Source organism: Lichenostomus cassidix, chromosome 5 (assembly GCF_008360975.1).
Source record: "Lichenostomus cassidix isolate B80296 chromosome 5, HeHo_3.0, whole genome shotgun sequence".
NCBI lineage: Eukaryota > Metazoa > Chordata > Aves > Passeriformes > Meliphagidae > Lichenostomus > Lichenostomus cassidix.
This window is the reverse complement of record NC_139486.1, coordinates 26,471,024-26,597,280: the sequence shown is the minus strand read 5'-3', so window position 1 is coordinate 26,597,280 and position 126,257 is coordinate 26,471,024. Positions and strand designations below refer to the sequence as shown.

At 38.4% G+C, this 126,257-nt stretch overlaps 1 protein-coding gene across 5 annotated transcripts; it reads left to right on the top strand.

The window, feature by feature from the left end:
- The first annotated feature begins 79,821 nt into the window (after positions 1 to 79,821).
- ARHGAP5 (Rho GTPase activating protein 5) lies at positions 79,822 to 126,011 on the top strand. 5 transcript variants are annotated; one of them, XM_085061928.1, is made up of 8 exons: positions 79,834 to 79,961; positions 87,081 to 87,187; positions 90,081 to 93,980; positions 103,681 to 103,828; positions 115,258 to 115,335; positions 116,288 to 116,419; positions 118,046 to 118,151; positions 122,223 to 126,011. In XM_085061928.1, the coding sequence occupies exons 3-8, from the start codon at positions 90,258 to 90,260 to the stop codon at positions 122,551 to 122,553; spliced, it is 4,518 nt and encodes a 1,505-aa protein (XP_084918054.1). In that variant the 5' UTR covers positions 79,834 to 79,961; positions 87,081 to 87,187; positions 90,081 to 90,257; the 3' UTR covers positions 122,554 to 126,011. The 5 variants fall into 5 exon arrangements, 3 of the variants coding, with proteins under 3 accessions (XP_084918055.1, XP_084918054.1, XP_084918056.1); XM_085061929.1 differs by lacking the exon at positions 87,081 to 87,187 and having other exon boundaries at positions 79,822 to 79,961; XM_085061930.1 differs by lacking the exon at positions 118,046 to 118,151 and having other exon boundaries at positions 122,223 to 122,391.
- The last annotated feature ends 246 nt before the right edge of the window (positions 126,012 to 126,257 follow it).

Genomic DNA, 126,257 nt, shown 5'->3' with positions numbered 1-126,257 from the left:
CTGCTCTCTATCTTAGTAAGATATAAAATAATAGAGCCTGGCATCCACAGAGCAGAAGGGGTCAACATAAATTGCAGAGAGGTAGATTTGTTATGTGCATGGTAGCATAGAGATGGTAAGTTGCCTGTATCTCAGAGCCAAGCTCTGAGTAATGATCTCTCTGCAAATTAGAAATACAATGATTACTAATCCCTAGTTGTAGAAAAGAATTCATTTCACTCCTGTGATGCGCTGGGGAGAACTGCATCACTCTGTCTCCGTAGAGGGCCAGTTAACAGCTTGCAAGACAGCAGCAGTGAAGTTTCCTAGCAGTGAATGCTAAACTCTTGAGGATTATTTATTTTGATTAAGATCAATTTTTTGTCATGACTCTACGCAAACTATGTGATTCAGCCCTTGAAACTGCTGAATTTTAACCTCCAGGGATTTTTTCCCGCAAGAAATCTGAGAGTTTATTTTGGCATATGGTCCAAAAATCATTGACTGACCTCCAGCCTGAGGTGCACAGCTCTGTGGGTGCATGGGGGAGGCATGCATTGCAGAAGTTGTACCGATTTATCATCTCACCCAGGAAACCTCAGGAAACCTCTCTCCCTGGCTCACTTCAAGCCTTGCTTCCCTGAAGGGAATTTTGAGGATTTGTGCTCTTTTAATGAGCTATGTTGGAAGATGGACTTGTGAAGCAGAGGTTCCACAAGAGCAGAAATACTGTCAAAGCTACTTCATCCAGGAGTTTGTATTAACTGCTCATTACCAGTGTTTGTCATTTTGTTTTCTTCAGCCGTTGTTTTGGTGTAAGCAATGTCAAGTGATCTGACAACAGAAGCAGATCACACTGCTTCCAGCAGGTCAGATGCAGCTGAAGTGTGTTTCTAGCAGTCAGTGGTCATCTGCAGCCTGGCTTCTCTTTGGGGTGAACTCCTCCTCTGCAGACCAGTCTGGCTGCTGGCCAGTGCTGTGGTGTACCATTCTCTGGAGGCTGTAAATCAAATCCAGGTGTTACAGATCCCTTTTATGTCCTACCCAGCACATCCTGCCCTTTCCTTGGAACTGGTGCAAGATGTACGTGTCAGGTATGGGCTGGTTGGGTGCTTGGTGGAAGGGACAGGTGGTGACAGTGTTAACAGGGAGTGAAGTTCTGCATGCAGAGCTGAGTACTGGGAGTACACAGAAATACAGAGATACACAGAAGTCTCTGTGTGTGTCTGCAAACTAACTGCAAGTTTTATTAGAGAAAAATATCCCAGTAGCTGTGTGTTTTTCATTAGGAGGCAGGAAAGAGGGAGAGCAAAAGTGTGAAGTCATGGTTGTATAGGCAAGCTCTCACACATGTAACTAATGCACTACTTCTCTGAGTTAGAAATCTGACCTAGTCACTCCCTTTCAAAGAGAAATGTGACCTTTTTTTCTCAAAATGGCTGTAAGAATCACCCTTCTTGACATACCTTCCCAAAACAAGTTGTTTCCTTTCATAATTTTGATTTCACTAGTCCATTAAGGGATGAAATAACAGCCTTTACTAATATAAAAGGAAGTAAGTGGCTTGGGGGCAGGATTTTTACCCGTAAGGTTCATTCTGCAGTGCAAGCACCTTAGAAATCAGAGTAATGCTGTTGTGTCATGTAGAGTCACCTTTTTAACACCAGAGTAAAGTCACGGCGCTAAACCCTTCAGCAAAAGCAGTTTTGCTTGGTCCTTCTGCTCCATCAACAAGAATGTTTCTTTAAGTGACTGTGACAGAATGAAGCAACGCATAGCTCTTTATCTCTTGATGACCTTTGATAAGAATAGGATTTAAAAATCAGATTATATTTCTTACAAACTTGCTGGAGTGCTTTTTTGTAGCTGACCACACAAACATGAAAACTGTATTCACAGAGAGGCACATACATGAGACATGAACACTTTTATTGATAAAAGATTTTCCCCTTGAAAAGTCAGTGATTTTCTTTTCATTGACTTTTCTTTTGCCTTTCATTATTAAAAAAAAAAAAAAATCCCCACCCAAACAAAACAAAAGCAAGCAACCAAACCTCCCTGGTTCTTACTTTTTCTGCTTTCTTTAAATGAATCAGTTATTCAACAGAGAACATTGAACTAGGTTTTAAGTTCTAAATAGCAGGAGGCTTTGGAGCTGGCAGCAACATTTGGGTGAATACTTTCAGAATGCACCAACCCAAGCAGTAGAGTCATTTGAGGTAGACTCCATTAATTTAGTTCTTTACCAGAAAATACCCTTTTTTTCTTGGCTTTATCTTCATGACAGATGCCAAGAAACTTATGTTCCTTGATAATTTCATATTTATATGCCTACCCATACAATATGTTAAAGTAAGTTTTTTTCAAGACATTTATGTGTCCTTTTAGAATATATATATATTTTCTTTACATTTTCAAAACAGAATTGGTAATATGAAGGCTTTGATTTTCAAACAGGAATGAATTACAACTTATTTCTTAAGGATTTTTATTCCAAATTTTGGTATATTGTATATCAGGCCATTGTTAAAATTATGTGCATTAATTTAAAACGCTATGACAAAAATAAATAGATGTGCAAATTGCCTTGTATCTTTTTTAAAGTGTATAATGATAGGATATATACCATGTATAGTTGCTTCTAAATCGAACTAGTTGATTGTGACTATTTTTTTGCAACATTTTCTTCTACAAACTTGCAATTTATATTTCAGCATATGCTACAATGTACCTTTATAACATTATTTTGACGCATCTTATATTAATGGTGTGATTTCAAAAAGGAAAAGAGAATAATCCTCCTCCCCCTTTATAAAGCACACCTGGTGTGGCTCGGTAAGGTACTGAATCAGAGATCTGCCTTGCAACCTCTGTTCTTTTTGTCCAGTTTGGAGATAGCTTGATCAGATGCCCCTGGACTCTTCCTCTGAGATCTACAAAAGAAGTAGGTTTGTCATAAACGTTAGCAGCAGAGGCAAGGAAACTTCTGCTTAAGAAACGCACTCTGTTATATTGCTAAAATGAAATACAAGGAGATGGCACAGATCACGGCTTAATTTAGGTAATTTTCATCCAGAGGAGGAGAACTGGGCTTTAGCCCAATTTTATAACATTAAAAAAAATACACAGAAGGGCTGGAATTATCTCAGTCTCCAGTACAACTGCCTTGAATACAATTTGTACAAAGATGTAATCTTCATTTGCATCCTGCATACTTGATGCCTGCATATCTTGAAGGTATAATTCTACCAAAAATACCCACCTACTCAAATTTGGCATACAAAAGAATCTCTGCTCCAGGGAACGAACAGGTCTGAACTAACTGAATGTAAGCTCTAACAAGCCATTGTTTATTTCAATTCAGCTACCTAGGTATGACTCATGTAATTTTATAGGATAGGGGACTGTCTGGAATTTGGTTTGGAAACTGGGGAGTGGAAATCACTTTTAATGAGGAAAAGTCACCTTAAGTGTGTATGAACAAATACTGCCAAATGTTCTTTAGGAACAATAGGGAACTATCCATCTAATTCAAAGTTGCTTAGTATGGCCTTATTTTAGTGTTTACCCCATGCAAACAAACATCTAAAAATTACTCTGCTTGTTTCATTGACATAACACCTTCAACAAAACATTGAAAGTGACTTCTACATCCAGTTGCCTCATAATTTATTAATAAGCACTTGCTGTTTAATACATAATTTTTTTAAAAAAGAATTAAGAATATGTTTGAGATATCCTTTCTTTTCTTTACAGAGAAGTGACAAAATACCTTTGAGTTTGATTTTTTTTCACTTTGTACCTGCTGTACATATCTGTATTTTCTGTCAAGAGAGCAGATAGTGCACAAAACTTTGCAAAGGTCAGGGAAAATATCTTTTCAATACAATGAGACAGTGAAATGCTGAACAGGAAACCCAACCCTGGAAGGTCCCCACTGACTGTGAATAATTTAAAGAGTTAAAACCAGTACCCAGATTTGCTTTATGATTTTGCATTAGAATGATTGCCTTAGCCTGCAGTCCAGTCATCCAGATTCTTCTGATGTCTGTTACCAAATTTTTTTTTCTTTTCTGAGATGCTGAGATGTGGCTTGTTAGAGCTTACATTTTCACCTCCTGGATTTGTGTTTCAAGGTTACATCCTAGTGACTTGGAGCTTTGATGAGGAAGTTATAGCCTCTCTGTTTCCAGTATGCTTTTATGCATGATATTCCTCCTTATATGCACGGCATATCAACTAAAGAAATCATAATTATTGAGCTGGCTCACTCTGCATATGGACTGTTGGGGCACCTGGACGTTGCTAAGCATTGATTCTTCTGCACAATGTGAATTAAAGGAAAATTTTAAATCCTAAAGTCTCTTTTCTAATCTGCTGGTTTTACACAGCATTGCAGAGAGAGCATTATCAAAATAGCGATCTGAGTGACAAAGGAACTGACCATGGGAGTTCTTGGTGTATTTGCACAATTTAGCATAATTAAAGCTAAGCAAGAATTGAGAAATGACTGTGAAGTGCAAAACACTTTTATACAGCTTGAAAACAGATGACTTCAGACACCATAAGGTTCCTCTCCTGTGACACCTTTCAAACAGCTCTCACAGACTTCAGCTGGCACCAGCTGATGCTATAAAGAGAGAATTCAGTCATCACTGGCCTTTTCTGGCTTTATTTCTAGGGGAGAAGGAGGTCAGAGTGGCTAAAATGCAGCCAATATGTGGCTCAAAAGGTGAATATTTTAAAACACATTTCATATTTCTTAATGTGACTACCTCTCTAGGCAAATGAAAATGAAGGTAATGTTGACTCAGAGTGGTCTTAAGTTCAGTACTGCCAAAACTGAATTTGCAAACCTTCAGGCTGTATAAAACTCATGATCTGCTTAGGGAGAGCTAGAAAACTGGTAAGGCAGACAACCAACCACTCAAAACCCCCTTTTTATTTGCCTGTTGTTTTTGAGACTCTGTTTAAAACTCTGTTTACAGGTTTTAAATGGACTATGGAGACTATGGGCTATGGAAACCAGAACTGTACTAGTTTGTTTTAGTGGAAGTCAACTCCCAGAGCTGCAGCATGAAGGGGAAAAAAAATAGGAGTGTTTTAATGAAATTATGAAAGTTGGCAAAATTGCAGGTTGTGGAGCTACACGGCAAAACCCTATTACTGTTAAATTATTGCTTAGGAACTGAAAGAAAGGATTAGTTTTCTGTAGCCCCATTTTAATGCAGCTGCTGTGGCCATTGGATGAATAAGGTTGCAGATAGGGGTAATCCATGATGGGAGATGCTGTGGCAGACAGTGGCTGCAATGTGACAAATTGTAACCATTAAGTGAATGAGGGTCTCTGACAGAATGCCTCTTTGGAGTAGCTCACTTATCTCCTGGATTAGATGGACCAGAGTAAAAAGTATTGTTGTAACATGGTCCGGGAGGGTGGCACAGGCCGGCTCCCCCCCGGACCGGGTCTCTGGTTCTTGTAAATCCCACCGGATCCGGGGCGGGCGGCCCCCGAGGTTCTGCGGCATGGCGGCAGTCTTCTAACCGCGTCAATTCAAGCAGGAATGCCGTGAGACAAAGGAAGAACTGGACTCCATCTCTGTTCTGGCAGATTGGTTTATTTGGGGTAACGGGGAAAAGGGGGTTGCAGGGGAGGAGAAGGGGGGAGGAAAGGCAGGAATGGGATAAGGGCTGCCAGCCCAGAGATGGAAAGACCATGAGGTGATCTGGACATCGCCTTATAAAGGGAAAGGAAGGGGAGGGACTGTCTCCCCCAGAGCCAGTCCCGGGGAGTCTGAAGGGAAGACAGGCATAGGGAACCCACCAATAGATTTCGGGGTACAGCAGAGCATATTTCAAAATGAACCAATGGTATACAAAGCAGAGGAACAAAGGAGCACATGGAATCCTAAAACCCATGTTGCTACAAAGTATGACTGACTTTGCTGGATGCAAACATCCTCATGCCCTCTTTGACATCAGACAAACACAGAAAATCACTCTCCTGGGATACCACCCCCTATGGCAAGTATTTCCCCTTTCAGGAGGCCCAAACCTACCTTGGTGGGAGTCCCAGGCAGGGGCAGGGTGGGTGATGGTTCTCAGCACTGACTTCCTACTGACACTTGAACGAAAGGCCTGCTGAGGGCTCTGTGCAATAACATAATTGCTCTGATTTCTGCTCTTATGTACCAAGCAGGTTAGTACAAATAACCCTGAGACTGAAATAAGCTGTATCCCTGATGCATGAGACACCAGGTCAGCTGCGTGGGGAACTTCTGGAAAATAGTGCTTCATCAATAAGTGGTGACTGAACAAACTCAAGTGTTCACATATTATTTTCTCTTTCTCTTCTGTCTCCGTCTAGGTCCTGTCCTTCTCTCCTTCATACTTTTTTATCCCTTTTGTTCTGCCAGTGGTCAATGCTGCAATCTTCCTATGCCTATAGCATCTTAGTCCTAGTTGTGCTTCTTGACAGATTGGCATCAGGTGTTCAAGGATCCAGGAAGGAAAACCTGCGTGGAGATGAAGGATTTATTTTACATGGCTCACACAAAACCTCTGCCTACATTTAAAAAAATTCTTTGTCCATGTAATTAGTTTTTTTAGTTGAAAGTATTTACAAACAGGCTTTCTGCCTTTGTCTCCCTGATCCTTCACCCTGCTTCTCCCAGGCTGGTAAAAATCTTAACTTTTAAAAACACGAAGTTTTATTGTATTTATTCATAATTTCTGCTGAGCTTCTTATGTTTTCTTGGAATCCTTCATCATGACAGTGTGCCTAATGTCCTCAGATTCAGACATAGTCTCAAATGTGCATAAACAACCAGAGAGGTGAAGGGGTGAACGATCCATATGAATTTACTTTTTTGACTTTTTGTTCAGATTTTTTCTTCATACGTACTGCTGTCCTATTTGTACGTCCTCTCGCTTTGTTCTTCCTCGGTCTGATGAAAGAGTGCCAGCACAAAGATCTCAGTAACAACAGCCTGTGTGTGTGCTGAAGGGCAAAGAGGTGAGATATTCCCACCCAGGACAGAGGGAGAGAAGAAAAGGACACACAAGGAAGCATATTCCCAGGATGAGCATTAACAACTGGTATCTACTAAACACATAAAGGCTGGTGTTTCTGGCCAACTAAAATGTCTCGATCACAGTGGCCAGCTGAGTCGGTGTGTTTTCTGTATAAATTTAGAGGTATGGTCCCAGATCACTGTGTGTGGCAAGTGACAGTTCTCAAAGCTCATCATCAGGTTCTTTTACCCTTCCTGTGTACAGCCCTTCCATCCTGAGATCCCAGGGTGACTGGCTGTTCCCACAGCCTACGAAAGCACCAGTTTTCCACGTCTCCAGCATGTTTCTGTTTGACTTTCAGGCACCTGCTTCTGACCGACCTTGTTACATTCCACCAGCTGCTGGCTGCTCCTTAGTCACAGTAACCCCAGGGATTGTGGACGTTTTGTAACTGTTTAGTAAATTGTGGCATAATGGGTATTTGAAATGAATCATACTAGTGAGTAAAAGTTGTTTTGGGAGCTCGGGGATTGACTTGCTCTGTGCCTGTGAGCAGCAGTGCTGCTCTTCTCCTCAGTTCCCTTGCAGGTTGCATCTGGAATAATAGCCTGCAGTGCTTTCCAACAGCTGCACAGGGTGAGGAGAAAGAAGGTACCAATGTCACCACTTCGGGGCTCAAGTAGCTCTTGTGAGACTGGGTCATAATGCTCCCAGTGTGGTGGAAAGAGAAGCAGTGGTGGAGAGAATCATCTCTGCACTCCAGTGTCTTTTATTAAACCATAATCTGCTTCAGAAGCTTATTTCTGTATGCCAATAAAATGGAATTGCCTTCATGAAAAGTGTCAATGTCAGCACAGTATGCAGACTTGTATACAGACTTTTTTAGTGGAAAAAAAGAGTTCATAACCTCTTTTACTCTAGTAATTGCTGTTCTTAATTAATAAGTCTTTGTTATCTCCAAATTGAAGTAATACTGTGAGCTACTCGTGCTTCCTGCTTAGCTTTACTTAATTGTGCAGACATTTGAGTCAGCACTGACTAACCTGGATGCCAAGTCCATATGCTAATGTGTTCCCCTGCTCTTAGGGACTGTTAGTTAGCAAGCTGCCCATGTAATGCTGAACACGTGGGAACGGCTGTGTGCTCTGAATGTGCTGGCCCAGCAGACTTGTTTCAGTGCCAAAATGCCTCACAATCAGACATAATTTTTCAGTGTCACATTCCCTTTCAGGGAACTCTCCTGACACAGGCTTTTGTTTTCTTCTTTCTGAACAACCATGAGGTGCTCAGAGATGGGGAAGTAAAACCTGCCATGAGAGTTGGGAGGGCTTTTTGTGGTTTGCCCACTGCCTCCCTTTCCTTCCAAAGCCAAGGTAGCAGTGGCCAATAAAGCAGTTATTTTCCCACTTTCTTCCATTCTCTTTAGCTTCACAATGCCCTCTGAACCTCTGTTTTAGAGGATTATACTAGGAGATGGACTGAAATATGGATAAATTCAGCTGAAAAAGAAATGCAAAACCCTCAAATTCTTTAGTTAGGGCAGATAGTCTAATTTGGCATACTAATAGTGCAATGCCATGAGTGTGCTACCCTCACACAAAATCCAGCCCCTTGTCCTGTGACCTGTAATTCATAGTGGGGTGTAACCAAGGGGTTTCATTGGGCCTGGCTGGGTACCAACCTGCACATGCAAGTTGTTACTGTACTTTGTTGCAGTTGTGGTTGACCAACAATGTAGGTAATGTGAAGTTTGCAGGTGGAAGCAATATCTCAGGGTATCAGCTGGGAGAGCCAGAAAAAACTGATCAAGAAACAGAAGCTCAAGTTGAAGCTCACCATGCTGGTGTTGCTGTAGCAATGAAAATCTTGTCCAGCCTTTCAACTCTACCAGCTGGTCTAACAAGAGATGTTACCTCTACCTTCAAACTTTACAGGCTAGGAGCTACACAGTTAGAAGCTGTGGGCCAAGTTACTGGGAATAATGGTATTTCCAGGCACCACTGCTGCACTGGCACAACAGACTTGGTCCAGTCTGTCATGTTTCTTCAAACCCCCTCAGGTGGGAGGACAGAAGCAGCTGTATCTTCCCATCAGGGAAGCTCAGCAGAAAGACCAAATGGATATATTTTCTATGGTCTTACCTGGTCTCTCTTCCCTCTGAGCACAGCTCACTCATCTGGCTGCAGCAGGCAGTTCTAGGGTAACAGCAGACTCCCCAGGGTCCTCGGGTATTGTTGGGTCTAGACTGAATAAAAAGCAGTGAACAAATGTGAAATGAAACAGTGAAAGGTGAGAACAGAGCATTTGTTGTATTGAATCACACCATTGATCATCCCATTGGCTTTCTCTTGTCTACTCCATTTTTGTGGACAATATTTTAATTCTTATTCTGTCCTCAGTGTTCCTGTGCCATTGTACTCACCCATAGTTTTCTTACCTTTGGGTGGGTTTCTGCCATGGTGATGCTTGCAGAATTCATACCCATTTTATTTTGTTCCTCTCTGTGAGGATGGAGCAGCATCCGCTGCTGGTGCTGTGCTGTGCTCTGGTTAGGCAGAATGGGTTCTGTGAAAACAAGAATGAAATGTTTTGATTTACTGGATTTTTAATCCTCTTTTGTGAGAAATTCCAATTTTTCAGTCCACTCTGGGATGAAATTGTTTTTGCAACTTCAGTAGTTCATGTGAGAGACATTTTGAAATTGGCCAGCACTGTGTGCTGGTCTGCACTGCTTGTCCACCTCTTTCCAGCTGGCTGTGCTGTGCAACTTTTGCTGTGGTCAGTGGTGTGACCTGCCAGGAAGCACTAGAAAGGTTGTCTAAGTATCAGTTTGGAGAAAGGACTGAGGCAGTAGTGAGCAACTTTTGCTGAGGCCAGGCAGAAAGGATGCCTGGATAATGGAGCAAAGCTGGAGGAGCCTTGCTGGCTGCAGTCCTGGCTTTGGAAAGTCTGAGGGGAGAGCTTCAATAACTGTATTTATCATTTTCATGGCAGTGTCTTGTGCAAAAAGGAGAGGAAACAATGAGAGTCCTAGAAAAAGAAAGCTTAAAAGGGGAAAGAAATAATAAGGAAAAAGTTGATGGAGTTTTCACATTAAAAAAATACCAGGAAAATTATGGATAAGTTTGTTAGAGGAAGAAAAGGGAAAAAAAAGTGAAAGTAATGGAGCAAGAGTTGACTCCATGTTGTCTTAAACATGTTGAGAGAAAAGACAGGAAGGCTGTGACTGAGAAGCTACAGAAATTGAAATTAAAGACAAGAGCGGGGAGAAAAAAGAAAGAGGAAAATCAAGTGAGGAAAAAACCCAAAAAACATGGTGAGATTCCCTTTCTAGTGATTTTCTGGAAACAAACAGTGGTTCTGGGTATGAGGTGCTGTTTTCTGTGTTTTGAGAGAATGATAAGCACCCTGACTTTTGGTACATTTTCCCATCCACTTCAGTGTCTTGAGAGGCATGATATTGCCCTGAAGTCTGATAACAGGAACAGGTTATGCTGTGAAGTTCTATCACTTTTAATTTATCTGGCCACCATGGATGTCACAGGAAAGGAGTATCTTGCAATTACTCTTTAATTATATGATTGGTTAATAGGTTTTCCTATTAAACACCATGTAACTACGTGGAGATTACCATGTAATTACCTTTAGTAGAGCCAAAACTAATTAGCATATAACCTGTATTCTTGCCTTGTGGTTGTGAAGGCTATAATCTTGTAATGATATGGTGCTCACTGTGTTGTCAGCCTGCCACTACACGCTAATTTCCATGTAGTTAAACACACAGTGGTTTTCACACAAGTACTATTTTTGTTCTGTTACCAGTTGTCCCATAAACTTGTGCCCCTGTTGGCACTGACAATGACTAAAACCAATTACATTTTCAAATTGCCTATGTGAAAGTTTTTTGTTCTACCCTTTGCTTGCTGCTGCGCTGTGAACTCAGCTGGATATGAACTGTAAAAACAATCTTGAGGCAGGAGACTTGCTTAGCTTCCTTCGTTTGCTTCACCAAATCCAGTGCAAAATGCACACGTCAGTTACTGATCTTTGCTGTTCATTTGTGGGAAGCAGTGGCTTCTGGGTAGTAAATGCTGCAGGCAATGCACTGGTTCAATAATCATAATAAAATTATGTGTAATTTAAAGATAAGCATTCCTGACCAAGTTTTAGTGGAGGTAAATTCTTTCTATGTTGTTTCACTTTTAAAATTCAGCTGAAGTATTGGTGAGCAAAGCTCACTTGCTTAATAAACAGAGGCTAGATTTTATCTTATAGCAGATGAACAAAAATATTTTTAAAAAATGGCTCTATGATTTTGCATGTACCAGAGCAAATAAACTGTATTTATCTGCAGTGTATCCTTTGCTATTCAGTTTATAATGAAGATCTCCATCATAACTCTCAGCTGGGATAGGACAGGAAAAATGACCACTATAAATACAGTTTGGTTGATTTTTCCAGCTTTTCTTCTTCTTTTTTCTTTTTTCTTTTTTCTTTTTTCTTTTTTCTTTTTTCTTTTTTCTTTTTTCTTTTTTCTTTTTTCTTTTTTCTTTTTTCTTTTTTCTTTTTTTTTCTTTTTTCTTTTTTCTTTTTTCTTTTTTCTTCTTTTTTCTTTTTTCTTCTTTCTTTTTTCCCCCAACATCTACCTTGATATGCTTCCAGTATGTTTTTCAGTTTTCCTTGAAGCTAGAATACCCTCAAATGCATGAATTCACTCTATTGTCCCCCCATTCCTCCTCACCTTTTGCTCAGAGGGCCGTGCTAAGCCCAAGGAGGACCTTGAAGACACTGGAGTTTGAAGTGGTGGGTAAGACGTATTAGCAAGGTGGGCTAGTTGTGGTTTGGGTCTGTTTAATTCTGTTGCCCAAATAGTTTGTGCCCTGTTGGAGTTCTGTCACCTGTGGGTGCAATAAATTCACATTCCCTTGCAAACCTGAGATGAGACCAGATGGTTGCAGATTTTGCTGCCCCCTCTCTGTACCCTTCCCTTTGACAGTGACATTCTGCTGGCTTTCAATGTGTAGGTTTTTTCTCAACTAGTTCTGTACCCATCTTCCCATAGTGTCATTTAGACTGTATTTCCCTAGCCTTTTTGTGCTAGGAAATATCAAGAGAGACAGTGTCAAAAGTCTTAATAAGTCAAGACATATGATGTGCATTTATTCTTTTCTGTTGCCAGGTCTGCTTCTTAGACAAAGAGGGAAATTATGATACCTTGGCATGACTTGTTCTTAGCAAATCCATTATTAGCTTTTACTCTTCTCTCTCTCCCCTCGACCCTTCTTCTAAGATCTTTGAAGTAGTTTGTTTATTTGCTACTTTTCCTGACTGTTTTTGAAAGGTTTTTGTTCCTGAAACCATCTCTGAGGTTTTTTAATATATTATGTCATTCATCTTAGTAAAATCCGTTATGTCTCCCTATCTGTAACCCTTTCTGGTGTGTATCTCTACACTAAGCTACAAAACTCTGCTGCTGCTACAGTATTTACACAGATTGGTCTGAAATTCCCTAGCCCCTCCATTCACCTCTTTTAAATTCAAGCACAATATTGCTTTTTTTTTGCTTTTCCTAGACCTCTTCATTCGATATTCATGAGCTCTGAGAGATAATTGCTAATGCTTGTGACACTGTTTCACCTACTCCTGCAAATATCCCATGATGAAATCAGCCTGATCAACTGAGCTGAAAACATCCAGCTACTCTCTAATGTCTTTTTTGCTCTTCCAGGCAGGTATATTAACTCATCTGTTGTTGTTACTACTAGCACTAGTAAAATGACTTCATTAATTCAATTTTTTGTCCTCTTACATATTTACTGAGATCTTTCTTCCCTATGAGCTGCAAACCAACTCTTTTCTTGGTCTTCTTTTTACTAATAACCTATGTATAGAAATACACTCTTCTTGCCCAGAAGGTTTCTTCCTAATTGTATCTCATTCAGTCCTTTCTGATTTTGCTCCACCTTTATTTTAGATCCATTGTTCTGTGCCCTAGCTTTACACTTTTGAGTATGTTTCCTTCATGTCTTGAGAACAATGAAGAGGTTATGATACAGAGAGATGAAGAGATAAGCACCACTCTATACTTAAGTATTCTGGATAGATATATGAGATCACATACATGTGAGATGTGTAAATATAAGACTACACAGGAATTCAGATGCACAAGTGGACACAGGTTTGGCAGAACCAGAGTCAGAGAAAATCTTCCTGAGCTATGTGTGATCTTTACAGTGGAGTGGTTGGTTTGTGCAGCAGTTAAGGTCCAGCTTTGCTGCATGTTGTTTCTTGGGATTGATGATGTGATTTATCATTTCAAAGGAGATTTCTAGGAACTGAGGTCAGCAGCAACACTGCAGAACAGAAGACTCTCACTGTGCAGGAAAGCTGCAGGATAAACTTGGAGGCATCTTTTATCTTCCAGATTGTTTGTATTGGTCTTCATTTTTCTCTGTCATTCTTCTCTTTCTCACATTTCACTTTTTGTGTCTATCTTGAGATGTCAGATAATGGGGAAAATCCACATGGAAACTGGGAAAGCCCAGCATGTTGCTGGCAAAGGTAGAAGGTGTCAGGAAGTCAGCAGATGCTTTCAGCTGCAGTGTCTGTTGGTAGGCTGAGAGTGAGCTGCTGCCTACAAGGTTATTGTGGGGGATTCTTGTGGAATCATTGGTGGAACTGGGATTCCTATTACCAGAGGGCTGGAAGCTGCACTAGTGAAAAGGTCTGCTGTGAGGTCCTCCTTGTCATTTTGTGTGATATCAGGAGCACAGCAGGACTATCATGTAGTGCCTCAGTCTTGGATGCCTATACTAATTTTAGGGACACAAATGAGGAGAGGAGCTTTGGCAGCTCTGTTGCTTCTGTTTACTTGAATTCTCTGAAGGTGACAAACGTGTGGTCTCGTTACCAACACCGCAAAAAGAATCAGAGTTTCTTTACCTGTGGATATACTTATACTACTTTGAAATAAATGATCTGCTATGAAGCTGGTTTCACTTGGGGTGCCTGAAATCTGGTGTTTGATGAGAAGGTGAGTACAGCATTGTCCATCTTTGTCTGCTCTCTGGTCTGTGATGTACTAAATAACTTTGGGCACATGTTGTGCAGCTTGTGCTGGCTGTGAACCAGAAGCAGCTTTGTGTGTTTGCTAATGAGATCAGTGCCATTGGGGGCAGACTCAGTGCTCACTCTCAAGTTTAGTGCATGATGTTTTGTGCTGTCTGCCAATAAAAGATTTCTGCAGTACGCAAGGGCTGTCTGCCTGGAACCTTTCATATTTTTTTTTATTGTTATTTTCTCTCCTGTTACAGAAAAAAACTTGTGATTTAGGATGATACTGTTCTGTGTGATGAGTATATACATAATTGTCTAGACTGTGAAATGCAGGAGAACAACAAATCTGTAGGACACGTTAAGTTCAGATCTGGGAACAGGTGCAGGCTCTCTCTGAGGTAGTAATGAAGATATTAAAAGAATAATGTCCTAAAATGACAGAAGTTTAGTAGCTGACAGCAAGAACAGGTGGAATTCACTTTTTGGAAGAATATGAAATGTATCAGTAGCATTGAAAGTCTGATTTCTTTAAACTTCCTGTCTTCACAAGAACTCTGGTACTTTTACCAGTTCTGAATGGAGATGGAGAGAATATCCTGAAAGAGTCACAGCACTCATATTTTACTGAGATCTTAACTAGGGCTGTGCAATGACCTATTGTCTGACCATGCACTGGTGATGAGCTGCAGGATTGTCCTGGCTCTCAGTTCTCCTTCCTTACCTAAAGGCAGAGTCATTTGGCTGTGTGCCTCACAGACTGGTTCATGTGATAGCAGATAATCTGAAGGTAGACTGTGCTTCCAAATTTTATTACTTCTGCTCCTGGATCTCAGACTTCCATATGGGACTGGATACCTTAGCTTACCTCCTTCTGAGTGGGGTGCTGTGATCTGGATAACACAGCAATGGCCCATTTTGAAAACTGTTTTTGAATTGTCACAAAGAAAAGGTTATTTAACACATGTTCTAATTTAATTTGGATTTGTTTAGTCAGCTATAGTAACCTTTCTATTCTCTTTTATAAAATTTCTAAGAGTACATTTTTTCCACCCATCTTTCTGAATCTCAGTTAGAGCAAAATACAGTTACCTGTCAGCAGCTGTGCATGAAGAGGTTTTCTGAGGAGCCAGCTTGCTGTTTTCCAAACATTGTCTTATTTTCTTTCTGTTGCAGTGACTCAGTAGACACAAAATCTCCCCAAGCACTATGGTGTGTTTAAACTGTATGGTTATCTTTCCGCAGTTGGAATAATCAAACATAATTTGTTTAGAAACTTCTATTACCTTCTACTGTCCTCTGTAGTAACTCACTTCCAATATTCACCCTGCAGATGTTAAAAATATAGGTGTCAAAATAATCTTCTGCTTGTGCTCCAGCACTGTAATGGAAGTGTTACTCGATTGTGTCACACTTACTTGCAAAGCTACATGATTTAAGTGAAAATAAGACTTTCTGCAAATATTTTACCTCTCAGAGTACTACAGAAATAACTTCTGGGGAAGGAAAAAAAAAAAGGTGAGTCCTAACAAAAAGGAAAGACTACATAAATTCCAGATATATAAGATGACACTTGTGCTTTTCAAACCAAAACTGACAGGAGGCTGTTGTGAAATGTACTGTGACCATTGCTTAGCTATTCATGGGCAGCATAAGACTTGGCAGTGGAAAAGGCACGACTTGTGTATGATTCATGTTTTATATTCACATAGCATTACCTCAGTCTGCTGTCGTGCAAAGCTATGCTCAAACAAATAATCACTAGAACCATTATTACATTTTAACATATCTGGCACAATGTTTGAAGGTGTACAGACACTATATAATGTATTTTGCTAATCTGTAATGGGACGAACATGTGTTTTACCAACCTTTGTCACAGACATTTCACAGACTGAATATCCCAAAACCATTACAGTGTCTCAGATACAGAGACAATTGTTTCTCTGTTTTGAGAAAAAGAAATTTAAGTCTTCATTCAGCTTGCTGGTTATGTGAAGCTGCTTAAGTACCATAATTTCTATCTCTATGTTTTTGCTTTTAAATCTTCCAAGGGTCCTGTCCTTAGGCTAAGCTCACAGTCATAAAAAATTAGACAATGAATTTGTTCTTCAATAAATTTGAATTAATTTCTGAGTCTTTGCTGTTTCTATAATGTGCATTTGATAGAAACAAAGATAGTGCACTACTGCCTGTATTAAAGATTCAGTTTCAAGAGGAGACTTGGACTATTTCCATTTCTGAATCTGATACATTATATAGCAAGTCAGGACATATGTGCTCTGTATGGATGATATCCCTTGCATAACAAAATTAGGAAAACTGGCAAAAATTGTATTCATGCTGTCCCAAAGATCACTAAATAGAAATCACATTCACAAAAGAGCACAGATGAAATGGAAAAAAGTGGAAAAATAACAGATGAAAACAAATACTTTTTCACCAAGGTGCAGCATGATTTTGGAAAAATTTCCAAGTGCAGAATTAGGCAAAAAAAAAGGGGGGGGAGTTAAACATATGAATGAATTTCAAGCAGAATACATTGCTTGAATACAATGATGACTGACAGACCATTATGGTAACAGAGCATTATATCAAAACTAGAGCATTATATATAAAAACAAATATTTGTGCTCCTGTATTTGACCAGCATTTTAACAGCTTGCATGAAAATCATGTCCTTTTTCTTTACCTCTCAAAAAGCTGTGTATTTAATCTACACTAATCTTCTAAACATTGTGTGTAGTGTCAGGGGAGAAGGAGAGACAAGGAGCTATTTCCTTAGCATTTTAAATCTTTGGTTTGGCAATGAGCTCTCTATCTGCACCAGACAGATACTTCATCAGGTCCAGACAGCAGGAGCTCTGCTGCTCATGCAGAGCTCAGGTAGCTGACACTGCCTGTGAGAAAGGATGCTGTGTGCAGACTGTGGGCCAGGGCAGGGGCAGAATGGAACCACACAAAGCTCCTTCAGGACTTGGACATGAATATGATCTATAGTGATTACTCTTCTAATATCATCTGTGTCTAGACAGATGAGTATGCTCTTGTTAGCTGATGAGTTGTGTTAATGGCATTGGTAGCAATGTGTCTTCAGACAACCATTTACTTCCTCTGAAAACTGCATTTATGACGTTCCACGAACACTGTACACAATTCAATAGATGTCGAAGAGACTCTAAATGTTTTTTTCACAGTCTTGATGTTTCATTTTAAATAGCATGTCATTTACAAGACTCCCAAAGACAGATAGCTTTCCCTGCTAGCTCGCAGTCACTCTGCAATTATATGGAACAGACGTTGAAATGATGATGGTGGCGTCTCACTGCTACATTTTGCTGCTGCTGTGATCTAATGTATTTCAGCAACAAGCTATTCCCCCTGCATTTTGTATTCATCAGATGTCGACATTAGCACACTGTCACTTCTACCAGCTATACTCACTTTTTTCCAAACTTGTAAAATGTTTTCTAATCTAGAAAAAGTGTCACTATGTAGCTGTAACTGTAAAGGTGGAATTTGTCCAGTGCAGAAGACTTACCTTTTAAAATCTTATTCTGAGTTTTAAGATGCGTGTAGTGGCTTTTATGGAGTTAAGTGTGCTGGGCCAAATTTCTCATGCTGTATGCTTAGCTTACATTGTTTTCTGTATGCATCTGCTTTTGACAAAAACACTGATGTGATGTGCACACTGACATTTGTAGCTATCGTTTTAGTTTGGTTTCCTGATAATGGTCTAAAAACACCTGTTGAGGTTCTGTCCATCCTTGATCAAAAGATAAAAAGCAGAAGGAAAAAAGATTAAATACACCAGATTTTGCTCACGGATAGCATCTCACTCATCCTAATGAAAAATTCTGTGTGAGGTTCCAGCCTTTTCTAAGTATACTGCACCTCCCTGGGGGACTTGTTCTTGTTTACTTCACAGAGGTATCACCTATCCTTAGAGAAGTTCACAGTTCACAGTACATTCTGTATCTCCTTTTTTATCTCTGTGGTATAAAAGTCTGTCAGGTTGATTTTTATAATGGAAAAAACCAAGGAGTTCTAGAAAACAAAGGAAAAGTATTTGTTTGGTTTTCATCCCCATGGCTGTGAATCAAGAGACCAAAGAAATATTGAAAGTGCAGCATACTGAAACAGTGAGTAGAGAAAATTTCCTCAGTGTAAGCTGGTTATTAATACTTGTGGAAGAGTCTGAAAAAAATATGAATATTTTTCGTTACCTCTTATCTATTTATTTCTCTCTACATGTTTGGTTTACAAACACATATTGCAACACAAGTTCATTTCGCACATCCTGCTGAAGATTTAATTGCTCGTACATATCTAAAAATACATAGAAAGATAAAAAAATCTGCATGCAGCAACTTAACCACCGTGTGAGGACTTCCTCTGCATATGCTCAGGGTTTTAAAACTGCATCAGCAACAAAAAAACTGCACACACAGCCTTTACTACTGACCTGTACTAACTCTTCACTCACCAGGCAAAACTCCCCACTGGAATTTTCTCCCTCTGCTAGTTTGTACCAAGTATGCACCTTTGTGCACTGTACACAGCCGAAGAATCTCCAAGATTAAAGCTTCATGCCTGAGCATAATCTTGTTCCTGACATGTCATGCCAGGCCCTTTTCACTGTGAGTGCTTTGATGCAGCAACAGTCAGGAAAAATAACAAATCAAGAACAACCTGAGAGAGGAAGGAGGCAATGCAACGTGTTCTTGTGGCTCTAGGCTGCTGCATTGAAGCTAATGTGCAAACCCCCTGGTTTGGATAGATTTATCTTCATTACTGTTGTTTTCCTCAGTTTCTGTTTCTACTGTCATGTCTGGTGACTTCATTCTCATGTTCTTGTAAGGTGAAAACATACAGGATTCAGGATGAGAGCAAGAGACTATTTCTAGCCATTCCCAGTGGAGAAGGAATGGTGCACACCCCTTGGTTCACCCAAACCTGCACCTGGCCATCAGTAAATGGAAATGTAGTGCATGATATTACACAGTATCACCAACCTGAGAGGTTTGCAAGAGCCTTGAAAACTCTGTTTCCCTTCTATGGAGCCCTTCTTTGCTTGGGAGTGTCTGTTTTCAGTGACTGATGCTCAGGTCTGAGTCTCCTAAGGGACCCTCAACCCTTTGATCTGCCAGAAGGGGCCAGGGCACAGGGCTGAGAGTAGACATCAGAGATGTGGCAACTCAGGAGAACCTCAAGGACTTCTGAAAAGATAAGCAAGATTTTCAAATAGAAAATTATTGCGTGCACAGAGGGGAAAAAATCCTTTGTGAACCCTATTTGAATACTGCAAAATTGCAGTAATGCCAAGAAATAGGGGGAAAGAGAAGACCATCTTGGAAGTCAATGAGAAGCAATACAGAAAAGTACTATGCTGATATAATTACTATTTCAAACATGACTTCTGGAGGGAGCCAGAAAAAAAAGCTTTCTTTTTTCCTCCTGGTAGAATGGGACTGCTACCACCCTGGCTAGCAGTTACACTGATATACCATATTCCCACTGACAATCTTTTCACCTGAAGAAGAAGGCAGTTCTGTGCAGGAAGTCTCCTTGGTTGCCTCTCTGTAGAGAGGGCAGACAAAAAGTGTTGCAAAGAGAAGAAGGTTTTTCACTAGAGTCAGGGCATGGTCCTTCAGGTCACTCCTGGGAATCTATTTGTGCAGCTGCAGCCAAAGCACCTGAGAAGGTGCCACAATACAGCAGAAGGTAATTGCCCAGTGCCACAGTAGTTCTGCAGCTTCTGCCCCTGGGCCCAAACACCTGAACTCCAAGTAACAGTACAGGAGTTTTTTGTCTGTGGCATGTCAAGCACATTTTTTAATCCAGCCTCTGCAGGTGTATGGGCATTCAGTTAAACCCAGAAGATTAATGGCTTGATATTAAGCAGATTTATGCTCTATTTGTGCCTCCAGCCTTTACCTAAGGGAAAGGCCTATTAAATTCAGTAAAAATTTGCATAAGCTGAGATTTTAGGAATGAATAAAAATATGGATTAAAATTGCTTTTCTGTGATTATTTATGGCAGCAATTTTTATATACTAGACAAGTTGCAAACCCATGGAGATGATAGTGAGGAGTTCACTTGAGGAAAACAAACATTGGATTGCATTTAGAGAGACATACAATAACCTAAACAACTACTCCAAAGTTGTCATCTGTACTTGCTTCTCCTGGCCTGTCTGTAAGGATCTGCCAAACTATAACCAGCAAACTGAGAGCCAGTAGGAAATACAGAATTTTTCTTCCTCATTGGAATCGATGCTTTCTTTACCTTACCATGGGTTACTGTCAAGAGCTAATTTTACTGAGTTTGCCAAGGCTCACAGCTGTTGTACATTCTTATAGCTTCCCTTGTATTTCTTTAGGTTGGTTGCTGTGATTACTTAAACTATCTGCTTTTAATTAGCTGTCTATGAGCAGATGTTTTAAGGTGCCTGTGAGTAGATTTCACTTATTCTTGGTTTTTGCATAATCCAGGAGCTAGTATGTGACAGGGGTTGTTTCTCTAGCACAGCTGCACTACTTCCATTTTACTACCATCTCCACTTTATTGATAAAAATACTTTTGATTTTTATTTGCCAGATAAGCAGAAAAATTCCCTTCTGAGCCACAGATGATATTACTGGGTGCAGGCAATACCAAGCTTCCACTTTTGCTTTCATTATATTAATAAGACTTTTTCCTTTGTCATATCAGCAGGAATAAGTGTTGGTAACAGATAAATAGAGCATGGGTTAAGTTCCACAAGTGACATTAATATTTGTACTTGTACTAATGTTGCCTGTAGTAATTGCATTTAAAGTTTCTATCTGCTTTCCACCTTCAATTATTAGGTGATGTCACCTGCATTGTAAGGCTGGAATTCACTAAAATAATATGACATGAATCCAAGTGCCCTGCATCTGTTATTCTCTCATCTGAAATTTTTCTCCCCTTGGACATACCAGTTCTTCAAACGCTGTCCCAATAGCAGCACTTAGTACCTGCATCAGCAATTAGAAAACAAACACAAAACCTGAAGCAAACAATCCCATTATGTACTGCCATTAGAAGATCTAAATGAGAAAGCTGCTATGCATGCTGTATTCTTTATGAGATGTCTGCATCACGTGATTTTAAAAGCATTATGTTTGCAGTATTAACCATTATTTGGTCACTTGAAAAAGTCAGCATCCTTCAAGATGTCATATTATCCTGGATGGGTATATACTTCTGACTGGAAAACATGCTAATGATTGATTCAAGCCAACCAAATCAGTCCATTTTTAACTCTCAGAGGCTTCTGAATAAAGATCTAACACCCACGCAATATGGATCATCCTCAAGAATCTTCATTCTGTGCCATGAAAATTCAGGGAAGTTTTCTCTAGTGTCTTTCATGGAAACAGGCTCAAACACGCTGTCCTGCCCACAGTGACGTCAGCATCAAAACTGGCAGACTTTATGTTCATTGCAAGAACATAATTGTCAAGCGTTTGATATCTGAGAAAGGTGAGCAGAGAATGTTCTCCATTGTTATAAATAATAAAAAGTAATAAACCAAAATTTTTTTTTAGGCTTTGAATAAAAAAGTATTAAAATCTTTTGATTCAGGAGAATGTCCTAGGTTGCAATATTGATGTAGTTAAGTATTCTATTACCACCAGCTGTGGGCCATTAGCTGCTATCACCCACTCCGGATGACAGGCAATGAGCCATCCGTTAGCTATTATCACTTGCTAATGACCCACCCCGCATGACAGGCAATGGGCCATCAGGGACCCACCGTGTGACTCATGGACTTATCTCATCCCATTGTGAGATGCTCTGCTGAGGAGGGAGGAGCCAGGTGTTCCCACCTGGATATAACCTGGCCTTGGAACTGCCTGAGCTAGCCCTGTCTACTGGGTTCCCAGAGGACCAGAGCTACCACTGGATCTTCAGCTGGAGACTAGACCTTCACAGGATCACAGCTTCAACTGGACTACTTCAGTTGGACTGCTACTACCACCCTAACAGGGTGTTAGGTTGTATCTGACTTTGTCAGTGCTTTTCCTTGTATTATTTCACTTATTTTTAATTTCAATCTTGACTTGTGATCTCCCACTGGTTTGTTTTCAAACCAACACAGAGAAACACAAATATACTTTGACTAAAGATTAGAAATACACAGTAAAAATACTTTTATAAAGGTCAATACATTTGCCCAACATATATTCTCATAATTGTTTTTCTAACTTGGGGCAGATGTAGCTTGTATAAATGCAAAATGATTTGTGAAATGAGCACAACACTGTTTTCCTACAGACAATGGTTGTAGATGCCACTGAACAGGAAAGACTCGTGATTTTTCTTTGTAGATATCATCCTGTTTATAAAAATATTTACATTCTGGTTTAAACTTTATGTTTTATAATTATATACAGTGAAAAAACAGTATATAATACTGTAGTAGTCACAAAGCCAGCAGAAACTTTTCTGAATCTTCATCAGAACCATCTCCTAAATAAAGGCCTGTCTTTAAGTTAAGGGTAAAGATAGGGAAGTTAAAGGCAAACCTCTAATCCAGATTGCCTCTGGAACAGTGCTTTACATGCCCCTTTTACCTTTTGCATTATTGCTTATGCAGGCAAGGGAAAGAACAGTGTGAAATATTACAGCCTGTGACTGGTAAATGTGTGCACATGGTCTGTGTCCGGTCATATTTCAATTATAACAGGGATGCAACAGTGTTGGTGCCAAAGCATTGACTGTACACATCACAGCAAGGTTATGTTAACTTGATTGATCTGATTTGATGAGCTGCATTAATAGTACAAACTTCTGGACCTCATTTGCATTAGATTTAACAAGGGGAACAAAAAGTCACAGTAAGAAACATTTTTCACTATAAGGGAATGAGTATGTGAGCATACAAATCAGCAGGGTCACTGGGAACTGCCTTTCTGGGGAATTTTGGCCATCTACTTCAGAAGTCATCAGAGCTAAATAAATAACAAAAGTGATGAGGCGCAAAGGCTGCGTGAAAATAATATCCATTTCCCTAATGAATTGCCCACTGTCAGTTCTGGAATGTGTTAACTGCACAAGCTGCAATAGAAACAAGACAAACTTCTTTTTTCGGTGATGTGCAGAGCTGCCAAACTTATTATCATATCACAGACATTCCCCACGAGTTGTGTATATCCTGCATGCTTGTGCTTTCTTATCACTGAGCATTAGAGTCTATACTGCACTACATATTGCTCAGCTGCTTCCCTTTCATGGAGGCTCATTTATCATATATTTTGGCTTGTGCAAGGATGAGATAAATGGCCTTCTAGTTGTTGCCTGAGTCACTCCTAGTTTTCATAATTTCTCAGTATAGTCAGCTGTATTTGTTCTTAATGGGTGTATTAATTATACTTAATCACCTTGTTTAGCTGGAAGAAACACAGGATTCCCTGACCATACATCTTTGATCACTCTTCTCCAAACACTATCAGAAAGCCAAACGCTATCAGAAAAGGATCCCCATTCCCCATCTTCAATGACACTATCCCATTTCTCCTGTCCCATCCCTTCCCAAGGCTCTGTATCTTTAAATTTTCCACAATGTGTTTTCTGTATGCAGTTGGGTTTTGGTCACTGCTTCCTCAGGCACAGACCTCCCTCTTTCTAAGCTTTACCTTCTATCCTTCCCTTGTTTTCCTGATGCAGCCTAAGTAATTCAGCTAATAGTTATTTGAACCACAGTTGCAAGCTGTGGCAATACGGAAACAGGGATGAGCGTATGCACATTTTAAATCCACTTAAGCAAAATGTAGAACACTGTTTGTTCCTCTAATATCTTGATGAGGAACAGTGAGCTCAGCCAATAGAGGTAAAATTTCTCTGAAAATGTTACTTTGTCCGGAGGTTTCCCTTTTCTCAATGGATTTAAATACTGCACTGCAGTTATGTTGCTTCCGAATAGAGGACATTGCATCAAAGCTGAAAGAGAAATATTCTAAGGTGGAATCCAAGTTTCTCCTTCCTATGCATGCATGTTGTTTGATCTATTGCTATTTCTCTGAGGAAGCAGCCAGGGCATAAAATGAAGAGCATCTTCCTTCAGTGGTGCAAAAATCCTGTATTTCTGCAATAGAGGTCTGTCTCCTGGCAGGCATTGCCTGGAGCTTTACTCTTCTGGTGCACTTTGTTTTGCTTTCTATTCTTATGCTCTAACAGGCTCTTCCCTGGAACCAGTGCCTCAAGACATTTCCCTTCTGGACACTGCTTCTGCCCTCCCCCACACTAGCTGCATGTTGAACTCTGCCAGTTCCTGTTTTAAGAATGCAATGTTCTTGGGAGCTGACAAAACATAATTTGCAGTGGCATTTCATTGAGTTGCCCTGCTTTCCAAGGGTCAGGGTAACAGCCTGCAACAATGTGGCCTGCAAAAAAAAAAGTCAGTAAGTTGCTTTTCAAAATCAGTAATGCACAAATAGCAAGTCACGCTCCTCTGCCTTGCTTCTGCTCTGTCTCTAAAACTTGGAGTTCCCATCTGTCAGTATTTTCTGTGGGACATCTTGTGTCTCAGTGTAATCTTCTGTGCCATTTTCTTTGACAACATTCACCAGAAGTGTCTTCTGCTATCAAGGCAACTTGAGGTGAACAAGATCTCCTCTATTTTATTCACACTCCATGTTCTTTGAAGAAATCTCTGGATGTCTCTTTTCATAACAAAAAACATATGCAGCAAACAGCAGATAGCCATAAGCCTACTTCAGTCATGTCCATATTTTGTCTGGATGTCAGATAATTAGTTTAATAAAGCCCAAGATGTTACTGTCAATACAGTTTGAATGCCCAAACCCAATATGTTTCTATTAAAAGCCTAAGCTTTACTTGTAATATATTTTAACCTTGTAGGCTAATTAATCACCTCGATAAGAGCCTTTAAAAGACATTAATCTGGAACACCTAAAGACATTATTATGTCCATAGGTCTGGGATTAGGGCTGTGGCATAGTGAGCTTTTGAACGCCCTGCATCCATTCCCATCATTCTTTGAAACACACTGTCTGAGCAACATATTGTTAAAAGAGCAACCCAAGCCAGGGCCATGCTTCTGTTTCAAAATCTTCAGGGCATATTGTATGGACTACAGTTACCTCATAGCTGTGTCCCTGAACTCTCATCTACTGGTTCCTGGCCTTCAGCTGAGGAGCATTTTGGGTTGACTGGGTTAGTCCTCCTTGCCCCTTCCAATGCCAAGTCAGATGGATTAGGTTAAGTCATTTTGGTAATGGTTAAACTTGTAGTGAAATACATTAAAGTGTTTTCCTGCATTCATCTTCTGCTTCTCATCACTTTGAAACACCAGGAATGTACTGTCTGGAGCAGCTGTGACATATTTTCTTTTTGAACTGCTACAGCTGTTTGGTTCCCAAGCAAACTGAGGAGCTTGGCACTGACACCCCCGTACTTTTCCATTCATACTGCCTTTGAAGAGAAGGTCAGACTCTCTTAATAAGGGCCTCTAGCCCTCTGAGAGCTGAGAGACTTCCTTGCCCATTGGAGAAAAGGCATCCTGGCATCCTTAGCTGCATGGCTGAACAGCAGGTGTAGTGTCGTGAGGATCTGGTCTCAGTCCCAGGCCCTAAATACCAATGTGCAGACGAGAGTTACTACTGGCTTAAGTCACTTGACATTAACTCTTCTTGCCCTACCACCATGATAAAATTCAAGTAGCTTCTTTGGTAAAACCAGCTCTGGGAAATAGTCCCGGTCTGTGCAAGCACCAGGAAAATTATGGAACTGGCCCCAGAACAGCTGTGATCGTCACTGTACCCAATGGATTGCTGCTGTAACCTTTCAGAGGTCTGATCATAAACCAGTGGGGTGGTTGGAAGTGGGTATACATCACTAGGAAGTGAGTTTTATACCAGGGATCTCTACTCAGCATAGTTTGCACAGATTTTTGCCAGTAGCACCCTGAAAACTCTACAGGAAAGTGCTCAGGAAATGGGGCAGTACAATGACAGCCAGGAGGACATGGGTAACATTGGCACAACAGCCCTGGATGCAATACAGAGGAATATCTGAGTCTGCTACAGCCTTTTTATGTGAATGATTGATTCTGTCTGTCACTCCTTCTAACCCAGGAAAAGCAAAAGAATCTGGAGGGGACTGCCATTACTGAGCATTTGTCAAAAATGAAAGGTGGTGGCTAATAATTACCTCAGTCTCATCTTAGGAATAAAATAACAGTAATCAAATGAGCTGGGGACAGAATTGAGCCCAGTGCCTAAAAAGAAACAATCTGAAAGGAGTAACGGGGGCTTTATACCACCATCATAATCAAGCTGAATGAGTGCACATTAGCCATCACATTGATGTTAATAAGAAGTGAATTCTTTTTTTCTGGATGTAGATTAACAAGTGAACCCTATGCATTAGTAGTAGTGGAAATACTTTGTCTAAACCAAAGAAAATCAGAAGCTGTTGTTTTCTAGCACTCTTCCTCATGAAGAAACTCAGCTGCAAAAATTTTTCAGCCAGCATGAGGCAAGGCTGCATGTAGGGCAGATCCCAGCATTATCCAGCCCTCTAGCAGTATTTGCAGACTGACACAGCAGCCAGCTGCCCATCCAGCTCTCCCAAGGCTTGGCAAGACTGACAAAAAAGCCCAGCCGCTTGGAAAGTACGTGTTACAGTAGCAGGGGATGGTCGAGCTCTGCAAGAGAAGTTACAAGCATTTAATCCCACAGGGGTGTAAATCTCCCTCCTCAGTGGCTGCTCTAACTGCTTTGGGACAGCAGCCAGCTGGATATTGCAGAGCTGCACTCCTGTCAGGGCCTGGGTGCTAGGCCTCTTTCCAAAGCCTGGCAATTAAACCAGGAAAACTTTCAGTTGAGGGTTAATTTAAAGCCTTAAGTGTAGTATAACCAGAGCAGGAAATTCCACCATTTAGCAAGACTGGTAATGGTTCTTTGCCCTACAATGAAGGGAGAAGCATGGAACAAAATCTAACACCATGAATAGATCTTTGCCCCTCTGGTAAATCAAGATTCGCCTTTGCAGTTATTTTACTGGATAATTTCAACCCAGTCATAAAGAAAGAGAAACAAAGAAGCCTTTCCTCTCCCCCCCAAGAAATGGCTGCTCATCTGGTGAGCTCTGTGGGCTCTCAGTGAGCTCTCCTGCAGGATGCTGCTCGCCAGCACTCAGGGAATGACTGTCCCTGCTAGCTATTCAAGCAAGGCACTGTGCTGCTTAGAGCAAGGACTGTGCAAGAACAAGGATGTACTGGGAAAAAACCTCTGTCACGACATGACAGCCTGCGGGTGCAGTTGGGATGAGCTGTTCTCAATACAGTGAAAAACTCCAAAGGGATTGCTAGAAGATATTGTACACCTCTGACAGGGTTTCAGTGCAATCTTTCAGCATGTGGAGAACTTGAAGATGTTGCTTAATCTGTTCATTAATTTTTGTGGTTTCTTTTGGCTTGTGAAGAGGCATGGAGTGAATATAAATTGTCCGTGTGTCTGTAGTCCAAGAGAGATCTGTTGAACTTTCCTTTGAACATTGCTTTTCTACATATAAATATCCCTATTGGAGGAGAAACTGAAGTGTATTTTTTCCCAGGATGTGTCCTTACTAAGGCTATTAGTCTGGTTTTTTAAGCTCTTTGTCCCACTGAATATTTAAGTGCTTTATCCAGACTATTTCATTCAATCTCCTCTAGCAGCAGGAAACAGTTTTGCTAAACAGCCAGGGAAGGCTTTGAGAAGGAAGAAGGTAGTTAGTGTAGGTAGTAGCAAAAAGTAGGTGGAAGCTACTTCTACTTTCTCTTTTTCCCCCTCCCCCCCCATCTGCTCTTTGTTCCCTTCTCAGTCTACTGTTTGGGCAGAGCTTGAGACGAAGAGTGTGTGGTGGAGGGAAGAGGGAAAAGCAAGGCAGAGCCCTTGCCCTTGCCCTGGTTCTCCTTCTGGCATGGTGACTGCTCCCCTGAGCTCAGCCAGGCTGTGAAATACCAGAAGCTTTTTTTATCAGACCAGTTTTATACTGTGTTTTGCAAGACAGAGTAATGTGACATGGACACTGATGTCGAGAAGAGGATCTAAATGTGAGTCTTTATGGCAGCTTAGAAACTCCATGAGCACTCAAGCTCTCAAGCTCCAGCCTTTGCAGTGTTTCTTGCAGGAAAGCTGAGGCTGTTGCTTGGACTGTCAGCTGATGTTTGTGAAGCTTATTCTTTAGTACCTTTTTCTCTCTATGAAACATGAAACACTGGGCTAAGGACCAATACACACCAGGCAGCAGGATGGTTAAGATGCTGAACCCAATTCACCTTTAGAAATTAAATGCCCATTTATTTCCTCTGTACAGTACTGTTTGCAATCTGGCAAGTGCAAGTAGCTCTTGTCTCAGTCTCTATAGATACATAATGCTTTTTGTTTACTTAAATCCTTCTACAAGGGCTTGTGTGTTTGAGAACTTATCAATAAATCTGGCAGGGTGACTGCTGTATGTTTCTAATCCTTTAACCATTTATTTACAAACAACAGTTGGGTGTCTATGCTGTGCAAATTAGTCAATAAGAGGAGAATTTAGCAAAAGGCAAAGGAAAGAGGAGTCAGTTTTAACCATTTGTTTTTCAATTTCTAAGAAAATACACGTATATTCACATTTTTGAGGAACTGGCATCCCTTAGAAGTTATTACTGCGTTCTTAATTTTCCTTTTTGAGATACTTGCTCTGTGTAGCTATCAGAGTCCAAGTCTTAAGGTGGGGTGAGACAAAAATACCTGTCCAATACTTGGGGATATCTTGAAAGAAAAAAACTTCACTAATTCAATTTAACAGCACTAATACAATTCTAGTTCTAAAGCACTTTATTTTTATGGATGGTTTTCATCTGTGCACTGTCATTCATGCACCTTAATGAGTGTGCCTAGTTAAATCTCATCCTATTTTGCACAGGAAAGGGGAGCACAGCTCTGAGTCCCTCCTGTTGTACAGTAGGCAACACCTGCAAATTGATACAAAGGCAGGGCCCCCACCATCTAACAGATATTGAACCACACTGTTCAGTGTTACTAGTGTATATATTGTATTTAAATTCACTTCAAACATCATCCATATTCAAGCTCTTCTGCCAAATCTTAGAGGTAACTATCAAATTATAATTAAAATTAATTTAAAACACACGTACATTTAAAATAATCTTATCCTGAAAAAAAATACTAGAAGCAATTGATTTTCACAAATAGCTTGATTTTGATTGATACCAGTTTGGTATCAACCAGTCTTTAATGGATATTAGCATGAACTCTATGGAAAGATGCTTCAGTATATTTCAAAAGGTGCAACTTTTAGCAAATTCACACAGTAGTAACTTGAAAATTATAGCCTATAATATTCTGTAGTAGAATTCTGTAATTGCTACATGCTTTTGGGCTATTTTTTCTAGAATGCTGTATTGTTTTTATAAGATTGTTTAGACAGATGTTCTTCTTTTTTTGTTTAAAAATTATTTGCTCTTCTGAGGCTCAGAGATATTCCTTCTGATGTTGAACTGACATCTGGTCTCTCTGTGGCAGGATGTCTGCAGGTAGAATTGCTGTAGAAATACATATATTGGATAATTTAAGTACACTAAGTTTTAGAGTAGTGGCAGACAACAGACTTATAAGCTCACAAATCCTGACTTGTATTAAATGCACATCCTACTGAATGTGAGAATTTAGGGAATTTTCAGGTCAGATTTTTCTCTTAGATGTTTCTGCTGCATCTTGAAAGTACAAGGACAGATTAATCATTAATATAGCATTTAGTTCTTGGGAACCTGATCAGTTTTCTAGGAGACTCAAGTCAAAGACAAATTGGAGATCTTCTGAGCCAGAGGGAGCAGTATTAGAGACACTTAGGCTTACAATTGTCTGGTTGTGAGACTACAGGATTACTGGTGAGTTTGTAGGGATGGATGAGCATGGGAAAGGTCACAACAGTGCTTATCCTCACTGCCCTGTCCTGGTAGGATGACACAGTGAGATAATGGGGTGAACTTTCATTAGTTCAGAGAATACTTTTGTATTTGTATCAGAGAATATCAGCAAATACTGAACTGGTTATCTTTGGCATCCGCTGACCATTGAGGTATTTTCACTTCTCCAGATATTACAGGTTTCACTCTACAGAATATACCTCTTTCCAAAATGTGGGGTTTTCATATATCTGCTCAGAATTTCAACAAGGAAAACATTTGTGTGCATGCACTCTGTCATTCATGTGCCATAAATCCAACTTCTGAATATGTCAGACTTACTGTGCATACACTGAGAGTCACCTCATCATATTTAGCTATTAACAGCTCCAACCAGGATACCAGGCATCCAGAAAAATAGCATAAGTCCTTCTCTTACACCCAGATATGTCCAGACTAACTCAGACATACAGCAGCCAGACGAAGAGTTAGACTGTAGCTCACTCTGAAAGAAACAATGTGGTTTCCTCATGCTTTTTGAACCTCTTTACATGGACTTCCTGCAGTCAGAGAGGAGAAATAATGCCATGTTTTTTTCTATACACTGATGCTGCTACCCTTCCAAAGCAAAGAGGGTCCCTGTATCCCACATTCCAGCAAAAGAAGGAATCCTCTTAACTGAAGTGGAAGCGCTTGCTCCTCTGAAGTCTCAGTCCTCTGGATCATGCACTCCCAATCCAGCCAGGCCAGGTGTGAAGCTGCCTCAGTCCCCTTCAGATGGTTATTTGCTCAAAACACAAAGCCTGTTGCAATCATTCATCCTTCCCTTTTGCAACTATGAGTTTCTGTTCAAACTGTGTCATTTTAGGTGAAAGTAAAAAAGATGGGAATGAAATTTAGCTACCAGTAGAACAGGAGAAAGGAAATACAGCATTGAATTATCCAATGTGTAATGGGAAATGCTGTTGGAAAAATAAGTTTCATGTCTATCACAACCTAAGAATCTGCCTAATCTAGAGCAGGATGTTTGATAAGCTCTGATTAGTTTTGCTGTCACAGCCAAATTACCTCTTCATGCTGCTGGAACTACCTTCAATGGGACAGGTCCCTACAGAATTCCTGTGCTTACTAGGTTTGCCAGTGTTTGTAAATCTAAATTTGAATGTACAGTGGGTAGAAAGCTGTCTTCCTACCTCAAAATTCTGAATGCTAATTAAATATGAAACTACTTGCCAATGAGTTTTGTGTTCACTACCTGTTTTTCACTGTGGTACCTCATTATTTCAAGCTATGTAATTGTCCTCTAATAGGAATTCTCATTCTGGATCTTATTTCCTTCATATGAATTTCCATAGGTGCACCATTTTAAGGCGCTACTTCAGCTGCAAGACATTGCAAATGACATAGTGCTATTTAAAGTCAGTGCTTCTCATGGACAGAAAATCCTTTATTTTGAATCATCCCTATTCAATCAGCTAAAAGCATCAGATTTGTCCTAATCTAATAGTGGTTCCAAAGAGTTAAATACATTCCTCTGGAGCAATGCCACTGAGACAAATTAGATATTCCAAGCAGAACCAGGTTCATTGTGTAGTTTGCACATGAGAGACAGTGCTATTTATGGAGTTTTTATCAAGAGAAGATACTGAACTTGTCAGAAAATAGTATGTATTGGCCTAAATTGTGCAATTCTCATTCATGCTTGTGAACATTTGTACAAATAGACCCATTGACTTCATGATGAAAGTGTTTCATTATGATCATTCCTATTTCAGTGATCTTTATGTGATTTGAAATAATAAAGCACCACAGCCCCATTGACTTCAGTGATACTACTTGGTCCACCAACATGAGTAAGGGCTGTGAAATGTAGTTAAAAGGATCTTAATAACAAAACCTCTGTTATCAAGCTAAATATAACCCCCACCACAGCTCTGCCACAGAATAGTCACAAAACTGCATGGGCACAAGCTCTCCCATCCCCACACATACACACACATCCCCCTCCAGTTTTTCTTTCGGAACAAAACCAGCTGTAACTGGAGTCTGAGTTTTACAAATTGAAAGGAGCTTGTAGCAAAAAGAACAAAAGTGCTAGTGTGCAGAAGCCACCCTGCAAAGAATGTTGGCAGGAGAGGAAGCCAGGCCCTTCCACTGCTGTAACCTTAAACTATCATTTGTTGATGTTGATGTATTTCTAATCAGAGAGAAAATGAGAACACAAGCAAAAGCGAGATGGAGAACTTGAGACATTTTCGAGACTAGGCTTTTCACATTTTTATGTAGCCTGGTAAGGCAGAAGGAGCTCTTTATTGAGTGATAATAGCATACACTGCACAATTTACCCGTACGCTTATGTGAATGGGATAGTGCCATAATCATCAGGCTTTTCATTTTACAGGAGTGAAACCAGTAAAGAAAAAATGCTTTGTTGCTCAAGTCTGAAGTCCAGACAGATATGGGATTGTGGCTCCAGTTTCAGAGAGATCGGATGTTTCTCCACTGAGCAAGCTATTTAGCTATCAAATCAAGTAGTGTGATCTGGAGCACGGCAGTGCATTGCTCCAGTGTGAAAACACTGTGAGGTTTAGTCTCCATGCACACTGGGAAGGAGTCTCAGTTAAAAAAAACCACCATTTTAGTAGCAATGCTGCTGCTTAGGGAGCTGCAAAGCCTGATGTATGGATTAATCTATAATTTTGGGGTGAAGAGCTCTTTTTACTTACAAAATAATAATAATAAAATATCTTTAAGCATCTTCTATTACATGAAGCAACCAAACTAGTGTACATAAGCAGTCACTTCCTACCTGAGGATCTCTAAGCACCTCAGAAATAGGCAGTGTTCTTACACCCATTTGACAAACAAATTGTGACAAACAGAAGTTGGGGCAAAGCCATGCCCACCACCCACATTTGGTGGCTCACTCTCTCTGATTCCAGAACATACCAGTAAATGGGGTTTTCTATGTCAGTTTTACAGCTGCCTTCAACTTTGAGTGGTTGAGATTGAAATCACAATTGCAGAGAAGTCAATAGCAATTTTGTCCCTCAATGCATTGTCCCAGTTAAGTAGTATATATTGCAATAAAAATATTTCACAGTCATCAACCCTGTATGAATTATCAGCAGCTGTCAATTTTTTATACTGAAAAATATTGGCCAATAAAAGGCATGATATATTTTTAAGTTATAATGCACTAAGGATGAAAAATTCAGTCTATTCCAAGGGTTAAACCCAAGCTTTTTCTCTAAAGTTTCTATGGCAACTAGATGCAATCTATAGTGATATTGTAGCTAATGAAATGTTTCTTCCAGACCAACAGGGCAACATGTAGCATTCAGTAATGAGGAATGTCTTTGGGGAAAGAACAGTGGCATGAAGGATGTCCTCCAGCAAACTATATTGCATGCTAAAAGCCTGCAGTAAAGTGTGTCCTGAAGTCCAAATTCCCTTCTGTTTATTCACAGTGCTTCCTTCATATCTACTCTGATAATGAGAAACACCAGTAATAAGAACAGTACTTGAGAAGGAAGAGGGTAAGGAATGAAAATATATTTGATCACTTCTTTAATTGAATCATAAAAAGGAAAAGCTTGTGAATAAGATTTTTGTGTGTTTGAAAGAAGTTTACTTTTCTTTATAAGTGGGATAGCTGAATGTTGACATTTGGTGTCAGCATGCTATATCATATCTGTATGTGCTTGTGTATGAATTGTGTGAGCACAGATTAAATCTCTCTCCTCATCTTGACTTCTCAGAAGCTGAAATATGTATTAGCCTCAATGCAAACCCCGAACCACACATTTTTCAGCTTGATTCAACACATTTCATAAAAGACAAATCAGATGAAAGACATGAAAGCCACACACGTGTATCTGAGAGCTGGAGGCAGCAACTTGGACACAGTGCTGCATCTGAGCAGTGACACAAACTGCCCTTGTGCCCTCTGGTCCCTTATGGCAGGGGTGGCCATGGTGCTGAGACCCTCTGCTTCTGGGAAGCTGCTCCTTCCCTGTGCACAGGGCAGAGCTCCTCCCCTAGCGAAGGGAAGGAAGGCAGGTCAGGGCAGGGTGTAGGAGCTGTCTTGTGGCTTTCTGGTCTGCTTGGGAAGGCCTCTTCCCTCCTCTGCTCTGCAGTGAGGCTTTGCAGGCTGCTTAGCCTCTTGTGCAAGGCTGCAGATTTGTCCTTGCAGGCCCTCCAAGTTTGCAAGAAGTCTAACAAACCTGTAAGTAAACACCACCACACACACCTGATTTTGGATATTCAGGTTTCTTAGTTTCTATAAATACTTTCCTACACACTGGCCTTGAAGAACTGTATGAATATTATTATTGAATAGAATTGAATCTATTGAATATAATTAATGATATTGTGAGGTATCTAGACCTACTGGATCCCTCTCAATCTGCCTCCTTTCAGTGCAGGGAGCTGTTCTGTGTGTGTGCTGTGTTTACATTGTACATGATATATCTGCTATGCTGTAGTAATGCTGCTGTTGTAGCTGTGACAGTCTAAGAACATAAAGACAGCAAACAGGGCCTCCAAAACAGAAATCCTTCTCCAGGGTTTGGAAAATAGCTTACATACTACACTGCTTTTCTGCTTCTTCCAGTGCTGTGAATGGATTCAGTAAGAAACATACCTTTTTTTCCCACTTGCCTGGCCTTGCTTCAGGCACATACACAGAAGAAGACAATAAAATGGGTTACATGCAACTCAAATTCTTACCCTGGACAGAGAAATGGGTGGCTTATTTTAGCAGGGGAGTTTCAGAAGTGCACTGAATAAGGAAGTGAGAAGCAGTTGTGCTCAACACCAGCACACTGGCTGACATGCTGTGGGATGACGTGCTGTGGGCTCTTAGCATCTAAAGGTAGGTGCTTTGTTAGACCCTGGGGTTTTGGGGTTTTTTTGTAGAGCACTGCTGAATAGTGAGAAAGGTATGTCCTTTTAGCTGGACATGTCAAAGATCTCCATGCCCATGTGACATGAGATGTTTCCATTCAGATATCTGCATTTGAAGATTTTTAGCAAATGTAGTTTTAAATGTATAAACTGGTTAAAAAAAAACCCTCACAGCTGTATCCCTGCTTTAATGTACTTATATGTAATGTATTTAATATACTATTAAAATACAGTAGAAAATACTAAACTCATCTCTAGTAGTGTGCTGGATAAAAACCAGTGTTTCCTTGGGCAAAATTACCAAGATTTTTTTTTGTACTTTCTGGTTCTTGAAGTGGCATTTACAGACACAGGAAATAAAGAATGAGGTACCTTAAAACATCCTTGTAAACTTTATACAGTCATTTAAAGTGAAGCATGGTAGTAATTTATTTCCAAAAGGTTGAACTTTGTAAGACTTTTTGTCACTCAGAGAAGCTTTCCCTTTCCTTAGCCAGGTTACATTAAAATGTATAATGCCTCTTCTCTGAAAGAGCTTGTGCTCTCTGTCTCTCCTCTTTTCTCCACTCATACCAAATACTTTCATGGTTAAAGTATCAGTAGTTGGAGCAGTGTTAGGTCTAGAAATTTTATCTCCATGTACAGGGATGATATCTGCCATTGTTCCAGCAGCTGCCTAAAAAACATCCTACAGTATTAAACAGAAGCACTCTGTTTTCAGCTTTCTCCTATTTTGGAGACTGTTTGGATCAGTAAAATGAAAACAAAACTGCAGGCAGGAATTTATATGCCTGGGAGAAGGGTTCTAAAGCCTCATTTTTACAGGCTTCAACTTTGTGAAATACATCTTACTACAGATCTTTTGCTGTTTTCTGTCTGAGGTTCAGAATAGAATTTCTGTTTTAGATTCCACCTCTGTGAAAAACAAAACAATCAACACAGTCCATCAGGATCACAATAAAATCTTGTGTCATCAAAATTCAATGAAGCGTTCCCAGCCAATGGGAGAGCGTTAGTAGGACAGACAGTCATTTTGGTGGTCAGGGTATTGCACGTGTCAGCATGGCAGCTGCTGTGCTATGAAAAGATCACTGTGCATAGAGCTCAGGCACAAATAAAGCTGGCCGGGAAACCTGTTGGGTTTGCTATGGCCAAAGAAATTAGATTCTTCTGCAAAAGTAAGTCAACTTTGGGATGAGTATATGTTTTGCATTTTTATTAATTTCATGTGAGCTTCATTGGAAAACCAGCTCATAAATACACTCATTTTTTGGAAACAGGCTCAGAATAATTAATGCGTATGAGCATTGATCTGTTATCTGATGAACTGTGTATTGCAACAACTGAGAAAAATTTCTTTGAGAAAGATTATGACTTTGCCTTACAAAGTGTTATGAAACTGAAGATACTGAATAAGCCCATCCAGAACATCTAAGGTGATAGACTGAACCTGCTGAGACCCTGTCCTCACTTCTGACCCTATGTTTGCCCTGCTGCTCATGTGGTTGCAGACAAATTGTTTCAGAGAAGTGATGAAAACTCATCCTACAGGAAACATTATTTCATGGTTAGATCAGCTTTCTGATCAAGCAAGACTAAGAAAACAAACAGGAACAAGGGGGAAAGACTCAGGTGGATTAAAGTTGTCCTTGAGGCACTCTCTGGGGCTGCTTTTGCATTCCAGTGGAAAAATTCCTGAGAAGGGTGTTGGAGGATCAAACCTGTTGGTGTATATTCAGTGAAATTTGTTGCTTTCAAGAGGAAGGGACCTGGAAAGCCCTGATATGAGGAGGCTTCTTCACCTTTGCCCACTATGTAGATCTAGGTAAGCAGGTCTGCATGCACAGCTTTCACTTGCCTTTTTCACAGTAATTTGGCTGGTATAAAGCTACAAACAATTCCCGTGGTGAGTGGTTTCAATTCCTTCTTCCTTTTAATTCCTGGACTTCTACAGCATGAAAAGCAGAAAACAGAAAACTCTTTGCTGAATGTCTGCCCTTCTCAGTTTTTCATGAGTTGTTTTTGCTCCATACCTAAAGAAAATGTGGTCTCTCACTACTGAACCAGTACAAAACAGTACACACAGGATTCCTGCCCCTTCTATACCATGGCAAAAGCACTGCATCTTGACTACAGTTTGTGAAGTCCCACACTGCTGTTACAGGTGACCTGTCCTTGCTCTCTCATTATTGATGTGGTTCCTTGCTGCACTGAAAGATTCTTGACTCGTGGAATATTTCAGCACAAGACTCTCATCCCAGAGAATCAAACACCGTAATATAAAGCTCTTCATTTATCAAACAGGCACAGGACTGAATTCAGATCCGGTGTAATGGCTATATAAAGATTGCTGTACATGTGGTTTTTCTGGGTCACTCTGATTGTTTTGTGGCAGCATAATGCTTCATACAAGCTGGGCCGATTGTGGCTGGTGTGAGAGCTCTAGCAATGTGAGATATTAGCCTATGCTGTTTTACCACCATACCTACAAACTCAGTGCGCAGCAGCTTTGATGAACATGATGGTATAAATCCTGAGATGTCTATAAAAGCACTGCAGGCATTACAATTGGGAAGGGTTTTCCCCAAAGCACCCGCAGGGGAGTATGTACAGGAAACTAGGTTTGGATCCTGAACTTGTTCCCCAACTCAGAAGAGCTTGTGTGAGTTTTACACAGGGAACGTGTTGGGCTTTTGGCAAGAGCACTGCACTTTTGGAGTCAGAGGTGCAGGACAATGAAACCCAAATATAATGATGCTTCTCAAACACTGGGACAGTTGTCATGATAAAAGACCAGTTGAGTAAGGAGGCAAAGATTATTGAAAAGAATATAGTGCACTCAGGGAACAGGCCTCCTCTTCTTTACACATTGCTCAGTCATCGTAGATACTAAGGTCAAAGCTCATCAGTGTTCCCTCACCTGGAGTCAGTGTCATAGCTAACAGTTTGTTGGCCTCTGATCAGATCCAAATCCCTGCATGGGCAGTGGGGTGAGGGCTCACGTCCCCTGCCTTGCTGTCAGTGGTGCTGTGTCTCACAGCAGGGTGGCTGTGAGTGAGGAGCCCTCCCTGAGTGCCACCCCAGCCCCATGGCAGCTAACACTGCCCGGCTGCACTCTCGGGGTTGTGCCCTGCCTGCTGCAGGGACCTCCAGTAACCACGACATCCCTGGCCCTGCTCCACGCTGCAGCCAATTACTGTGGCCACCCTGTCACTTTACGGCACGAAGCTGTACTAGGTGTGCACCAAGATAAACTTTTTTTCTTGAATATTCTTCTAACACCGGTAATGTCACTAGGTGACCTAAATCCTTCATTCACTCACATTTATTTTTAGTGAATGTCAGATAAAATAAGAGCATCCCTGTGCAGGGAAGAAAAAACCGACTGTATGAACTTTTTTTTTTCCTAGAGGTGAACAGTCTGTGGGGAAATTAATGTCAATTTTTAATCACAACATCACAATAATGTTTGACTGACACTAAAGTCTTTGCATTTTAAATGCAGGGGAAGAACTATAGTCTACTCTTAAATGCATTAAGTAAATAAATACAAAGGAATACAAAACTACGTTTGAAATGTATAATTTAAGTGGAGGATAGCTGAAAACAAAGCTGCTATTCACTTATAGATGAGAAAAGAGAGACATTAATTCATATAATTGGGCAGTTAATTGTCATAAATGTTATTTAAAGATTCTAATCATAATCATGCATATCTATGTTAAAACTTGGAGACTATTTAGTATTCATAAACTCATTTATACTAATATATTTATATATTCTAATACAATACATATACATTATATGTGCTTATAAATATATATAGCTTTATACACACAGCACATCCATTAACATAGTCATCTATTGTAGCTTTGCATGCACTGCAGATTGTTCTATAAGTCTCCTCTTCTTTCCCTTTCATGTATACCAGGTGTGGTAGAAGGCCTCACTGCAAATGAAAGCTAAAAGTGTTGTTTAAAAATAAAATTCCATTCAGTCATTTTACATGTAAAACAAAAGTTATGTGTGTGTCTGTAGACATACATATTTATGATGACGGTATTCATAATGGTAGTATGGAGAGGTTGAATGTCTGCCTGAACGAAGGAGAAAAAGCTCTGCTGAAGTGATAAGTGAGAGCTGGCCTCAAGTACTCCCTGTATGCAAACTTTTTGCTGGCAGAATTTAATCAGCATAAACATTTTGTCATTTTGAATGGAGCAGAAGGAAAAAGGGTCACTAATAATAGGTAATGAAGTAGAAAGATAAAGTACTTGGAATGAAATAATGGATTATAAAATGGATTAAAATAGATTTTTTTTCTGTCAGGAATCTCACTATTAATTCCAGGCAACAATATTCACTGTGTCAGTTCCAGGTTTCCTGTAAGTTCATGTCTGCAGCAACCACTGTCTAATCAGTGACGCAACAGAAAGACTTCCTGGATGTTAAAGGCTGTGCTTTGCTCTACACAGGGAGCAGCCTCTGCACTCCAGTTTCACAGTGTGTCTGGGACTCTGCCTCTGTGAACCGGCTTCCCCAGAGCCTTGCAGAGCTCACATCCAGGCCAGAACTGCATGGCATTGGTCTGTCTGTCTGCCTGGGCAGAGCTTTTACTGTCCAAGTAACACCCTCTGATTCCCCTCACTGTGTTTGCTACCCATGTTCCAGTGATACTAGACACAGGGGTTGTCAGGGACAGCAGATGAGCTTCACAAAGTTTGAAGCAGGAGCAATGTATGTGGTGAAATCAATTTACAGACACCTTTTATTTCTGTGGGGAATGATATTTTGTGAATTGGATTCATAGTAGAAAAATGTTTTAACTTACCTAGTAGATTTTTGGGGGCATTATGTAGAATTGCCTGTGCTACACTTAGCATTGCTCATGGGGAAAACAAACTCACACCTGGAAGAGAGCCATGCATAAAAATTGTCTTAAGAGTACTTGTTTGTTAAAACCTGCTTGGACTCCATTAACTGTATCAACTCCTGCTTGGTGTCGCTTGCCATCTGCCAGTCCTCCATTAGACATCCCCTGGGAACTGAGCTGCACGGCTCTGCCCTGGTTGGCACGAGCTTATTCCCATGGCAGCTCCTCAGGACTCCTGTGAAAGTGCTCAGTGCTGCACAAGCTGCCCAGTCCAGCTCTTAGTGGCTCTCCAGAGGGACCAAGAGGATGGGCTGTGTTCAAAGTGTTTGGCAGGAGCCATTCCCTGAGCAGAGGCAGCACCTGCACCAGGGACCCTGGGGTATGGCAGAGCAGAGAGGCTGGGTGTCCATGCACCACTGCACCCAACAGGAGCTGGGCCAGAACGGCATACTCTGTTACTTGTCACTAATTTGCCACTCCTAATGGCTTTTATGCTGTGCTATATGTCAGAGAAACTCCTTTGCAACTTCACTGCCACTGTCTTAGCCTAAATCAAGGACACTGACTTAATAACTTCATCTGCTGTGCAGCTGAGTGGAATTTGGACAAAGACAAGAATTCAAACTTCTCCTTTATGACAAAGCATTATCCTAAAGCACTGCTAGAAATATTGTCTAGAAATATTCCTTTGGAAAAATCTCTCAGCACCTGTCCAATTCAAGAAGTGCCTTTGCAGGTAGAGAGACAGAAATGTTGCCATTAGAGGAGCGCTGTTCTGCTGTGATTTGGTTGGCTTTGTCCTTCAAATATTGCCTTTCAAAACCAGACTGTCACTGCAGCAGCCTACTAGAGATTCCTCATGCTGGAATTTCTTAAGCAATAATTTGCAGCTAAAATAACCATGCAAAGTTTAAAGACGTGATCCTGAATTGATCAGAGGAAGATGAAGATCAGAGGAAGATGAAGGAAGTTTTCCTGCTTTTTGGAATAGCAGTATAGTTTATTATTGCCTGTAGTCCTTATGATGAGGATAACATGGCCACGCTCATAGGAAGTAACTGAGGAAGTGACCATTTATGCTGCTGCTCCCCGAAAGTCTACAGCCTGTGGTTATTTATTTATCCACTGCAACAATTGCTCTATAAACACACAGCACATTCTTGGAGAGAAACAAGTCAGGATCTCCCAGCAGGGAAGAGGGAGCCCACTTGTGTGTCCCACCCAGCAGAGGCAGCCAGCCATTGTTCAGGGCTGTGCTCAGTTATCGCACGGGGGATCTCAGCCTGGGCTAAACACAGCCCAGAAACCCATTCCTGTGCCAAAAGTCAGCCTCCTCTGAGTCCAGATGAGAAACTTGAACTGAAGCAGGTGAGGTTGTCCACAAGGAAGAGTCCCATTTTTGTGCTGCTGGCCATGTTTAATAAAAAGTGTGAGAAATTAGGCACAGAAAATGATTCTAAAGTAAAATGGTTAGTAAAAGGATACAAATTCCACCAAGCACCAGCAGCACCGAGTTCAGTAAATAGAAAGGTCATCTTTCTGTCTCTGCCTCACTCCCAACTGCAGCATGACTCAGAACAAACAATTGAATAGGTTTTGTTAGATGCTTGCATGCATTCTGAGGTTTTTATTACTTGAAATTTCATTCAGTTCCCTGATTGTACCACAGCCAACAAAAGAAATACTTTAAAAAAATAAATTGTAAATCAAATAATTTTTTGCATACGCTTAACCATCTAGTGTCCTGATTTCAGAAAGATTTCAGCCACAGGTCATTTTACTACATGTCCCTGCTTTGATGGAGTTGTAGGAATTGAAGACAAAAAGGGAAGGGAGACGTGAGAAGAAAAACCATCTTAGAGTTGTGCATGGATTGAGAGGTTGAAAGTGTGTGCATGTGCTTTACAGATAGGCAGGTGTGCATGTGCTTTACAGATAATCATATCAGTGGGAATGGTTGTCATCATCTGAAGTGAAGAGGAATAAAATCAGAGCTGGTCACCACCAAAACTTCACTTAAACCATCAGATTTGGGCTGCCTCTCTCTGCAGGGTAGGCTTCTTTTTAAATATTTTGTGCCCTCTAACACAGGCAGAAAAATCTAATCCTTGTGACCTTTTTTTAAAAAAAAAAAGTGTAAGTAAAGTTTGCAGTATGATATTTGTATGCAGGGATTAGCTCTTGATTTCTTTTCTTGGTACCTTAGGGTATATTTTTAAAGTACCACACAGAATTTCAGTCTCACTCGTCAGCTCCTATTGACTTTAAACCTCATGAGTCACTTTGACAATATACCCCAGAGGCTTTCTATCTTACATTGGCTTTAATTTAAATTCCCCTGCTTTTGGGGGGTTATTTCTGAATTTAGGGCTAGCTCGCATGGGAAGTTGGCTTTCAGGAGAATTTTCTTAGCTTAGAAATGTTCTGCTTCCAGTTTTTCACAGTATTATTTTATGTTCTGGTTTTCTTTGGGGGAAAAAAGAGACATTTTTGTTAGTATCTGCAATTTCTTTTACTTATTTGGTTTATTCATGCCAGCGATGGCTGCATTACCTCAATGTCAGTATGCACGGCCCCCTTGTGAATGCTGTAGTAAATTATGTGTAACTGTAAAAGTATGCACTTGGTAAAACTCATAGTACAATAAAAGTTAAACTCTGTATTTAAGACCTAGCAAAGCATTTATACGTTATTTTCTTTGCAGAATGGCTGTTTTCATCTCTCTTAAGAAAAAAATCCCAGATGATTTCCCATATCAAAAATTCCAGTGGATCATGTGATGTCAAATCTCTGTGGAAGTGATATGCTGCTCCATGGCAGCTGGATGCAAATCAAATGCTATGCCTGGTCATCTGTTAAGGTGCCCAGACTGGTGGATTGGGCATTACTTTTGGCTCTCACAGTGAAGTTATGTCAAACAGAGACATATACAGGGGTGAGAGAGACATTTTGCCAGTCCATAGAAGGGTTTTCTCACAGTTCACTCCATTGCTCCTCCAAAATGGTAAATAAATAAAAGGCATTTAGAAAGGGAGCTCAGTGAGAGACAGGTCTGTGTTCTGCTAAGTATGGATGGCAGCTCGAGTTACCCTTAGCTTCTCTCATTGACTGGTAGCACCAGGTGAGCTAAAAGGCATGGCAAAGAGCCAGCTTCCTCAGCTGGAGAAGTCCTGGGCAGCCTTAACCACCTTTGCCAGGCTGTGCCATCATGTACAGCTGGGTAGAGCATCAAACAAGTGTGTTAACAAAAGGGTAAGTATTTCCCCTGACATGTTTGACAGAAAATAGCTGGAGCAACTGGCAGTAAATTCTAGTTTCCTCAATAGCATTCTGGTAACAATGGGAAGAGGAAGGAGAAGCCAAATAAACAGTACCTCTGTTATAATTAGCACAATAGTCTATCTCCTCTTGTGTCTTATGTGGTCATACACAAGTATGCAAACAGCAACAAATACTGCCTTTACTAGAGGCAAATGCTCTCCATCTGGGAATTCAGGTAGCAAGATGGTTAAAATTCACGCTAAGCATTGCTTTCAAAATTATTTTCCACTTTGCCATGGAATATCAGCTGATCTTCTATTTTTTCAGTGCCTTTCTCATGTAATGGACAAAACATTGGTCCATGATATGTAAGCATATTGAAAACATTAAACAATATCAATAAAATTCTTATTTTTGGGCAAAGAAAATAAACTCCTAGTCTTTCCTTACTTCTTGCCATCATAATAACAATAGCATGCATGACATTGCTATGCATCATTATCAACAGTACTAGTTTCATTTAAAGAAATATTTTCTCTAGTGCCACTAGCCATTTCTCATTTGATTTTTTGAATTAAATGTTTTACTGACCTCTAATCACCACAGGTGCACTGCATTACTTTTGGCTAGAGAGTTGGTTATTTTGGACAAGGAAGATAAGATTTTGTTAGTATTTAGCTGTTAAATAAGCCCATGTTATATTCCGTTCTATTTTCATTGCACCTCCAGATTTTATTCTTTTCCTCTTCAAAACTCTTCCTAAAGCTTTGCATTTTGTTTGGATCAGACTAATGGGCTGTATTAGTTTGAAAACAAACCAGTGGGAGATTGCAAGTCAGGATTATAATTTAATAGGAAAATAAGTGTAATAATACAAGAAAAAACACTGACAGAGTCAGATACAACCTGACACCCTGTTAGGATGGTGGTAGCAGCCCAAGTGAAGTAGTTCAGTTGAAGCAGTGATGCTGTGGAAGGTCTGGTCTCCTCCTGAAGGTCCAGTGGTAGCTCTTGTCCTCTGGGAACCCAGAAGACAGGGGCTGAGTTGGGCAGTTCCAAGCCCAGGTTATATGCAGGTGGGAATGCTTGGCTCCTCCCTCCTGGGTGGAGCATCTCACAATAGGATGAGATAATCCCATGAGTCATGCAGTGGGTCCTTGATGGCCCAATGTCTGTTATCAGGGGTGGGGCATAGCAGGAGATAACAACCAGTGCCCCACAACTTGTGGTAATAGAATACTAACTACATTTATATTGCAACCTAGGACATGGGCCCATCATGGTCCTGACTAGTCTTTTTCTTCTTCCCTACTACTTCACATGCACCTATCACATAAGTAATTTTCTGGTTACTTAGTAGCATTCAATTGAATAAGTTTGTTCCTAATATTTGATATCAGATTCTGGAATTTTCTGTGTCCCTCTTTTTGAAATTCAGTTAAAGAGATGACTGAGCCTTTCACATGTGGACATTTGCTTCCAAGACAAGTTCCATACCCTTTTTCCAACCTGTCCCTGCTTAATTTTAGGAATGCACCTATGTGTCCTTGAATAACTCTCCCTTCATGTATAATGAGCTTAATTTGGTCTTTCCCTTCTTTTCAGTTTTATGACTAAAGGGCATTCTTTTAATTTCCCTTGAGTATTGAATGTATTGACTTTATCTTTACACCTCCTCACCAGCAAAATGTTTGTTTCTTGGCTGACCATTTTTTTTTTGTCATTTCCTTATCTTCTGTAATGTCTTGAGACTTTTCCTACAAACCTCTGCCTTAGTGTGTAAATTCCCTTTGACCTAATGACATTCCCACCTTCTTGAAGATAGAGGTGACCTGTTTTGCCTGGCTAACTTCACTAGTCCCTTCACTTCCTTAAAGTTTGTCCTTCTAAGTCAGGAGCTTTCACTATTACAAGTACTGCAAGTCTTGCAGTAACAGTGTAGTGTAAATATCTGTGGCACCCTTGATTTAGGTTACTCTTGCACTGCTCTGACTGCAGCAGTTAGTTTTGCTTAGACTAACTTACTCAATTTCTTAGGTAGGTTTTTCAGCCTGCCCTGAGCTCCAGGCTGCCTTATTTCAACCTTTGCTAATGCCCCAGTTTATTACAGTTTACTGAGTTACAGCCCATGCTTCTTTCTTGTTCTTCCATTCCATTTAAATGGCATCAGCTTCAGACCATTCAATTCATGGCTTTCTGTGACAAAATTCTTTTATGAATGTCCTCACTACTAACAAAACCAAGCTTAAAATAGAATTCTGTCCAGTTGTTTTAACAGTTATTTGATAAAAATATCTGTTGGTTATTGTACTGGGAAATAGCAGACCTCTGAATTTTTAGTGGCATGTCTCTCAATCTTTTTGCTTGGAAAGCTAATGTCACTTACAATTTGTCTCCTTCCAAAGCCACAAATCTCTCTTTATATATACAGAATTTCCTCTAAATAATTCTTGGTCAGAGGGAAAGTGGTTTTGACTAGACCTCATTTTGTCACTTGTTCCTTCGCAATAGTCTCTGTTTTGGCTGCTGTTTTTTCTACCATGTGAATAATTAGTTATATTTGCTCTGAAATATCTTCATTTCTCCTGTGGTGGTGAAGTTACATCACTTGTTTGAGATCCAAAGGAAAACTAGAGATGGCTGTATCTTTGATGGACTTTCTGCTGCAGTTTGGTACCCTACCACTCTCTCTTTGCATAGCAGCAACCCTGACCCTAATGAGCAAATTTCCCTTGCACCCTCCTAAATGGCAACAAGTGTTTGCAACACTTCTCTGTATAGCTGGCAGAGATCCTGGCTGGAGCAGAGTCTGCAGGGAAATGAGGAGCAACTGTTGAGTTGTAGTAGAGAGGCACTTCAGGGATGTGCTCTTAAGTATTGCTGAGTTGAAGTGTAATGATGTCAGGGAGAATTCTCCCAAGGTCACAGAATAAACCCCATTCTTGTTCCTATGCACTGTTTCTCTACTGACATCACTTTGTCGCTGTTGAGCAGCTAGCAGAGTAATGAAAGCACCAGTTCTCAGTGGCAAGAAGGAATGACCTTTATTGTTTTGATTTCATCACATATATAGAGTTCTCAAAAGTCACCCAGATTGGTCAGTCAGAAGCCTTCCCCCAGGCCTGATTGGCCAGGCCTGCACTGCCCAAGTTCTGGGACACTGTTCCAACAACATCCAAACTTTATCTTTATTTACAAAACACAAGAAGATTTCTTATGGGAAAAACCTGTGCTAGCCACATCACTTCAATGAAAATCTGATAAAAAATGAGTATCTTGAGCCAACCATGCTTTATTTATGGAATTTGGTTTGCTATCTATTTATTTATTTATTTTCTATTCTCAAAATTTCTGCTGAAAGGGTGGAAAATTAGTGCCTGGAAGCAAAACTGGAGAAAATTCAAAGCACAAACATAGAAATTCTCCTTGCATATTCATATAGAATAAATATGCCACACTTTGTCACTCCATTCAGGATATTTTTGCCTAAATTCAGACAGTCTGCAGGTAGGTTTTAGAAAAGATAGTGGATCTCCAGTCACTCTGTTTAAATAAACACAATAATATTAAAAGGTAACTGAGTATATTAACTGTACAGTACATGGATTTACATTCAAACTAACTTTATTTCAATATCTGTGAGAATTTCACTCTTTCTGAAAGAAGTTAAACATTAGATTTCAACATTCACCTAACACATTTTCATTTTAAATCAAGGTTTGATTACAAATACAAATGGAAAAATATCCATTCAGGAAACCTGAATCTCCATAAAACTCTTTATTTTTTAACAGTGTTCTTCAAAGTTAATGCAAGCTATTTACATGCATGCTTAGGCATTTACCTACATCTCTGTGTTTTTTATTGCTTTTTCCTCTTCATGTGTATACAGAGAAAGGCAAAAGAAAAGAGAAGGAGAAATGTGAGACAGAAATCTGTGCTTTGATTGCTGATAAAATATTTTCTACAGAAGTCACTAGTGTTCAATGAGCCTGTAGAGAGGTTTAACCACCACCATCAATAAGATATTTCAATGGTTTATAATCTCAGAGTGAGAGCCTTTCAAATTTGTTGCCTCTTTCTGTTATAAAATCCGCAGCTGGTTCTTCAGAGTGCTTTGCCTGATATATTATGTTAATCAGCTCCCTTATTTTTGCTAGGCAGCAACCACTCCTTCAAAAACCCCACCTAATTGAGTGCGCTATTTTGGGGTGTTTTGTCTTGCAGCTGGGAAGCCACATTTTTTGCCAGTAACTTGAAGTCTCTGCTTATGAATGAAACAACTTTGTAGCTTCCTCAAGCTGAGTTTTTGGAAGCTATTTGTCAAAGCATTTTTCATAGTTCAAGGCAGAAGCCTCCACTGCGGAAGTAATGAAAAACATTTGGCAACTAGTGGAATTTGTTGATATTGTTTTTTCTGGTTTTAATCATAGAGGTGGTCTCCTGCTGGGAGTTTCCCCTGTTATATAAATCTGCAGAGAAGACATTTCATGTCTCTTTCTTGTAAGACAATTTGGATTCTCCAGATTCTTCCTGAAAAGTCTCTTTCCTCTGTGGCTTGCTTTTAAAAATCTGGTTTTTTTCTTTTCCTATGAAAATTATACATATTCAACAGTCCTTTAAAAGTTTTAAATATTCTCTTTTTGTTTTCAGCCTGTCTCATCGAAGGCTTTAATTTTCTTAGAATTTAACAATCTCTGTGTTATTAAGGTTTAGTTCTTAGATTTCCCTGAACTTTCACCTTTATAAGAGCAGTCTTCTGTGTCCTAGTGTTTCACAGTGGTGTAGAGATTGCAAAAATATTGACATCCTCTTTTCTGTCTCTGAAAAACCGCTTGAGACAGATTTTTCTCAAGCCTGTTCCATTTCCAATTTAGTCAAGCCACTAGGCTGCATCAGTAACTCTTCCTCAGTTAAGATTGTTTAAAGCAAATACTATATTTTCCTATTAAATATCTCCCTATTTCCCTCTAGAGAAGCACTGCTACTAGAGATTGCAGGGCTGGCTGCATTATGAGGTATCAATTTTCCCCTCAGCACCCGTGAATAACCCTATTCACAGCCTTCAATTTGATTATGAGTTTTCAGATGAAGGTTGGCTGAAGGTGGTGTAACTGTATAAAACATGGCTATTTCTATTCACAGACACTGGTGACAGTGGGTAGTGTAGTCTTTCTCTCTAAGGAAGAACCATTTCAAGTCTTTTTTTGGCACTCTCTGCTGCTTTGGCAGATGGGCACAGGGTAGGCAGGCATCCTCCTGCTTGAGGGATGGGGCCAGAGTCACTGGGGGATCATGTCCATTGCAGAAGTCCCATGTAAGAGCTCTGCCAAAAAGTGCCAAAGGCTGGAAGCAGGATGCAATAGTCAAAGTGCCAACACAATAGCCAAATGTAGCATGGTTGGGGTTTGGTGCAAATGGGATGGTTAGGAATTCAGTGGGCTGATGTCTGGAGGTGGTAGAGCTCTAACTAGGGGCAGCAAAGTCTAATTATTTTCTCTTCCTCTCCTCCTAATGTCTTCCATGTATCTATTCAAAATGTGAAATTTTCAAGGGAAATATTGACGTCTTCCCACTTTGAGAGCATGGTGCTTGCCAGAGTGCTGGGGCCACAGAAGGCAGGCAGTTACCTGCTGGGTTGCCTTCTATTTAGACCTTTGCTCACCTCCAACCAATAAAGGTCCAAGAAGTTACACTTGTGGTATTTACATCCCCTTCTATAGAGCTGAAAGGCATATTTTCTATTAAAAAGTGAATGTAGAGCATTTCCAAAGGCTCTTGCCTTTGGTAAAAAGACCCTTTACCCAGGAGACAGCCTAATTTTTTAAACTTCCTTCCCATGAGCCTGTTTTTTCAGATAATCCGTCTTTGCCTACTAGCATGCTACTCTTGATAATGAGCCTGTCGTGACATCAGGTTAAAATGTATCACTACAATTAATTTCTGAAAAATACATTGTTCAGAATATAATGAAAACTAAGTTCTATTTTAAAGCTGATCAGGCGGTGCAAGACAAGAATCTAGTTCTTTTAATGAAAACCGACAGACTTTTACTTCAAAACCAACTCTACTTCATTAAAACTGTGACAAAAGCAAAGCAGAGCTAAAATATTGCGGCTGGGATTTCTTCAAAGTTAAAGAAGAGTTCTTATATTGTTTCAGTATGACATAATGTACATGTAATGGATTAACTCTATTTCCAGGCACATTTGCACCTGAAGTTTTGATTTTCTTCCTTCATGTTCATATAATTGAAGGTATATGGAGCCAGACCCAAGGAAGGACTTCTAGGCACTTTAGGTGGAATTTAGATGCCTGTATCCAATATTTTAGTGCTTCAAACCTTTGCTTCATTTGCCAGCTGATCTTGAAGATACCAGAATTCTTATCTTTTGATCTAAAGCTTTCCAGACATTTTTTTGCACAACCTCCAAACCGTCTCAGTTCTGTGATCAGATGTAATCAAAATCACAAACTGGAGAGTAGACACTTTCCTTCTCAAGGGCTTGAGGCTGTAGGTATTTCTGGAATGCATTTAGTACTACTGACCCCTCTAAAAATTAATTTGTGGTAGTCACTGTCTTCTTGTAAAGCATAAAGAGAAGGACATACCATTTCTTCTAGCCTGGGGCACTGAGGTGCCTTAAGACATCCCAGAGTGGTCCCCTACTTTTGACCACCTGAGGAAATCAAAGTATTTTCAATGTGTGGCATATTCTGAATGGGGAGAACCAAAGAGGAGCAGAAAAGGGATTAAGTATTTTGCTGAGCTAAAGAAGAACACTGAAGGTGGTAGAAGTTTGTGACTAGGCAGTTAAGGTAAATCTCACAGATGGCAGGGAGGTAAATTCTACTTCCACATATATTTTTGCAATGTTCCGTGTAAAGCACTATATTATATTATCCAGTATTTTTCCCAAATAAACTGATTTAAGGCAAAATGATTTTTAATTTGGTATTATTGCATAATGATGCTGTCTTCTGATAGAATGCTGGTTTTTTTGTTGTTGTTTGTTTGTTTTTTAAATAATTTAATGGCAAAGGGTGCAATAAAAATACAAACCAATATAGGAAGGGTAAAACAAGTACAGAATGATGTGGTATATTTCTTATTTCTCACATGCTTGTAGCTCACTTTGCAGCAGTAGTTTGCCAGTCAAACTCTTTAGGAAAAGTAATGATACTAAAAATATGATGATCTCATCTGTATGTTATGGAAATAATTTGTGATTCAGGTGACAGCTGGAACCCACTATCCTTACTACAAATAAGCAGTTCAAACACATTGAACTTTTAGGGATATAATTTTTAGGAATAAACTTAGAGTATGATTTCTAATTGTTTAAAATATCAAAATTAAAATTTCTCAGTGAGGAATAATTTCCTGTGTGTAAGAGTAATCATTCCAGGAGATGTCTGGGGCAGCCTGGCAGTGTATGCCATTAGAAGCTCTGTGTGGACACTCAGACACAGCCATTGCATGAAAGTATGGGAAATGATGGGTCACTAACAGTTCCATATGAAATTAAGGTCATATTCCTATCAACTTGTACAGTGAAATCAACTCATTGGGCATGGAGCAGCTCACTGCAGGGGAAGGCTTTACAATTGGGAAGCAAGATGATGCTATGTGGTTTTTCTTCACCAGAAATGCAGGTGCTGTGGTAATGATGAGGACTTGGATGGCAAAACAGACTGCTAAGAGACATCTAAGGGAGAGAATCACAGTGCCACAGGAGAATACTTTGAAACATTTGTCAGGTTCTCCGTGAAAACAACACAACAATGCAAAGGGAATTTAATTACATTTAGAAAAGGGGTTAAGAGCAAACCAAAAATATTATTATAGCACTTTGTGGACCTGAAATATTCTCAGTAGTATTGGACCTTGATTATTGCTTTAAGTTTGGTGATTTAATCTCTAAATGAATACAGAAGAATTAGAAAAGAAGAACTGAACAGGACTATAAAACCATATATTTTGCATAACTTCTGAGTGAGGCTAGAGTAGGACAACTTCTGGGAGAAGATAGATGGCCACAATTTCACAAATGATATGGGAAAAGAAAATGGGAAGTACTTAGTGAATATGTGTGTCAGTATCAAGGGGGATTCTGATTAAATAAGGTTTAAAGACAAACCAGAGGAGGTTGTGGAATTGTGCAAGTTCAACTGTAGAACTGAAGGTGTTGTCTAATACAGAAAAAGGCTGAAATAATCTATGAAAAATAAGGAATCTTCTTAATGTGATTATGTAAATCCAACATCCAGTTTAGGAACTCCTTCTATTCCTGACCTATGTAAAGTTCATTCAGCTTTACTTTACTCTGACCTGATACGGATTTCTCAGGTGGAGAGATGGCTGAAAACATGAAAATTGTAGCTGCTGGAAGAACCATTCTAAAAATGTTCACAAACATAAAATATTGCTCAAAATGGCTTAAAGGAAACTGTGAAAATTTAAATAGAGACCATCTACAATCATTCTCACCAGCCCAATTGAAATGTGTGGAAACTTTTAAAGTCCTGAATCTGAAAAAAAAGTAGAACTCTCCATTTCCAGAGATGCTATCTGTAGCTTGTTTAAAGTTACTTATTATTGCAAAGCCTGCTGCAATACTTTAGGAGTGCTGTGACACAGCCTGTAAACTAAGTAGTTGTGACCATTTTGTAGAAAAAGAGTAAGGAAGTTGAGGGGAGAGGAGCTTACTTACTGGTCTGCAGTGAGAATTTTGATAACATCTTTTCTACCTAATTGTAAAGGCAGGAAGTTTTTTTGAACAGTATTGAGAATAAATGTTGCTTTGCAGAAATAAATTAGCTCCTTACAGTATTTTTAAAAAAATACTGCAAAACATAGAAACCATTGGAAATACTACTCCCAGTGCTACAATGTGTCTGTTTTCCCTGAATACAAGCATTTTTGTGCAGGTCTAATCAGGATTAGACTGTCCTCTGAGGCTATGACTTTAATGATTGGTTTGTGAAAGGATATTAAAAATCATTGAAAATATTACTGAGTTCATTGCCTGATCTGCCAGTAGGCAGGATCTGAACAAAAGCATTATTTCCCCTTGTGAATCATGAGTACTATTGATTGTCTTTCCAGTAAATGTGTAGAGCTATAGAAAGAATATTATAACTTGTCCCTGTAAGTCATATTCTGAGTGAATGAGCTTTTAGAAGTGGAAGTTCTGGTGATTTATATTTACAGCAGCTGAATTTCAGGAGGATGCTTGGTAAAGTTGAATGAAGACAGAGTCTGGATGGCTTAGCTTGTGCTTAAGGAGTCACAAGATAAAAACAATTATTATTATGGTTGCTGCTAGTAACGAATAGAGCTTCTCTACCTCTCTTTCTGTAGATCCTCGAGGCTGAAAACATGCAACTTGCCTCACATGCTCTGTGAGAAGAAATAATTTATATGTACTGAACAATATAAGAAACGTGTATTTACTGGTCAGAAATTTTCTCTTATTTCATGAAAGCCTGGTGCTGTAACCTGCTAAGAATTCGTGACATACATTGAAGGTAGATGCTCATAATTTTTTATTAGTCAATTGACATATTTGAGTTCTGTAAAATCTTTTGAGCTTTTGGTGATCCCAAGGTGCTGCTGATGCACAAGACTTATCTTGTCTTTCATGAAATTTTAGCAATACAGGAATTCTTGGAAAATACGCTGAATCACTGACCTGCTAAATAATATCTACCCAGGTTCCACTGCATCCAACAGGAACTTAGCTGTTGACTTTAGGGAAACAGGAGGTCATTTCAGATGAAAAACTAGTCATATCACTATAAAATTCACCTTAATCACTCTGCCTTAACTTTGGAATTGCTTATTTGGAATGACCACCACACAAATCCATCACCATGCTCAGCTGGGTATTTTCAGCTTGCTTACATCTATGTGTAAAGTAATACAGTGTAGAAAATCAGCAGAACGCTATCCTGGGGAGCATTCAAGGTCAGCTTGGATGGGGCTCTGAGCAACCTGACCTAGCTGAAGACCTTTCTGCTCTTTACAGAGGGGTGGGACTAGATGATCTTTGAAGGTCCCTTCCGACCCCAACCATTCTATGATTCTAATGAAGCTGGATCTTGCTATCTCAATGACTGGGAAAAGCACAACTGTGTGTTTGGTAAGTGTAAGAAAGTGGGTGGACTAATACACCTGATAGGACACAGCCAATATTTTGGATTAACCTGACCCCTCTCTCTTCCTCTACAGACACTTTCTTAAGAACTGAGAGGGTTGATAACAATGCTGCTTTTAAAAAAATTCATGTTGAATTATTCATTGTATTTTAATAGAGAATAATCACATGCAACAGGTGTTTTTCCTCTGGCTTCTTGAATTTCAGTATAACTAGCCTCCAGTTATTGGCCCCCGGGAAAGAAGCAGTAGAACAAATCAGCCTTATTTTAAAATAATTACTGCAATCCTACAGTGCCTGTCAATTGTTATTTTCCTGTTTTATGTCAATGTACAGTACATGAACAAATAGGGCTCTGAAACTGGGAGAAAAAAATGCAACCTATTAAATAAAATTGAGAAAATAACTAGTGGATTTAATAAATATGATTTTAGTAGAAGTGAAGGGCCTTTTCTATATGTTGTATTAAAATCCTTTTGAGCAAAGCAACAATGAATTGCTGGCATGATGATAAAAGGAATAAGGATTATTATAATTTTGCTCCAAATAATTGCTATGATATAAAAATGCATTTGGGGGCTCCTTTTGTGGCTTTTACGTCAGCATTTAAACATGATTAATTTAATTTAAGCAGGATTAAGTAAAATTTCTAAAGGGATAGAAAGTATGTTTCACCAGTCTGACTCTTTTACATTTCAAAAATACAATAGCTGTTAATAAGATATTAGTGAGAACTGCATACCTATTTAATCTGACTGATGTAGCAAGGCCTTCTGATGGATCCTGGGTACTTACAAAGGGAACATCCAGCTCATTCCCTACTCCCACACTTCTGCATTTATAGCACTACATAAAATCTACAGGTCAAGGAAGAGCTTGGAAATAAAAAGATGTCTGAATTTGGGCATCTCTAAAATCTACAGAAAACTCATGTACTAGGTGGACATTTTGGAAGAGGGCCTAGTGATCAAAGACATGCATATGAATGTCCACCTTTCACCTGGTGGTTCCTGTTAGAGTCCTTCTCACACACCCTGGTCAGACTCCAACTATGAACGATCTCTGGCTGACTCCTGGTCAGGAAGATGCTCCTTCCTTTGACAAGACACTGATTCTGCACTGTTCTTGCAGCAGATGTAGATGCACTCAGTAGGTGTAGGTCTTGGTGCCAAGAAATGGCCCTTGTGAGGGTGAGACACCCCCAGCCAGCAGCAACATCTGTGCCAGCCTTTGGACAGCACAGCCCCACTCTGTGCCTGGGGTCAGCTCAGGGCATTACAAAGGTGCTCTTTGCAGGTGGGAAATTACTCAGAGAAGGCTTAGGATACACACAAATGAAAAGTTGCTGTATTTCTCACAATTTTTTTTCAGTCTCTCCCTAGCTAACATATTAGCAGGACTGGGAGGTGTGGCCTTGTGATGAACTGCAATGCACTGCAGCAAGGTGCTGCTCATGCATGCAGCCTTCGAGGAGCTGGTGCAGTGTGAGATGGAGTTGTTCCTTGTAGAGGGCTCAGAATATGAAAAATTTATTTCACTGCCCTCATAGCTACGTATTGGAGTGTAAGGACAAATGAAGAAGTAGTTTAAGTTGGAAGTTATTAAACTTATGTAAATGCATAGACTGCTAAGAGGACTTTCCAAACCATAAAAAGAATATAAATGTTTTTGGTTTGCTTTATTCTTGTAAGTTGATAATTTTTTAATAACCTCTATCTCAGTGCTAGAAGCCCAAGATACAATTTATTTGTGCTTCTGAATGAGGCAGGGAAGATTTTTTTTCTACTTTAACAATTAAGGATTGTCTCAGAGCACAGATATGAACATAAAACGTTCATAATTTCTACCTTGTCCCTTCACAGAAAATTATCTTCATGACATATAGTGTTACCCAAAAATTGAAAGATTAGATAAAACGGATATTTTCAGATTTGGAGAGTAATACGAATAAGATCATGTTTGTTGGACAATAAACTAAAAGAATTGATGCTTTGTGCCACAAAGGCTAGGTGGCAATAGTAACCATCATAGCTCTTTTCAGTCTGCATCATTTCCAGTAGTATTTCATAATGTGAAGACTGGACAACAGACCAGCACTTAGGCAAATGATAACTAATATAACACGTTTGTCCTATGTGTTTTTAATTGATGTAAGTTTTTTATTTTGGTACTTTTTAAATATTAAAATTTTGCATATTTAAAAAAAAATAATAAAAGCATTCCTGTTAGCTTTTTACACAGAGAACATTAAAGTAAGAAAAATGTAGTCCTGCCTGCATTTCTTCAGAAATAATAACAATTATGCATTTAAAATGTTAATGAAATCTGGTGAGTAATTAAATTTAATAAATTTGTGCATTTATTCTTCAGATTCTTCACTAGCCTGTGTTAGTGAAATACACAGATAATGAAAATTAGAAAATGGACTTCACCATTCAATTAAAGATAAAACAGGAGACACTTTAAAAGTTTTCCTTTCTATTCTATTTCTATCTTGTGTCTCTCTGTCTCAGTTTCAGAGGGAGGCAGAAAGTCAAGGAGTTGCTGCACTAACAAAAAGACCCTTCCAACAGGTTCATTCCCATTTCTCCCTCCTAGCACCCTGCAAACATTTATTTCCCTTCCCTTCAGCCAGCAAGGAGGCACATTGTGTGTCTGATTCTTGATCCAGAGGAACTCTCCATGCCCTGCAGTGAAGTTATTGTGAACTTACTTTGACCTGATTGAATTGTCACTAAAATCAGAATCTGGTTCTACATCTCTGACAGGAGATGGAAAGGCAGAACAAGAGTAGGCATGGAGGAAACACTCTCCTTTCCTTACTATTTTCCTCCTTAGGCATCTTCACAATCCCTTCTGAAAGCTGGAAACACAGGAGTAGGAATCCTGCATTTACTCCAAACTGAGGATTCAGCAGGGCAAAACAACTATTTTGCAACAACTTAGAGAAACACACAGCTTCAACCTTGATGTCTTATTTCTTTTGAGTTGCATAAATAAAGGCCCCTATTTTTTTTTTCTATCAAGGAAGATACGGAGCAAGATTATTTTAGAATTACAGAAGAGATTTGAATTATTTTAATACTATTTTCTTTTGAAACAGATGGAAAGTATGAAATGTTCTGTACTGTCTAAGTATTTTTCGTATGTCTTTTATTGTTCTAGTGAATGATTAAAACATACTTAAATAAAATAACAGGCTAAGTGAAGTTAGCTATGGTGAATCTTTTAGTTTTTGTTCAAGATTTGTCATAACTAGCCTGCATTTTTTTAACACACTTTAGAAGACTTACATCAGTTCCAGAATTCCTTCAACTAAGAATGCATACATAAACAGACTAACATACCTTCTTTGAAGCGCTTTCCCTCTGTTAGAAATTGCACAGTTGATGTCTTTTTGGAAATCTGGACCCTAGTGGGATACTTAAAATGCTCAACAGGTGTAGATAGTTAAAAGCTCAGTAGTAGGTGCCTTCATGCATCTTCATTTATCCTTAATTATATTTTTTAACATCTGAGTGCCAGAAATTCAGCTCTGAGTCAATTTTCACATGTCATCATAAAGTTTTATTCTGCAGCCATTTTTCATGGTTTTGATGTATTGTTTTTATCAGTTAGAAATTAATTTAATGAATGCATCAATACATAAATTAGTCTAAACTTAGAATATAAGCCTCATGTCCCACAAACACTGGTTCTTACATCACCTGTACATGGGTTATATTCTCATCTTTTACAAGATGCAGTAGGAGGAACAAGAACACAAAATGCACAGTTATACAGACAGTTATCCACACAATACTCTGCTTGTTTGGTTTTTTTTCTTTTTGATGTTTGAAGCAGCCAGTGACACAGTACCTCAGCTGTGTGCATCACTAGAGAGGAAGATGCTTGGCAGTGTGTCTGTCACCATTGTCACCTGCTGTAATTAGCAGCATGTTAAGAGATGTAAGCAACCTGAGAAGCTTGATTGAATCACACATTGAGGAAAAGACAGCTAAAGATTTTGAAAAATTAAAAAATTACCAATGGTCATCCAAAGAACAATTTTAGATACAGTCCTATGTTCTGTAGGTTCTATAAAAATTCTGCATAAGTAGTGAAGGTGATTTGACAAGAAGAACCATTATAAGAGATAAATAAAACAAATCAAGCGAATCACTGATAAGATTAATTTTAACATATTTAACTATGGTTTGATTTGATCATGCTCAGTGTTTCTGGTTCATTGTGATTATAGGGTCTGATTTCCCAGAGTTTTAATCTTGGTTCATGCCAAAGAATGAGGCATACCATTGATTTCATACTTCCTGTTTTAACTCAATGCTAATTTATGGGTTGCATCTCATTACATTTCTGATTCCCAAAGTTAAAAGTGTGTTTGAGAAGCAGAGCAGGGGAGAGAGTGCAAAGAAGAGAGAAGACAGGAGTGGGTTGGACTGCCCAGCCATCTCTAGCAGGATCTCTGACTAATGCTGGAAAGCAGCACAGTACACCAGTGTTCCTACTTCTCTTTTTCATTTGTGGATGTTTGCCAGAGATTACTATCACACTACTTCTCATCTGAGCTGGACCTCTAGTTCATCAAAGTGTCAGTATGAAGACTTGCACTAGGGCAAATTCACTGCAATATGGCTGGAATGTGAGCCCTGGTCTGACAGCTATAACCTAGAATCAAACCTATCTCTGTAGCTAAAACGTTTTGTAAAAATTATTGGACAGGAAGGGACAGATTTTACAGGTGCTTAAGCCTTAAATAGTTTATTGTGGAGTGTACTATTACAGTTTTTAAAGCATTTGCATGTCTGGTGCTGTTATTTTACTAGGAGGAGGCAGACAGGCATTTTGTAAAACCACAGTGATTTTTATTTCCAGCTCTACTGCACACCTAACACTGCAAAGTGTATGTAATTTCTCAGTGGTGGGTGTTTTACAGGACAAGAGGTGCCACACCTCTCAGGAGGCTCCAAGCTTTGCCCTTAGAGCCTTAGAGTCACAAGGGAAGTGCCATCTGGGCTTATGATAGTCCCTACCCTCGTTCTGTTTTTCAATGGTTCTAATCACCAAGGAATTGCTCACAAATGTTATAGATTTTTAAATTATGATGCATATAGCAAATACGAGTGCGCATAGTCACTCTTTTTAGAAATGTAACTTGTTTAGCAATACAGCCTGCACCTATAAACTTTGGTATTCCTTACCCCAGTCTTAATTATATTTGAGCTTTAAAAAAGCTCTCAGACTATTTTCAATCTTTTATATGTTTAGTGTATTGAGGAATACAAAAATGCAAAGCTCATAGCTCAAACAGAGTAGGGGACAAAAGGGAGGCAGTAAGATGAGGGGCTGGAAATACCGCAGAACTGACATTCATCGCTGTATCAATGGGAGCACATAGCTGGATGGACACCTGCAGTGAACTGTTTGGCAGCCTAACCCCAAACCAGGACAACAGAACACTGTCACAGAAAGTCTGCAATGCTTTCTTACAGGCCTCATTATGCAGCTCTGAATCACAGTATCATTTCCACTCACATCACCTGGCCTTGCAGAATGAAGCTGCAAGAATTTGGGATTGTAATTCCCAAAAGCATCCTTAATGCACTCATGCACTTCTCCTGGGATCAAATCTTCCCCAAAAGTCATAAACCCTTGCTGTAGGCTCTGGTGGCTAACTAAAACTTTATCTATGCCTATAAATTGATCCTTCATGTCAGCAAAGTTTTTACTATATGCAATTTTACTTCAAAATGTGTTTGGTTAGTGGAAGTAGAGTAAATATTTCATAGGATGACGGTAGTAAAACCGAATGGCAAGCAAATACCTTTATTGATCTTGGACTTGCTGAGTAGACATCATAATGAAAGACACACTGGGAACTTGTGAATGGATGACTGGACACTGATCACTGTGCAGCATTATATTGGTGCTCAAATCCTAGGCCTGAAGTGCTTCTGTAGACAAACACTGTCCACTGGAAATCTTTGGGAGATCTGCCCAGGTAAAAGTTGATGGAATGGTGCCAAAAAACATTAATCTACAGGGGAGCTCATGGGTCAAGGTCACCTCTGGCTTTCTATGGCAGATGAGTCAAGGACCTTCTGCCAGGAGTGCTTTCCTGGGTCTAATGACTCAGGCTCTGCTGTTGATGACAATCATAGTGGGCAGCCAGTGCAGTGAAAAATTACAAGGACATCTTTGAAGGGGTGTAATTCTTGGGATCTAAAGATTTCTTTGTTTAGAAATAAAAGGCAAACCACACATGTGTAAGAATATCTTTATTCTGCCACTGAAGGGATGTAAACATGAATTTAAGTAATGTTTTTGTTTGTTTTTCTGTGGCTCTGGAGTTTGTATCAAATCTCTACTGTTATTTATTTTTATTTTGTTTTAGAAGTATCTTAAAATATTTAGTGTTCATGGAATATTTCCTCCAAACAACAAAGAACAAAGACTGCTCTGAAGGATAATATCAAAATCTAAAAGGTTGCATGATCCAAATTTGTCAGTTTTAGAAGAAAGGCATTTCCTCCTTTTCGAAAGCTTCTGAATTATTGTGAGATCCTTTCTGTAACAACTCTTTGCCTCTACCAGAAATATTCTGAATAATGAAAAAGTGGGGAAAAAAATAGCTAGAGAACAACCTTCTACCCAGGTCTGTTTTTAAAATTGAATTTCGTTTTCTTTTCCAGGGCTGTGACCAGACTTTTATTGCTAAACTGAGGTGTTTCATCAAAAGTCTGAGTAATATGGTGGGATACATGTGACCCAAAAGTATATATTGGGGATTGAATGCTTCCCTGTGTAATCAAGGGCCCCAAGCCAGGAGCATCTTGCATGATGAGAGCTTTGTGCAGGTGATGCTATGTTGAAAGAAGCTCTACTCATACATGCCATTTATGGCTATTTTTTGTTATTCCTTTTAAAATTGATTCACAGAACTTAGAATGAGGCAAAAATATGGTTTGTGTAAATAAATGTATGTCCCTATGCAAATTCATTGGTTCACTCTCTAGGCTGCAACAGATTGTGAAAATTTCAGCATAGTTAGAAAATGCTGGTTACCGGATTATTTATTAGGTCTACTTCAGTTTTGTCCAAGGGTGAGAATTTGGCTTTAAATACTCTTAATTTATTTAATAAAAATCTCTGTTGAATTATTCTTATTCTGCTTTTATTGCTGTGTAAATACATTTCTGTTATTTTTCAACTTCATAGCTTTTCTAAATTTCTACTATTTCTCTCTCAGAAGAGTGAAACTTGAAAGATTTTGTTTTGGCAAGGATAAGGTTTTGTAGAACCTTACTTTGAAAACATGCTGTGTGCAATTCACTAACACCCCACTCAGTGCAGGATGCTGCTGCCTGTTACACACCATGCAGTTCACCTATAGTCAGACACTAGAAACAACAGTTCTGTTTTGTCTCTCTGCCCCATGTTATAAATGAAATCTCACACCCCACATGTTTCCACTCCATCCTTCATCTAAAATCTAGGCTGAAAAATGACTTAACTCAATTCACTGGTTTGCCAGTATTTTAGCTGTTTTGTGCTTAAGCCTCCCTCCAGTTGAGCCAGTTCTGCTAAAGCAGTGAGCTGGCCCAGCTTACCCTGCAGCCACTGAGCCAGTACGCTGAACATAAGTAGCACGAGGGGCAGACCACACAGATAACGTGTGACACAAAATACGTAGTCTCAGGGACTGCTCTTTACTCTTGATATCAGCCATGTCTGAGCCAAAGTCCACTGCTCCATGGGGCTTGTGCCAGCTGCATTTACACTGCCTGTAGCAGCAGGTGTGTGCTGCACTGGTTTCCAGCTCGGAATTTTCCCCACCTGTGCCTGAGTCGTCCCTCTTGGCAAGCCAGCATGGAAGCACTAGGGGAGCTTTGGCTTAAGCCTGTGTGATGATGCTATTGTCATACTCTAAACTCCAGAATCTGCAGCCGTTTGTGTGAGGCCAGGTTGCTCAGCTGTAGCACCTCACTGCAAGGGGCTGGCCAGCACAGGTGGCAGAGCACGGTGCTGTCACACAGCCCCTGGTGGGTCACCCTTGGCAGCCAGGGAGGCAGTGTTCTCGTCACCAGAGATCCAAGCTCTGGGCATCTCTCCTGTCTACAATGTGCTGACAGAAACAAACTGTACTAGTTTGTATTTTCTTTCTGTGAAAGAAAATGTGTAAAATAGGGCTGAAGAAATACATACAATCTTTCACAGACCTTTATTTTAACTGAATAATTTAATCCTATGTAAATAGATTGCATTTGAGTAAAACAATGCAAATATATATATTAATGTCATAGGAAGACACATATCTGCCTGAAGGACCTTTAAATGATTTTATTGTTAAATTTTTTTTCCTTGAATGAAGAAAAGTTTATTGGAATGGAATCCTCTGAAGTCTCTGGGATATGTATTCTATGCATCTTCTGCATGTAAATTCACGTATATTTTGGAAAGTAAATACAGTGACAGTCTACTTTATATGGAAGGCCCTCAGAATCGAATGAAAACTACAATAACAAAAAGTGCTCATGTGAATAAAAGAAGTGTTGTGGTTATACAGTGAAGAGAATAAAAATGTATATTAAATTAGGTAACTGGAAATATGCATAATTTTTATCATAACTGGAATAATCTCTGGTGGAAGTCAGTGGGGGTGGTTGGTTACCATTGTCATTAGTCTGAGTGTTACCAAAAGAGACAGGTGACTAGAAATAAAATACTGCAAATATTTTTATGAAAAGAGAGCAAATCACTGTGCAGTTGCTTCTTTATCATTCAGAGCATGAGATGCATATTAGTCATAATAAATGTTGTGCTGAGGGAGCAGATGCTTTAAAAGCTTCCTTCCTTTTCTGGAAACATCTTGAATGAAGAGTTTAAAAAGTAATCCATAGAAGAAAATGAACTACTGTGTTTATTAAGAACACCCTATTGATGGATTATTTGGAAGGGTACTAAAAATTTTCCAAGGGAAATATCTATGATTTTTACAGTCAACACTTGGATCAATTTCTTTTATAATGACATAGAAATCCATTTAAATTGATAATACTTTGTATCAAACTTGCTAATCTGATCAAAGATTAAAATCCAACCAGTAAGAGTGAACATAATGATAAAATTGAGGATTTGTAGAGAAAAAAAATCTTGTACAGATAGGGTGGCTCTAACTCCAAAGTTGCTTTAATACTTAAATTTGTGAGAGTTTATTTCAGTAGAAAAGGATCAAATGCTGCAACTGAAAAACAAATGCTTTTCCTTAGAAAAACAAATGCCTCGAATCTACAATTCCCTGTCCAAAGGGTTGGTCTCCTCTGCATTTCATTTTCATGCTTCCTTCTAATACAACAGAAGTACTGCAAATGCAATCATAGCGATGTTACTAAGGAAGAATTTGCCAGTGGAAGTTAAGGGGGTTTCTGTCTTTGCAACAGAAAACATGGGAAAACTCAGAAGCTTTTCAGGGAGGAGGTAGGAATCAAGCAGAGCAGCAGGTCAGTGAATCCTGCATTTAACTTTTCTTGAGGATTCCTGCACCAACCATTGCTCATCTTTCATTTAGTTTCTGATCTCTAGCCCCTCTCTGGACCCTCTCTTTCTGTAAATTTCTTTTCTCTCTGATAAAGACAACTTCAAGGAAATTTCAAGATCATCTTCAAGAGTTTACTGTGCCATTTGCCAGCTATTTAGAGCTAGCCTACAAAAAGTACTACTTTTGTGCCTGATTATAACAGCATCTGAAGAACCTTACCCCCCCCCCCCCAACCTCATAACTGTTACCAACTGGAATAACATACAGCTGAGCCATATGAGTTATTAGAATGTCCAGAAAATTATTCATATCCTTTAAAAAAATGGTGAAAATTAGTAATGATATACCTGGAAAAGATAAAATTTTGTTCCATGCTTTTCTTAACTTCAAAGCTATATTTGTAAGACATATTACAAGTTTGTTCCCAGTATCTTTATAGTGAACATACCTTACACACATATTACGAGCTCACAAGCCTGAAAAGCAAAATTCAGTTTATAAATTCAGTATGCTCTACCTGTCTGCTAGTGAATAAATAGAAAAAAATATTCAATTCAGCAATACATTAGACATACCACATATCCTTTGTACTCATCCCAGGGAGGATATATACAGTATAAAAGATTTATTTGGATTGGTTTCACATAATACCATGATTTGCCTGGTGTTGTGTTTTTGATGCCTTGTGTATATTGCATCAGCAGAGACTGGGAATTTGTTTTTATCTGGAGCTTTGCTACAGGTCTGCCTATCATGTAGACAAGAAATTGACATGGCTTTCTTCAAACAAAATACAATTACTCTGAAGGTCTTTCTAGTTCCAGTTGTGATTGAACAGCATTCTGCTATAGGTTCCTGTGTTATTTCATTTCAAGCTAACATTTCATTCCCTTTGCCCATTCTTTGTGGCAAATACAAATAATTCCTTTGATGAGAAATGAGAGAACAAAAGCAAAATAATCTGTCCTTTCTCAGCATCAGACGTGCTCACTTCCTACAGTCCAGCTGACATCCAGAACCTAAAGCACAGTTTGAACAGGTATCAGCAGGCACATGGCAAGAGAGACTAGTCTGACCTGAAGTTTGTGGTCAGACTTCTGTTTTGCAATCATGGTGCTACATTTTTAGCAGCAATATTTTTTAAAAGTTTGTCTGTTTTTCCAAACCAGAGCACTGCTGACTTTGTTTGGGAGTCCTGGAACACCAACAGCCTTCATCACTGAGGTGCCAAGGTGTGCTGGAGAGCACTGTAGTCTCCCTTTCTAAGGCAACCTGTCCAGGTTGCATCCCTTGGTGCTGCACAGTTATATCCCAACAGTAAGTCTGCCAAGTCTTGATAGCTCCCTAAATCCCACCATGTCCTCACACCTTGCATACATTCCTCAGGTACATGTTGTAAAAACCCATTTGATCCACCTATTTGGCATCACAGAAGCAGCAAAACAGCAAGGAGCAACCTGAGCTCAGAGTCAGACACTCATCAGTATAAAAAGAAATGAGTATTCATCTCTGCTCTGGCAAGGAAGCTGCCTGACAGGGATGTGCTCTGAGCATGGCAGAGCTGCCCTGAGCTGGCTGTTCACAAAAGTAGGAAGAGCTGAGGTTTAAGTTCAAAAAGTATCCACAGTTGTGACACTGACAATTGCAAACAGACAAGTCTCCTGAATTCAGGGAACCATCTGTAGCTAGTTTCTCCCCCTTTCCCCTTCATAAGGAGCTGAAACCAGGACATGGGGACTCAACTGAACATTTGGAGAGGAGTTGTGGTGAGTATGTGTAATGTTTTGAGGTTGGGGAGAAAAGGTTGTGTAGATGATGGTAGGCTGCTCTGCTTGAATTTGAGCCATCTGATAATGATAGACAAGTTCTAGTCAGACAAAGACAAAAGCAAAGGTAGCACATAGTGCTCTCCAGGTTAAGGAGAGACTTTCAGAAAAAGCTCACCTTGTGCTCTTCCTTTGTCCTGGACAAAGGAGAATCCTAAACTGCTCATGGATGGAGCCATTCTCTGTGCTGGGGTGAAGCAGTATAAGGTACATCAGGCTGTCTGGCAACTCCACCTGGTAGCAAGCTGTGTCATGGCCAGGTCATTGCTGCGACTGACTGCAGTCACAGAATCGCAGAAATCCAGCCTTTCATTTCCCAGTCCGTATGTACTTCCAGGATTGCCCCATCCCAGGTGCAGAATCCAGCACTTGCCCTTGTTAAATTTCATATGGTTGGCAATTGTCCAGCCCTCAGATTTGTTTAGATCTCACTGCAGAGCCCCCTGCCTCCAAGGGAGTCAACACCTCCTTCTAACCTTCTGTCATCAGCAAACTTAGAATACCTTCGAGTCCTGTGTCCAGCTAGTTTATGAAGACAGTGTTGGAAGGCATTTCTTTCTCAAGGGACACAGAGCTTCCCAGGCATCTATAAGTGACTTGTACACACAACCTTCCTTCCCCTTTCTATACCAGCCTGGATTAGCTGCCATGGCAGCATGTTCAACTTGTTCTATGCAACTGCTGAAAGCAAACACACCATTCAGATTGGTAAACAATTACCTGGCAGTGCTCTGTTATGACTACATGGCGTGATCTGGTTCTGATCAGGCCCTCCCCACCCTAGGTAGACAATCTCTCAGGCACCTCCCCCTTCCTCTGGCTTTGTATCCACTCATGGGCTTGTTGAGGCACAGGTCTGTAGCATTCCCCCTGAGGATCTTCTACTCATGATTTTTGTCACATTCTGGTCACTTCTCCTCTGCATTGACAGCTCGATAGTTAAACAAGGTATGGCTCTGTGCAATACCAAATAAATCCAGGAAGGAAAAAGGGTTTTCCTGCCACCCACTGGGACAGCAGGACAAATTGGCAACTGCTGCATTTTTTCTGTGGAAGGGATCTGAGGCAAAGGGACAACCGCAGGGTTATGTGCCTTTGGATAAGGGCTATGTCCCACCCATTTGTCTCCTAGCTCCTCATGCTGCCAGGCCCTTGGTAAAGCACTCTATTAGTACACAAATGTGTATCCTCTGAGAATAAGGAAGGGGAAAACAGTGTTGTTGGTAGCTTGGTGTGAGGACCCTGACTGACTAGTTAGGGTCATATGGTCTATAGTCCAAGAATTGTACCATCTGCAGGACAGGCAGGTAACTTGAAATCAGGAATATCTCTCTGCTGTCATGAAAGGAGTGTCACCCTGTGTGTGGTGGAAAGGAGCAGAATACCTGGACAGGAGAAAGTGAACTTGATTAGTATACCTGCTTATGGCGCCTGAGCAGCTTGAAAGTGAGAAAACACAGAAGCACCTTGTGCAGACATCCTAAATTGACTTGCTAACTTGTTTGTAGGTGTACACTTTAAAGTGGTACAATGGGAAAGTATGTTCCTCAGTTCCTCTGAAGAGAGGAAGTTTAACCCTTGTCCAGGCTCAGCACTAGCTAACAAAAACTTCTGGCCATGGCACAGCTGGAGTGCTGTGTGGTTGATTCTGTGTTTTTTTGTTCATGCCTGGCCCTCTGCAAAGGTGAGGCTATTTTGCATTATACCTAAAGCCTGGTGTACAGAGAGAGGCGGGCCTGCTCTTCTCCTGTGCATGGGTACAGGTCAGGTAGGGCATGCTAGATTCCTTCCCTTTGCCGAGACATCTGATGGAGAAGAGGATGGCCCTAAAGTGGGTTGGCTGCCTCTCAGTTTCAGGATGGAGCCTGAAGGACAGTAAAAAAAGAGATCTAGATTTTATGAAGACCATTGGAGTGATCATGAGAGCAATCTGTCAGGAAAATACCAAATAACAAAATTTGGCAAGAAGGAGTGCATGTGTTGGCTATAGTTTGCCAGGGACTAGCTGTCTGCACACCTTAGGAGCGGAAGCTTGGTATACCACTCTGAAAGAGGCATGAAATAAAGGGTGGATCAGCATGCAGGTGTTGCAGTCATACTCTGTTTAAAACAATGCAGGTAATGGCATCTAAGTGAAAGGAATGACCAGAAGCTGAACTTTACTTCAATAACTCAAAAATACGTATTACTTTTCACGCCCTGCATATGCCAATGAAGTAAAAACTTGCACATGCTTTGTAGGTGTGACTAAAGTCACTAAAATTTCACCTAAATGTGAAACGACATCAATTGTAACTTTACAGTTTGTTCTTCCTCAAAGAAAACAATATAAATATAGCTTTGGTGGGAAGGGGATCAGAGAGGGCTCCACCTTTGTATCCTGGGACAGTTGACGGGGTCTGTAGGGATCTCCTTTTCTGTAGGGATGCCTACGCCCATTGGCTAGGAGCTGAGCACTTGACTATATCGAGTGCTTCTTCAGGAAATTCAGAGAACAAGCTTGTGTTTGTGGTCAAACTTGCAGTGCAATATAGTCATCTCGCAATTTAGTATATTTGTCGCTGGCTGTATTCTTTATATTTCATGCATTCATGAATGCTTCTGCAGACAATATATCACCAGCAATCCAGTAAGAACCTGCATTTCTGTTGTTCAATAAACTACACTGTTTTGCACCTGGTCATGAGAGATATTGAATGTGACTGGACTTCTAGTCCTGGTGTGAGAGTTCCTTGGGTGTCACCAGGCTTAGAGCACATCACATTATTTGTGAATCCATAGTCGTGGTAGTTCCTATAGAACATGGCCAGACTTGAGTGCTGCACTGGCTCTGCATTTCTGGTGCTTTGTGTTGAATTGGCTATCACTCAGAGTCTAAGCCCAGTGACCCCCAGCCACTCTGATTTATGAGGACCAGCTGGAATGCAAGGAGGTTTATTTTCTGTCAAATCTTCTTCCTCTTAACACAAAATAAAAGTTATCCTTACTCTTAACACAACGATGTCTGAGGCAGTGGCATTTACTGAACCTTGCATAGTTTAAAGGTTTCTGTTTGTGGATTGCAAACACCTGTGGGGTAGTTCATCGTGCTCCTTCCAAAGCATGAGATGGACATCATTATGGGCTTTGCCAAAGCCAGGGCATTGGACTGGCTCTGGCAAATGATATGTGTGCTGTTAAAAGAGATAGAATGGGCATAGCCAGAGTAATCAGTTAATTAAATGCTTTGTATCTATAATTTCTCTGATTTTAGAGCATATTAAATTGAAATTAAACTTCCAATACATTATTACAGGAACATATTCTCTTTCCTTTATGTCCCATTATAGCTGTGATTAATATATTCACAAGTATACATTACATTGTCACAATAATGAACAAAGCTAAATGAATATAAATATCTGCAGTAAAATGCAATGAAGTCCTGCGGTGCAATGGTAATGTTAGTCATTTTTGCATGAATAAATTGAAGTAGAGTGTGAAATTCTATAACTCTGCTGTGAAGCAAAGTCTCCAGCTGGCATGGACTGTCAAGTCTTTGCAGGACTAGTCTGTTGTAAAGATTTATTGCCAGTAATTTAATGCTTAGTCACAAAATAAACCTTTTATTCTTGTGGGTGATTTCCTATCTGCACTGTGTTCCATTTTCGTTCTTTTCTGGAAATGAAAGCTTCAGATGTGATTCCAACATTCTGAACTTTGGATGTAAAAATCAACAGAGAAACACTTGCTCTAGTCTCTTACAACATCTGATTCAGCACTTGTGGCTGATTGCTGAGAATCTTTTGATGCTGAATTGTATTGGCCACATTCATTGATTTTTTAAGACCAGAGAACAATGTTATTTGGTTTCAGCTCCTTTCACAGCACAGACACCACATCAAATTGACATCACATTGATTACTAAAATAAAAACATCAGCAACCTGTAATCACAATTCTCTTGATTACTTGAGAATTCTCTTAATTACTACACTAAGGGGTCCTTTACTATGCAAGTCTTCTCCAGTGCAAACAAACAGAGAGTATAAACAAGACAGTTCTTATTCTGATGGAGAAGTAAAATATATAGGGCAAGACGGTATTTTCAAACTTTTGTCCAAGCTTGCAATGCATTTCCAAACTCTTTCTGACTTAAAATGCAAATTCTGAACAGGTATATAGATTGTCTAATGCTTTTCATTATGAACATGGGTTCAGATATGCTAGCAGTGTTATTATACTGATGTATGTTTGTAACATTGGAGAAACATGTAGTTTAGAAGGGATGTCTAGACCTTGTCTGGAACAATGTCCTGCTTCAAGCAGGGTCAGCTAGAGTGGAGAATTGAGGGTAGTTCCTTGCCTGTACCAAGATTACCTTAAACCAGTGCACTGGAGTCTGTATTCAGACGTTATTTGCCATGAACCTTGATCCTTTCTCTAAGTCACTTCTTGCCAGGTAAGGAAATTCTGACTTAAAGAAGAATAGTTTAGTTTTGCTGATGTAATCCCCACATCTTCCTGACAGATTCCCAGTGCATGCTGAAATGGCATAATGTCTCTCCCGTGCATTTCTAAATATGCTACTAAGGGTACCTTTGACATGAAGGAATCCTGAGGTGCCCCAAAGGCAATTTTGTACCTCTCTTTGCTATCCCTGCCACGGGGACTTGTCAAGATTAGTTTTTGAGTAGTTTTTCGGCTTTTGTGGAAGAATTCTAGCTTGTGTTGGGGCTTGCTTTGACTCCAGGTAGCTTCTGGAAGAAGGGGAAGCCATTGGTTGCTGCCTTCCAGAGAGTGCCTGGACCAAGGCCAGAAAGTCTCCTTTGCCTAGTCATTTGTGCACCTTGAGATCCCCTTCAATTCAGGCTTAGTTGACTGAAGAATTCAACATGACAAATATTGCTGTGGCAGTAGGTCATGGACAGAGCCCTACTGTCAGGCTATTGGGCTGCACAAAAAAATTCTTTGAACTTAAAATATCCAGTTGCCTGAATCCCAGGTGAAATGCTTTCTAAAGCAGCAGCTGCACATTTTCTTAGGAGCAACTGCTAGGAGACTTTAACAATTCTTGGATAAAAACCATAAGTAGGAGCTCACATTTCTACATCATGGCTGAAAAGTACTCACACAAAAGGAATATGCACATTCTTCTAGGAATCTGGAGACAGAAGAAAATGCTTCTTACTATTTACCTGGCAGATTCTTAGGAGGAGATAGTAAGTTCCTGGGCTAGCCACTTCTTTGATACATAAAAGGACATTGTCCTACTTAGAATTCAAATAAGGATTTAGTTAAGTATTTTGCTCTTTTCTGTGTACTTCTGTGCTGCCGTCTTCAGCAGGTTATGCTTGAGACAGTTTTTTTTTCTTTTTTGAGACATTCACTATTTCTATTTTTGAAAATAAAGTTGTGGAAACTGTGTCAAGGTCAAATACTAGGTAAAACCTGATAGAAGGGACAGTATCAGAATGTGGTTTTACAGGCTTGCATAATTTTTGGAGGTGATTAAAAACAAGAATAAAAATTCCTTTTGTGATATGTTAATTCTTTAAAAAGATAGGTTTTCTTTGCTCAGCACAGATCCTTGAAGGACTTCAGCAATCCCACAAGAAACCTGATTTTAGAATATATATTTTTTTAAAAGTTCTTTACAATTTGTTTGGAGAACTTTGGAACATAGCTTTACTCATCCTCCATCCATCCAAGGATGCTCTCATGGTCATTTGCAAGCTGATGTCTGATGGCACTCTTAACATATTTAACATGTAGCTTTAAGTCATTACTCCTTTGTAATATATGGGATTGATCCATGATTTTAATAGTTCTGGTCCTAAGTCTTGGATTTAAAAATCAGGGGATTTTGTTCTATGTTGTGATCAGTGCAACTACTGTTTTCATTTCCAGGAAAATGGAAGCTTAATTTACAGCAAAAGCAGGTTTTTTCACATTATATCACTTTGTGCTGACTTTCCCTAGTACCACTTCTGCAATTTCTGCTGACTCTGCCAACATATTAAAGGGCAAGAGCAGCATGCAGTCATAGGACTCTCAATGTATGGGGGTGAACTGAGGAAATCTTCACAGTCAAGCAGTTCTTCAGGATTGTATTTCTGCTGCCAGTCCATTAATTTATTTCCAAAATGTTCTTTATTAAAAAACCCTTATTATTTTCAAGGTATATTGAAAGTCACATCAACTCACTTAAAAATCTTAATTGTGGGGAGAAGCAAGAGATTTTAAACAGCTGAGTGACCTCACTTTAATATCCCAGCAGTAGGAAATATTCTCACAAATTAATGCTTTGCTTTATCTCTGAATAATTTACAATACTTGTACCACTATCAGAATGGCTTACTGATCAGAATTATGCACCATTTTGAGTGCTGATGAAGTGCTAGGGTTTTTGACAGCAGAAAAAGAGTTGTTTTTTTTCATTGTTGGCCACAATGGGTTGTACATCCCAGTGTAAGGTGGTGAAACCTTGTAAGTACCTGGGAAAAAGTTCTTCCTCTATCTGTATTCTAGATGTAGGTTTGGTTCAGCTCTGCTGGGGATTATTTGCCACACACTGCTTGCATGTTATTATATTAATGAATCATATATGAGCATCATGGGAGAAATTTGGATCTTAGTGGAGATATTGGCAAACATCCAACTGACTAAACAGGGGACTTAGTTGAACCTAGTGAAGACTAAGGACAGTAATGGATTCCTGTAGGGCATTTCTCAGCAAAAATGGCCTGCCCTGCAGCTGGCAAGCCTCTGAAACAAAGCAATCATTAGCTGTCCCATCAACTCTAAGTACTTCAGGTAATGCATTTAACTGGAAATAGAAATGAACAGTTACTTTCATTTTTTGGACAAAGCTAAAATGATACTTCTAGAAAAGTGAGAATAAATGTTCTTTTTTAAAGCAAAGAGCAAAACCAAACAGTCAGTTTTCTGAATGCAATCTGTGTGATTAATGTGTCTCGAAATACAGACATTTCTATAAAATATTAATCACTTCACTTCTGGACTGTATTAAATTACATTTAGCTATTTTGAAATTCCTTCCTTATATTTTTATGAGCAAATAAAATTTGTTAAAATTTTTGATCCTGTAAACCACTTCCTGCATAATTTTACTCTTTTTGTTAAAAATCTGACTTGTTTTCCAGGCACAATAGAGGTCCAAGGAGCTTCCTAGGAGAACAGATGACTTTTATGAGCAGGAATTCAAGGAATGTACTTATTTTTCCTTATAGCTATAGTGCACAAAATTTCAGACATGTGAATGATGAAGAGTAACCAATTTTTAAAAAAATGTTGCTTTTTTAAGAGAATATCATCATCGTAGCTTCTCTAATTGATATTATTTACATAGGCAAGTCTATATTTAAGTTATGAATGCAGTTTAAATGCTTGATTTATGTCATAATATCCAGAATGATTCTAATGTGTTCAATTTTCTGTTTTACTAAAAAGAATTCTCATAATTGCAAAAGCAATGTGGTGCCATATTAGTTGTTTGATGTAATAAGGTGTACAGTTCACAAATACATCTATCACTTAACATTATTATTTTCCTTTAAGTCTTATTAAGATGAAACTTGATAAAGAAGGATTAGAGGATAAGAAAATGAAATTACAATAATGATAGCAAGTGTTTAATAAATACCATATTTTCTCTTATTCATGTGTTCAGACATAGTGAGGAGTGCCACACCTCTTTCATGCTCACAACAGATTCACTGTCAGACAAGGAAGAAGTTGGCAGGCTCATGAATATGCTAAAGGAGGAGAGCAGCTGTTTAGCAACAAAACCTTCCTTGCAGAGCCTTTCAGCCAGTTGTTGACCATTTGACAGTGGTACTTGTGAGTGTATGCACACATGTATGTAACTGGAAAGGCAGGAAGGTAGGAAAAAAGCTTACAGTGGAAGCACTGATTGCCATGTTAGCTAGGTAAATACGTAACTTTTATAAGTGGGAAGTATTTCAAGATTTTACATATGAAAGAACCACTTTCATTATTTTCAGACACCAAATGAGAAATATGTCTATGTTGTTGTTTATTGGGACAATTCCCATAAACATATATGCACTTAAGTTGTTTCTACTCCATAGAGTAGTTCTCTTGACTGGAGTCTGTAAAGACTACAGATGGAGAATGGGAAGAATAGGCCTGTTATCCTGAATTGATACCACAAAAGGGCAAAGGGAGAGAACTGCACATCTATTCAAGGCAATTATCATCCATTATGAAGACATGGCTGTTCTGCATTCTTCACTCAGGCTAAAGAGCCACATACACTTTTGGTGAAAAAATGGAACACATGTGCAGGAACAATAGGTTTCTAGAGGATCTATTCCATGGTTCTATTTCTTTGCTGTTGTTCAGGACTTCAAAGCACATTTTTCACACCAAGGATTTAAATCCAAAGGTTTAGCTCCTTTTTCTTCCAAATTTGGGCAGAAATTACCTTAAAAAAGAGATGTGTACACCATAATATCAAAAATTCTATTACATGAATAAATTTTGATTTGCATTTAAATGTGTTCATATGAATCCATTAACTCATCTTACAGTGACAACAAAAGATTTTTTACCTGTTTATTGTAGGTACAGAATAACATGGGCTTTTATTTGGCAACACCTTTTAAAACTATTTTCATGCATATGTGTTTTAATGCATGATGGAAAGTATTTGTCATAGGCACATAGAACCCACTTCAGGGTCATAGCTTAGAATCCAAGTTTTAGAAGCAAATGTTTACTGTTTTATTAATTTACTACAAGCTCAGTCTGAGCGTTACTAATGTAGTCTCACCTGACTAAGTACTGGATTCATAACACTGGGCAAAAGAATAGAGCTGTGTATCTATTGAAGGCAATTAGCACCTATTAGGATAATAATGGCTGTTCTGTGTTCTTCATACTGAAAAAAAAAAAGAAGAAAAAAAAAAAGAAGAGCCACATACAATTTTTGTGAAAAAAGCAGAACCCATATGCATGAACAGTTGATTTCCAGAAGAGGTATTGTTTGCCTTTGCCCAGGATTCTGATACATATACAAAAGAAAAGCCTATTTTGTCTCTCCAACCTTTAAGGCAAGATTCAGCTACTCTTTCCAGCATACTTTTTTCCTAGCTCTCCCTTTACGTCTGGGGAGGGAAGACACAAGCATGTGCAGTCCTGTAATTGTAATTTGTCTTGGAACTTTTGCAGCCTACAATCAGCTTCTTGGTAGTTGTTGAATATTCTTTATGTGCATTAGATTTGCTATGTAAGATAATTTCTATATAAGTAAAATATCTTTACAAGGATAGTTGCAATAGTAGAAGTCAGTATGACCAGTGATGTGACCACTTTGTAATCTGTTGCTAAAATGAACATCTCCCCTGCTTCTTCCCTTGGCAGTTGTTGCCTTTAAATCTTCTCCGACGTTTGCAATTTGGAGGAATCTTCTCTTCTTATGATATTAAAAAACTAGGCTCAGACAACTTTTTATTAGAGAAGGAAAGGTGCTTTCCCTATAAGAAAGACTGCTTTAAAACAAAGTGCTTAATACTGTTTCTTTAGAAATGTACTATTTGAGCATATTTTTCTTGTAACATCTAAACTGTTGCTATCTGATAGTACAATAACTTGGTTATTGAAATCACCCTGTTATGTTCAGAATCTGACCAGAAATATTGTAGTCAAATGAGGCAATGTATTATTCATGCTTAGTTAGGTCAGCTGAACACATTTCAGCCTCACCGTGTTTGCAATCATCTTGACTACTGTCATAATATTTTCCATCACCTCTCCCGAGGCACATTTAGCACCTTCTTTCCCCCCCTTTTTAGAAAAAGAAATTCTCAATTATAGCTGTAAAGCGAACAGGCAACTGAAATCCACCCATTTCCTAAAGCTCTATTATCCCTGAGGCATCTGAAACAAAAACATATCAATACTAATTACTTAGCAGAAAACAATCAAGAAAACCTTCTCACTGTCAAATCACTCTTCTCCCTGTATTCCTATAACCAGTGTGCCTCTGAACAAAAAAGCCTGAGCCGTCTGAGAGCACACAGGGAGACATGGTGATAGCAAAACGAAGCCTCCTTTATGACCTTGACCCTACGAGTCTTTTCTGGTATCTTCTTCTCACAGCCCTCTCCTGGTTCACCTGTGATAAGGGTAATCTCTTCTCAGCAGCTCCCAGTGCTTCAACTCACTGATTTCAACAAGCAAGCAAGCAACAGAAGAGGTGTTGTTCATACAAATCTATCCTCTCCCTTCATCAGACTGATGCCTGTACTGAAATGAGGCATCATCACTAGGTCCAGAAGTACTGGCACCCTCGCCTGTGCGGCCCTGGCATCCAGCCTCACAGCAGTATCCTCTGCTGGCTGGAGAGGATGCTGAGGGAGGCCCTGCTGGAGGCTCCTGCAAAGGGTGCAGGGTGCTATGGGTGGTTCTGTGCTCTGCTGTAGCCAAGGCTTCTGTAAGGCTGGGCTTGAGCAGCAAAGGGGCTTGGGACAGCAGTTAAAAGTGGTTCATTATAAGTAAAATAACAAACTGAAACTATCCTCTATTTCCTTCTCTGTGTTGTGCTAGGCAATCACTCTCTCCTCAGTGTTTAGGTTTCATTAGTGTATATATAGACACATAAGTGCTAAAGCTACTCTGGAAGAGTTTTTTCCTTTATTTTCTGAACTAATACACACATGTAAAATGTCTGGCTAATTTCCTTTTCCAGTTAATTTTTAAAAGAAAAATTATGGATTCCATATTTTTTCTCAGTCTCTCTCTCATGCTCTGTCAGATCTTTCTGCACTCATTTGGGATTTTCCAGTCCCTGAGAGTCATGGGGTTCATACCAGCAGAGTGGAACATAGCAAGGCTTAGAAAAAAGGTAGGGCTTCATAACACAAAATGCTGAATGTGTCAATTATGTGAATGCTTGATTTTGAATAACCCAGGTTCATTGCAATCACTGATCATGCTCTTGATGTTTCTTTTGAAATGGTACATGATCCAAATTAATAAAAAATGGTGATCAGTGTAGTATTTAATTTAAAAAATGAATAAAATATTTGTTTATAAAACCACAGCCCCAAAACCTGAACCTTTAAACTAGAACAAGGGTGGAGTAGGAGAAAGGTAAAGAGAGTTTTCTACCTGCTCATTGTTTTGTCAGGTGCACTGATGATCAGAAAACCAGTAATGCTAGTCAGCTTTCCCCTCCCCTCCATGCTATGGAATTATGCAGTGATGCAGGTCTCTTAGTAAGTAAATGCATTTATCCAAATGATTCCTATTAGAAACCAAACAGGCTCTCTTTAATAATTTGATATGATGGTGTAAATATTTATGCTTCTATTTTGCCCCCTCTTCCTATATACAAGTGTTTTTACATGGAGAGCAATGAATTAACATTAGCATAAACAGTAGAACAAGTTCAAAGTGTGTGAAGGTTTTCTCACAAAGAAGGTGCTGTATCATTGATTCTTAAAATTTATGCAAAACAGTGACTTTCCATTGAAGTGAGACGGACCTGGCAGTTCTCCTGTTTAATGAGGGATGTTGGGGAAGAGGTCTGAAAAGAAGCTTGTAGTAAAACAACATGTGCAGATTTCATGTTCTGCAACCACCACGAGCACACTGATTTTTGGTTTATTACACTTGGTAAGATTGCTTGTTTTGCACTTCCAAGCGGTGCAGTGAAAGCAGTGATGTAGGAGTGAGGGCAATTAAGAAAATGCTGTACCCATGAGAAGTGTGTGCATTGCTCACCTGATTTGTGGTTTGAAATCCCCCAATTCCAGAAGCATGAGGAGATACACACTTGTCTCTCATTTGGCTTCAGATGGCCAGAATCAGAGGAAAAGTCTGTCTAGGCTTCTAGAGATATAACAAGTGCTTACTTAATTTGTGTTTATAATCAGCCCTTGAAGTATGAGGCTATTTCTAAGGGGAAATCTACTATAGCGAAAGGCTCAAATAACAACAGTCATTATAAATAACAAATGTTGCAAATCATTAATGACTTTCTTCTGAGTTTCTCAAGGTTTACTGAAATGTTTCTTTGAAGTGCCTTTCTGTGTAATTTACAAAACACTAACCTACCTAAATTATTAATAGTTTTTCATTATTGTAGTTTATTTTTATTCCTTCTCTGAGCTACCCTGCTCCCTGTATTCTACTCAGTCATTGAAAAGGCTTTTTGAAAGATTGCTTCTGACAAATATCCACAAATATTTCTGAACTGTGTAATAAAATTGTATATTAAAATACCTTGATGGACTTTCTTTCATTTATCTTACTGCTTCATCAGTGACATAAAATCTTTATGTAGCCCATGAAATCTAAATATTATGCTCTCATAAGGGCATAAAACTACCTGTTTTCTCATGGATATGCAATTTTCTCACCACTTTCCCTTTGAAAACTTGCGTGTCTTTTTAATATGCAACTGAAACAGTCCAGGGGCGTATCTCTACCCAACAGTTAACATTAAGCAGCAAAGTTATAAATTTCATAGATTCTAGGAAAAACACTGTGTCATAAATCTACTTAGAACCCTGCTTGTTGGTTCATTGGACATAATTATTGACTTTTGGTAGCTTTATGCAAAATCAAAGGATTTAATAAGATCTATAATATCACAGCAAGCTGCCTACTGCAGCCTGACAGAACTTGCATCCTTCCTGGAAGGCCACAAGCAAAGTGAGTTTCTGCACATCAGTTTCCTCTTATTCTGGTGATCTGATGTGAAGAAATCTACATGAAAATAAATTTCTGGCTTTACAGTTTTCCTGTGTTATATTAATTTTTGGAGGACTATTTAGGATCAGAGGAAGAAGAATTAGCTCATCTAATTCTGCCAGAAAACCTGTTCTTTTCTTTCAATGAGAAGTGCTTTTGGAGCTAATGGTGTGTCTTACCAAGGACTGACATCACAGAAAACTACTGGTGCCTGTTGCCTTTTGTCTGGCTGCTGTGCATCCCTGTGAAGAGGGTACCTCTGCACTCCCTGCAGCCGATGGTGCTGCCAGCTGTTTCTAACTCAGGCACTCCTCACCAGCCTTGCACGTTTGAGCTTGCTGGGAAAAACTTCTTGCTATTCCCAAGTCTATTCACCTTGCTGAGGTTTTTTTTAAACTATGATCAGGATCAAAGTAATTTATACAATCAGTTCCTACATGAGAGGCCTTCTACATGATGGAGCTTTACAAAAATTCTCTAATATTAACTGCTTATGGTAATAAATACCTAAGCACAGTTTCAGGAGGAAACAGATCTCCTTTAAATTTGTGTTAAGCTAAGAAATCTCAAAAGTTTTTTTTTTTTCCATATGAGTATAAGGTTTTGATCCTGGTAATGTGAAATAAGACTTTAATACTCCAAGGTATTTATTTTCAAACCCCCTTCCCCCCAAAAAAACCCCTCAAAATCAGGCAATTCAGATTAAAATTAAGTTCTGGTTTTAGGCCTTTTTAGCTTGCCTTTTTTCCTTTTTTTTTTTTTTAGCTAGATTGTGACTGCAAAAACTCTTGAGCAAATGCTGCAATTATAGTGTCCTTACCTACCTAAGATGACTATTTCTAGAAATATTCTCATGTAAGACAGTGTCCATGCTAGGCTTTCAGTCAAATTTAATGTAAAAAGGTTTAGCTAGTTAGAATTTTCTCAAAAATCCGAGGCAGTGTGTATTTAGAAAAGATCTGATTTAATAAACCTTTTAATTTCCTAGTTTTCAGATGTATAACTTTGAGATGTGCATACAGCATGTAAAATTGCATCGAATGAACCATATTGTTATTAAATATTATGATTACAAATATAACACTCAAAACTTGGACCGTGCCAAGAATGGGGTTGCCAGTAAAATATTAATTTGTTCCTTTGTATGCAGACCTATAAATGATCTTTAGCACTAAATGAAACAGAGAATATGCATTTCTGTGCGCACAGAAATAAGGTGTATATGCGTGACGACCACAGATGCCTTGTTCCCTGTGGTGGATAGAATAGATTAGCACCTACTTAGTAACTCTTTCAGATGTCCCATGCCTTACCTGCCGCTGCCTGAGCAAACCCAGCTCCAGCGGCAGGAGCAAGAAGCTCCTCAACCCCATCCCTCTAGGGTTGGGGCTTACGTGCAACCCTGGAGGGCTCTGAGAGCGGGAGAGGCATTTCACCTCCTGCAAGCCATGTGGGACCCCTCCGAGTGCCTGTGCTGCCTTGGGCTGCTCAGCCCGACTGCCGAGCTGTGCGGTGCCTGGCATGGCCTGCAGTGACTGCCGAGCTGTGCGGTGCCTGGGATGCCCTGCGGAGGAATGGCCTGCAGTGACTGCCGAGCTGTGCGGTGCCTGGGATGCCCTGCGGAGGAATGGCCTGCAGTGAGTCCCGAGCTGTGCGGTGCCTGGCATGCCCTGCGGAGGAATGGCCTGCAGTGAGTCCCGAGCTGTGCGGTGCCTGGCATGCCCTGCGGAGGAATGCCCTACGCACTGTCCCACAAAGGCAGGCGTCGCAGCTGCCGGCTGCAAGCGGCTCCACTGCAGTGCTCTTTCACTTTTTAATGATTAACAAACGGCAGAATGCTGTGTGACACCGGCTAAACCTGCGAAATGTTGTGAAAAGTAACAGGTGGCCAGGCAGGAGAGGAGCTCGGGGTACAGGGCTGACCAAAGCAGCATTTTGACATCTTTTAATTCTATCCCAGTCAACCACCAACTTCTTGCTTGCAGGAATCGCTGCGGGCTGTAGGCTTCGGGTAGGCCCCAGCTTAGGCTGGCCCCACCCGGCAGCCGGTGGGCCGGGATCACGCCCGTGGCTGCCTGCACACCTCGGAGCCGCTCTCACACCGGGGCGCCGCGGCGTCCCGGCCTGCGCAGCTGCCCGAGGCGGGACTCGAACCGGTGTTCTTCCGACTCCCGGCTCCCCGCGCTACCCGTGCGGCCACCAGGGCACGCGCGGGCGCGCGCCGCGCGCGCTCCCGCAGGGGCCGGGGTGGAGGGGGAGGCGGGGCGGCGCGCGTGCGCGCGCAGCTGGGTGCCGGCCGCGCGCGCCCTCCCAGGCTTCCCAGGGAGGCTCTTTCCCGCGCACGCGCAGCTGGCCGGGCGGGCGCGCGCTGAGCCGCGGCGGCGGGAGGGAGGGGGGAGGGGAGGGAAGCTGCTGAGGTAAAGTTAGGGGGAGAGAGAGACTCCGTCAGCGAAGCGAGAGCCGGGGAGGCTCGGCGGCCGCCATTACTGAGCGCCGGGGAGAGAGCGGAGAGGCGGGACGGGGCTGCGGCGGCCGGGAGCGGTCGGGAGCTGCGGGCCGGAGAGCGGAGAGAGCCCCGCGGGGAGGAGAAGCCGCCGGGGGCACCGGCGCGGAGAGAGCGTCCCGGGAATGCTGCCGCTCCCGCCGCCGCCGAGGAGCCGGATCCCGACGGCGCGAGGTGAGGGGAGGAATGCGGTCCCGCGGGAGACGGCCCGGCCTGGAGCGGTGCGGCCGGCCCGGCAGGCGGAAGGGGAGCGGGGGGAGGAGGCGGCTGCAGCCCGGCGAGCTGGCGCGGCGGCCGCTGGCTGTAACCAGTTCGGAGGGCTGGGGCCGCGTGCGGAGCGGGCAGCGGCCCCGCGCCCCCCGCCCGGCCCCCTCGGCCCCGCCGCGCCGCCGAGGGCAGGCGGGAAGGGCAGCGAGCGAGTGCCTGGTCCCAGACAGGTGATGAAGGCCTGAGCAATGGGAGGGTCTGAGCCTGCTGTACGAGGCTGCCAGCTGGTCACGGCTCTCTAGGGAGGGAGGAAGGCAGGAAGGGGAGCTTCCCTGCTCCTCTCTTCTTCCTTCCTCATTCCCTTCTTCTGCCTACTCCTTTAGCTTCCTCCCTTCTTTTATTCCCACTACCTTTCCCCCCCCCCCCTTTTCTCCTTTCTCTGGACTTATTTTCCTGCTCATTACCCCTTTCTACTCATTCACGCCTTCTCTGTTCTTTTCTTCCTCTACTAAATTCGAACAGTTGTCCATTCCCCTCCTCCTTCCTTTCACCTTCAAATGTTGCTCGATATTAAATTTCAGAAAACTTCACTCTCCTAATGATGTGTGTGCCTTTCTGTTTTTCCACCAGGTGGATTTTAAGGCTTTGGAATAGGGTAGCCAGTTGCAGTGTTGCAGCTTTCGAGCATTTTGAATCCCTTCAACCAGCATAACCTTTAGACTCTCTCCACCCAAGGGAATCACCAGAGACATACGGATGTAATTGCCTTGGTGTTGTAAATATAAGACATAACGAAAACGAAACACTGCTTTAATTAAGAATAGAAACAGGACTATATAGTTACAAAAGGGAGACATACTTGTCACCTTCTCCCCATAACACACCCCACCCCTCTGTACCCCCCTCTTTTGCTCTCTCCAGTATCGCTTTTGATATCAGTGTGGAATATTTGCTTAATAAGTAGGAGGGAAACGTTTTTAATCTAAACCAAAATAGGCCTGTGGGGGTATGTGTGTATTCTTTAGTTCAGTGTCATGCAGATAAACTGAAGGATTTTTTTTTTCTTAATAAAGATCCTTGACAGAAATTTGAAAACTCTACACTGCAGAGTAAAAGCAGTAGAGAGAGAGCAGCGTTTGCTGGTCAATTGGACGTCCATTTTAAACCTGTGCATTGAAGCCAGTTGCAGCACTGATGCTTGTATACTTATTTCATAAAGGAATGAGGAGTTAATAGGTGGCTTTTTTTCAGTTGTGCTATCTTACCTTCGGAGGGGTCTTCAGCATGGCAGTTGTTTTCAGCAGTGACATCAGTGACCAGAGTTAACTGCCTTCTGATGAAACCCCTAGTTATTCATAGTAAATGCCTAAAGTAAGGGTATTACAAATATTGGTCCAGGTGCATTTTTATGAGGGTTTATTTTCATTTTTATGCTGCTTTTAAAATGATTTTTAAGTAGTGCTAAAATTCTTAAAATTCTTTTTATAGTACTCTACTAAAACCCGGTGTTACTACAGTTTAGGAAGTATTGTGCAAATGTAGGGGTTTTTTTAAAGTCTATAGTACTTAAAGTATCAGAAATTGTTTAAGCATGTGTTGCGTTGTCACTAACTTGTTTTAGTGTAAGTTGCTTTTAAGCATGGAACATACTGAGCTGAAATAGCTTTTTGGATTTTTTTCCCCTTCTTCTAAAGTAGCCCTATCTAAAGCAGCTGCCATTGTTGTAAAATTGTAAATAATTGCAACCAAATGCCTACCACTCCCTGGTATTGGACTTTACTTTAGCTAAGGTGTTGCATGTGTAATATAATCCAATTAAATACTTTAGGCTCAGACTAAATTGTTTTAAAATGCTATATTTAGCACTAACAGAACCAAATGCTCCACATGTTTTTCAAGCTATGTGCTTTCCTAAAGCTGTAGGTGTTTTTTCTCCGTGTGCAGACTTTGTAGAAAAGAAAAGCACCGATCATAATAATAGATCGTTCTGTGGAAGTTTCCCTGTTGGGACTTGTATATTTGAGTCGAAGGTGCAAAAATAATTCCGTTCTGTTTAACAAAGATATTAAAAAGATGCTGACGATATCTTAAGGCTTCCAAAAGTTCTTTCTTGACACAAGATGAATCCCACGTACTGGCATCCTTCAGGAATATTTCGCATAAAACTTCTCGAAGCACTCCACGTCACTCCGTTTAGCAGACCGCTCCGCGGTGTGTCCTTGGCATTCTGTGCAGAAGGCGTTCTTGGGGGTGACACTCCCTGACCTTCTCCCAGAGAATGGCACTTTGGAGGCCAGATCCCCATCGCTAAGTTCTGCTGGCACGGTTCCGTCGGGCGAGCTGCAAACAGTCCCATTGGTGGCCGTGACGTAGCTGTGCGAGCGGAGCCCGTGGTGCATTCCTGCTCGGTGATAAGCAGGGAATGCTTTCCAGAGGGGCCTGCGTCCCGCGGCCGGGGCTGCCGCGGCAGGGCTGGCGCCGCCAGGGGGCTTTGTCCGCCCGGCGCCGTGCTGCGCCCCCCTGCCCCGGCGGGAGCGCGGCTCGGCTCAGCTCGGGAGGGTCCCACCGGCACTCCCAGCGCTTTTTCCTCCCCCGCATCTGTGTTACGTCTGTCCTAATGGGCACACAAAATACTTAATCACTCTTTAATCACTCTTTGTTTGGTCTTTTGTTTGTTTTTTTTTTCTTTTTTACTCTGAGAATTTTTAGCCGAAAGGTCAGTGTAAGTGAGCTGGAAGAGTATTGCATTTTGCAGATTGCTTGAACCATGTCATCACTTCCTTATGGTTAGATTTGGTGAAATATTTAAAGAAAAGTGAGTTCATAATTCCTCGCAAGAAAATCTGAAACAATTGTAGTGGATTTATTTTGAATTTGCATTCTGTGTTTTTCTGGTCACTAACATCTATTGGAAAACAAAATAATCCATGGCTAGTTCTGCACATTACATTCTGTGGTAAATAAGAGTTGTTTCTTTGGCTGTGAGTTAAAATTCCCACGCATTTTTGGAGTTCTGCATCGGTTGACATTCAAACATGACAGAAGAAGCTTTGCATTTGTGGAAGCAAAACCAATACCTGCATGCACAATTTCTGGAAAAGTGTATATTGTTGCATTTTGGCATTTATTTCAGTTTGCCAATTTTTATGCAGAATATTGTTTGCCACTTATATATGCCTTTTCCCTTGCTCATTTTGTAATTTTAAGAAGAGGATAACCAGTGTTGGTTTACACAGGTAGAAATGACACATATGGCTTGTACAAGGTCAAACAACAAACTAAGCTCTATGGGGTTGTGTCCTGGATTCTATACTGCAGTTACTCATGAAGCAAAATAATATGAAACGTTCCAAATATGTGGATCAGTGAAATTAGTTGTAGTTGCTGATACCAGGATGTGAATTTTTCTTTTTTTTTTTTCCTTCCAGGAAATGCATTTTAGCCCTTTTTCTGACCTTGATCACTTCTTTGCTGCTTCTTTTTCTTTCTTCTGTTTTTGTAAGTTTTTTGATGGATCCCCTTTGTAAATTTTCTCCATTAGTTCTTTTGTGTTCATCCTGAGTACCTCTGTAAATAAGTCTGACTGGCAGACTTGCCCTGAGAAACTTCTCTGACCCCTATGCATGTTTTTGGTTGCAGTTTAGCCTATGCAAAAAAAAAAAAAAAAAGAATTTATTATTCTTGCAAATTTACACTTTCCTTCCCTGTTCAAGTACAGTCTTTGAACCTATATCAAATACTTTCAGATATTCAGAAATCTGAAGATAGGTAACTTGAGAGGCTTAGGTTCAGAATGCTGCAGTGCTGGTAATTTGAACCTTTGCAGTTTACCTGTTTATTGTACCTTGATCTAATTTATGTAGGTTTGTTTGGTTTTTCTCTTGTTTGTTTGGTTTTTTTGGTTTTTTTTTTTTGTGGAGAGCAATAATGATAATAGATACCCTGGGGTTGCTAGATTCCACCTAAAGAATGATATTTTCATTTGAATTCAGAAATAATATTTAGGCTCTGATTTAATTTTGAGTAATACGCAGGCAGTTTTCAGTGTATTATTATTGCTAGAAGACTTTTAGTAAACTTAGTAGGAACTTTGAACTTCTGTTTTTAAACACAGATTTTCATTGCTTTATAATATGAAGTTGGGCAGTTGGGCAGTCAGGGTTTTACCTCTCTTTTTTAATACATTGATTACTTTGCTTTTATATGCAAAGAATTATCTAGGTTACAGAACTCCTTTAGAGGTGATAGTTCACTGTCATATTAACTAAATATGAAATGAACAGCGGTCGGAGTCATTCATTCTCATCCTTCATTTACCTAGCACGATTAATCAGTATACCACTTAAACTGTATTTCTTTTCAGCCAGAGGATCACTACTGAGAGCATTGCAAGATATTGTCCTTTACTAACTTCTTGTTGCTTGATTGAGCTTACTTTCTGATAAGCAATCTGGATCATGTTTTTTCTCATGTTGGCTGATACTTGGGTAATTGTTGTATTTACCATTATTTGTGAATGAGATTTTGACTACGGTTAATTAAGGTTTCCAGTACCTGTGAAGGCAAGAATATTGATGTGTTTGTAAAGTGGACAGGACACATTAAGTGTTAGGACCTCGACAGACTTAGGTGATTGGAAATTGTTGATAAGATGACATCGGTATACTTTGGTTTCATTTCTGAAAAGAGTTTTCGCTTGAAGATTTCTTATGCTTGCTTGAGTGACAAAGATAACTCTTGGTAAATACTGAATGAGAAATGACATTATGTTAAGGTACATTGACTTTTTTTTTTACTGATGGTAGGTGGGGAAACAGTTGAATTCTTTTTCTATTTTGAGTACAGCTGTGGTTACTGGTGTGCTGATAGGTCTTGGACTTTGGGTACTGTACTAAATGTTTTCCAATGCCAAGTTTTGGTTCTCAAAAAGTATGAAGTGAGGAATGACTTGGTATAAAAACTTGGTGTCAGCAGTAACTTGAATCTGGAGCTGTAGCTTTCTTGGAATTGTGGTTCTTGATCTTTTACATGCACAACACTTTCAGACTCATCCTCCAGACCATCTCAGTGATACCTAATGTGTTTGAATTTACTTTGTGATCTGCTGTAGAGGTTACAGTAACTTTCTGTTGATGTATTCCTATACCTTGTGAAGCAGACTAGGCTGTGATGGGCCTTTTATTCACATGTGCTTTTCTTTGCTTGGCCAGGTAAATTACACAGTTGCAAGACTATGCTGATAGTCAGAAAACCCTAATCCATAAACCATTGTGTCTTGACAACACTACAGAGTGAATAAAGGATTTGGGGAAAATACTCTTCCCTGTTGGCAGCTGCTTAAATAGTTGATAAGCAATTCTGTCATAAGCGATTCTGTAGACTCTTTCGGACCGCATTTTTGCTTCAGCCGTGTTAGGCCTAAAACATTTTTAGGTCCAGAAAGCAATTTCGGCAGGTATTAAGAAATACTCAGACTATTTATCTATAAGTGATTTTCTTGATCGTGGACTAATCTACAAGTTCCTGTGCAGCCACAGTTATTAAATAATTATAGGTGACTAACTCTTCAAGTATTTGTTACTTGATAATAGTGTGACATTCTATTTTAATGTTTAGAATTAATCTCAGAAGACTTTGGCAAACACATATTTGTAAATAGGGCTTTCTCTGGCCTCTTAATGTTTTTGACTGGTCTTTTTGGGGGCCTGTCTTTGAGCTTTCTTTTGTGGCCGTGTCTCTCAAGCCTCACATGCATTCTTGCAAGTGGAGACACTTTTCTCTCAGTTTATCTGCTCTTCCACATACTCTGAGTTCTTCAGAGTCCCATTGTCTGTTTCCTCATGAGCAACTATCTGCCCTGCTCATCTAGCTGTGGATGTAGAGGAGTGCCACAGCTTGGAGTTAAGGTCAGGGAGCAGGACTTACCGCCTGTCTTCTCTTTCAAGTGATAGAATTTAGCACTGTAGCTTGGCCAGGCTTAATGCAGGACTGATAGACTGCTGCCTGTTGATTTTGGTCTTGTTTGGTACCACAAGATTAGTTACTATTGTAGTGTTGGTATATTGTTTATTAGTATTGTCAAGCCTTTCTTGTCCAAAAGAAAATTTAATAGAGCTTAGACTCTTTCAGTTACCTATATTATTTTCAAAGCAAAGTGAAATTAGTAAGAACATAAGTGAATAAGAACTTACTAAAGAAGGTAAATGGCAAAACAAGAAAAAGCTCTGATGTAGTATTTAGCACATATGCAGCATGGTGCTGCATCTTGCTTAACAATGACACCTTTCCTTAGTTAAAAATGGATTAGATGATATTCCAGTGCAAGTGCCTCAAGTTGCTTTCCTTTTCTGCATTGTAATGTATGCATCACTGGCCTGGCAAAGTCTGGGTTTTGTGTGGATGCAAAGGGAGGAATAATGGAGCAGAGTTCAAGTTTTGCTAACTTCATAGTAGCATCCCTGCAGTGAGATTAGCACTTAAGAGGGTTATATTAATAATTTGTACCCTAGTTGAGAAATCAAAATCTTCAAATTATTACTTTCAATTTCTAATGCGTCACAGTTTGTGAGGCCTTTTAATTTAGAAATGGTGTACTACGATAAAAGGACTTTGAGGTAGACTATACTTTTTTTCCTAGTAGTAAAATATATGTACATAGATGTACATTCATTTTGTATATTATGTACTTATTGACCATACCAACTTCATCTTACAAAGCTATGATGTAAATACTTTGGAATTCCAAATTATTCTACTAGTGATTAGTTATTTTTATAGCTCACATGTTGTATCTTATAGGAGAAATTGAATTAATTTTTTTTCAGAACAGGCTTCTGCAACCTAGGTATTGTTGAAATATCAGGATGAAATTCAAATCACAGTCACTTAAGAGCTCTCCCCTCTCTCAGGTATTAATAGGTGTGCTTACAGGATTTAAACCCTCTAAACTTAAACAAAGACCAGCTTGAGCTTGAGTTTTGTTTATAGTTTTAAAATGAGGAAAACAATTCTGCTTAGGTGAAGTGCATTGCCGCTTCTGCCTTCACAAACTTGAAACTTTTAATGGTTCGTATTTTTTGTTTTCAGATCCCCCAGGGAAGGACTTACTGAAGGGCACTGTTTAAATGTGTGACATTACTGCAGGAAGATCACAGCAGGGTAGTCATCTTGCTTTGCACCTCTTTTTCCTAAGGGTAAGTTTGGGCTTTAGGTCTTTATAATCTTGTGTTTAAGGGGGAAGGTGGATAAATAAGTGCAAGATGCTACCTTGTTTTCTTCATAACTGCACTTGGAAACCTAAAAATCTGTAGAGACAAGGTCCTACCAGTGCATGTGTAGATGGTCAGAGATTCTTCCTGCAGTGATGTCAAACACTTTGTATCTTCTGAGTGAGTGCCTCAGAATTTTCTGTTCAAACATAGTAGTATTATTTTCAATCCTAAGACTGAAATTAGTTGGGGAAATCAAACAACCTCTCCTTTGAATTTGTAACTAAGGTAGAGGGGGAGAGTTAGATGAATCGTAGTGTACAATTTGTTGTAATTGAATTAGGCAGATTGAACTAAGATAATGGAACTAACTTAAAAAGCATTTCCAATGTGCATGATTTAAAACAGTGGAAAACTGTAAAGTACCTTTACATTAATGGTATAGTGAAATGAAAAATCTTCCATTTGGAGAGCAATTTAATGATGATTGCATATTAAGTGTGAAGCCATTATAATGTCAGATTTTTGCCAGTTTTATTACTTAATTAACATAGATTTCATTCTGTGACTTCGTACAGTCAGTGCAAAGTAGTAACTGTATTAAAAAAAAAAAAAATCAAACCCACACTGTTTTGAAATCTCTTTAGTGATTCAGCTTCCACTAGGGTGAAAATCTTCCATGTCAGAACTTTAATGAGAGACTGATGTGTTTGTTCTGCCTTTGTCAGTGTCCCCTTTCACCTTACTCTTTGGACTTACTCACTTAAAAATTTATTGATTTAACAAAACATTTTATAGATGGAGGAGGAATAACCTTTGCTACATGAGGATGTAGAGTATCTGAAAGTATTGATTGTTTCTTATAAACTAATTGCAAATTGACAGTGTCTTCCTGATGAAATAATCCTGTGGATGAAGATTTTTTTTTTTGTTCTAGTTTAGTCCACATGAAATCTGTATTGTGCTGTGGCAAACAGAAAACATTTTATAGTGAAAGTGCTGACTAAATTTCTCATTCTTACAGTTTGAATGATGCTACTATAAGCTTTGCTTTAGAAAGAAAACACTAGGTTTATTTGTAGTAATATAAATACTGCTTGTAAAAGATGTTATTTTTGCTAAGTATTTTCATTCCCAGGGTTGTTTTCTGTTAGCTCCAAATTCTGTGTTTTAAGAATATAATAAACACAGTGGAAACAGTGAAAAGCAAAATTTAAAATACAAGTTGTCTTTCTGAATGTGTCTTTGAGTAATCTGACTTAAACAAAAAAGAATTCTAAAGTCTGACATAAGAGTTTCAGTTTTCGCAATATAAAAACTCTCAAGTATTAAAATCAGATGTTCCTCTTCATTTTGTAATGAAGCTAATACTTTTTTCCCCTAAAAAAAATGCTTCCGTTTTCTATGATTTCTAAAACTAAAAGCTTGTTTTATGTATCTGGTTTGTATTTTATATTTTGGTTAGTTAATTGTTGCTAGGACTGACAAAGTACATTTATGTTGTTACTTTGTACTCTACAAATATAAAAGCAAATATGTTAAGTACAGTGGTATCTACCTTTCATTTATAGTGCCATGTAATAGTTGCTTTTTAACCAAGAAAATGAGAAGTATTTTTATCTAAGTATTTTCACAGAGTACAGAACAGTGTAGGTTGGAAGAGACCTCTTTATGTCATCTTGTCCAGCCTCCCTGCTCAAGCAGGGTCACCTAGGACAGGTTGCTCAGGTCTTTTTCAAGGTGTCTTCTAAATATCTTTAGTGCAGGAGCTTCTCTGGGCAAACCAGACCAGTGCTCAGTTAGCCTCACAATAAAAAATGTGCGTCCTGATGTTCCTATGATATCTTCTGTATTTTACTGAGTGCCCATTGCCCCCTGTCCTGTCCCTGGGCACCACTGGAAAGAGTCTGCCTCTGCTTTCTTTGCACTTTTCCTCCAAATATTTGTGTACACTGATGAGATCTTCCCTGAATCTTCTCTTCACCAGGTTAAACAGTCCTAGCTCTCCTAGCATTTCCTTAAATGAGAGGTGTTGTGGTACTTTAACCTCTTGCTGCATTCTCCAGTAGTTCTGTATCTCTCCTGTAATACAGAACTGGACACAGTGCATCAGGTGTGGCCTTACCAGTGAAGAGGGGAAAGTTAAAAGTTTGACTTTTTCATAGAGACAGAAGGAATGACACAACACTGTAGTCTTAAAATCTATACATAAGTCCTACTCTTAGTACTTGTATGATATCTATGTTTTTCTGTAGAATTCAGGTTTGAAATATCTCCTTAAAAGCACTTTGCTGTTAGTATATAAATAGTCTACTTCTGCAGATAGGTAGCAGCTGATCAATGTGGCTAACTGCCTGCTTTTACAGCTACTTATTTTTAAATTTGCTTTACTGCAGCCTAAGCCCCAATGTGCAAAGGCACATAAAAGTAGCGTTATTCATGCAGATGAGTGTATCTAGTGAAAATGTGAGTGTGAATAGAAGTATGTGAATATTGGGTTTGGTTTAGAGTTTTAATGTTTTATTTTGGATTTTTAGTGCCCAGTATTCATATGCTGAGGAAGAAAACAGTAATTTCAGGGTTTGGGTGTGGGTTTTCTTTTTTTCAGAAGTATGCTGATCAGCTACCAAAACAGCTGATAAACTGTTAACTAAACTGTGCCTAAAATCTGTTTATTTTTAAATTTGTAGTACAAATAACATTAACGTTACTGAATTATGAATTTAAGATCTCATTCAAAGTAGTTGTAGAATTTTCATACATACAGAAGATCAAGGTGATCGAGCAAAAGTGCTTCTTAAAATCTCTTTTCCCTCATGAATATTATAAAGAAATACCTGCTATCTTGAAATTTTCTTTTTCTCTTTGTATTTTTTAGGAAGATGATCCTCCTTGTCCTGGTTATCTGAGGTTCTGTTAATCACAATCGGAAGCAGGAACGACTGAACGCAATTTTTGGAACCCTGGATATACAATTTAAATTTGTGGGAACCTTTTCCAGAATGAAAACCACATACCGTTACTTTGATAATTGCAAAAGGATGAGAGGAAAGTTATGATGGCAAAAAACAAAGAGCCACGCCCCCCATCTTATGCTGTTAGCGTTGTTGGACTGTCTGGAACTGAAAAGGATAAAGGTAATTGTGGAGTCGGAAAGTCATGTTTGTGCAATAGATTCGTTCGTTCAAAAGCAGATGAATATTATCCTGAGCATACCTCTGTGCTTAGCACAATTGACTTTGGAGGAAGAGTTGTTAACAATGATCACTTTTTGTACTGGGGTGACGTAACACAAAGTGGTGAGGATGGAATTGAGTGCAGAATTCATGTAATTGAACAGACTGAGTTCATTGATGATCAGACTTTCTTGCCTCATCGGAGTACGAATTTACAACCGTACATAAAACGTGCAGCTGCCTCCAAACTGCAGTCCGCAGAAAAACTAATGTACATTTGCACAGATCAGCTAGGCTTGGAGCAAGACTTTGAGCAAAAACAAATGCCTGAAGGGAAATTAAACGTAGATGGGTTTTTATTGTGCATTGATGTAAGCCAAGGATGCAATAGGAAGTTTGATGATCAACTTAAATTTGTGAATAATCTTTATATCCAGCTCTCAAAATCTAAAAAACCCATAATAATAGCAGCAACAAAATGTGATGAATGTGTGGATCATTATCTGCGAGAGGTTCAGGCCTTTGCTTCAAATAAGAAGAACCTTGTAGTCGTGGAAACATCGGCAAGATTCAATGTCAATGTTGAAACATGTTTTACTGCACTGGTACAAATGATGGATAAAACTCGTGGTAAACCCAAAATAATTCCCTATCTGGATGCCTATAAAACTCAAAGACAGTTAGTTGTTACGGCAACAGATAAGTTTGAAAAACTTGTCCAAACTGTGAGAGACTATCATGCAACTTGGAAAACTGTTAGTAACAAACTGAAAAACCACCCTGATTATGAAGAGTACATAAATTTGGAAGGAACAAAAAAGGCCAAAAATACATTTTCAAAACACATAGAGCAACTTAAACAGGAACATATTAGAAAGAGAAAGGAAGAATACATTAATGCATTGCCAAGAGCTCTTAATACTCTTCTATCAAATCTTGATGAGATTGAACTTTTGAGCTGGCCGGAAGCCTTGAAGGTAATGGAGAAAAGGCCTGACTTCCAGTCCTGTTTTGTAGTGCTTGAAAAAACACCCTGGGATGAAACTGACCACATAGATAAAGTGAATGACAGAAGGATTCCATTTGACCTTCTCACTACTGTAGAGGCAGAAAAAGTTTATCAAAATCATGTACAGCATCTTATATCCGAGAAAAGAAGGATTGAAATGAAAGAGAAATTCAAAAAAACTCTTGAAAAAATCCAATTCATTTCCCCTGGACAGCCATGGGAAGAAGTTATATGTTTTGTGATGGAGGATGAAGCATTCAAATACATCACTGATGCAGATAGTAAGGAAGTGTATGGTAGGCATCAGAGGGAGATTGTAGAAAAAGCCAAAGAGGAGTTTCAGGAAATGCTTTTTGAACATTCAGAGCTGTTTTATGATCTGGATCTTAATGCAACACCAAGTACAGATAAAATGAGTGAAATTCATGCAGTTCTGAGTGAAGAACCTAGATATAAAGCTTTACAGAAACTTGCACCTGACAGAGAATCTCTTCTGCTCAAACACATAGGATTTGTTTATCACCCAACTAAAGAAACTTGTCTTAGTGGCCAAAACTGCATGGACATAAAAGTAGAAGAGTTACTTGCCAACAGTCTTCTGCAGCTAGACCATGGGCGCTCAAATTTATACCATGATAGTGCCAACATAGATAAAATCAATCTTTTCATTTTGGGCAAAGATGGCCTTGCACAAGAATTGGCAAATGAAATTCGGACACAATCCACTGATGATGAATATGCATTAGATGGAAAAATATATGAACTAGACCTTAGGCCAGTTGATGCCAAATCCCCATACCTGCTGACTCAGTTGTGGACCTCAGCCTTCAAACCACATGGTTGTTTCTGTGTGTTTAACTCTATTGAATCACTGACTTTTATTGGGGAGTGCATTGCAAAAATAAGGGCTGAAGCATCTCAGATAAGGAGAGACAAGTATATGGCTAATCTTTCCTTTACATTAATATTGGCTAACCAGAGGGATAGTGTTAGCAAGAACTTACCTATTCTGAGACATCAGGGACAGCAATTGGCTAACAAGTTACAGTGTCCTTTTGTAGACGTGCCTGCTGGTACGTATCCACGCAAATTTAATGAGGCCCAAATCAAACAAGCTCTGAGGGGAGTACTGGAAGCAGTTAAACATAATTTTGATGTTGTAAGTCCAGTTCCCACCATTAAAGATCTGTCAGAAGCTGACTTAAGGATTGTCATGTGTGCCATGTGTGGTGATCCGTTCAGTGTGGATCTTATTCTTTCACCTTTCCTCGATTCTCACTCCTGTAGTGCTGCTCAGGCTGGCCAGAATAATTCTTTGATGCTTGATAAAATAATAGGTGAAAAGAGACGTCGAATACAGATAACTATATTATCATATCATTCTTCAATTGGTGTAAGGAAAGATGAACTTGTTCATGGGTATATACTGGTCTACTCTGCAAAGCGAAAGGCATCCATGGGAATGCTTCGGGCATTTCTTTCTGAAATTCAGGATACGATTCCTGTCCAGTTGGTGGCTGTTACTGATAGCCAGGCAGACTTCTTTGAGAATGAAGCAATTAAGGAACTCATGACTGAAGGAGAACACATAGCAACAGAAATTACTGCTAAGTTTACAGCTTTATATTCATTATCTCAATATCATCGGCAAACTGAGGTTTTCACATTGTTCTTCAGTGATGTATTAGAGAAGAAAAACATGATTGAAAGCTCCTACATGTCAGACAGCACACGGGAATCAACGCATACAAGTGAAGATGTTTTCCCAAGATCTCCGAGAGGAAGTTCCCTTGACTACAATTACCCAGACTCAGAGGATGATGCCGAAGGACCACCACCTTACAGTCCAATTGGTGATGACGTCAGGTTACTCCCTGCACCTAGTGATCGTTCAAAGTACCGACTGGATTTGGAAGGAAATGAGTATCCTGTTCACAGTACACCAATCAATTGTCATGACCATGAACGCAACCATAAAGTGCCTCCTCCGATAAAACCGAAACCACTTGTTCCAAGAACAAATGTGAAAAAACTGGATCCGAACCTCCTGAAAACAATTGAGGCAGGTATTGGCAAAAACCCCAGGAAACAACCTTCTCGAGTGCCTGCAGCACCATCAGAAGATGCAGACCAATCTGACAACTATGCTGAACCTATTGACACTATTTACAAACATAAAGGCTTTGCAGATGATATCTATGCAGTTCCAGAGGATAGTCAGAATCGTATTATTAAAGTTCAAAACTCAATTGTTATAAATGCCCAAGGTGAGGAAGAAAATGGGTTTTCTGATAGAGTATCCAAAAGTCACGGGGAAAGAAGGCCTTCAAAATACAAATATAAGTCTAAGACACTGTTCAGCAAAGCCAAGTCTTACTATAGGAGAACACATTCAGATGCAAGTGATGATGAGGCTTTTACCACCTCTAAAACTAAAAGAAAAGGAAGACATCGTGGAAGCGAAGAAGACCCACTTCTTTCACCTGTAGAAACATGGAAGGGTGGCATAGATAACCCTGCTATTACATCGGACCAAGAATTGGATGATAAAAAAATGAAGAAGAAACCCCACAAAGTAAAAGAAGATAAGAAGGTAAGTCAGTTAATTTAAATTTTATTTACAACTTCTGGTTCATTGTAGAAAGGAAAAGGACAAAGTATGCAAGAGTTGCACCCTATTCTGAAGCAGGTGCTTTAAAATTTTCAAACAATATTTATTCGATTTTTTTTTTTGTCTTAAGTTCCTGTTAAGCTGCTTGGAACTAGCAAACCTTAGGGAATGAGGTGGTTTGTCTGCCATGTCAGCTGTTCAATAAATTTCAGGTCTTTTCACCTCTGTACTAGTATGTGGAGGCTTCCTTCCATTTGAGTACGGTGTTGCTTTTTTTTAAGGAAGAAGAGTGCTGTATGAGTTGTTGAGTAGAAGTGGTTGTTTCAGTTCTTGCAATTTTGGCTGTTGGAATGGTGTTTAGGGCTGGTGAATGAACGGGGTGATTTGTTTTTAATTCCTCGTCGTCTACCTGGAACTCTAAAACAAGTGCATGAAAAGGAAACTTTGTATAGTAGTTCTACTGACTGCTGCGTTTTCCAATTGTGGGCAATGAGGTAATCAAATTGAAAGTTGTGCCAATTCTCTATTCAAGCATAATAAAGGGAACAAAATGTGGAAATAAAGGGAAAATAATATGTTGCAGTTTACTTGAAGAATGTTAAATTTTCATCTTTATGCCTGAGAGTTACTTATTTTTTGACTTACTGTCTGAAAAGTTTTATCATTGAGGGAGTGTTGTGGTGTGGATTCTAGATGTTCATTCTTTATAGTTTAGATTTTAATTTTAGGCCAGCAATCATTGTGTGGGTATAGTTTTGGCATGAAATCAGGAGTGTTCTTGGTCAGTTAGATTTTTTTCCTTCTTGTCTCAAAATAAGCCGACCTTTTTAATATTATCTTTTGTAGCATTTTCAAAATGTCCCTTTTAGCTTAAATCTGATGGTACTTGAATAGCAGTTGGAAATAAGTTTTGTTGAAGGAGAGCATAGTTAAATTTTACTAATAGATAAAATTCTTTCTGGTATGCAGCTGTGATTTGAATTACACATGACTGATTTAAAGGGCACTAAATTTTCTTAAGGCTTACTCATAAGCATGGATAATGATGTCTTGTGGGTATAAAATCATATGGTTAAAAATACTTTGAAGTTATTCTTTTGGAGAAACCTAGATTTTAAAAAACCCAATAATTTCTATACTTTTCATAGAATCATTAAATATCCTGAGTTGATAGGGACCCACAAAGATCCAGTCCAACTCCTGGACTCCTTTTGCTTGAAATAATCTTGATACATAGAAATTGAAATGTAGTTTCATAATCTTCCTACTGTCCCAGCTGTGTTGAGTTGACAAAGTTACTCTGCTTTGAATATTTATGTTTTAAACTGGATAGATCTAGTACAGTGGGGTCTTCTCTTCCTGGAATTGCGTCAGGAATTCCCCTGATGCCTCTACCAAAGCTTCTACTTTTGGCTTTGGCATGTTAGAAAGAAGTCTGAGTTGAAAATTTGACGCTGTTGTAATTTTTGTAGTCCATAAGTTTCTTGAAGAATAGAATTGTTTTAAGTTTGGAATGGTTGGTTTTGCTTTGGTTTGTGATTTGTTGGTTATGTGGGGGTTTTTTTGGGAGTGGGGGTGTTTTTTATTCACAAGTAGCAAAGCCGCTACTGTTAAATTAGTTGGAGAAAATTCTTAATAGTAGTAGAAATTATTGTAATGACTGAGAAAACAAATTTAACTTGATGGCTAAAATGTTTGCAAGTTTTCAAAGTATCTTGAGTGCCCAGTGCTTTTGGTAAGTAGTGACTTCTGTGTTGACTTGAATGAAGTTGAAGTGAGAGTAGTTCCAGTTCAAGTGAGTCATTCTAGTTCGTTATCTGCTCATTTGGGTTTTTATTGGTTAATTTTATTTCAGAAGAGATGTGGTTTTAATAGTTTTGGAACTTTTTCCACATGTTTTCTTATGTTGTTTTGGGTGTGCAACTAGCAGTCTTTTATTATAGAAACTCAAAAATTATTCAATTTATATTTTCCTTGTCAAGTGTCATTGGTCCATGTGGGGGATGTTAGTGCACCACTCTTTACAGATCACTGGCTGGATTTCTTTGAGAATTTTGACCCCTTGAATGTGAAATAGAACTTGTGTACTTCTTTCTGAATATTTCTTAAATCTCCTATTGATACTTTTTCTGAATTTCTTAGCTCTATGTAAGGATATGTAGAATCCTATGTAAAGAACATAGGATATGTATGTAACTCTTCTTGCTTTAATTGCAGTGATTCTGAAATACAGAAATCCTGCGAACAAAATGAATTTGTTTGGAAAAACTTGAACTTTGAAGTCTGAAGTCCTAATTGTCTTTTTCAAAGATTGGTTTTATTTTTAAGCCCAAGTAGAATGTAACATTCTTGATACTACTTGTGTTTTTTTAGATATGGTGTTTCTGGCTGGGTTTCTTGTAAGGTATTGCAGGAGAGACATGGCTGTGCTGAAGGATGCTCATTATGTCCTGATGCTTTAAGAATCCCAATCTCCCAACTCACAAGATAAAATCACATAAAAATACGGGCACTAGGGCAGATATAGGGAGGCAGAGAATGGATGTAGAGTGGTTGTAGGGTTCAGGTAGGAAAACTGAAGGGGAAAAGGTAAGAGTTGTGTGGGTAGGAAGGAGGAAGCAAAATTTGAGAAACAGTAGAGTAGGAAAATGAACAGCTGCAGTTTGGCTAACACGTTCATCAAACTTTAAAAATCTGTTGTGAACACATGTATTAAAGGCAGAAGTACATACTCAGAATTATGCTACTTGTTGCCCTTTCAAAGCACAAATTAAAACATTTTACTGTGGAAAGTTTAGCAGTGACAAATCTGTGGCAAGCAAGTAACATTACTTGCAAGGTCATGTAACATTTCTTGTTACCAGAAGAAACAATCTAAAACTCAGACTTGTTAAGCAAGTGTGCTTTGATCTGAATTATTTGCCCATTGTTTTTTGTCCACAGCACTGTGCTAGTGTTCTTAGGTCTTGTTTCAGTATACTGGTGGCCAGAACAGGGAGAGAATCATCCTTGAGCTCTTCTTTCAATTAGCCCGGAAATAATTCCTCTGAAAGCTTCTATCCCCTCATTCTCACTGCTCTGTAAAATTCATCCAGAGCTTCTATTGCCTCTGTATTGGTGAAGAATCTTGCAGTTCCTAGTTTTCACCCTCCTTGTGGTAACCTGTCCCCTGAAATGTTGTTGGTTTTTGTTTTGGTTATTTTTTTCCTGGCCAGTCACCTGCAAACAGGCAAAGAGAAAATGTCTACTTGATCTGAGTTTTAGAAGATTGAAAAAAAAAAAAGGGAACTTTCTTCTGAACCTGTGTTTTTGAATGCTGATGACTGAAACTGTGCATTGTATTGCAAGGGGTGTCATTACAGTGCATCATACAACCTTAATGCTTGCTGGTGTCTACTATAAATTACTACTAGACACAATTGTGTGATTGCACCCAACCTTTGCTTAGCTGCAGTTGCTGTCACTTTAGGTACCTTTGGCCTGCTCTTGTCCTTGATAATTTTCAGGTAATGACTTCATACTGCATAGTATAGGTGGTTTATTGTATATACACACATTTAAAGGTACATACACCTGGTGCCTGTACATTAGAGCACATGCTACATGCACATTATGTCACGTAACTTTTATTAGTTGTGCATTCCAGTGCATGATTTTTCCATTACTATATGACTTTGTCCTTTTTGTTGTTGAAAATCCTCTTTTTTCTGCTCCTCCACTTGTCACTGTAGTTTCCTATATGCCATCACCTACTGCCTTACTAAAGTCTGGATTGGTCAAACCAAAAGATGGTTGTCCTATCTTTGCTTCTAGTAAAGAAAAAGCAGAAGAGGTTAAATCAGTCCAGTATAGTCTAATTTGTGATACAGCCATCTTTATCCTATTTTATTTTATTTGCACATGTCTAAATGTTCTGAGAAATTTATTGTATGGCCTTGCATGTCCTATTAACTAGTGGACTGTTGAACTTTTCCTGATAGGGATGAATATGAAGAGAAGTGTAGAGAAGGAGAAGAAAGCTAGAAGACTGGCTTCAATCACAAGACTTTTTAGCCATGTTGATGTGGAGTTGTGTGTGCACACTGAGCTTGGAATATTTCAAGTGCATGTTGTTCAGTATTTGAAGTGCATGTTGTGTGCAAGTATTTAAACTATAGTGGCCTTTTTTCTTTGCCTACAGAACTTCTTCTGTAAAGTTTCTCTCACGAGGAAAGCACTTTGTCCTTTCTGCTGTTTACTAAACAAAATAGCTTATAGATTTAATGCATTTTCCAGAGTGAATTCTCCACTGCATTGACATGCTTGCCATGTTTGATTATTTCTGCCATGGTGTTCACAAACGTAGAGGAGCTAAGCACAGTAAAATGTTAAAATGCAGCTTTGTCTCAGCTGTTTCTTCATTGCCAAATTAGACGTCTCCAGTTGAGATGTGTGCTCACTAATCTCCATGACTTTATCAAAAATTGGAAGTGGGAATTGCACATAGATGCTTGTCTCAATTAGAATTTTTAACACTAATATCTAGTATAAACATTATTGGTGTTGGTACACATGAAAAGCAGCAGCCTTGCAAGCTGTATTGTAGGTGATTTTTGTTTTCAGTTTAACTTGATGAGTTTGGAGATACAAAACAACAGAAACTGCAGAAAATTTCAAATCATGAAAGGGCATGAACATTCCTAGAGGAAAAGGATCTTGCTGAAAGAAGCCTTCTAATATCTTAGATAGGAGGAGCCACTTCATGTGTGGGAAGTAACCATAAAGCTGTAACTGATGCAGTTTATGCATTAATGTAAGGTCCAAACCACAATAGTCCTTGGCTTTCCATTGTTCTCACTGTGTAAACAAGTCCAATGTAAATATTGTAAAAATTATTAATTTCATTATCCACTATTGTTGTTATCATTATTATTATTTTTATTATTACTACTGCATAAAATAATAGCAAGTTATTTTTGACCCTTGTCGTAATTTAGTAATTCCCTCTACATCAGGAAGCCTGCCTGATGTGGAAACCTGTAGCTATTCCATGTAGTGACAATTAATAACCTTATTATTTGTTTTTACAATGGTATTCATGAATATGAAAACTTTACCTGCCTACTTTAGAGCTCTTATCCTTGTGAACACCTTGAGATATGTTGAGTGTCTAATTTGGGCTGTACTTTTTTTCTCCTCTTATTGAATATAGTTGTTTAGGGTTTTATCCTCCTCAACATACCAAGAACAGTAAATAGCCTGAATAAATTTTTGCTAAGGGAAAGGCAGATGCTTATCTTGAATTTTTTAAAGTACTTCTGCAAACAAATCCTAACTAGAGAGATCTTGTAAACAATATAGTAAATTAACTGTTCAGTGATAATTCTTTGGCATGCAGTTGTTGAAATCTGAAAAAGTTTCACTATTTATGTTCTTTGACCAGTGGTCAATAGTTTGATGGTTCAAAGTCTGATTTTTATTTTTTGTGAATGGAGTTTCCATCTATATTGCTAAATTGAATCTGAGAAACAGGGTTTTAAAATATTCTGCCTTGTAACCCTGTTTGCAAGCAGCACTTGCTTCCAAAGAAGATCGTGAAATACTTCTTTCCATTTTCCTTTATAACAAGATGATTTTAAGATGCCTTTTACTTTAAAGGAATCTGAAAACTTTTCCCAGTATTTCAGCATGAAAAATCCACTAGCATCTTGATGAATTCTCACATATTTCACTCTGGCTTTTTAGACTATGATATAAGCAGTAAGTTTGTAATCTATTTTTCCATGCTAAAATTGTTTGCTGCCATTGGAATTTCAAAACTATATGAAATTCTATGTTAAAACTATTACTGAAACAGTGTGAGGAACTGTAGAGCCCACATGTGTTCATATCTGTTTTAATAAGACTATGGTAAACATGTGAGCAATGGGAGATCAACTTATATTTTTATTCAGCTGTTCTTGTGTGAATTCAGTGGTTAATTTACCAAAATAATGTCTACTTCAGACTGGAATGTGCAGTGAATTTTTTTTTTCTCCTGAGGAATATAGGAAACACCAGAATCTGTACTTTCAGGTTTCATCTGTTAAAATGTAACATTCTTAATATGCATATTTAGAGCCATATGCTGCCTTGAGCCCCTGTAGTTTAAAACAGTGTAACAAGCTAGAATTCTAAAAATGGCAGAAGGCATGAAGGGAAGAAAGAGCATGTTAGGGACAATGATCTGCATTATTCATATATAGTTTCTGAAGAGCTACCTGTGAATTAGAGATTACAAATACTTTATTAAGCCTACAAAATGAATGCTGTTCATGGTGCATGGTTTTATGAAGTATTTGACTAGTCCTAAAAATATTGACTTTGCCCTCCATGACCCCAGGGCTGACTGCAAATGAAGCAGGCAGAAAATTTGCTTTGCATCAAAAGTAATGGTGTAGTCTGTTGGAAGTAGAGAAGTGGCTGAATTTCTCCTTTAATAAATAAATTGATGATAGTTCTGGCAGGATGGGAGTGAGAGGAAAAAAAGCCTATCAGGAGCAGAGAGGGCTTGCTAGAGTGAGCAGCCAATCCATAAAGGGGTTTGATAGGTTTTTGGCAGTTTTTAATTTTCTAAGTTAATTTTAAAAGGTTGTGTTTAAGTGCATTGTGCTCTCAAGACTCACAGCTGGCTGAAGCCTTAACCTAGTTTCTCTCTAGATGATGAGTGCTACTTAGCTGGTTCCCTGGTACTTGCAGTCTTAACCTTGCAGTGGGTTAAGCTGAAGTATTCTTTACATCTTATATTTTCAAAGTTTTATGTTCTTTGTAATAATATTTCTGATTTTGAAATCACGAATTCGATAGTGCGCCCTGCTAGAATACGTTTTTGTGTTTACCTTGCCTTATTTTAAGAGGACTTTAGCTAATCTTTTGTAACACGTGTTTCAGTGAAAGAACTACTGCAAAAAAAAGCGGTATTGCAGGTAAATGCAATGCAAGGCAAGTTTGGAATTCTCAGATTAAATGCTTTCCTGCCGAAGTATATAAGGATCAGTTAGAGGTTTGGCATTAACCTCTGTTAGAGTATGAACAGAAGTTTTCTTTGGCAAGAAGCAAGTGGTGAAACCCATGCTGAAAGCTCAACCAAAGTGCAGCAATCAATTATACAAAGCCCCACAGATGTATATGAAAACTAAGGATTTCAACTTTATGGTCTTGGGCTTGTGTTTTAATTACTAGTATGAAGGCAGTGGTATGTGAAACAACGAGCCTTTTGCTAGGATTAAGTAACAAAACTTTTGTGCTGGTTCTTGTCTTCTTTAACTTGGTGCCTATTAGGTTTTTTTTATGATGATGTAAAAGAAGCATACAGAATTGGCTTTGGCTGTGCCTAGATTAGTACTTGCTGCATGCAGTATTATGTGACTGCTGCATTGTGGGGCGTAGGTGTACTGGGGAGAATGATTGCACTAAAAATACCTGGGGAAAAATCATAATCTCTCTGCCAAAATCTAGGGATTTTGAAATTGTTCACCTCACTCAGGTGCTGTTTAACTAAATGAATAATTTAATGATTAACAGTTTGTTTATTGTTTCGTTAGAGATACTTTAGAGGTTAATTTTATGCATAAGAAAATTACCGTAGTCACTATCTTGACTAGCAGATTTAGAGTTCCATTCTGTGTCTCATGGATCAGAAAAAATGCTGTTTTCTCAGAGTGGGGAATAGGGATTAAAGAGAAGCTTTCACTAAGGCATACATTTCTTAGAAATAAGACCCATATTTTTGTTTCCTGAAGTCAGTTGGTCTTTTGGCAAAGATCAGATCTTTTTCACAGTATACCTTTTTGTTCAGAACAAGTTCTCCACTTAAGAAATCTAGACCAACAACTTAAGGAAAGTATGGAAATCCAAAATCAGGAGGTAGCATGTTGGTTTTTCTTAATTCCTTAAAGTTTAGTTTTTAATTTACATAACTATTTTTTATAAAGATCATGTAGTTAGTGTTATTTGCGGAAGGATTTGATTTATGCCGTCAGTGGAGAGTTTATGCACTCACATACCCCAAAAGAAAGGAGAATAATGAGAGAGATATTTTAATAAATATTGGACAGGAGAGATACAAAATACATAATGAGAAATAGCTGATAAACTTATTGGTGTAACTGCCTTGTGAGATTGTAATTTCATGTTTATGGAATAATCTTGCGGTGATCATCTCTTCTACTCTGCCTTTAGACCAGTTTGTAAAGGACTTCAGGGTTGGGGTTTTTTTCATTCATTTTTCTCTTTATTCGTTTATGCTTCATTAAGTTCTTCAGACAAATTCTCAATTTCTAAGTTGGACATTTAAACTGTTTTCGGGTAAAGAGTTCATCTAAGAAACCTTTCTGCATTTCTGACTGCATAATGTCAAACGCGATAGTGCAGTCCCTTGCAACCTTTCTCCTAAAAGCAGGACAATTTTGAGAAAAGAGCATTCTTTACTCCAATTTTGTAGATGTATCTTTTACTTCATACTCTGTCCACATATTCTGCATTGATAGTATTTGTAATTTTCATAAAAATTCTGTAGAATCCTAGTTTATTATTCCATTTACCTGATTGCTTTCTAAGAGACACAGAGAATCTTTTCCTATCTTGTTGATCTAAAACACACAGTCTTGAGTGTTGCTTCATATGTTCTACGATGGTGGAGATGTGCACTGAACACCTTGGGGAAAAAAAAATTGTTTTTCCTTTCTTTACTGCCTTTGTGTATCTAAAATGATCTTTCATTTAACATTTGATGATGTTTTCATTGAGTTTTATACATTGCTTAGCTTCAGCTTGGCCCTTTCAGCTGTTGCTCATCTGAACTGGATGCTAACTAAATAAATATTTTTGATGTAATTTATATTTTCATCAACATTCAGAGATGAATCATGGTATCTGATACAATATAATTCTTGTAATCATCCAGTGCTGATTTATCAATTCCACTGATACAAGTCCTTCTCAGTGGAAAAAAAACCCACAAAAACAAAACAAAAAAAACCAAAACCCAAAAAACCGAGCAAGAAAACTCTTTATGAAACTCATCATCTTAGATTTGATTGTGTGCAAGGTGCAAACCTCCTTTTGGCTAAAATCCTGTGCCTGTAACAAAGCAGTCGGGCTTAATAGGAATGCCTGCAACTTTAATGGCAAGATTGGTTGATTGTTAGTCATTCTCCATCTTCATATTTCTTGTATAATTGCAATACAAAGATTGTTTGGTATCTTCAAATATACGCAGAAGACACCAACTTCGTTTTAGTGATACGACACCAGAGTTTTATCCTGACAATTTCTAAAGAGGTGTGGTTCTGATGTGATTCATGTGAGCAGTGCTGAAAGTTACTAAGACTTGTCACAGTACTCTGAACAAGTGGTGTCTTTATTTCTGTTCCTGTGATCTTTCAGTTACTGATATGTTGGGTCATCCTGTTCCTAATGTCATACAAAAAGAATCAAAACTTTTAGAAGTTGTTTAAGTGCTTTGTATCTAATGTATAATTACTTTATAATTTAAGTACTTTATAATTTTAAAAGTACATTTGATTTTTATTTATTCAGTTTGCCATAGAGAAATTTTAATGTCTAATAGATATGTGATCTGGTTGTATTTATTGAATGATTGAAATATGAGTTGGTTAAAATGTTACTTGAATATTACTTAAATAACTCTGTTTTGTTGTAGCCAAAAAAGAAAACTAAGACATTCAATCCTCCAATCCGTAGAAACTGGGAAAGTAATTACTTTGGGATGCCCCTACAGGATTTGGTTACACCTGAGAAACCAATACCTCTGTTTGTTGAAAAATGTGTGCAATTCATTGAAGATACAGGTAAGATAGGAGGAGTGTAAGGGGAAAGACTTTCCCATTTTGCATAATGAGTAAAGCCTCTCATTTTCTGCTTTAAAGTACTTTTAGAATTTTATCCTAGAAATAAATAATTGTGGGCTAGGCACATGTGAAAAGTAGAATGTGTTTTATAAATTGTATGCTTTAATATGTGATGGTCTTTTGACTATTTATACAAACAATTACTTTTTGACAAATGTCTGAAGTTTAACGTGTTCCCCATAATTTAAAAAACTTATATCACTTTCTAATGCCAGATGACATTTAACCCAATGGCATTCCAGTCTTACATGTCTCACTATTGCCACTGTGTTTTATTTCATATATTTAAAAGCTCTGAAAGCTGCCTTTTCCAATTGTAGAAAACAGGTGCTTGAAATGGCTTCTGACTTGGTATGATTAGTCAGTTGCTTTCTTGATTTTGAAGGTAAATCTAGTTTTGCATTGTAACTTGTTAAAGAGACAGAAACATTTATTTTCTAAATACTGTGTAATTCTCCATGAAAAATGTTAAGCTATTTAACATGTAATTTCCCAGTTTAATATAAAATATTAACATATATATGTTTACACTAGAGTGAAATTTCACAGTATGGTTCTCTCTCTCTCCTTTCTCCCTGGCTTCCTGGTTGTATGTTTTCCCCTGCTTTCAGCCTATTTACTGTGTGACCATGAGGCAAGTAGGATGATTTTGCTGGTCCAACAGATGACTACAGTTAGGAGTGGGGATTTGTTTTGAGGTTTGGGAGTGACCTGTGGGTTGGATTTTGTTTGGGGTTTTGGTGGGATTTTTTTTGTTTGTTTGTTTTTAAAGATTGTGAGCTCTAGTTTTCAGTTAGTCTATAGATCCTACTTGTTCTGAAGTTTCATAAATGCTATATTGCTATACTTGAAGTAAATGACAATGTGAGCTGAAAACATGTGCTGGACCATCTTTAGATGTGTGTCTGCAATTGGATGTTTAGCATAAAATGAAACAGCATCTTTTTTCTACATTTGCTTAGATCTCTAATACAATTTTGGCTGTAAGACGACAGTAGCAGTTTTATCAAGAGTAAAGCTGAAGGGTTTTCTTTCTTACAGTAAAATTCAGTTTAGCTGCCATCTGTAAGAGTAGTGTTTCCAAAAGAATTACCTCAGGTGGTAAGTCTTATGGTTGTTTTTGAGGACTTACATACTGCATTATTGCAATAAAAAAATGAGGTGAAACCTCAGGCACTGAACTTTTTGGAATCAGACATACTGGTATAAATCTGTCTTTAACCTTTACTTTCTATGGATTAAAGATAAGATATGTATTTTCTTCCCTCTTGCTTTTGCTTTTTCTACCTCACCCAGTTGAAAATGGGGAGGAGGAAGAAGGGCAAGAAGTAATGGAGTGGCATAGGCAGTTTAATATATATATGTCGTGTTTGTTGTTTTCCGTAGCAAAAAATTCTCCAACCCAAAATAAACCAGTGTAACTTATGGGTGAGTCACTGTCAGAATTGGTGTTCTTTAAAAGTGGCTCCATACAGCTACTATGTATAGCTATACGAAACAGGCATTCACTACTACGGAAGACCAATTTCAAGGGTTTGTAGAAGCTAGCAATTACTTAATTTGAACATGTTTCACTTTTTAAGAATACTTTCAAACAACAAAATTATAAATCCAGTTCTAAAGAAAGTTTTATTTGCTTAAAAGTGTTGTTGTCTTTGTGGTAAACTTTAAAAAAAAGTATTTCTCCCAAAGAATTTTCACCAGCTTGTAGGGTGAGAGAGAGAACTATAATAGTGTGGGAACCTTATTTGTTTTCTTTTTTTCCCTCATAGTTGTCAAACTGTGCAAGCGGCCAAGAGATTTAGCACTGCTATTCTCTGCTCATGACCTGTCTTTGAAAAATGTTTGGTTAAGCTGCCATGTGTTCAAAATGTAGGGTCTCCTCAAAAGTGGTGACACAGAAGGCATAATTATTCTGTTATCTGAATATATATTAATTCATTGTGGGATGCTACTATACAGCTGGAGAATTTTGATTCTGGCCATAAATGTAAGCTGGACAAACATCGTGCCACCTGCATACTTTGTGCCTGTGAAGACAGTAGTTGTCCTACTAGTTTTGTTAAGCACTTAGAACAAAACCTCTACTTTTGGTTTGTATTACAGTTTTCTTTCTCCTGCTCTGGATTCTGTGTAAGTAGCTTTGGTGTTCTTTTCAGCTTCCATACTTGGCTGTGGGAGTTTTATTTTTGGTGCATATTATTTTTGTATTGGATTAATACGCTGTAGGTATTTGAGTTTCAAGCAGGATTCTGATGGAATGTATTGTTGCCTTTGAGAGAGGAGCATATTCACTTGCATTGCCTTCGAGTCCTGTACTGAGATAGACTCACATCATTGACTTGGGGACTGTCTGAGAAAATTCCACGAATACAGTTTAGGAGATTATCTGTCTGCACAGAGCAAGTCAGGACCTGTTGGCTCCAGGCTGGCATTCAGAATGGTACCATTCCTATATGATAAACGTGGTTGGCCTTGGGGAGTCATTCAGAACTCATTGTCTCTTAGCAAGTCAGCCTGTTGTCACTATGAACTGCACTGAATACCAGTGTTTATTATGATTGTCTTTTTAATCCAGAACTGCAGTCTTTTCCAACTCAGCTAATCTTTATATTTCTCTTACAGAGGATATAATTGTTCAGCTTTTCCTCTTAAGGTGCTTTCATGGAGTTCAAGACCTTCCTATGTAATTTAGATTGTGGCTGAATTTGTGAAGATGTGATTAATCTTTATTTGAAGGGCAAATCTTAATTTTTAATGTTCCCTCTTTCTGTCTCATGAAACTGTACAAGAAAATGCTTTGTACCCACTCATCTAAAATTTGACTGAGCCTAGAAAGCACGCAGTGTGAAAAAGTTTTCTCTTTCAGATGCCTAGATGAGACAATAGTACCTTTAAGTGTCTTTAAAGATTCTTGCTCTACCATAAACCTTGAAGAATTGAGCACATGTAGAAAATACTATCAGATTTTTGTTTTACCATAATGTTCTGGAATATCCTCATTTAAAAAAATAAGTGTGTATCAGTAGAAGAGGAACAGTTCAGAAGAACTAAAGTGAATTCAGGAGCTTGAAAGTTCTAGCCTTCTATAAATCAACAGAATTTTCTTCTGAAGAAGCCATATTGTTCCTGTCCCGGTAAAGGGAGATCTAGTAAAGATAAGAGATCCTAAATCTGTGCCTACAGGTGTAGGTTATTGTCTCTGTTTTTCAACAAAAAGCTTTATTCTGAACTGGTTTAGCTTTATGGAGCCAACCAATTAGTTTTTGAAATGTAATATAGGGATTGAATCTCCTTGTAATCTTTTTGATAGTATTGGAAGCAGAAACCAGGGGTTGAAGTGGTTAATACCTAAGTAAATCTAAAGCCGGTATGCTGTAAATATGTTTCAGGACCTCCATTTCATGGTCACTGGTACTGAGAGTATGAAGCAGCAATAGCGCATAATACATTGTCTTGTTGGAATTTCTTGATGTTAAAAAAAAAACAAAAACAAACCAAAACACAATACCATGTGAGAACATCTGAAATTTTATGCCACTGTCACTTCTGGATACGGAATGAGGAAAGATTTGCTAAATGCTATAAACAAGCTTTGCTTCTGTGTTTTTACATTATTCATGATTACAGAAAAGCCTTTTTTCTATCCAAGCCTTTAATTTTTGAATTCATTGTAATTTTAGCAGTATAAGTAATATTTTGGTTGGTTGTCAGAGCTCTTTCTTGGTTCACTGAACAAGATGATCAAAGGATTTTTTTTTATTCTTTCAGGTAAGTAACTTGCCAATGGTGAATTACCAAGTTTGGCACTAAACATCTTGGTATAAAAGTAGAATGTTTTCAGAAAGACTGATTTTTTTGGTAAAGATATTGTGCAATAATTCTGTGTTACTCTAAGAATTATCATGGAGAGAATCAGGTAGATATCTGATACTCTGATAATTTTGTTTGAGAGAGAGGAACAGATTTCTGAAGGCAGATTTAATGTCTTCAACAATATGTTGATATGGTTTGAATTTTGTATTGCAATGTCATGGAAAAATATCTATTGAATGTCCAGTTGTAAGTGTAAAAAGTTAACATGTTTATGGCAAGTTTGTAGGTTGAGTGTTTTGTTAGTAACTTTTTTATGCTGTTATACATGCCATGAATTTAGTGATGAACAATTCCATGTACTGTTTGTGTGCTATTCAACATCTTCTGTTGCTGATTATTTTTAACTTTCCCAACTTAAAATAATTCAGATGAGATGACTTAGGCTAACTGGTATTATTAGCATATGAGGGTTTTTTAAAGTATTTCTTTTTTTTTGGTGTGTTTTGGGTTTAGTTTTTGTATTCATTCATGTATTGGTGGAAATTTGCTATACGTTACATTTCATTCTGTTTACCAAGGAAGGAGACATCAAATTAACATTACAAATACTAGCAGTTTTACCATTTAGTAAATATAGCTCTTGATGATACTCAACTTTAATACGAGTATTTTAATTTTTTTTCTCTGAGCTTTCAAATGTTTTAAATTTTTTTATAGGATATTGCTCTCCATGTGCTTCATTGACTGGATTACAAATTTTAGATTCCGTACTTCGTAGAAAACTGATAACATTAACAGAGTGCGAGTTGTACATGAAGTGATTGAGTGAAGAGAAGCTTATTAGAATAATTTGTATTTTAACAATTTTGTTACTCAATTTATGTGAGACAAGGAATGGAATAAAGAAGGAAGAAGGAATTTGACAGAGCTGATGTCACTTAATATCTCACATGATTGCTATGGAGAGCTATAAGTGAAATTAAAAATTGTGTACTTGGTATATGTACAATAATTACAACTTTTGATGTTGAGGTAATTTTTGTAATGCTGCTAAATTTACAGTTTTGGAGGTAATTCAAGTAAAAGAATATTACCTTATTTGAATTTCCTTCAAACCTAGGTTATGCCCAGGTCTTTATGCTGAATCTGCTGTGAGGCCTGATTTTTACATTGAAAGTATAGATAAGGCAAAGTTTGTCTCCAGAGAATGAGGTTTGAGTGAAAACAGGCAAAGAAAATGAATCAGCAGTTCTTGTTGTGGTAAAAAAGGCAGGTAAATAATTGAAATATATTCCTCGTGGCTAGAAAATCCAGAAATTCAAGATTTATTACCACTTTTATTCAAGGGGCTTGGGAAGGCTAGAGGTTTTTAGGAGCCTGTTCAGTTGAACAGAGAGAACAGAACTGGATACCCCCTTGGCCTGGTGTATGAGAGCTGGCATCCTCAGCATAGTTTCATAAGAAACAGTATAATAGCCAGAAAGATTCTCTCCTGCTGTATGCTTCTGTCACTTTTCATTTTGGGTACTTGGCAGTTGTCTTTGAATCAGTGGAGTTCACTGTTTTGAAAAGCTGTAGCAGCAAAAATGGTAAAGGTCCTGTTTTACCAGCTGTGTAGTATTACAGCTGATAAGTTAAGGGTCAGATATGTGCCAAAACAAGTGCAAGGCAGGGAGCAGGAGCAAGGGAAGGATAGAAACAGTGATTGATGAGGCAGGGAGTTAGACCACCTTTTTCAGCCGTATTGTTCATTTGAGTTGACCCAACTGCTCATGAAGCTTTATGTTTAGCAAAAAAATGCATTCAGGCCATGACACTGTTACTCTTGATTCTGGATAGGTACAGTAAAATACATTTTGTACCCTCACCAAGTTGGTGAGTGATTCTGGAGTGGGTGATGTGGTTAATGTGTTTAAGACCAGGGTTTCTGCTCAGGGGAATGTAGACAAGCTGGAGGAATTGGATAGTAGGAACCTGAAGGAATTCAGTGAGGACAAATGCCAAGACCTTCAACTAGAATTGCAAGGATTAAACCCCCGCAGCAGTACAAGCTGAGGACTCAACTGGCTCCATATCAATGCTAATGAAAAAGATCTTGCTGTCGTGGTGGAGAATAGGCTGATCATGCCTTCTGTATTGGACTGTCCCAGTAGAGGGGTAGGCACTACAGTGTCAGAAGTGGTTACTAATTTTTGCTCTGCACTCTGCACTTGTTGGACATCATCTGAAATACTGCAAGAAAGATGTTGACAAACTTGAGTCTAGCAAAAGAGTGTCAGGGCCTGGAATTCCTAATCTGTCGGTTTGTTCAGTTTGGAGAGAAAGAGGCTGAGGAGGTACCCAGAAGTGGCTTCCCATACCTATGAGGGAATTACTGACAAGGTGCAGCCAGGCTAAAAACTGAAGTACAATGTCATTAACATATGAGGTTCTGATTGGAAAGAAAGGAAATACTTTTGTTCTGGAGGTTGTTAGCACTGGTTCAGGTTACCCAGAGATATTGTGGGATATCTTGGAGGTATTCAAGGGAAATTTAGATAAGCATCAGAATCTGAATTCCGTGTTGACTGTTGTCTGAGCAGGAGGTTGCACTAGATGATCTCCTGAGAATTTGTTCTGTGATCACTTCAAAATTGGCATAGAATAGGTTTCAATAGTTAGGAGACTGTATACCAGTTTGTGTTTTGTAAATTTGGAATTAATCAACAGAGAGGAAACAAACTCAAGAGGGTAAAACAGGCATCAGTCATTTCTCCTAATGGAAGACTGACTACCAGAGAGGGGAGGAGCAAATGCATTGATTTAGTAGTGTGAGAGAATCACTGAAAACTGTAAACAAATGTTTTGAAATACTCATAAAACACATGTTGTGCACTTGAGTTGTGTTGCTAATGAGGTATCTCTTCAAAAGAAACATCATGGGAATTGTATAAAGAATTCCTAAACCATGCAGATAGGACCAAGATGTCAGGGTATGTATGATAGTTATGCTGCTCCACTTACGCTCTCAGCATTCTCCAGACCCAACGTGGCCAAACCGCTATATGCCTGGAAAACTAGAGTGCTTTGGTTGTCACCCATTTTTAATGAAGTGAAAAATGCTCCTACCTTTTCCTAGGCATGTTGGTAATGTCATATTAATTCTAGTCTTGTATTCTTCTTTCAAAATGAACAGGCCATAAAATATGTGCTTGAGTTACACTTCATAAAATGATTGAGACCTTGTTTAATAATCAGTTAGTGTAAATAATAGAAATGTTAATTCAGCTTTGGAGAGCTTCCTATTATAAGAGTCTTTCTAAAAGTACTCCTTATTTCCTTGTATTGCATATTGTTTTCTTGAACATTTCAATATGCTATAAATTATTTTATTACAAGAAGTAGCAAGACACTTATTTTTAGTTCTGGTTTTCAGTATGTGAGTTGAATGTCATGGGTCTTTAAACGTCAGTAGTGTTATATGTAGATAAGGACACAATAAATGTGTTTTATATGAGTAAAGTTAATGTTAGATTCATACTTAGAGTTTGACTTTTTTGCTCTGTAATTACATACATTCTAGGTGTACATAGAAATTACTGTTTTGGATCAGTAAATTGGCAGTTCCTTTAATCTTGTGTTGTAGCATAGGGGTTGAAAAGAAGTACACCAGATCAATCAGTGGAATAAAATTAGAGAAACATATAGATCACAGAATTTACAAAGCTAAGTGTGGGATGGATAGTCCCAGTTATTGTAGTGGAGAATGAGTCCTAAACAGTTCCATTGGCCACTGTAGAGGAAGGAATTGAACTGGGTAGAGACCAGCTTGCTGGGATTGTGGCATGTATAGAGAAACACAGGCAGAACATGATAGCAGAACCTGGCTGCGGATGTTGTTAGCAGACACTGATTTTTCAGCAGTCTAAATGTTAGTATAGCTGTTGTCACTTGGGAAAAGGCTTTGAAATGATCAGACAGCTCTCTGAAAACTTACACTCTCTGTACTTGTTACCAAGCAAACAAAAAACCAAAAAGGAGAGTAAGTGTTATGGAGGAAGAAAAATCATGCTATTACATAATGCCATGCTATACACACAATTTGGATTCTGGTTGCAATTTGGTTCAGCTTTTCTCTGAATAGGAAAGAATTGGGAAAGTTAATGCATATGACAGTAACAGTAACTCTTGGATAAAGACAAACTGAATTGATTAGCTTAGAACATTTCTTAGGAAGAGAAATTACATAAATTTAAAAAAATGGTGCTGGGAAAGTGTAGGGAAGTTACTACTTCTTGTTAAGAAAAAAAAATTATGAAAACTTTGAGTATTGGGCATAAACTCAGTGTGCTTTCATAATGTGCATTCTGGAATGACAAAGCTGCATTTACCATGATGTAAAGACCACAGGTAAATGACTTGAAGGGGTTTGGGTGAATCAGTGAAAGATAAATCCACAGGTGGCTATTACAACACCTTATACAAAAGCGTATGTAAGCCACCATCTGCAGGAAGCTGGGAGGATATACCACAAAAAGATTGCTGGTAAGTTTTGGCTTTTTCCTCTCCTGTCCTTTCTACATCTCTCCTCAAGCATATACTGCTTAGTGCAGTGTATGGTATGGCAAGTGCATATTGTACCAGGTAGACTTTGGTCTTTCTCTTTGCTGAAGTTAATATGTTCCATAGAGGAACCAAGAGTTGTGAAAATGTGTGAGATCCTAAGAATGGAAGTGTCCCACAGACTGATTATGGTGCGGATCCATCTTGCTCATTTTGTCTGAAATACTTTGAACCCCAAGTGGTGAACTTCCAGTTAGATAGGATGGAGCCCTGGTCACAACTGGCAGCATAAAAGAAGGTGCAAGAGAATTTATTAGGCCGTAGGAGGTACTTTAAGAAAAGAGTAGTCTAGGCAAAGGGGTTATGCACTGTCTTGAAATAAATATAGCTTATTATGACGTGAAGTAAGGAGGACTTAATTATTTAAAGCTAGAGGTGTTGCAAAGCTAGCACAACAGGGAAACAAATCATATAATTCTGATATATAATACCACAGCAGCAATGGTGTTTGGTAAGGATACGTTGAAAATTATGACTGGACTAGAAAGCAGGGTTAGAACACAGAAAAATATTCTGAAAAATCAAGAGGTGTACAGATGAAGGAACAGAATTTTTAAAAAGCTGCCGGAAAAAAGAAATGTTGGGTGCTCTGTGTCTCTCCCTTTCTTATTATAGAATAAAGAAGAAGTTTAAAAGCTAAAACTAGTGAACTATAGTGTCTGATACTTGATGAAGATCTTGATGTAAGAAGCATTGGAGAGACCTGGTTGCGTAATAGAAAGCAACAGAGAATTGGAGCGTTACTTAAAAAATACTTTCAGACTTCTAGCTGTGTGTATATACACAGACAGATTAGTCTCCATCTGTGCATTAGAGACAGTGTAATGACAATTGACCAACCATTTCATGAAGTGAGACTTTCTAGAATATACACAAGCAAGAAGAATCATTTCCTCCAGGATTTCAGAAGATAAATTTAGTTAGCTTAATCCAGAATTGCAGCGCTTCACTATTTTTGGAAGATGCCTAAATTAAATAGGCATCTCCTTGTTTAACCAGAAAATTTTCTGAAGTACTGTAGATTGTCTTTTTATGTTTCTTAGAGCTGTAGCGCAGATACCACACTAGAGTGCATGTCTTTAGAGCAGCCAGTTCAAGTATTCAAGGTTTATACACTCCTGCTAAACAGTGACTGGGTCAGACTTCTCAGAAACTGCTATTGCAGCACATTCAATTTCTTTTGTGCAGAAGGAAATTGAATATCCTCAGGCTGTAGTGTCTCCGACTGAGAATTCTCCCTTACTAGACAGAGAATCTTGATCGTAACTTCTTATCTACCAGTGGTTTTTGTATTTATTTACAGCTTCTGGAAGAGGAATGTAAAGTGTTTCTGGTTGTGTTCACAAAAATTTAGGGCATTTTTTTGAAGACAGGTTTGAAACCCCTTTCAGATGTGGAAACCATTGAATCATTGAAACCGCTTTTTGCCCTGTGCTGCCAAGATATCAGTGAACAAGGCTCAGGATTTTTGAAAGGACTGTTTAGGTATATATTTACAAGAGGAAAATTCTTGGCTGTGGAATTGGAAAGCTAAATGATGGACATGAAAGTTTATTGAAGAAATGCTTACTAAAATAGCCTTGATGCAGCCAGTAGAGAGACATGTGAGTTGTTGATGCATTAAGAAGGAAATAACGAGTTAGAAGAGTCTCATGAAATTGTTATAAATTTCCCAGCTGTATGAACCAGTCAAGTGCTTTCTGTACTTTGAACATTGTAACAGGGTTTTTAATGTTTCTTGGTAACTTGAAAAGCCACACTCAGTGGTTTGTGGTGTGACAGAGCAGTTAAGTATTGATCTGATAATCTAAAGTGCATTCAGTTATTGGCCTGTCATGGCAAAAGGCCAAGAAATTTCATAAATCTGTGAAACCAGTGGATTTTTTAATAAAACCATGTAGTGTTATGGAGATGTAGCATATAGATAATTTTGCACCCCTAATGGTAACTTGAAGAATTATGGTACTATAAACTGTTTATATTCCTTAATAGGTTTTAAATTAACAAAGAAAAATGTATTGGGTAATGGTGTGATTATCAGGATGGAGTCTTTCATTCAGTGAGTAACTTTGGGCAGAAAAGATAGAAATGAGATAGGAAGCATAATCACTGGAGTCAAGTGTGCAAGAGTGTGTGTGTGTCTGTGTGTGTGTGTGTGCATTATTAAGGTGTACTCTTAATGTTTTCCTTGAAAGGTTGCTGGAATTACGACGACTCTACAACATGTGGTAAAACAAACTAATAATGAAAAGCTTGGGGAAGCTCTGCTTCCTAACACTTTACCCCTTTTCCCCCTTAAAGAAAGACTTGTAAATGGTGAGATAATTTACCTTGATAAGAAGTGAGGAGAAATGGATTCAAAGTTTATAAAATATAAGTGGTTAAAAGGAAAGCATGTTGGAAGATGAAGTTCTTATCATATACAGGAATGTGTTACACTATGAAATTAAAAGATCATGATTCAGTTACAAATGCTTGATTTTTTTTTTTTTTTTCCCTGCAGAGTATTTTTAGTGTGTTGTTGCTTGCCATAGTAAGTTGTTAAGCCCAAACTGTGAAGACAGTTTTTTAAAAAACATAAATGTTGTGGGTACTGCAGAATTTACATTTTTGATTATTAAAAATAGGTGCAAATAACAACAGTCTACTAGAGATCAGTAAGAGAAAAATCTCGGATACATTATTCAACAAATATCTGCAGTCAGAGTTTTGTTATCCTCCAATGTAATTTCCTCCGATTCATATTAAATGGAATAGTGGACTCAATAGACAACTGACATTTTGTGTTTTGGTAGTCCTATATCACTATAATGGTTAACATGTTTCCTTTTTAGGCACTTAAGGATTGTATTCCTACTTTCGGTTTCTGAATAAGAAGCTATAACTGGTTCTGCTTTGCCTTATAGTGTATTAATTTGTTTTTTAATATTTATTTTTCCTCCTCTTCTAAGGATTATGTACTGAAGGCCTGTACCGTGTTAGTGGGAATAAAACAGATCAAGACAACATTCAAAAACAGTTTGATCAAGGTAATCAGAGATTTTATTATTTAAAGCCAAAACAGACCCTGAATTTTCCATGGATTTATCACAGTGCAATATAAAAGGATTGCACTTTCAAACCAACTTCCACAGCACTGAGTACTTAATGCTGTGGTGGGTTGTATTGGTATAGCCCAGGTTATTACCAGTGAAGCTCCCAGGATGGGAGGGGAATCTTGTTGCAGCTGGCTTAAGTGCTGTTAAAATATTATCTAGGTGGTATTTTAAGATTTGAAAGAGTTTAAATGCAGTCTTTCGTGCTCCTTGTGTTAACAGTTCATCAGTCCTAGGCATTAAGGCATTCACTTATGCTTTTTATCCCCTGCAAATAGTAATTCTTGATACTTTAGTGAAAGTTGTCTTGAATAATACTCATTGACAATTAAGCCTTGATAATTTCTAACAGTCTTTGTAATTGTAGAATATAATGAAATATGATTGGTAGGTTAGTCTGTTCACTGTGTTTATATTTAAAAATGAAAATAACTACTAAAAATTCTTAGATGTTAATAATGAAGTTGAGCCTGTGAAAAACAGTAAAATAAATGTACTATTTTTTTTTTGCCTTGCTTTGCTGTTTAGCAACATCGTGGGAATTAGAATTTATAACTGCTTACTGGGCAAAATTGATTAATCAGAAGCCAGTTAGTGACAAATACAGAAATATTCAGTTCCTCAGGGAGAATTAAACAACTTTATTTTTCTGATTTTCTACTGTTCTGTAATACTGTCAGATTTTGTTATATTTGATTTCTTGTTGGTCAGTATGATAGCAGCTTATCAATAGGTTCACCTTTTCATTCATTATTTAATAATCATTTGGCAAAATTTTAGTTTTCAGTGTTTTGAATAAATTCTTATGTTCATGAAGTATTAAAACAAATGATAGCAGTAGTTTTCACTTACACTGCTATTTAATTTTTAAAATTTTGTTTTGCAGATCATAATATCAGTCTAGAGTCAATGGGAGTAACAGTGAATGCAGTGGCTGGGGCTCTTAAAGCTTTTTTTGCAGATCTGCCAGATCCATTAGTTCCTTACTCTTTGCATCAAGAGTTGTTAGAAACCTCAAGTAAGTAATAAACAACCTTTTCTTGATTTGTGTTATTTTCATTGCCCTTATTGCTGTTTTTACTTCAGTGTTAGTTGAAAGGACTATCTGCAATGAATATTTCTTAAATTGCTTTGGCACATGCATTTTTAAATATTTTTTAGGTTAGAACTACTATATGATTAAATAAACATACGATTTTTTCCAAATAAGTGTGTGGCTTATTTCTCCTTGTTGTAATAAATTTAATTGGGAGAAATCTATTTTTTTCTTTTTTTTGTTGAGTGATGAAATTGATGAAAGCTCTTGGAGTGGCTTTGCAGTTGTTTACGGGAAAAACTTCTTGAATTCATGAAGCCTTACATTCAAAGTAGGCTTTAAAAAATCAGACACATCTATGGGATATTATGGTAATTCTCTAATTCTCTTAGATTTTTTTCAAATTCTTTTTGAACTCTTACAAGATGCCTAGTTTTGTTTGCCTTACGAACATTTTTCAGGCGTTTCATAGTATTCCTGTCTTTGATTAGTGTCTCTCTTGTATTGGCATCAAGCTGTTTCACAAAACAACCACTACACAGTTTACAGAATCCAACTGTGACATACAGTATTCCAAAGTAGTTTTTGTTCAAAACATGGAAACGCTAGTGGAAGCCTAAGGCTTGGGCTTACTTGGACTTGATTAATATATAACCCATTAGAAATTTTGTATTATCTGATGACATCTGTAGATACTTATTTCTGGTTTTTCTGCTCTACTTTTCAAGCATATTGCTTATTTAATATAACTACTTTGGTTTTAATTTTTCTTAAAATTATAACAGATTCCAGTCAAAACATAAAATAGCTTAGAATATAAGTGGAATTACTGTTTTAAAATTCCATTAATACTTCTTTAAATTTGTATTTGGGATATACTGGACTATATTTAACTTTTTTCTATAATATTAGGGTAGATCAAAGTTTTTTTTAGCAGTGCAGTCAAGTAATAGAGGTGAACTTGAATTCCTTTATACTATATAAAATCATAATGGATTAGTATTCTGCAGAATGTATGGATCCACAGCATTAGTTGCTGGGATTTTTAAAATAAAAAACGTTACTTTATTTCGTGTTCCTTTCCTAACATGTTGGTTATTTTCTGTTTAAAGCATCATAATGTCCTTTGGGCCTGTGAAACATCCCTGTTTTTCTTTAGCAGTGTATTTAAAATAGCTGCACCGGCTCTATTTGTACTTTTTTTATTATTTGAATAACTTTTAAGTTTAAGATATTCTCATGTGAATGTCCTTCTGTCGTAACATTTTGCAAGCAGAGGAAACTCTATAATGGAATAAGAAAGGGTCCTGTCTGTAAGAAATGACCCTGTCACATTGTTATTCTACCAGCCAACAGTAAGCTAGTCAAGTAATTATTTGCTGAGCACAGATAAATAATTCCGCTTAAATAAAGAAAAATATTTTTGTGCTTGGTTTTATCTTTATAATAAAGTTACTCTATGGAAATAGGAATTTTATTAAATATTTTCTCACTTGGTATTTCTCTGTAGGTATCTTATCTGTACCATTATACTAGGAAAAAGACTTAGCAACACTTTATTCAGTATGTCTTTCTAGATATGTCAGAAAATGTCACTTATTTCTATAGAAATCATGGATAAGACAGAACGGCTACACGAATTAAAAGAAATTGTGAAGAAATTCCACCCAGTGAACTATGATGTCTTCAGATACATAATAACACATCTAAACAGGTTTAGTATTTTTCAATTTTGTTTAAGTTGTAACAATTGCCAAAAAGATTGTGTTTGTAACAATTAATTATCTACTAGAATTGAAAATGTAGAAAAGGAAATTAGGAAGTAGAGTTGATTAATAAAGCCTTGTAGATTTGTTTCTTACATTTTATTGACAAATATTTATCTAGCATCATTGCTACTATAAAGTTACAAGAATGACTGCTGTACATAACAAAAGCTTGAAAGAATAACTGCACCTAATAATAACTATGCACCTAATTATAACTATTACAGACCCTCCTCCCCCAGGAAATAATAGCTATTAAAATGATAGACTAATCTAGTTTTTAAGGAATTTGAGTCATTTGGCCTAAACACCCTCCTCCCCCTGACCCCTTCCTGCCAAAACAGGCTAGCTCCAATCAAAATGTAAAATGTACAGCCCAAACTCTGTGCTGGATCATAAAATACAGAACAAAGCTGTAAGTAACAGTAAATTGGTTACACTTGCTTCTTAAATTTTGCCTCTTGCATAGAAATCTAGTGGTTTTGTCTTTAAAAGTTATTTCTATATTTACCAAAATGGTTTTAATAGATGTATATTACACCATAATCTGAGCCTTTATGTGTACAATATTCAGTCGTAAAAAAAGAGATAAAAAGAGCAGCTTACTTGGGCTTCTTATTCAGGTAAAGTGAGATTATTCTCTGAAATCAACAGAATGAGATTAACTATATTACTAAAAAAAGATGTGAAAGCTAAAGTAACTTTTTTTTAAAACAAAAATCTTTATCTAGTGATCTGTCAGTTAAAGATTAGCTTGTGATGTTTTTTCCTGCATTTTTAGATAGAATCACAGAATTGCTGAGGTTATAAGGGATCTTTGGAGATTGTTTTGTTCAACCCCAATGCTTTGACATAGTCAGTTATAACAGATTGCTCAGGATGGTGTCCAGTTAGGTATTGAGTATGTCCAAGAAGTGAGGCTTCACAGTCTCTCAGAACAGCCTGTTTCAGTTCTCAGTCACCCATACAGTAAAGAACTGTTTTCTTATGCTGAGAGAATTTCCTGTGGGTGTTTGTGTGCCTGTTGCCTTTTGTCCTGTCACTGAGCACCACTCAGAAGAGGCTCAGTTAATCTTCTTTACACCCTCCTATCAGATATTTAAAACCAGTGATAAGATTTGCCCTGAGCTTTTCCAAGCCAAGCAATCTTCCCATTCTCAGCTTTTCCTCATTTGAGAGATCTTTGATCTCTTAATGTCCCATCCTTGGGCTCACTCCAATACACATATTTGCCATGTTGTGCTGAGGAGCCCAGAGCTGGATCCCAGACCAGATATGGCCTTTGCAGTGCTGAGTAGAGGGGAAAGATCACCTCCCTAGCCCTGCTGGCAGCACTCCTAGTGCAGTCTGGGATGCTGTTGGCCTTCTTTGCCCCAGGGTCACTTGGCTGACTCATGCTTAGTTGTCCACCAGGACTTTCTTGTCTCTGTGCAATATTACTTTTCAGCCAAGCAATTTTTTGTATACACACACACGCACATCTCTGTAAAAATAAGCTTTTGATGACATTTAATTGTTCTGGACTGCTATCTGTGTGTTTGTGTTTCTGCAGGTGTTTGTAATGATCTAACTGGGCATGTAGTGCAGGGGTAGAAATAAGAACCTTTAACTTCCCTACTTAGTCAACAGGGAGAATGTAGGTACTTTTTATTGCTGTTTGGAAGGAGCCTTCTCTTTTCATGGAATGTCCAAGATTTTAGAATTTAGGTACCTACTTTTCTCGCCATCACATATGCAATAGGTTTAACCTTTATAAAGTCATCCATTTTCCTATTCAGGGAAATGGGTCAAATTGTACATTGCAGTCTTATCCAATACAAATTCAGCCCTAAAACAGATTAAACCATATCAGTGAACAAATACTCATGTTACAGAACGTCAAGATGTGCTTGCAAGTGTCACAAGTAAAACTAAGACTTGACACAGTTATTAGTCACTTGAAACATTTTGTTAGTTCTTGACTGACCTGATAGAAAGTTTTGTGGAAGAATGGCAGTCTTGGAATTGTCAAAAGTCTTCATCTGTCCACCTATTTGCATAGCACAGCAGAATGTACAGTGTCAGGTAGCTGGATTGCTGCAAGTAAGAGAGCTAAACATAATTTTAAAAATTCCTGTATAGGTTCTAATGCATGCATATCTACAAACAAAGGAAACATAACTAATAATGGAATTTACTGGAGAACATAAGTGATGTACAGTGGCCTTTGTTTTCCGGTCTGGTCCTCTATTAATGATGACTGACTTACATTTCAGGTTGCTAGCAACAAAATGGTCTTTTCTTAAGAGAGAAAGGCTGTCATTTTTTGTCTCATTTGCAGTGTCAGGTAGCTGCATTCCATTCAACAAGAAAACTGCTTAGATGTAAGGAATTGCTTATGTAGGAAGAGGTGGATACAGCTATGTACAGGATCTTAAAGGCAACTTGTACCTAAATTCTTGACAGTCTGTATTTATTTTTAAGAGATTAGTTTGTGCTAAATTACTGCTGGTATATAATTAAAATGGAAATGTTGTTTGCCAAATGAATTGTTCACTTAATGAGGTAAAGCAGTCTTCTACATGATGAAAGAGCTCTCATCACAAGCTAATGTTTTAGATGCTTTGTTTTTACATCCTGTGTCATTACAGTAAAATATATGCTGTTGTTGTATAGTTAGGAATGGTTGGTGATTGATATTATTTTGGTGTGTCCACAAGCACAAGGCCTGGTTATTGAAACAAAAAATACAGTATTATCCACGTTGTATAAATACAACACCAGTAACCATGAGGTTTTTACCAAAAGTAAAGTTGAAGCACAGGAGAGAATGCAGTTGATTGTTCATTTTGTTTAATCTGGTTGTGAGCTGTTATTGAGGAAGAGGTGCAATGCCTTTCTTTTTTTTTCTCACCTCTAGCCATAGGTTCCCATTGCTTCATTTATTTGCTCTAATGATTGTGCAGATACAGCATGTTAATAATAATGCTAAGCAAAATATGGCTTATATTCTTTCATCTGTAAATGACTTTAAAATGTATTTTTTTTAGCAGAGATTATGAATATTACTGCCACTCAGAAATAGTATCCTTTGGACCAAACTTACTCAGAACAGATTGAGAGGCAGTTTTCGTGTACCTTCACACTATTTTTTATGCTTTATAGTTACCATTATAAGTGCATTGTAAATGAGTGGAAATATTTTCTTATAGCATTAAATCTAGTGTTTAGTGTGCATTCACAGCTTTTGAATCTATGGACTACAGCCAGCTGTCAGAAATTCTTGTGGGCTGCTCTTGTTAATCATCAAAATTGTTACTGACAAATTTCTGAAGTTTTATTTTCTGTTTATTTCTAGAGGACAGTTGTAGCTCTACTACCTTTGTGATGTCTACTGTAATATAGAAAATGCATGCTCCCAGCTGGGTGCATATCTTAGGTGTTTGTCAGATGTATTAACACAGGATTTTTCATCTATCTCTCCGTAATTACTTCTTGATAAAATTGTGATGTCAGTCTGGAATGCAGAATATTTTAGAAAACAAAATATCCTGGCTCTTTCTAGCCTGTAACCGTGAAAAGCATTTTGTTTTTTTCTGAGTAGGCATTTACTTGTAGATGATAAATTTGGTAACAGGATGGTTTGCTATTCTTTGGAGGTTTGTTGTTGTTTTTTGGGTTTTTTTTGTAATAGTATTGCAATAATGAATTTAGATAATAAGTAAAGAGCTTGCTTCAGTTTATTTATTATTGTCATTTCAAAATGCTGGTGGAATGTTAAATTTCTTTCTTAATTAAAAGCTTAATCAGACTTATATTAGTTAACTATCCAAATCTGGAAGCGACATGGTTTCTAAATTTTCTTCTGCATAATCACATAAAATATTCAAGGGCAATTGTTTTAATGGATTGCTGGAGGAAAGGAGCAAAAACCTTGAGATTGTTTAGTAATAATGCCTGCAGTTAGAGCACTATGAGAATATTTCTAGTTGATTGCATACTGGTTTTAATTTACTCTGTGCTTATCATTCTCATTTCAGGGTTAGTCAGCAATATAAGACCAACTTTATGACTGCTGATAATTTATCGATTTGTTTCTGGCCTACTTTGATGCGACCTGATTTTGAAAACAGAGAGTTTCTTTCTACCACCAAAATCCACCAATCAGTTATAGAGACCTTCATTCAACAATGCCAGTTTTTCTTTTACAATGGAGAGATTGTAGAAGCACCCAACCCAGTGGCTTGTCAGCCACCACCTTCCAACCCAGTGCAGATGGTGGAACCCATGGTACCCCTGCAGCTGCCACCCCCGCTGCAGCCTCAGCTGATACAGTCGCAGTTACCAGCAGACCCTCTTGGTATTATATAGACAGAAGATGATTGCAGGCAGCCTGGCGCTGGACAGTAGAGACAAGCTATAGACATGCATGTTTCAGGATACAGTAATGTACTTCATATTTATGAGAAATAATTCTCATCCAGCTGATTGGACATCTTTTTGTTACATCCCGTACTGTGTTCCTCATTTGTACACGCTGCAGATAAAAACTATGTGATAAGCATGACTGGAGAGGTTTAATTTTTAAAAGCAAAAATAGGTATAAAATACAAAGCTGCTGCTGCATGATACCTTATTGCAATCACTATATCATTCCTGTGACGGTTTGTCACAATATATTGTGAATAAAATTTTTCTATAGAAATTTAATGATTAAAAAAATTACATTTATGAAACATTCAATGCTTACAGCCTGCTTTATGGCTGGTTTTTGTTATTTAACATGCTATTTTTGGCAATTTTCTTCACATTCAAGCATTCTGTGTAAACAACTAAAGCCCAGCTATAGTTTATTTTGTAATCTCCTGGCTACTTATGTGACTTTATGCTTAGGGTGGTTTATGAAAGAATGCAAAATGCACTGTTGAGAATTTTACAATCCCTCACCATCCATCTTTACTTATAAGTAAACCTGTGGACAGTTTAAGGGTGGGTGAACTTGCTTATTATTTCTTACAGCACAATACCAAGGACATGCTTGTTGTAAAAGTGAGTTTCAAATATTGTACAAAAATTTTGATGTTGCCTACTTATTTCTTTATGTTCCATTACCGAACTAAACATTTTGTAAAACTGTTAATTCTGTAAACAGCTGCATGTTTAAAAGATCATTGATGGTCTTGTAAACTTAATCTAATATATTTTAGATATTTTAATTTTTCCCACTTGGGAATACATGTAGTGTTTAGAAAATAGTTCATGACATTTTCATATAAGGTTATATAACTTTTCATACATAAACATGACTTTTGTTGTAGTAAAATTCTCTAAACCAAACAATGTTTTAATCTAGGACTTCAATTAATCTATTCTTTAAATCTATTTTTATGTGACCCTCTAAAGATATACAAAAATGCATTGCTAATACATAGCAATAAATACTTTGGGTACTGACAATTAACCTCTTTGGAGTGTGTATATATAAAATCACATAAACTTGTATTCATATTTTTTTTCTTGTGGTATGTTGTACTAAAATTTCAAATGACTCATTTTTTTTCACCGTATTTTTAAATTATCTTTTTTTTCATTTATTTTACTTTTATATTGGTACCAATTTTGCTGTAAAAGAATGCTGCTTAATTTAAACAAATCTTTTGGTTAAATATTTTGATAGTGGTAAAAAAATTAGAAGGTTACAAATTGTAGCAAAGGGGAGACCATAGATAAACACTACCTGTGAGACTTTTCATAGCAGCTTTTTCTCTTTCATGCTCAAAATGTACCTTTTTAGGTCTGCAAAGAAGAAAGTTTTGGCTCATTCAGCTGCTAGAATGTTTTGTGTAGTTTTAAAAAAAAAGCTTTATGATGGTCACTGTTGTAATCTTCACTTATAACAAGATTTAAGATCGTCTTGTATGTATTATAGTAAATAGATGATTTTGAGAATTAAGGCTTTTATTAAGAGATTGATTTGCTCCATTTTCCCAAAATAAAAATTGCCTTTCCCACTTATGTCCTAGGTATTGTACTTCTAATGACTTGGATTATTATTCTAGATTACTATGATACCAGAAACCCGGCTGCTGTTTGAAGTACATGTATATTATAAATTATCTTGATATTGTGTTATATTCTTGCAAGTAATTATCTTTTTTAAGAAAACATAAAAAAGAAAAGTCAACCCTATTCCTACTGCAAAGCACACAGGAATTAATAGTACAATAAAGTCTGTCCTGTAAATTGTAGTATTCCTAACTTGTTCTACTTTACCTGTTGTCTATATAGCTTTTATTTATAGTTTTCAGTCTAATCTTGGCATGTTTAGCAAAGAAAATGAAACTTCAAGAGTTTTATAAACTATTTCTAGGTTGCTAAAGAATTTATTTTTCTACTGTATATGGCATAGACAAAGCATCACCTGTACAGGAAACAAGTCTATTTCTAATAGAAGTAAGCTTAAAAATAAATGCCAGTCATATCCATATTTAAAAATTCCATCTATAAAGTATCTCCAGTCTTTGTAATGTGAATTTCATTTTTAAACTTTCTATAAATTCCAAGTTTTTGCCATAATGTTTAACTAATCTTTGAATACTGATTTTTAGAATAGTTTACATTCCATTTCATGATGAACTTTCGTGTTGAACTTTTGATTAGCAGTATTTGCAGTATCATTTCTTTGTGTATGATATTATGGCTAGATCACCATTATTTTTAAGAATCTTAACACATTCAGCCAAATATGAAAGTGTTACTACATTTACTGGATAAATATAGACAAATAAGAAAGCATGGCATGTGGCGCCTGGTTGTCACATGGAAGGGTCCCTGCATACTGTTTGCATTACGGAAGTGTTGTATGCAGGAATGTGGATATGTGTGTATGTGTAATATATACACATTGTTGTTTTTTTTTTTAATCTGTTTGTGTGTTTATGCAGACATGCATGCACATACACCCACATAGTAAAGTTTTTAAAATATACTAGGAAATTAAACTGTGGTTATTAAAGATTTATAATAGAGCTTTCTCTATTATTATTTTTATTAGTGCTATAAAATGAGGAAGCATGTCATTATATCCAAATTCCTCATATTTCGGCTCATGTAGTCCCTTCTAGTTTTACTGAAAATCCAAACAATAATAACTATATTTTTTAATGTGAGCATTTTTACCATAATATCTATCTTGATAAAGATACAAATGTATATTGTTTTGATTGAGCCATCTCAGTGACACTTTATGGAGTAGTTTCTTTATGTTATAAGGGTATAGACATACTGCGGTGTATTGTCATTCACTGCTTCAGAAATTGTAAAATGCCAGACCTGAGTTACAAAAGTGCCATTTTAAATAATGCTTAACAGTTTATTTCAAAATTCCTGATCTTGTGGAAATTTAACTCATATAGTGTAAATAGATTGCAGATGTCAACTTAAGTGAAAAGAAACTTTGTTGTTGTTGTATGTTTTCTCCTTTATTTGAATCCTGGTTGCTAGGAATTTATAGGTATGTTTAATTTTAGTTGCTGGAGTTTAGCTTCCCATATTTATGATAAACATAGAAAAACTATCAATTGGAGATTTTAAAAAATGGGCCATAGTTTATGTGCTTCTTTCTTTTTTTCAGTAATTGTGATGCTGTTTGTCAACTGCAAAAATTGCACACATTTAAAAAAAATTTCAAGTCAAAATTTTGTTCTTTGTTTATAATGTAATCTTTTATTGCTACATCAGGAGAATACTGCAGTGAATTAAATATCAGTGGAGCTTATTCTGTATAAAAGATGCAACGAATAAAATACTAAGATGCTTACTGTGTATAATGTTCAGTTTAGTTGCCTATTAAATTTTTAAAGGCAAAAGCACCCTATCTTTCAGACACAGAAATGAAATCTAGCAGTAAATCTTCCTGAAGTGAGTGCAGTGTGTGTTTTAAGATTTTCTTGGATGGGAGGGTGTCTCTCATGGGTCTCTTAAATTTTCTTTTCCTGTGGAGTTTCTACACCGGAAGTAAAAACTGTGGGCTTTCAGGTCAGCATTAAGTCATCAGAGTTGTACATTATTGGTCA

Bases quoted from the DNA above. Each gene is read 5' to 3' on its own strand.
- ARHGAP5 (XM_085061929.1), top strand. From the start codon at position 90,258: ATGATGGCAAAAAACAAAGAGCCACGCCCCCCATCTTATGCTGTTAGC. The intron at 93,981-103,680 runs GTAAGTCAGTTA...GTTTTGTTGTAG, and splicing joins AAGTAAAAGAAGATAAGAAG to CCAAAAAAGAAAACTAAGAC. The intron at 103,829-115,257 runs GTAAGATAGGAG...TCCTCTTCTAAG, and splicing joins GCAATTCATTGAAGATACAG to GATTATGTACTGAAGGCCTG.